We start from the raw sequence: 144,179 nt of genomic DNA, 5'->3' as shown, positions 1-144,179 counted from the left end.
CCCCTCCCACCCATCGGGGGCACATGTTTTCCCATCTGTAAAGTGGTAACACTAGGCGGAGGTGGGTACTGCAGATGCTGGTGATTAGAGTCAGGATCAGAGTGATGCTGGAAAAGCACAGCAGGTCAGGCAGCATCCGAGGAGCAGGAAAATCAACATTTCGGGCAAAATTCTTCATCAGGAATAGAAGCAGGGAGCATCCAGGGTGGAAAGATAAATGGGGGAGGGGGGGTGCTGGTAGCAAAGAGTACAATAGATGAATGGGGGTGGGGATGGAGGTGATAGATCAGAGAGGAGGGTGGAGTGGATAGGTGGGAAGGAAGATAGGCAGGTAGGACAGGTCATGCGGACGGTGCTGAGTTGGAAGGTTGGAGCTGGGGTGAGGTGGGGGGAAGGGGAAATTAGCAAACTGGTGAAATCCACATTGATGCCCTGGGGTTGAAGTGTTCCGAGGCGGAAGATGAGGCGTTCTTCCTCCAGGCGTTGGGTGGTGAGGGAGCGGCGGTGGAGGAGGCCCAGCCCCTGCATGTCCTCAGCAGAGAGTGCCTAGTTTCAGAGACCTCTCTGTCCCAAAGACAGAATGAGGGGTGAAACAAGAATGAAGTTTGTTCACCCACAATCCCCCGTGGACAGACTGCTCTGCAAATTTTCACAGTTCAAGCCAGTGTCACTGAGTAGGACGGGGAGACAGGGAGAGTCAGACTCTGCCCTATGCAGTATCATTGGGGGGGGGGGGGGGAAGTCAGACTCTGCCCATGCAGTATCAGTGAGGGGGGGGGGGAGACGAGGGGGAGTCAGACTCTGCCCCATGCAGTATCAGTGGGGGGGGGGGGGGGGGAGTCAGACTCTGCCCCATGCAGTATCAGTGAGGGGGGGGGTGGGGGGGAAGTCAGACTCTGCCCCATGCAGTATCAGTGAGGGGGGGGAGGGAGAGTCAGACTCTGCCCCATGCAGTATCAGTGAGGGGGGGGAGAGTCAGACTCTACCCCATGCAGTATCAGTGAGGGGGGGGGGGGGGAGAGTCAGACTCTGCCCCATGCTGTATCAGTGAGGGGGGGGGAGAGTCAGACTCTACCCCATGCAGTATCAGTGAGGGGGGGGGGGGAGAGTCAGACTCTGCCCCATGCTGTATCAGTGAGGGGGGGGGAAGAGTCAGACTCTGCCCCATGCTGTATCAGTGAAGGGGGGGGAGAGTCAGACTCTGCCCCATGCTGTATCAGTGAGGGGGGGGGGTGAGTCAGACTCTGCCCCATGCTGTATCAGTGAAGGGGGGGGAGAGTCAGACTCTGCCCCATGCTGTATCAGTGAGGGGGGGGGGGAGAGTCAGACTCTGCCCCATGCTGTATCAGTGAGGGGGGGGGGGGGGGGGGGGAGAGTCAGACTCTGCCCCATGCTGTATCAGTGAAGGGGGGGGAGAGTCAGACTCTTCCCCATGCTGTATCAGTGAAGGGGGGGGAGAGTCAGACTCTGCCCCATGCTGTATCAGTGAAGGGGGGGGAGAGTCAGACTCTGCCCCATGCTGTATCAGTGAGGGGGGGGGGGGGGGAGAGTCAGACTCTGCCCCATGCTGTATCAGTGAAGGGGGGGGAGAGTCAGACTCTGCCCCATGCTGTATCAGTGAAGGGGGGGGGAGAGTCAGACTCTGCCCCATGCTGTATCAGTGAAGGGGGGGGAGAGTCAGACTCTGCCCCATGCTGTATCAGTGAAGGGGGGGGAGAGTCAGACTCTGCCCCATGCTGTATCAGTGAGGGGGGGGGGAGAGTCAGACTCTACCCCATGCAGTATCAGTGAGGGGGGGGGGGAGAGTCAGACTCTGCCCCATGCTGTATCAGTGAGGGGGGGGGAGAGTCAGACTCTGCCCCATGCTGTATCAGTGAAGGGGGGGGGAGAGTCAGACTCTGCCCCATGCTGTATCAGTGAAGGGGGGGGAGAGTCAGACTCTGCCCCATGCTGTATCAGTGAAGGGGGGGGAGAGTCAGACTCTGCCCCATGCTGTATCAGTGAGGGGGGGGGGGGGGGGGAGAGTCAGACTCTGCCCCATGCAGTATCAGTGAAGGGGGGGGAGAGTCAGACTCTGCCCCATGCTGTATCAGTGAGGGGGGGGAGAGTCAGACTCTGCCCCATGCAGTATCAGTGAGGGGGGGGGGAGAGTCAGACTCTGCCCCATGCTGTATCAGTGAGGGGGGGGGGGGGGAGAGTCAGACTCTGCCCCATGCTGTATCAGTGAAGGGGGGGGAGAGTCAGACTCTGCCCCATGCAGTATCAGTGAAGGGGGGGGAGAGTCAGACTCTGCCCCATGCTGTATCAGTGAGGGGGGGGAGAGTCAGACTCTGCCCCATGCAGTATCAGTGAGGAGGGGTGGCAGAGTTTGCCCCCTGCAGCCCCTTCATTTGCTAGAGAATGCAGCTGTGGGTGATGAATGAATTCAGTCCCATTGACACACACTTGACCGACAGGGTGTGGGTAACTGCAGTGTTGTTACTCACTCTGCACCAGATTCACAAACTACTCTTGATCTCTTCAATGCTACCTTCAGGAGTCCCAGCCTGCCCCTGAATATTCCTGATAAAAGGACCCATTTCAACCCACACCTGGTCACTCACATATTCCACCTCCATTATCAACTGAAGAAGAGCTTCTGGAAGATGTCCCATTCCTCGGCAGCTTCCTATTTCCAAAGGCCACCATTGACCAGTAGATCCCTCACGGGATCAACTGTGTCAGCTCCAACATCTGCAAACCAGGACAGTGTGCGACAACAAAGACCATCACAGTCCACCCTCACCATCATGACTGTTTATCAGGGACAAACTAGACAAGGAGAGAGATATTCTCCTTCAACCCCCATCAATGACCCCATGACCAGCTCCACATTCAATGGGAGGCCCATCGAACAAACACGAGTCTCCTTCTCAAAGTCAGCATGTCAAGTATCCAGGGCAAATGTCCTTCACCATCAACAACAATGGACTACCCACTGTGTCCAGAAGCTGGGAAATGTCTCCTTTGCCAAGTCCCATTCTCTCAAACAGCTAGCATTCCAGGGAAGGACAATACTTCAAAGAAACTCCAATCTCTCCCTGAAGCCCAGCAGCATTGACATTAATGATGGTTAGCCTTACAGCACCAGGGACCCAGGTTCGAATTCACCCTCAGGTGACTGTCTGTGTGGAGTCTGCACATTCTCTCTGTGTCTGTGTGGGTTTCCTTCCACAGTTCAAAGATGTGCAGGTTAGGGTGGATTGGCCATGGGAAATTGTCCCATAGCATTCAGGGATGTGCAGGTTAGGGTGGGTTGGCCATGGGAAATTGTCCCATAGTGCCCAAGGATGTATAGGGTAGGGTGGGTTGGCCATGGGAAATTGTCCCATCGAGTCCAGGGATGTGCAGGTTAGGGTGGATTGGCAATGGGAAATTGTCCCATAGCATCCAGGGATGTATAGGTTAGGGTGGGTTGGCCATGGGAAATTGTCCCATAGTGCCCAGGGATGTATAGGTTAGGGTGGGTTGGCCATGGGAAATTGTCCCATCGCGTCCAGGGATGTGCAGGTTACGGTGAATTGGCCATGGGAAATTGTCCCATCGCGTCCAGGGATGTGCAAGCTAGGTGGGTTAGCCATGGGAAATGTAGGGTTGCAGACAATAAGGTTGGGGTGGGGAGGGGATCGGGTCTGGGTAAGATGCTCTCCGGAGGTTCGGTGCTGACTCAATGGGCCAAATGCTTCCACATTGTAGGGATTTTATGATTCTATGACTGGGAGGAACTCAGGGTCTAGATTAGAGTGGTGCTGGAAAAGCACAGCAGGTCAGGCAGCATCTGAGGAGCAGGAAAATCGACGTTTCGGGCAAAAGCCCTTCATCAGGAACTCAGGGTCAACTGCTCAAAATGGTGTTAAATTGACCATGCGATGGCATGATGCTGGGAGTGCAAACTCCTCATGGTGGGGAACAGCAGGGAAGGGAAGGAATTAAAACCCAAGCTGCAGATCCTCCAGTTTCACGTGCAACCTTCTGCGCTAATGCAAGAGTCTGAAGGCAAGAGTCAGCCTGGCCTGTCACATGCAAGCTATAGCTGGAACCTGTGACCCTGAGTACACTCCATCCTCATAATGATGGCAGTGTAACTCTTTGTCAAAAACCTTGCTGCCATTGACTGTCCAGGCTCACTCCCACAGGCCATTCAGTCCCTCAGTGGCGTGACTGGAGGAGGGAGTGACCTAATTAAAAAACTGACAGAAAGAATTGCTCACAGTTTATTTGCAGAAATAATTCGTTTGCAGCATAGGACTGGAAGTGATGGGGTTAAATTATCTTCAGTTTTCTCTCTCTCACAAACATATTGACTGCGTGTTCAAGAGTGTTAACAGCTGCTTGTCACCATCCCCCTACACAGCTCCTGTTTGAGCCGTCATTGTCAAACCCAACTCCCACAGCCTCCAGCTTCTTCACCATATCCAGGAGCTCAAGAGATAGAGAGAGAGAGAGAGACAGAGAGAGAGAGACAGACAGAGAGAGAGAGAGAGAAATCTCACTCACTTTCAGTCTCACTGCTGCCCATCATCATAACCTGGAGTGATTGCAAGAATGAGACAGCAAGAAGGCAACTCATGCTTTGTATCAGAACAGACAAGGGGAGGTGAATCACAGTGGCACAGTTACGGAGATTAATAATCCAGACAATGCACTGGGGACTTGGCTCTAAATCTAACCATGGCACACAGTCGAATGTGAATTAATAAAGCTTACCTAAAGGTGACAACATATCTATTGTTGACATCGTAAAAACCTATTTGGATAACTCATACCCTTTTGGGAAGGAATCTGCCATCCTTACTTGGTCTGGGCTACGTGTGACTCCAGACATACAGTGAGGTGACTGAATCATAACTGCCCTCTGAAATGGTCAAGCTAGTCCCTCTGTTCAAGGGGCAGTTAAGAATGAGCAATAAGTATTGGACTAGCCAACGAAGTCCAAATCCAGTGTTCACCCAATGATCATAGAAAATGTCATCCTTCTTTTAAAATCCTACCATGGCCCGTACCCCTCCCTACCTCTGTTAGCCCCTCCACCTCTCCTTGTCTCTGAAACCTCATCCATCCTAATCTCTCCCTATCTCTGTAATGATTTGGAGATGCCGGTGTTGGACTGGCGTGTACAAAGTTAAAAATCACGCAACCTGGTGTTGTGTGATTTTTTATCTCTGTAACCTCATCCATCCTACATCTGTCCCTATCTCTGTAACCTCATCCATCCTAATCTCTCCCTATCTCTGTAAACTCAACCATCCTACATCTCTCCCTATCTCTGTAAAACTCTCTTTCCTAACCCCTCCATATTTCTGTTGACTCCTCCAATTCTGGCTTCTCAAGCATAATGTCACTCCACCATTGGAGGTCATGCCTTCAGCTGTCTGAGGCCCTGAGCTCTGAAATTCCCTCCCTCAACCTCCTTTTCTCTGTCTGACTCAGCCTCTATCTCTTTCCTTCATTAAGACTTTACTTAAAACCTCATTCACTAGCTGAACGTTTGGTCAATAACTTCCATATTGACTGAGTTTCATATTTTGTCTCTGAATCTATTTGGGAGCTTTTACTCTGTAGAAGATGCTATGTAAATATAAGGTGTTGAAAAAGTTGGAACTGGAGTTTGGTGACAGACTGACGCTAGGGAGGCACCATTTCAGGGTTTATAACTGAGGGACACTGAATCCAGGGAGACACCGCCTGAATGTTCAGGCCTAGAATTGTCTGAATCTGTAACTGAGGATCTTACATGACCTCTTTTCAGATACCAAGGATGGCCGATGTCTCACTTACCCATCCCCATGTTAAAAGTGGCCAATATTTGTGAAGACGTTTAATAAAAGCTAAATGGGTGGGTGCATGCAAGGTGGGTGAAGGTTATTTTTCTGAAACTATATAAATGGATAGATTATCTTTAAACAAAGCCCAATGACTTGGTGGATTTGATAAGGTTGTAATAACGAGAAAAAGAATACTGAAGTGAAAATATTGAGATGAGGTAGATGTACCTGTCTTTAGAAAGTATTTAACTTTTTTTCTAAGAAATCTTTTTGCTTCCCATTGAGGTTGATGTTCCAGTCAGTGCTGTCTCATTAGCTAATAGTCTTTCTGATGTCAAGGGGATGCATTTAACCTGTTCTGACAAGTACCCTTTGCTCTGTTGTTTTCTCATTATGTCCCTTGTGGGGGTGTTTTGATCTGAAATTACTTTTCAAGGGTGTTACTGAACTTGACAGCAGAGACTTGTTGAAAAACCTGCCCTTTCCAATAAGCACAGTTACAGAGAGAAATTTTCAAAACAGGCAAAAGAATTCACTTCAGCTGCTCGGGTTGGTTATTGTGCAATAAACAAGGAATAGAACTAACAATAACAAATTCTTGCTACTGAACTGAGTCATAAGAAGATAAGAACTGGGAGCAGGAGTAGACCATCGGGCCCTTTGAGCTTGCCCTGCCACTCAATAAGATCCTGGCTGATCTTTTCATGGATTCAGGTCTACGTACCCACCCGCTCACTGTAATCCTTAATCTCTTTATTGTTCAAAAATATCTTAGCTTTAAAAACATTTACTGAAGTAGTGTCAACTACTTCCCTGGGCAAGGAATCCCCCAGATTTACAACCCTCTGGATGAAAAAGTTCCTTCTCAGTTCAGTCCTAAATCTGCTCCCCCTAATGTTGAGGCTATACCCTCTTGTCCTAGTTTCACCTGCCAGTGGAAACATGCTCTCTACTTCTATCTTATCGATTCCCTTCATAATTTTATGTTTCCATAAGATTCCCCCTCATTCTTCTGAATTCCAATGAATATAATCCCAGTCTACTCAGTCTCTCCTCATAAGCCAACCCCCTCAACTCCAGAGCCAACCGAGTGAACCTCCTCTGCACCCCCTCCAGTGCCAGTACATCCTTTCTCAAGTAAGGAGATCAAATCTGCACACAGTACTCCAGCTGTGGCCTCACCAGCACCCTCACATCTGCAACATAACCTCCCTGCTCCTTTTAAACTAAACCCCTTCAGCAATGAAGGACAAAATTCCATTTCCCTTCCTAATTACCTGTTGTACCTGCAGACCAACCTTCTGTGATTCATGTACAAGGACACCCAGGTCCCTCTGCATTGCAGCAAGATGCAACTTTTTACCATTCAAGTAATAATCCTTTTTACTATTATTCCAACCAAAATGCATGACTTCACATTTATTAACATTATTTCATCTGCCAGACCTTTGCCCATTCACTTAAAGTATCGATGTTTCTTTGCAAAGTTTCACAGTCGCCTGCACACTTTACTCTGCCACTCATCTTAGTGTCATCTGCAAACTTTGACACACTACACATGGTCCCCAACCCCAATTCATCTATATAAATTATGAATAATTGTGGTCCCAACACTGATCCCTGAGGCACACCACTAATTACTGATTGCCAAGCAGAATAGCACTCATTTATCCCCACTCTTTGTTTCCTGTTAGTCAACCAATCCTCTATCGATGCTAATACTCTACTCCTAACACCATGCATACTTATCTTATGCAGCAGCCTCTTGTGCGGCACCTTGTTGAAGGCCTTTTGAAAATCTAGGTACATCACATCCACTGGGTTCCCGTTGTCCACCATACTGATAATAGTCTTCATAGAATTCCAAAAGATTATTTAAGCATGACCTGCCCTTCATGAACCCATGCTACATCTGTCCACTGGAACAATTTCTATTTAGATGTCTTTCTATTTTTTCCTTGATAATTGACTCAAGCATCTTCCCCGCTACAGAAGTTGAGATAACCGGTCTATAATTCCCCACCTTTTGTCTACCTCTCTTTTTAAACAGTGGCATCACATTTGCTGTTTTCCAATCTGCTGGGACTGCTCCAGAGTCCTGTGCACTTGCTATTTCTCCCACCATCTCTTTTAGTACTCTTCAAATCTCATCCAGGTACACTCAGGATGTAGTGGTGTCCTGGTAATCCCACTGAGCTGGGAATGTTACTGACTGGGAATCTCACTGAGCTGGGAATGTTACTGGTTGGGAATCTCACTGACCTGGCAATCTCAATGGGCTGGGAATGTCACTGGGCTGGGAATGACACTGGGCTGGGAATGACACTGGGCTGGGAAAGTCACTGAGCTAGGAATGTCACTGGGCTTGGAATCTCAAGGGGTGGGAATGTCATGAGCTGGGAATGTTACTGGGCTTGGAATCTCACTGGACAGGGAATCCAGAATCCCAGGCTAATGTCCTGAGGGCATGGGTTTGAATCCCACCATAGCAGATGAATTCAATTAAAAATAATCCAGAATTCATGGCTAGCCTAACAGCATTCACGTAAAAATCAATTTATCTGGATCACTAATTGATGTATTCTGTCAGTTATTAGTTCCTTAGGAGCTCGGTTCAGAGGATTTCCTGACTTGTCAGGTATAAAAGTCCCACATTAAGGCCACTTTTCACCCCAGGGTCTTGCTGTGGGATTGGATTGGCTTGTTGCGCTTGGAATCTAATCAGGGCTCAGAGAAAGCCAAAGAGGGTAAAGGGATCCAACTTGTTCAGCCTGTCTTGTGAGTTACAAACTCTTATCAAACTGCTTCTAATATCCTCTCCTTAATCTAAACTCCAACAAATACAGGCCCAACCTATTCAATCTCTCCTCATAAGAAAAACCCTCCCTACCTGGGATCAGCTGAGTGAACCTACTCTGGACTGCCTCCAATACAATTGTATCTTCCTTAGATAAAGGTCCAAAAACTATTCACAGTATTCCAGCTGTGGGCTGACTAGTGCCTTGTAAATTTTTAGCAAAACTTCTCTATTTTTATGCTCCATTTCCTTTGAAATAAAGGCCAACATTCCATTTGCCTTTCTTATAACCTGCCAAACTTGGGTTGTTTACATTTTGTGATTCCTGCAAGAAGGACCGCCCCCTTCTCTTTCTGCAGTTTTTCTCCATTTAAGTAATACTCAGCTCCTTCATTCTTTCTGCCAAAGTGGATAACCAGTCAATTTTCCACATGAGATTCCATCTGGAAGGTTTTTGTTAACTTGATTAATCTGTATACATCCCTCTGTAAACCCTGTGTCTCATCCACAACACTTGCTTTCCCACCTACTATTGTGTTATCCATAAACTCGGCGACGTTACATCTAAGTGATTAATATATATTACAAATAATTGTAGCCTCAGCACTGATCCCTGTGGCAGTCCACTAGTTACAGGTTGCCATCCTGAAAAAGAGCCCCTTACTCCAACTCTCTGCCTTCCATTTGCTAGATAGTCCTGTATCCATGGGAATATCAACCTTCCAACACAATGGGCTCTTGTCTTATAGAGTAGCCTAATGTATGGTACCTTAACAAATGCTTATTGGGAGGAACATTTAATAAACCTATAAGTGTGGAGATGCCTGTTATCCCATTCTGTGAATGGGATAGAGAAGTCTGTAATATTGTCAGTCACTTGTAGTTCTGTGACTGATTTCCCGTTGTGATATAGGTGGTTTCCATGGAGACAGGGTCTCTCCTTCTCAGGTGCAACAATGGTTTCTTTGGCCCAGCTGTCTATCAGCTGCAGCAAAGCTGTTGAACAAACCTCTCGGAATGGGGAGAGGAGCCCTTTGAGGTTTCTGAGGTTGGTGGGTAGATAATTGTCATTATGACAGGCAGCTGCAGACGTCCTCCGTCCTGTCCCCATCCCCACCACAAGCTCCCCCCAGCCCCGGCACAGTGCAGCTGGTGACTGTCAACTATCTTCCAACTGGAAGGAACAACAGAAAGGTCCTAGCCACAGCCCTGCTCAGTCTGCAACACGCTGTCACTGAACTTCAGATTTCTGTCCTCTGAAACACCTTGGCACTCAATAAATTCCCAATTGGAAAGTACTTCTGATAGGGCCAACAGTGACCTGACAGGGAAAGGGGACTAAGAAGGTGAGTGAGTCCAGCACCTCCAAACCAGCCAGGTAGCCTCATGTTTTGATTTGTGTGTCAACTTCAACAATTAGTCTTCACACCTTACCAATCAATACCCTTCCACTGAACAACAATAAATCCAATCCAGCGCCACCCTGCTCCCTATGCACCAGTCTCAACAATTTCCTGGCAAAGTTAGACGCGAGTAATGTGATATCATCGCCGAACTTCAGAAGTACAGGATATCTTGAGGAAGCAGGAGTGAGTTACAGACTGGAATCTAATCGAGGGGTTAAGGGTGGTTTATATATAGAATAACAGATACCTGGGAGTTACAGATTGAAATCTAATCGAGGGGTTCGGTGTGGGCAGGAGGTTTATATATAGAATAACAGAAACCTGGGAATGAGTTACAGACTGGAATCAAATTGGGGGGTTCGGAGTGGTTTATATAATAAAATAATAGATAACCGTGAGTGAGTTACAGACTGGAATCAAGTCGAGGGATTTGGGATTTTGTATGAAGAATAATAGATACCCAGAAGTGAATTACAGATTGGAATCTAATTGAGGGGTTCAAGGTGGTTTATATAGAATAACAGATATCCGGGTGTGAGTTACAGACTAGAATCTAATCGAGGTGTTTGGGGTGGTGTATATACAGAATAACAGATACCCAGGAGTGAGTTACAGACTGGAATCTAATTGATGGGTTTGGGGTGTTTTATATACAGAATAACAGTTACCCCGGAGTGAGTTACAGACTGGAATCTAATTGATGGGTTCGGGGTGGTTTATACACTGAAAAACAGTTACCCGGGAGTGAGTTACAGACTGGAATCTAATCAAGGGGCTTGGGCATTTATATACAAAATAACAGATACCCGGGAGTGAGTTACAGACTGGAACCTGATCAAGGGGTTTGGGGTGGTCTCTACACAGAATAACAGATACCTGGTAGTGAGTTACAGACTGGAATCTAATCGAGGGGTTCGGGGTGGGGTTTATATATAGAATAATAGATACCTGGGAGGGAGTTACAGACTGGAATCTAATCGATGGGTTCGGAGTGGTTTATACACTGAAAAACAGTTTCCCAGGAGTGAGTTACAGACTGGAATCTAATCAAGGGGATCGGGAGTTTATATAAAGAAGAACAGATACCCGGGAGGGTGTTACAGATTGGAATCTAATTGAGGGGTTCGGGATGATTCATATACAAAATAACAGATACCCGGGAGGGAGTTACAGACTGGAATCTAATCGAGGGATTTGGGAGTTTATATACAGAATAACAGACACTCGGGAGAGAGTTACAGACTGGAATCTAAATGAAGGGTTTGATAGTAAAGGACACAGTTCTTTGGTGAGATCCTACCAGGATTTTATGTCTGTGATGACGAAGGACTAATCAATATTGTGTCTAAGTTGGGGTAATATGTGAGCTGGGTTTAATGGTGTAATGCATGAATTGCATGCATTGTCTGTTGTCGGAAGTGGCTGGGAATTTGAGGCCTGTGTACAGCAGGTCTTAGAGAGCGCTTTGAGGACACCCGTCTGGAGATTTCTGATTGTTATAGTTGGAGGGCGGGAGCTGACCTTGTCCAGAACCAGCAAGAGATCTTACAGAAGCTGCTCAATGATGTGCTTTGTCTGAACATGAGCTGATCGAAGGCTCTGCTCACAGACGGAAGGCCCAAAATAGCAATGTAGGGGAAGTAACACCAAACCTTAAATAGCTCTCACATGGCAGCAGGGTTTGTTAAAATCATTTATTAGTGTTCAAGATCAGGGGAAAGGAGAGTTTCTGATATTGCCCCAGTTGCCCTTTATCTTGTTGTTCAATTGGATCCAGCTGATTGAAAGGTTTGAATATTGTAGGAGAGCTGGAGTAAGCTGTGAGGGCCACACACCTAGGCTTGCTAAGTGTATACATCTCTGTTGTAACGGGGAGATGCCTTTAATGTCTTACCGACACTCCTGACACCTCTCACCAAATCCATTATTGGCTGACAGCTCATTTCTCTCAACTCCATCCTCTCACAAGATGGTGGTGAGGTAGGGCCCCTCACTGGAGCTCGACCACTCCGAACACTTTTCTTTCTTCTTTTCTCACTTGTTTTCTCTTTTAGTTCTTCAGTTTTCTTCCTTTCTCTTCTTGCCTTCTGGATGGAGCAGCGGTGATGGCAGCAGCTGGGGGACTTTGAGGGTCAACCACTAGCGGATGGTCACAGTCAGTGGCATGGCAGCTTCACTGGTGTCTGCAGAAGCGCCAGAACAGCACTCTGCAATGATGAGGCGGCTAACACGGCAATGGAACATGGCAGCGGCAGGGGTCGGACTGGTGGTCAGTGATGAGACAGTGGTCAGTGATGAGGCATAGAACATAGAAGAATACAGCGCAGTACAGGCCCTTTGGCCCTCGATGTTGCGCCGATCCAAGCCCACCTAACCTACACTAGCCCACTATCCTCCATATGCCTATCCAATGCCTGTTTGAATGCCCATAATGAGGGAGAGTCCACCACTGCTACTGGCAGGGCATTCCATGAACTCACGACTCGCTGAGTAAAGAACCTACCCCTAACATCTGTCCTATACCTAACACCCCTTAATTTAAAGCTATGCCCCCTCGTAATAGCTGACTCCATACGTGGAAAAAGGTTCTCACGGTCAACCTTATCTAAACCCCTAATCATCTTGTACACCTCTATCAAGTCACCCCTAAACCTTCTTTTCTCCAATGAAAACAGCCCCAAGTGCCTCAGCCTTTCCTCATACGATCTTCCTACCATACCAGGCAACATCCTGGTTAACCTCCTCTGCACCCGTTCCAGTGCCTCCACATCCTTCCTATAGTATGGCGACCAAAACTTCACACAATACTCCAGATGCAGCCGCACCAGAGTCTTATACAACTGCAACATGACCTCAGGACTCCAGAACTCAATTCCTCTACCAATAAAAGCCAGTACACCATATGCCTTCTTCACCGCACTATTTACCTGGGTGGCAACTTTCAAAGATCTGTGTACATGGACACCAAGATCCCTCTGCTCATCCACACTACCAAGTATCCGACCATTAGCCCAGTACCCCATCTTTTTGTTACTCTTACCAAAGTGAATCACCTCACACTTACCTACATTGAACTCCATTTGCCACCTTTCTGCCCAGTTCTGCAGCTTATCTATATCCCGCTGTAACCTGCCACATCCTTCCTCACTGTCAACAACTCCTCCGACTTTCGTATCATCCGCAAACTTGCTCACCCAACCTTCTAGCCCCTCCTCCAGGTCATTTATAAAAATGATAAACAGCAATGGTCCCAAAACAGATCCTTGCGGAACACCGCTAGTAACTGTACTCCAAGATGAACCTTTACCATCAACTACTACCCTCTGTCTTCTTCCAGCCAGCCAATTCCTAATCCAAACCTCCAACTCAGCCTCAATGCCATACCTCCGTATTTTTTGCAGTAGCCTACCATGGGGAACCTTATCAAACGCCTTACTAAAATCCATATACACCACATCTATCGCTTTACCCTCGTCTACCTCCTTAGTCACCTTCTCAAAGAATTCAATAAGGTTTGTGAGGCACGACCTGCCCTTCACAAAACCATGCTGACTATCCTTGATCACATTATTCCTATCCAGATGTTCATAAATCCTATCCCTTACAATTCTCTCTAAGATTTTGCCCACAACAGAAGTGAGACTCACCGGCCTATAGTTACTAGGGTTATCCCTACCCCCCTTCTTGAACAAGGGAACCACATTTGCTAGCCTCCAATCTTCTGGCACTACTCCTGTAGACAACGAGGACATAAAAATCAAAGCCAATGGCTCTGCAATCTCCTCCCTTGCTTCCCAGAGAATCCTAGGATAAATGCCATCAGGCCCAGGGGACTTATCTATTTTCACCCTTTCCAGAATTTCCAACACCTCTTCCCTACATACCTCAAAGCCATTCATTCTACTTAATTGTGACTCAGTATTCACATCGGCAACAATGTCCTGTTCCTGAGTGAATACTGGCAAAAAGTATTCATTCAGTGTCTCCCCAATCTCTTCAGCCTCCACACGCAACTTCCCACTACTATACTTGACTGGACCTATTCCTACCCTAGTCATTCTTTTATTCCTGACATACCTATAGAAAGCCTTAGGGTTTTCCCTAATCCTACCAACTAAGGATCTTTCATGTCCCCTCCTTGCTGCTCTTAGCTCTGTGATGAGGCAGTGGTCAGTGATGAGGTAGTGGTTGGTCAGTAATGAGGGGGGATGGTCAGTGATGAGGTGGGGGTGGTCAGTGATGAGGCTTGGTCAGCAATGGGGAGGGGATGGTCAGTGATGAGGTGGGGGTGGTCAGTGATGAGGTGGGGATGGTCAGTGATGAGGTTGTAGTGGTCAGTGATGAGGTGAGGGTGGTCAGTGATGAGGCAGTGGTCAGTGATGAGATGGGGGTGATCAGTGATGAGGCAGTGGTCAGTGATGAGGCAGTGGTTGGTGATGAGATAGTGGTCAGTGATGAGGCAGTGGTCGGAGATGTGGTGGGGATGGTCAGTGATTAGGCAGTGGTCGATGAGGTGGGGGTGGTCAGTGATGAGGTGGGGATGGTCAGTGAGGAGGCAGTAGTCAGTGATGAGGTGGGGTGGTCAGTGATGAGGCCGTAGTCAGTGATGAGGTGGGGTGGTCAGTGATGAGGCAGTGGTTAGTGATGAGGTTGGGTTAGTCAGTGATGAGGCAGTGGTCGGTGATGAGGTGGGGGTGGTCAGTGATGAGGCAGTGGCCAGTGATGAGGTGAGGGATGGTCAGTGATGAGACAGTGGTCAGTGATGAGGCAGTGGTCAGTGATGAAGTGAGGGATGGTCAGTGATGAGGCAGTGGTCAGTGATGAGGTGGGGGTGGTCAGTGATGAGATGGGGATGGTCAGTGATGAGGTGGGGATGGTCAGTGATGAGGCAGTGGTCAGTGATGAGGTGGGGGTGGTCAGTGATGAGATGGGGGTGGTCAGTGATGAGGTGGGGGTGGTCAGTGATGAGGCAGTGGTCAGTGATGAGGTGGGGGTGGTCAGTGATGAGATGTGGGTGGTCAGTGATGAGGTGGGGATGGTCAGTGATGAGGTGGGAGTGGTCAGTGATGAGGTGGGGTGGTCAGTGATGAGGTGGGGATGGTCAGTGATGAGGCAGTGGTCAGTGATGAGGTGGGGGTGGTCAGTGATGAGGTGGGGATGGTCAGTGATGAGGTGGGAGTGGTCAGTGATGAGGTGGGGTGGTCAGTGATGAGGTGGGGATGGTCAGTGATGAGGCAGTGGTCAGTGATGAGGTGGGGGTGGTCAGTGATGAGGTGGGAATGGTCAGTGATGAGGTGGGAGTGGTCAGTGATGAGGTGGGGTGGTCAGTGATGAGGCAGTGGTCAGTGATGAGGTGGGGGTGGTCAGTGATGAGACAGTGGTCAGTGATGAGGTGGGGGTGGTCAGTGATGAGATGGGGGTGGTCAGTGATGAGGTGGGGGTGGTCAGTGATGAGACAGTGGTCAGTGATGAGGTGGGGGTAGTCTGCACACCTTGAGAAAGTACTGAAGTGTTTGATGTTTTAACTTCATTTCTTTATTTTTCTGCTTCTGTAACTATGATTTTGTGCATAAGATGGTGCCTTGTACACTGTACTTGAGTATACATGACAGTAATACCTCAATCTAAATCTTGTGAGTTAGCACGTGCCTTTCAATGACATTGCTATTGCTTTGTGAATCTTTGTCACTGTCCCTTCCTGAGGACATGTCGCCCTGCACATTATTCCCTTTGAGGCTGTGCAATGTACAGGGAACCCTGGAGCTGGTCAGGATTCCTTTCCATGTTCTATGATTCATCTCATTGAACGGTGAAACATAAGCGTCCCATTCTCAATCTTTGCACACCGATCTTTTAGAACATGCTTGAGCTGCCTCTTCCCCTGTTCCTGGGATTAAATGTCAAGACGTACCTGGCCGCTGGGAAGTACTTTGGGTTTGACCCCCTGTAGTTAATGCCAGCACAGCAGAAATGCAAGATCATCCTTTTATACTCTCCGTCTCTCTTCTATTCTTGGTCTTTCTTGCCCCCTCAATCATTTTACTCAGTAATCTGGAACTTGCAGCCTGAATGGACAGTGGAAGGAGATTCAACAGGAACTTTCAAAAGGCGGGATTTGGGGAAACACTGGGAAAGGAGGAATCTGCAGAGAGCTGCTGGGAAAAGAGCAGGGAGGGGGAGGGTGCAGGGACTGGGTCAGTGCGTAGCGCTGTAACCTCTCACCAAGAGCTGATACAGGAGCAATCTTCCAGCTGACCACCGGAGAAAGGGCAAATATACTCCTGTTAGCAATGCAAGATAATTAAGGCACATTCTGAGGCAGAGCTGAGGAACGTGTCTCCATGGCAATCATTCTGGCCTCTGAATTATCAGGCCAAGGTTCACTTAATAAATTCAGGCCGACACACACACGCACTGTACAAGAGGGAGTGCCACACTGTCGAAGGGTCAGTGCTGAGGGAGCGCTGCACTGTCAGAGGGTCAGCGCTGAGGGAGTGCCACACTGTTGAAGGGTCAGTGCTGAGGGAGTGCTGCACTGTCAGAGGGTCAGTGCTGAGGGAGTGCCGCACTGTCAGAGGGTCAGTGCTGAGGGAGTGCCACACTGTCAGAGGGTCAGTGCTGAGGGAGCGCTGCACTGTCAGAGGGTCAGTGCTGAGGGAGTGCCGCACTGTCAGAGGGTCAGTGCTGAGGAAGTGCCGCACTGTCAGAGAGTCAGTGCTGAGAGAGCGCTGCACTGTCAGAGGGTCAGTGCTGAGGGAGTGCCGCACTGTCAGAGGGTCAGTGCTGAGTGAGCGCTGCACTGTCGGAGGGTCAGTGCTGAGGGAGTGCCACACTGTCAGAGTGTCAGTGCTGAGGGAGTGCCGCACTATCAGAGGGTCAGTGCTGAGGGAGTGCCGCCACTGTCAGAGGGTCAGCGCTGAGGGAGCGCCGCACTGTCAGAAGGTCAGCGCTGAGGGAGCGCCGCACTGTCAGAGGGTCAGTGCTGAGGGAGAGCTGCACTGTCAGAGGGTCAGTGCTGAGGGAGCGCCGCACTATCAGAGAGTCAGTGCTGAGGGAGTGCCGCACTGTCAGAAGGTCAGCGCTGAGGGAGTGCCGCACTGTCAGAGGGTCAGTGCTGAGGGAGCGCCGCACTATCAGAGAGTCAGTGCTGAGAGAGCGCCACACTGTCAGAAGGTCAGCGCTGAGGGAGCGCCGCACTGTCAGAGGGTCAGTGCTGAGGGAGCGCTGCACTGTCAGAGGGTCAGTGCTGAGAGAGTGTCGCACTGTCAGAGGGTCAACGCTGAGAGAGCTCCGCACTATCAGAGGGTCAGCGTTGAGGGAGAACTGCACTATCAGAGGGTCAGCGCTGAGGGTGCGCCACACTGTCAGAGAGTCAGTGCTGAGGGAGCACCGCACTATCAGAGGGTCAGCGCTGAGGGAGAACTGCACTGTCAGAGGGTCAGCGCTGAGGGAGCACCGCACTGGCAGAGGGTCAGCGCTGAGGAAGAACAGCACTATCGAGGGTCAGCGCTGAGGGAGCACCGCACTGTCAGAGGGTTAGTGCTGAGGGAGAACTGCACTGTCAGAGGTGCCATCTTTCAGATGAAATATTAAACCAAAACTGTGCATGTGTGCATGTGAGAGAGAGGAAGATCCCATGTCTGCTATAGGAAGAAGAACAGGGGGGTGTTCCCAGGTTCCCTCAACCACCATCACGAAAAAGATATTTTTATTGACCTGGTAATTATAAACCAGTGAGCCTTAATTTGGTTGTGGGTAAAGTGTTGTAAAAGGTTATAAGAGATAGGATTTCTAATAATCCAGAGAGGGATGTTATGGTTGTTAAGAAGGCATAGTGTGTTAGCTTTTGTTGGGACAGAGTTTGAGTTTCAGAGCCACGAAGTCATGCTGCAGCTGTACAAAACTCTGGTGTGGCAGCACTTGGAGTATTGCCCAAGTTCTGGGCATGTAAATGGTCATTGGATAAACATATGGATGAAAATGGAAAAATGTAGGATAGATGGGCTTCAGATTGGTTCCACAGCTCGGCACAACATCGAGGGCCGAAGGGCCTGTACTGTCAGAGAGTCAGTGCTGAGGGAGCGCCGCACTGTCAGAGGGTCAGTGCTGAGGTACTGCCGCACTGTCAGAGGGTCAGTGCTGAGGGAGTGCCGCACTGTCAGAGGGTCAGTGCTGAGGGAGAGCCGCACTGTCAGAGGGTCAGTGCTGAGGGAGTGCCGCACTGTCAGAGGGTCAGTGCTGAGGGAGTGCCACACTGTCAGAGGGTCAGTGCTGAGGGAGCGCTGCACTGTCAGAGGGTCAGTGCTGAGGGAGCGCTGCACTGTCAGAGGGTCAGTGCTGAGGGAGTGCCGCACTGTCAGAGGGTCAGTGCTGAGGGAGCACTGCACTGTCAGAGGGTCAGTGCTGAGGGAGCGCTGCACTGTCAGAGGGTCAGTGCTGAGGGAGTGCCGCACTGTCAGAGGGTCAGTGCTGAGGGAGCACTGCACTGTCAGAGGGTCAGTGCTGAGGGAGCGCTGCACTGTCAGAGGGTCAGTGCTGAGGGAGTGCCGCACTGTCAGAGGGTCAGTTCTGAGGGAGTGCCGCACTATCAGAGGGTCAGTGCTGAGGGAGCGCCGCACTGTCAGAGAGTCAGTGCTGAGGGAGCGCCGCACTGTCAGAGGGTCAGTGCTGAGGTACTGCCGCACTGTCAGAGGGTCAGTGCTGAGGGAGTGCCGCACTGTCAGAGGGTCAGTGCTGAGGGAGAGCCGCACTGTCAGAGGGTCAGTGCTGAGGGAGTGCCGCACTGTCAGAGGATCAGTGCTGAGGGAGTGCCGCACTATCAGAGAGTCAGTGCTGAGGGAGCGCTGCACTGTCAGAGGGTCAGTGCTGAGGGAGTGCCACACTGTCAGAGGGTCAGTGCTGAGGGAGCGCTGCACTGTCAGAGGGTCAGTGCTGAGGGAGCGCTGCACTGTCAGAGGGTCAGTGCTGAGGGAGTGCCGCACTGTCAGAGGGTCAGTGCTGAGGGAGCACTGCACTGTCAGAGGGTCAGTGCTGAGGGAGCGCTGCACTGTCAGAGGGTCAGTGCTGAGGGAGTGCCGCACTGTCAGAGGGTCAGTGCTGAGGGAGCACTGCACTGTCAGAGGGTCAGTGCTGAGGGAGCGCTGCACTGTCAGAGGGTCAGTGCTGAGGGAGTGCCGCACTGTCAGAGGGTCAGTTCTGAGGGAGTGCCGCACTATCAGAGGGTCAGTGCTGAGGGAGCGCCGCACTGTCAGAGAGTCAGTGCTGAGGGAGCACTGCACTATCAGAGGGTCAGTGCTGAGGGAGCGCTGCACTGTCAGAGGGTCAGTGCTGAGGGAGTGCCACACTGTCAGAGGGTCAGTGCTGAGGGAGCGCTGCACTGTCAGAGGGTCAGTGCTGAGGGAGCGCTGCACTGTCAGAGGGTCAGTGCTGAGGGAGTGCCGCACTGTCAGAGGGTCAGTGCTGAGGGAGCACTGCACTGTCAGAGGGTCAGTGCTGAGGGAGCGCTGCACTGTCAGAGGGTCAGTGCTGAGGGAGTGCCGCACTGTCAGAGGGTCAGTGCTGAGGGAGCACTGCACTGTCAGAGGGTCAGTGCTGAGGGAGCGCTGCACTGTCAGAGGGTCAGTGCTGAGGGAGTGCCGCACTGTCAGAGGGTCAGTTCTGAGGGAGTGCCGCACTATCAGAGGGTCAGTGCTGAGGGAGTGCCGCACTGTCAGAGGGTCAGTGCTGAGGGAGCACTGCACTATCAGAGGGTCAGTGCTGAGGGAGCGCTGCACTGTCAGAGGATCAGTGCTGAGGGAGTGCCGCACTATCAGAGGGTCAGTGCTGAGGGAGCGCCGCACTGTCAGAGAGTCAGTGCTGAGGGAGTGCCGCACTGTCAGAGGGTCAGTGCTGAGAGAGTGTCGCACTGTCAGAGGGTCAGTGCTGAGGGAGCGCCGCACTGTCAGAAGGTCAGCGCTGAGGGAGCGCCGCACTGTCAGAGGGTCAGTGCTGAGGGAGCGCTGCACTGTCAGAGGGTCAGTGCTGAGGGAGTGCCGCACTATCAGAGAGTCAGTGCTGAGGGAGTGCTGCACTGTCAGAGGGTCAGTGCTGAGGGAGCACTGCACTGTCAGAGGGTTAGTGCTGAGGGAGCGCTGCACTGTCAGAGGGTCAGTGCTGAGGGAGTGCCGCACTATCAGAGGGTCAGTGCTGAGGGAGTGCCGCACTGTCAGAGGGTCAGTGCTGAGGGAGTGCCGCACTATCAGAGGGTCAGTGCTGAGGGAGCACCGCACTGTCAGAGAGTCAGTGCTGAGGGAGCGCTGCACTGTCAGAGGGTCAGTGCTGAGGGAGTGTCGCAATGTCAGAGGGTCAACGCTGAGGGAGCACCGCACTGTCAGAGTGTCAGCGCTGAGGAAGAACTGCACTATCACAGGGTCAGCGCTGAGGGAGCACCGCACTGTGAGAAGGGTTAGCGCTGAGGGAGCACCGCACTGTCAGAGGGTCAGCGCTGAGGAAGAACTGCACTATCAGAGGGTCAGTGCTGAGGGAGCACTGCACTGTCAGAGGGTCAGCGCTGAGAGTGCGCCACACTGTTGGAGCATCAGTGCTGAGGGAGAACTGCACTGTCAGAGGTGCCATCTTTCAGATGAAATATTAAACCAAAACTGTGCATGTGTGCATGTGAGAGAGAGGAAGATCCCATGTCTGCTATAGGAAGAAGAACAGGGGGGTGTTCCCAGGTTCCCTCAACCACCATCACGAAAAAGATATTTTTATTGACCTGGTAATTATAAACCAGTGAGCCTTAATTTGGTTGTGGGTAAAGTGTTGTAAAAGGTTATAAGAGATAGGATTTCTAATAATCCAGAGAGGGATGTTATGGTTGTTAAGAAGGCATAGTGTGTTAGCTTTTGTTGGGACAGAGTTTGAGTTTCAGAGCCACGAAGTCATGCTGCAGCTGTACAAAACTCTGGTGTGGCAGCACTTGGAGTATTGCCCAAGTTCTGGGCATGTAAATGGTCATTGGATAAACATATGGATGAAAATGGAAAAATGTAGGATAGATGGGCTTCAGATTGGTTCCACAGCTCGGCACAACATCGAGGGCCGAAGGGCCTGTACTGCACTGTAATGTTCTATGTTCTAGATAATCTGCGTCATCCTCATGTTGCTGTGTATAGGAGCTTGCTGTGTGAGAATTGATTGCTCAGATTCTGTTTTACAGCCTCTGATTTTTGTTTTGCAATGCATTTAGCAGAAAGGTGGTATAGTGACAATGCCAGGAGAAAGTGAGGACTGCAGATGTTGGAGATCAGCGTCAACGAGCATAAGCTTTTTGATGAAGACTTTTTGCTCAAAACATCGACTCTCCTGCTCCTTGTGTACTGCCTGACTGGATGCGCTTTTCCAGCACCACACTTTTTGACTCTAGTGGAAATGCCACTTGGTTTGTAATCCAGACTTGCAGGCTGGAACATCAGCTCAGAATCCCAGTGTGGCAGATGGTGAAATTGGAAAGCAATTAAAATTTGGAATTAGAATCTGGAGAGCACTGTCATAGAATAAAAGTACCTGGGTTACTAATGCCCTTTAGGGAAAGCAATCTGCCATCCTTACCCTGTCTGGCCTACATGCAATTCCAGACCCACAACAATGTGATTGATTCCTAACTGCCCTCCTAGTAATTAGGAATGGGCAATAAATGCTGGGCCTAACAAGTGCTGTCCACATCCCGTGTGCGGACCAGCTGTGAGCAGGCAGTCACCATGGGAGACAAAGCTGTAAGGGGTCTCTGTAGGAATTTCCATTTGCGTAAGCAGCGTGGAGGGAATGGTGGTTATGACACTGACTTTGCTTCACAATTTATCGTGTTGACTGTAAATTACTTTGAGATGCCCTGAGATGGTAACTAGGAACGGGAGCGCTTTCTTCAAAGGCCTTAGGTCTTTGTTTGTCACACTGATATTAACTCTTTCGGTCCCAGCCTCCCTTCGCCCTCTCTCTCGTACTGTGGGTGGAACGAAAGCACACACATACCAAGATAGCACACACATCCACGGCTAGCACAATGAGTCATCACCCAGGCCAGGCTCACAGGCTGTGGTGTTTCACAATGCATCGCTCAAAGATGGAGGGTGTAGATTGTTCCAGAAGGAGGGAGGGAGGGGATCATAGTGTTGTGAAGTGAGGAAAATGCTGCTGTCGGAAAAATAACTCATGCAATCCTTGAACAATAATGTTTAGGATTGCAAGTTTTGTTTTCAAACTTGACGGTAGAAGCTTTCCTGCCTGATGGGTTTTAAATGGTGTCAGTCACAAACAAGAAGGACATTTTAATTCACAGATGTTCACCTTCTAGCTACAGCTGCTGAGGCTGTGAGGTGAAGTTGAAGCCGATCAAATGCACGACTACATGGCTGAGTGGTTTTTCTGGCTTGAATTTGTGACGGGGGTACAGTTTTCTGCAGGAAAGCTGAAGTGCCCACTTTCACATGCAGTTCCTCAGGTTTGAAGGTGACTTACCCTCTGCTCTGATTAGGTCCAGTGCACAACCCCTGGTACCTTCAGGGGAGGGAGATATCTGGAGCATTGCACCATACTCCCCAGTCTATCAATGTGTTCACTGCCTTCCTGGTTTCTCCTTTTCAGTTGGTCACAAGCTGGGGTGTCCCATGAGACTTAGAGGGGGGCACTGCTTGATCTCTTCAGGGGTGTGACACTGGCCCTACGATCTATCACTCCCTCCTGGGGTTTCCAGTCGAACAATTGCTTCACGATTCTCAGGGGATAGGTCCCACCCCAGCAGAGCTCAGGGTCTCAATGCTGAACATGGTGCTTGGAAAACAAGCTGGCTGCTGGGCATATATCCTGCGAAGGTCCCACAGGAGTCATTCCTCCATCGCTCAGAGGTTCCTGTTGTAATTGTTCAAGTCTCTGAAGCCTACAGGAGCATGAGGGTCACCACTGCCCACTAAATCATGACCTTAGTCTTTGGTTCCACACCTTGGACCTCAAACACTCTGTCCTCAGCCAGGAGAAGGCTGAGCTGCCACACTGGAGGCAACAATGATGGTGAGTGGTGAATCTGTGATGGGATTGGACTGATCTGTGGTAGCAGGGCATGAGTTGAGTCTGACAGTCTTGGTCATTGCTGTCTCAGTTCAGTGTGCCCTGCTGCTGCTGATACTGTGCTATACAGAGATTGGTGGCTGCAGTCTTTGGAGCTTCAGCCTCTTCCTTTGGAAGACAGGGTCATGGAGTGAAAGGAGGCTGGAAGCAGCCTCACAGGCAGCTGTACATGTCGTGTGGCCATACCACTGGGCTTCAGCATCAAAACCAAGGCTGATTCAGCAAAAATGATATACAACCTGTGACTTCCTGGGACAAAGTGAGCCTGGCAAACCGTCCCGAGGTCTCAAAGAGAGATCTGGAAGACAAAGTTGAGATTTCCAAAAATCTGCTGATCACTGCCACATGCAACACTTTTCTGAAACGACCAGGAGTGCACAGTAGACTGAGGTCAAAGAGCAAAGACATCCCCTGGTCCACAGGATGGTCTTTCCCTTCTTAAAGTTGTCAATGCCATTTGTCAATGCTGGAAGTGCTACCCCATTGTAGATCCACAGTGACAGCTGATCCTCTCCACCCTGAAGCATACTGAACCAGTCTGTGATCAAATGCAAGAAAAGAGCTGAACAAGACCCAGGCTTCGGCTGACAAGTGGCAAGTAACATTTGCACCACACAAATACCAGACTATGACCATCTCCAATAAGAGACAATTTAACCACCATCCCTTGACATTCAATGGTGTTACCATCACTGAATCTCTCACTATCAACATCCTGGGTGTTATCATTTACCTGAAGCTCAACTGACTCACCGCATAAATACAATGGTTACAAAAGCAGGTCAGAGACTGGGAATATAGCAGAGAGTAACTCACTTCCTGACTCATTATCTACAAGGCACAAGTCAGGAATGTGTTAGAATACTCCCCACTTGCTCTGGATGGGGGCAGTCCCAAGAACACACAAGAAGTTTGACACCATCCAGGACAAAGCAGTCCCTGCTTAACTGGCACCACATCCACAAATATCCATTCCCCCACTGCCGACACTCAGTAGCAGCAGTGTGTACCATCTACATGATGCACTGCAGAAACTCAACAAAGATCCTCAGGCAGCACCTTCCAAACCCATGGCCACTTCCATCTAAAAGGACAAGGGGCAGCAGGTACATGGGAACACCACCCCCTGCAAGTTCCCCTCCGAGCCCCTCACCATCCTGACTTGGAAATATATTGCCGTTCTTATTCTGTCACTGAATCAGAATCCTGGAATTCCCTCTGTAAGGGACATTGTGGGTCTACCTACAGCATGAACAGCAACAGTTCAAGAAGGCAGCTCACCACCACATTTTCAACAGGCAACGAGGGACAGGCAATAAATGCTGGCTCAGCCAGTGACACCAACATCCCACAAATGGATAAAAAAATGAAATCCCCACCTCCCCGGTGTCCTATGAGTGGATTCATTGTGAACATCCATCGACAGGAGAGTTGCAAGTGAACAGATAAAGAATAATAAAACCTGGCCCTGATGGTATTCTAATGAAAGGCCCCACAACCAGTGGGCATTAGCTCACACTGTGGCTGACTGAGGAAAAGGAACTCCCTTCAATTCCAGGAATATACCAATTGTAACCATCTTTATGAAGGGAGATAAATCATGCTGTGGAAATGATCACAGTATTTCCTTTCTGACCAGTGTGGAGTAAATCCTGTCCCACGTTCTCCTGAATTAACTGCTTCCTGTGACTGAGGGAATACTGACAGAGACAACAAGTGGCGTTAGATTTTCCTGATGAACCTTTGACATGGCCCTTGTTGCCATGGAGTCATACAGCATGGAAACAGACCCTTTGGTCCAACTCGTCCGTGATGACCAGGTTTCCCAAACTAAACTAGTCCCACCTGCCTGCGTTTGGCCCATATCCCTCTAGACCTTTTCTATTCATGTACCTGCCCAAATGTCTTCTAAATGTTGTCACTGTACCTGCAACTACCACTTTCTCTGGCAGTTCATTCCACACACACTCAGACAGGTGCAAGAGGAATGTTGAGGAAGACACTGCCTTCATCTGAGCAATGCATTTGACTCAGTAAAACGTGACTAGGGAAAACTGAGGACTGCAGATGCTGGAAACCAGAGTTTAGGTCAGAGTGGTGCTGGAAAAGCACAGCAGGTCAGGCAGCATCCGAGGAGCAGGAAAATCGACGTTTCGGATAAAAGCCCTAACCTGGTCCCATTGACACACACATGGCTGATAAGATGTGGGTAACTGCAGTGTTGTTACTCATTCTACACCAGTTTCACAAACCACTCTTGATATCTTCAGTGCTGCCTTCAGGAGGCTCAGCCTGTCCCTGAATATTCATGATAGCAGGACTCAAATCAACCCACACCTGGTAACTCACACATTCCAACTCCATTACCTGCTGAAGAAGAGCCTCTGGAATATGTCCCAGTGTTTCCCATTCCTTGGCAGCCTCCTCTCTCCAAAGACCATCATTGACCAGGAGATCCCCCACAGGATCAATTGTGTCAGTCCATCTCAGGGTCCAACAGCAGAGACCATCACAGGCCAACAAAACTTCACAAGCCACATGGTCACCACCCTCCTGTACTGCAGAGAGACATGTTAGACAGGGTGGGAGAAACGTCCCCCACCCCACCCCACCCCACCCACTCCAGGCAATGATCCAGATTCAGTGACTGCATCATCAAACAAATACTAATGTCCTTTTTAAAGACAGCCCACAAACATGCAGGATGAAGTTCAGTGGGCTGGACAAGGGTTTGGATTGCAGAAACACGACTCCCTCACCATCCTGTTCTCTTAGCTTTCGTACAGTCAACCTTCCTGAGAATGAGAAAAAAAAACAAGCTCTATAGAGACACACAACATTGACCTTCATAACTGGCAAGAGGTGGCTACGATGGAGACAACCCAACCATAGAGGCTGGCAGTCACTACTGATTTTCCCAAAGATACCATTTTACTGAAACATATAAGATCCTGATGGGACTTGACAAACTGATTGCTGAAAGCATATCTCCCTCTGTGTCTCTCATTGAAGACAGGTCTTCTGTCAGAGATTGGTGAGCCTGTGGAAATCTCTGCCCTAGAGAGATGACTGGAGAGGGTGGGTGGAGGAGAAAGTGGCTGGGTCACTGGATGTAGTCAAGGCCGAGTCAAAAGTGGAGTTGGGACAAAATCAGATCATGCACGATCTTTTTGAATAGTGGACAGGGTCAAGGAGCTGAATATCTGACTCTTGCTCCTAACTCACATGTTCTGAGACTTTGTGTCCCGTCCACCTCAATAACGAAGCAGAGGAAGAGCAGAGAAACATGGATAGAGCAAGGTCAGGAATGGATGTTGCAGGTTCCAGGGTTTAGATCTTTCATTAAGATCAGGGAAGGTGGTAAAAGAGGGGGAGGTGTGGCTTTGTTAGTCAAGGACGGTATAACGATGGCTGAAAGAACCTTTGATGAGGACTCGTCTAATGAGGTGGTATGGGATGAGGTTAGAAACAGGAGAGGAGAGATCAAATTGCTGGGAGATTTTTATAGGCTTCCGCAAAGTTCCAGGGATGTGGAGGAGAGGATTGACAAATCGATTCTGAGCAGAAGTGAAAGGAACAGAGTGGTCATTAAAGGAGACTTTAACTTCCCCAACATTGACTGGAAATGCTATAACTCTCGTACATCAGTTGGATCAGTTTTTGTCCAATGTGTGCAGGCGGGTTTCCTGACATAGTATGTTGAAAAGCCGACAAGAGGGAGGCCACACTGGATCTGGTACTTGGTAATAAACCAGGCCAAGTGTTTGATTTAGTTGTATGTGAGCACTTTGGAGAGAGTGACCATAATTCACTTACATTTGGTATAGCGATGGAAAGGATTGGTAGATGCCAGGGGCAAGAGTTGTACATGGGGGAAGGGCAATTATAATGCGATTAGGCAAGACTAAGGAGGAATAGAATGGGACAGCAAAATGCAGGGGATGGGGACATTTGAAATGTGGAGCTGGTTTAAGGAACAGATATTGCATGTCTTTGATAGATATGTCCCTGTCAGACAGGGAGGATGTGATAAGGTAAGGGAACCGTGGTTTATTAAAGAAATTATATCTCTTGTTAAGCAGAAGAGAGAGGGTTATGTGACATTGAGGCGAGGTAGTTCAGATGAGATGATGGAGAGTTACAGAGTAGCTAGGAAGGATTTAAAGAGAGAGTTAAGAAGTGCTAGGAAGGGACATGAGCAGTCTTTAGCAGGTAGAATAAAGGAGAACCCTAAAGCTTTCTATAGGCATGTGAGGAATAAAAGGATGACTAGGGTCAGAATGGGACCTGTCAAAGCAGAAGTGGGAAGTTGTGTGTAGACCCTGTGGAGATTGGAGAGTTGCTAAACGAACATTTCTCATCGGTTTTCACTCAGGAAAAGGAGAATATTGTAGAGGAGAAGACTGAGATACAGGCTATTAGACTTAAAGGATTGAGGTTAGTAAGGAGGAGGTGTTATCAATTCTAGAAGGTGTGAAAGTAGACAAGTCCCTTGGCTGGATGGGATTTTTCCGAGAATTCTCTGGGAAGCTAGGGAGGAGGTGGCAGAGCCTTTAGCTTTGATATTTGAGTTGTCATTGTCTACAGGTTTAGTACCAGAGGACTGGAGGATTGCAAATGTTATGCCCTTGTTCAAGAAGGGCAGTAGAGATGACTCAGGTAATTATAGACCAGTGAGCCTTACGACTGTTGTAGGAAAAGTTTTGGAAAGGATTATAAGAGATAGGATTGCTAATCATCTAGCAAGCAACAATTTGATTTCAGATAGTCAACATGGTTTCTTCAAGGGCCAGACATGGCTCACAAACCTCACTGAGTTTTTGAGAAGGTGACCAAGCATGTGGATGAGGGTAGAGCAGTTGATGTGATGTACATGGACTTCAGTAAAACCTTTGATAAGATTCCACATGGTAGGCTGATTGAGAAAATGCGGAGGCTTGGGATTGAAGGTGATTTAGCAGTTTGGATTAGAAACTGACTTTCTGTAAGAAGACAACAAGTGGTGGTTGATGGAAAATATTCAGCCTGGAGTCCAGTTACTAGTGGTGTGCCACATGGATCTGTTTTGGGACCACTGCTATGTGTCATTTTTATAACTTAGATGCAGGCATAGCTGGATGGGTTAGTAAGTTTGCAGATGATACTAAAGTCAGTGGAGAGGTGGATGGTGTGGAAGAATGTTTGCAGGTTTCAGGGGGACTGGATAAACTGTAGAATTGGGCTGAAAGGTGGCAAAAGAGTTCAATGCAGCTAAATGTAAGGTGATTCACTTTGGGAAGAATAGCAGGAAGGCAGAGTACTGAGTCAATGGAAAGATTCTTGGTAGTGTGGATGTGCAGAGGGATCTTGGAGTCCATGTACATAGATTCCTGAAAGTTGCCACCCAGGTTGATAGTGCTGTTTAGAAGGCATATGGTGTATTAGGTTTTATTGGTAGAGGGATTGAGTTCCGGAGACATGATGTCATGCTGCAACCGTACAAAACGCTGGTGTGGCCACACTTGGAATATTGTGTAGCGTTCTGTTCGCCCCATTACAGAAGGATGTGGAAGCATTGGAAAAGGTGCAGAGGAGATTTACCAGGATGTTGCCTGGTCTGGAGGGAAGGTCTTATGAGGAAAGGCTGAGGGACTTGGGTCTGTTCTCATTGGAGAGAAGAAGGCTAACAGAGGATTTAACAGAGTCATACAAAATGATCAGAGGGTTAGATAGGGTGGACAGTGAGAGTCTTTTTCCTAGAATGTTGACGTCTGCTTGTACGAGGGGGCATAGCTGCAAATTGAGGGGTGATAGATTTAAGACAGATGTCAGAGGCAGGTTCTTTACTCAGAGTGGTAAGGGCATGGAATGGCTTGCTTGCCAATATAATTAACTCAGCCATATTAGGGGCATTTGAACAGTACTTAGACAAGCATATGGATGATGATGGGAGAGTGTAGGGTGATGGGCTTAGATTAGTTCACAGGTTGGCGTAACATCGTGGGCCGAAGGGCCTGTTCTGTGCTGTATTATTCTATGTTCTAAAAGGACCCACAGGATAATGCTGCTATCCTATGCTCCCCACTGTTCAAAAATCCGCAGGTAAGCAATCAGCCTTTTCTACCGTTGAAGACCAACAGCAGAAACTCTGAAGAGACATCATCCTCAAATCAAGGGATAGCTGACCAGAGTCAGTGTCACAGTTACCCACTGAGCTACTGGGAGGCTATGAGCAATCAGCTAGTTTAAAACAAGCTGTCCGACTGAGCTGGGAGCTAGTGACTGTGATGTGTTGGGAAGTCTTTGGGCAACAGGCTTTGCCAAGACCATTCCTGAAGCCCTGTGTATAGTTTTGATCCCCTTGCCAATGGGACAACGTACTGGGGCGAGGGTCACAATCACTCACTTTGATCACTACATTGAAAGGATTGGCCAAGAGGAAGGTTTGAGTGGATTAGACTCATTCTCTGGAGTTTGGACAAATAAGAGACAATCAAATTGAAACCTATAACATTTATAAGAGGATTGTCAGGAGATAGACACTGGAAGAATGATTTCCCTGGCCTCAGAATCTAGAAATAGGGGATCCTAGCATTGAAATAAGATCTATCCATTTGGGAGTGATCTGAAGAGGAATGTCTTCTCTAGAATTCTCTAACTCCAGGGTCGTGAAGCAGAAAACTGAAGAATATGGGGATGAGTGGGAAGGTAGGGTTTAGATAGGAGTCAACCATGATCTCAATGAACAGTGGAGGAGGCTAGAGGGCTGTTTTTGTGGTTCTTAGGTAGGGGGACTTGGTCTTTCATTATCTTACTCAGTCAGGCATTCCTTCACCAACACACTAGTCACATGTATTGCCATTGCTCACAACCTCTTGTCACTTTCTCTCTCTCTCGCTCTGTCTTCGCTGTTCCATCTCTCTCCTTGCGAGAACTGCTTGCATCGTTTGGTCACCGGTTTCACAATGAATGTCACACATCTGATCATACACTCCTCTTGTTAACTGTCTGGAGGCCAGGAAACTGAGTATCTGAAAAATAAATCAAGTATACATCTGAAATAAATACAGAGAGCGTCACACCTCCAGGATTTCTTTCTAACTGATTCTTTTCTTTGACGATGGGGGATGGGGAGAACTTCAACTGCAATCCACTTCTCTGTCTGAGCAGAACTGAATGTCACTTTGAGCCAAAGTGACAGAGAACAGAGCAGCAGGATCCCATAAACCGCGGGAGGAAGATCCCCCCCCCTCCGAATGTACCCTTGGCTCGGGCAATGAAGTGGTTCCGAGAGTGGATCCTGTGCCTTGTACTCATCACACAAACATTCCTTGGATTTGCAGGTACTTGATCTCTGAATGAATGGTGCGGTGCCTACACACTGAGTCATTGTGGCTTTGAGTTTTTTAAAATTAAAAATACCCACGGTTAACTCCCTGTGAGCGAAGGTCTGTTTATCAGCTGTATTTGAAGGTTTTCCTGCTTGGTCCCACCACCCCTCCCCCTCAGGCCCTACATTCAGCCAACTCCATGAACCCACCATCCATCTGCTTCCACTAGAAGCTGCCTCGTAAACCAACAACGCCTTAGGTATAAAATTCTATTCGTATTCCGATCACGCCATCGACTAATCACTCCCTATCCCTCCTCCATCCTATACCCTCCCTATATCTGTCACCTCCTCCATCCTATACCCCTCCCTATCTCTGTCACCTCCTCCAGCTCCTACCCCCCTCCCTATCTCTGTAATCTCCTCCAGGCCTTACACCCCCTCCCTATCTTTGTAACCCCCTCCAGGCCCTACACCTCCTCCCTATCTCTGTCACCTCCTCCAGCCTCTACACCCCTTTCCTATTTCTGTAACCCCACCAGGCCCTACACCCCCTCCTTATCTCTGTAATCTTCTCCAGCCTGAACACCCTTCCCTATCTCTGTCACCTCCTTGCAGCCTCTACACCCCTCCCTATCTCTGTAATCCCCTCTAGCCTCTACACTCCCTCCCCACCTCTGTAACCCCCCTCCAGTTCCAGCCTCCTGAGCATCCCTCAATTCTCCGCCATTGGAGGTCATGCCTTCAACTGCCTGGAGCACCAAGCTCTGAAATCCATTCCCTAAAGCTCTCTGAATGTCTATCTCTCCTCCAATTGAGATGTTCCTTAAAACTGCCCTCACCAGACAGAATGTACCTGTACGTGACTCAGGGCAGAAGATTTGAAACCTTGCTCTAGAATGCAAATTGTTTGCAATAGATGCAGCCTCTTTGATGTGGAGTTCAGGAACTAGAATCCGGTGGAATTTTAGTAAAATGTTGATGTTAGATTAATTGACTGATACAACACTGATGCTGGGTGTCTGGCCCATTCTGCCTCTCCATATCTCTTTATCATCTCCTGCTTCAGATATTTTCCACTTACCAAATAAAGTATATTGATCTCTGCTGCAACCATTCCATGTGGAAATTTCAACAAACTTATAATTAATTTTATCCTCTGAAGCTTTTCTCTTTCTCCATCTATCTGAACAAAGGAACATGAGGAGACCACTTGGCCCCTCGAGCCTGTTCCACCATTCATGGAGAGGGTGGATGATCTGTGACCTAACTCCACATATCCATCTTTGCTCCATTTCCCCTTTAACCCCATTGGTTCATAGAAAACTCTTCTCGATTTCAGATTTATAAGTAACAATTACACTTTGTGAAAGAGACCTTGAAATCTCAGAGCATCCCTGTGCATGTAAGTATTGTCCACTTTTACTCCTGAAATAACTGGCCTGAATTTAAACACATTCCTCCCACCCACCACCCCACCGTCCTGCACTCCCTAATCAGCACCAACAGTTCCTCCGACTCTGTATCCTCTCAGTTTCCCTATTAAAACCTGGATCGAATCACCTCTTAGCCTTCTCAAATTGAAGGGAATGCAACTCTAAATTTGTTGAATATTTCCTTGTAGCGTAACCCTTGGTCTGTGGATCATTCTGGTAAACCTCTGCTGCAGTCCCTCCAAGGTCAATCCCTCCTTCCTGAGGTGTAGTGCCCAGAACTGCTCCCAGCCGTGGTTTAACCAGGGATTTGTACAGCTGAACTGTGACATCTAACCCCTCTGTATTCTAGTCCTAAACATAAAACCGCCAGCATTAACGAGTCATGGATTCTTTTCTGGACCTCTTCAGACATGTTATTAATTTATGTGCATGACCTTTGAACTCCAACTAAAGTTGCTAGCTTTTCACCGCTTACAAATTACTTTAGCCTGCTCTAATTTAAAGAAAGTCTGACATTTAACCATCAGTTATTTTAATTGCTACCACCTTCATGGCAATGCCTTTAGCAATCACTGTCAATTGCCAACCAATCAGCATGCTCCTGTCATACAGCAAAAATGTTGGTTTTCCCTTTGTGTCAGTATTCTTGCAAATTGTCCTGATCAGTGCACAATGTAAACTGTGATTAAATGTGCTGCTTTTTTCAACAATAGTTGATCTATTGTGTTCACCTCACACTTGCCTACATTGAGATCTATCTGCCACAGTTTTGCTCATTCACACAATCTAAGAATACCCCTTTGTAATTTTATGTTCAATCACTGTGTTAGCTGGAAAGCCAGTTATTTAGCTTCCTATCACATTCTCTAAGTCGCGAAAAATACCATGAATAATTGGGGCCTCTATGGAGATTTCTGCAAGGACGTGTACATAGGTGACATTGTTCCAATGAGGGAACCTACTTATTACCCTTGCCCTCCACTCCTCATCAGTAATCTCCAAATCAGGCTCTGCTTTCAATTGTGTGAGTTAACAGTTTCTTATGACTGACTTTATAAATACTTTCTGGAAGTTGATATAATTAAGATCTGTGAACATTCCCCTGTTCTGTATGTTATGACTGTGCTGCAAGGACTGTGCTGGTAATCAAGCTGCACAAAATACCAGCCTCACCATTTCCATGTAAATGTATTGATTCAATCACCAACATGGCTAATTGCTGCCACTTGGTTCTGTTACCATAAATAATAGACTTCCATCAGATTTATTTAATAAACTCAAAATACTCTGCTCATTATGAAACAAACCTCATTTCTAAAAGCAAATGGCAAAACCGGTTAGCAACTAAGCTATAATTTGGATTTAGAATTGTATTTCCCTGTTATTCCAAAACAGACACAGTCACACAACGCAAAAGGCAACAAAGATTCTGCAGAGATGAAATTTTAAAAAAGACAAGCAAAAATCCTAAATAAAAACTGAAAGAAACTGGGCCGTGCTTTCATTCTCACTGTGCTTCTGCATTTCGAACTCAGTCCCTCTTTAATTTTCACCTTCTTTCTCACTTGAGTTCACTCTTTTATGCTCTCTGTCTCTCATTTTCACTTTCCTCTGGTACTGATCTCTCATCTGCCTCACTCTATTCTTCCCATTTCCCATGGTGTCATTCCTGATGAAGGGCTTATGCCTGAAACGTCGACTCTCCTGCTCCTTGGATGCTGCCTGACCTGCTGTGCTTTTCCAGCATCACACTTCTCGACTCTCTCACAGAGTCCCTCCTTCCCTCACTTTTTCACTTTATCAAAGTCCTCACTTTAAAAAGAACAGTGGGTGGTTCAGGATCAGAGAGGCCCTATCAGCCAATCTACCTCGTAGTACAGCTGCAGATAGCTCTTCAGTAAGTCAGTGCAGAGTTTAATTCTCCTGTCTGCTCTGGGAATCTATTCCAACATTGAACATCTCCTGAAAGTGGTTGTAATGACATCCATAACTAGTATGAACACACACCCCTTTGTTCTACCTTCACATTTAAGTGAAAAAAAATCTTCCCAATTAACTTTCTCCATCCCTGTTACCATCTCAGACACTTCAATAGGCCAGCTTTCAAATGCTCATCTCTAGGCTGAATAGTTCGAGTTTCCCCTGTTGCTGCTTTTCTGTCATTACAACTGTCACTACACTTCAAAAATACAGCATGGGCTGTAAAGCACTTAGTGGTGGCCTGGGGACATTAAAGGTGCTATTGAAATGGAAGTCTTGTTTTCCTTTGCTCAGTCTATCCCCAGAACTTAGACTCTGTGTTAGAATAGTGGGGAAAAGGTTTGAACTAGACTGGCAGGGTTCGGGAACCTGAGCAAACAGACACACACGAAGTAAATGAAGATAGAAATGAAGGATGAAAAAGTTGAAAGGCTAAAGTGGGAGGCAGAGGAAACAAGGGCAGCCAACAAGTATGGCTGGAGTTCAAACAAACATGGAAAATCTAAAAATATCAAAAAGACAAATGTAAATATATCAAACATTTGCAATAAGGGAGATTGCAAGGTGACCAAAATTGGGAACTGAACATTCAAATCTTTTGGAAAGGCAGACAAAACTGAAAAGGAGGTGGGTACCATTGTTAGTGAAAGATAAAATCAACGAAACAGTGAAAAAGAATGTTAGCACAGGAAATCTAGATTTGGAATTAGTCTGGATAGAGCTATGAAGCAATAAGCAAGAGGCAGAAAATATCAGTGGGAGTTATCTATAGACATCCAAACAATAATGATTGGCATTAAACAGGATATTAGAGAAATCGGTACAGCAGTCATGGGTGACTTTAATCTACATATAGATTGAGCAACAATATTGCGGTGGATGAATTCCTGGAGTGTGTGTAAGATGGACTTTTAGAGCAATATGTTAAGAACGGGCTCAAGGGCAAATCAACCTAGAATTAGTTTATGCAATGAGAAGAGGTTAATGAATAGTTAATTAATAATCTTGTTGCGAGCGGTCTTTAGGAAAAAGTGACCATAACATGATAGAATTCTTAATTGGAATAGAAAACTCAGGTTCTAAATCTAAACAAAGCAAACTACACAGTTACGAGGGTGGTAAAGCTGTGACAGCATGATAATTTCATCAAAAGGCAGAAAAGTGAACAAGGAATGGTTAAAATTTAAGGAATTGCAGAGATTACACATTCCTTTCAAGTTTAAAGAACGCAACAGGAAAAGTGATCTAACCATGATTAACAAAACAAATTAAGGCAAGTATTAGATACAAAGAGAAATAATTTAAAATTGATCAAAAAAGTAGTAAATCTGAGGACTGGAAGCAATTTAAAATTCAACAAAGGATGATCCAAGAGGTTTATTTAGAGGGGGAAAATAGAGGAGAATAAGTTTGCAGGGAACATAGAGGTGGAGTGTAACAGCTTCTATCAGTGTGGAAAAAGAACAGAATGAGGAAATGATAGAGCAATTAAACAAATACCACTGTCCTGCCTTTACAGAGGGAGACACAAAAACATTCCTGAAATGCTAGGAAGCAAGGATATTTTGGGAAGGATGAATTGAAGGAAATTAGGAAATCAAAAAAAAATGCTTGAGAAATTAATGGGACTGAAAGTTGATACAACCCCAGGGCCTTGTAATCTACATTCCAGTGAACTAAAGGAGGTGGCCATGGAAACAAGGGATGCATTGGCTGTCATCTTCCAAAATTCTGCAGATTCTGGAACAGTCTCAGCAGATCTGAAGGTACCCGACATAATCCCAAATGTGTAAAACAGGTGAGAGGGAGAAAACCAGGAATTCTAGTCTAGTTAGCTTGACATTAATAGTTATGAAAACTCTGATGAAGGATGTAATAACTGGGCACGTCAAAAATACGAACAAAATTACACAAAGTCAGCATGGATTTGTGAAAGGGAAAATTGTGTTTGACAAACCTACTGGAGCTTATTTGAGGATGTAACTATCACAATAGATAAGGGAGAACCAGTGGATGTGGTGCATTTGGAGTTTCAGAATATGGATAAAGTACTGTGTAAGAGGTTAGCGTGTAAAATCCAAACAGATGGGATTGATGGTAATATACTGGGATGGACTGAGAATTGGTTAGCAGACAGGAAACAGAGTAGGAATTATATGGGTCATCAGAGGGAAATGCCATGATAAGTATGATACCACAGGGATCACGGCTTTGGCCCAAATATTTTCAATATATACCAACAATTTGGATGAGGGAATCAAATGTAATATTTTGAAGTTTGATGACAACTCAAAACTAGGTGAAATTGGGAACGGTGAGGAGGATGTGCAGAATCTCTGAGCAATTGAGACAAGTTGTCTAAGTGAGCAAATACATGGCAGTTGCAATATAATGTGGGTAAGTGTGAGATTATCCATGTGGTAAGAAAAACAAAAGGCAGAGTATTATTTAAATGGTGACAGATTGGGAAATGTTGCTGTACATAAGAACCTAGGTACCTTGTGCACCAGTCAGTGAAAGAAAGCAACGCAGGTAATGGCAGATGGTATAAAGGTATTTCCCTTTGAGACCACATCTGGAGTATTGTGTGTAGTGTTGTTCTCCCAACCTAAGATAGGAGGTTATACATGCCATTGAGGAAGTGCAGTGAAGGTTCATTCGGAGGCAAAGTCACTCAATATATTGAAGAAAGAAACAGATAGATTTCTAGAGGTGTCAAGGAGTGTAGGGAGAGCGCGGGAGTATATATGATAAGATCAAAGCTCAGCAATGAGTCATACCAATAGAATCATAGAGTTATATAGCATGGAAACAGACCCTTCAATTCAACTTGTCCATGCCGATTAAATATCCTAAATTAATCTAGTCCCATTTGGTCTACATCCCTCTAAATCCTTCCTGTTCATGTACCCATCCAGATCCCTTTTAAATGTTGCCATTGTACCAGCCTACACCAGTTCTTCTGGAAGCTCATTCTGTACATGCACCACCCTCTGCATGAAAAAGTTGCCCCTTTAAATCTTTCCCCCTCACCTTAAACCTATGCCCTCTAGTTTTGGACTCCCCCACTCTGGGGAATAAACCTTGACTATTCACCCCATCCATACCCCTCATGATTTTATAAACCTTTATAAGGTTACCTCTCAGCCTCCAACACTCCAGAGGAAATAGCCCCAGCCTATTCAGTCTCTCTCTGTATCTCAAACTATCCAACCCTGGCAACATCCTTGTGAATCTTTTCCGAACCCTTTCAAGCTTTACAACATCTTTCCGATAGGAAGGAGACCAGAATTGCACGCAATATTCCAAAAGTGGCCTAACTAATGGCCTGTACAGCCGCAACATGACCTCCCAACTCCTGTACTCAATACTCTGACCTAAAGGAAAGCATACCAAACGCCTTCTTCAATATCCTATCTACCTGCGACTCCACTTTCAAGGAGCTATGAACCTGCACTCCAAGGTCTCTTTGTTCAGCCACACTCCCGAGGACCTTCACATTAAGTGTATAAATCCTGCCCTGATTTGCCTTTCCAAAATGCAGCACATTTATTTAAATTAAACTCCATCTGCCACTCCTTGGCCCATTGGTCCATCTGGTCCAGATCCCATTGTAATCTGAGGTAACCTTCTTCACTATCCACTACACCTCCAATTTTAGTGTCATCTGCAAACTTACTAACTATACCTCCTATGCTCACATCCAAATCATTTATATAAATGACAAAAAGTAGTGGACCCAGCACCAATCCTTGAGGCACTCAAGGTCACAGGCCTCCAGTCTGAAAAACAATCCTCCACCACTACCCTCTGCCCTCTACCTTCGAGCCAGTTCTATATCCAATGTCTAGTTCTCCCTGTATTCTATGAGGTCTAACTGTGCTAACAGTCACCCGAGGAACCTTGTTGACCGCCTTACTGAAGTCCATATAGATCACATCCACCACTCTGCCCTTATCAATTCTCTTTGTTACTTCAAAAATCTCAATCAAGTTCGTGAGACATGATTTCCCATGTTTAAAACCATGTTGACTATCCCTAATCAGTCCTTGCCTTTCCAAATACATGTAAATCCTGTCCGTCAGGATTCCATTCAATGACTTGCCCACCACGAATGTCATGCTCACCGGTCTATAGTTTCCTGGCTTTTCTTAAATAATGGCACCAGGTTAGCCAACCTTCAGTCTTCCTGTTGAAGGACATTATGGGCTGAATGGCCCACCTCAGCTCCTAGTTTCTATTCTTTTCTCCAGACACGTTTGTGGCCCTTTGAAGGAGAAGGCTATCCATCCCATTGTGCATGTGGTGACCCTCTGAAATATCCTTCCACTCAGCTCTACTCCCCCTGCTCCTTTTCCCCAGCCCAGCAATTAATTTTAACTTCACAACTATTCGTTTTTGAAATTGACATGTGATCTTACTTCATCCCCGCTTTTTCCTGCGGCTTTCCCGGCCTGAGTTTCCCTTCCTAGTTGCAGCATTTACAACTGAAAGGTCGTTGTAAACGCTACTGGCTGATATTCAGCCCAGCTGCCAGCCTTGGTTCGGCTCTTTCTTTAGCTCCTGAGATGCCTCCCCTAATCCACACTAGCGCTCATTGAGAAAAGGAGACCTCCCCACCTCACCCAATCCAACACAACTCTCTCCTCTCGCTTTCTCTCTCTCTGTCTCCTGGTAAACTGTGCCATCTTATGGGTTGCCAACTCCAGGCAAGTGTAGTCTTGGAGTACTCATCACATGACTTCTATGCGTTGGACTATTCCTTCCACCATTGGTCCAGTCCCCAGGTGACTGCCTTCCCACGGCCAAGTGAAAAGGGCACAGATCCTTTACTGACCAATTACATTCATTTTGAGTGTTAACTGTTGCCCTTTCCTGGAGGCTCTGAGCCAATCCTGAAGGGGTGGCAACCCCATCCACCATGTCTGATGTTGTCCCCCACTAAGGTAAATATATTTTAATCTCTCTCTGACAATTCTATTTTACAGAATTACAGTCTGTTTAAAGGTGACATTGACCTACATGTGGAACAGAGACTGATTAGATTAGATTAGATTATGTACAGTGTGGAAACAGGCCCTTCGGCCCAACAAGTCCACACCGCCCCGCCGAAGCGCAACCCACCCATACCCCTACATTTACCCCTTACCTAACACTACGGGCAATTTAGCATGGCCAATTCACCTGACCTGCACATCTTTGGACTGTGGGAGGAAACTGGAGCACCCGGAGGAAACCCACGCAGACACGGGGAGAACGTGCAAACTCCACACAGTCAGTCGCCTGAGGCGGGTTCAATGGGAACACAAGCAGTATCTAATCTCGAAATTACTGGAGAAACTTTTCTGTTTTTCTTTCAGATTTCCAGCATCTTTGTTTTACTTTAATGTCTAATCCAATCTTGATACAGACTCTTAGATCAGACGCTTTCAGTTACACCTCACATTGGTTTCTCAGGCTACACCCTTGTTTGTCTCTTGCATTTTACACTCAGTCATTATCAGTTTTCATTCAGCTACACCGCTCTACATACAAACTCCCTCCACATCTCCCAAATGGCCTCCCTTTGTCATTCCTTTCTAACCATAACTGATTCAGTCTCAAAACACTATTAAACATGGAAGGAACAGAACCTTGGCCACATGTGAAGTGGCAGAGATTACAGAAAAAGGAGGTTATGCTACATCTTCATAAAGAATTAGCCTAGGTCCTAAATGAACGATCAGGTCTAATTATGAGGATTCTTAAGGTATTGGGCAGGCTGCAGAGGATGCTCAATGTTACCATCACTGAATCCCCCACTGTCAACAACCTGGGGGTTAGCATTGAGCAGAAGTTATGGTTGACTAATTTAATCGAGCTTGTTAAGGAAATAATAAACAATAAATATAAATGGGAATGTGTAGATGTGGTGTACCTGGAGTTCCAAAGGTCACTGGATAAGGAACCACATCAAAGTTAACACAGTGAACAAGGACACAAGGTGCAGAGGATAACATATTGACAATTTAGGGGATTGGCTGACGAACTGCAAAGGGGAGACATACATGGAATCTTTTCTGGTTGATGAGATGTAGTGATAAGTGTGCCACAGGGATCAGGGTTGGGCCTCACCTTTTCACATTTTATATCCGTGACTTAGGTGAAGAAACTGTGGGTTTGGTTGCTAAGTTTGCTGATAACAGAGTCTATTGTGAAGTGAGCATAAAGAGTCTGCAAAATGATATCGGCACATTGGGCAAAGGCAGAAAAACATCAGCAGGAAGAATGGAAAATAGTGGATTATTTAAATGGAGAGAAATTACACAACAGTGAGAGACAGAGGGATCTGGGTGAATCACAGAAAGTTAATACACAGGTGCAGCAAGTGATTCTGAATGTAAGTGGAAAGGTGGTGTTTATTGCAAAGCAAATGGAATATGAAAATAGGGTGTACACAGCATTGGTGAGACCACATCTGGAGCACCGTATACAGATTTGGTCTCCTTGTCTAAGGATGCAATTGCACTGGAAAATAGTTCAGAGATGGTCCACTTGACTGATTCCTGGGAGGAAGGGGTTGTCTGATCAGAAAAGGTTGGGCCAGATAGGCCTGCACCTACTAGAGTTTAAAACAATAAGAAATGATTTTATTTAGAACATAGAAGAATACAGCGCAGTACAGGCCCTTTGGCCCTCGATGTTGCGCCGATCCAAGCCCACCTAACCTATACTAACCCACTATCCTCCATATACCTATCCAATGCCCGCTTAAATGCCCATAAAGAGGGAGAGTCCACCACTGCTACTGGCAGGGCATTCCATGAACTTACGACTCGCTGAGTGAAGAACCTACCCCTAACTTCAGTCCTATATCTACCCCCCCTTAATTTAAAGCTATGCCCCCTTGTAATACCCGACTCCATACGCGGGAAAAGGTTCACACTGTCAACCCTATCTAACCCCCTAATCATCTTGTACACCTCAATCAAGTCACCCCTAAACCTTCTTTTCTCTAATGAAAACAGCCCCAAGTGTCTCAGTTTTTCCTCATACGATCTTCCTTCCATACCAGGCGACATTCTGGTAAACCTCCTCTGCACCCGTTCCAGTGCCTCCACATCCTTCCTATAGTATGGCGACCAAAACTGCACACAATATTCCAGATGCGGCCGCACCAGAGTCTTATACAACTGCATCATGACCTCAGGACTCCGGAACTCAATTCCTCTACCAATAAAAGCCAGTACGCCATATGCCTTCTTCACCGCACTATTTACCTGGGTGGCAACTTTCAGAGATCTGTGTACATGGACACCAAGATCCCTCTGCTCATCCACACTACCAAGTATCCGACCATTAGCCCAGTACCCCATCTTTTTGTTATTCTTCCCAAAGTGAATCACCTCACACTTAGCTACATTGAATTCCATTTGCCACCTTTCTGCCCAGCTCTGCAGCTTCTCTATATCCTGCTGTAACCTGCCACATCCTTCCTCACTGTCAACAACTCCTCCAACTTTCGTATCATCCGCAAACTTGCTCACCCAACCTTCTAACCCCTCTTCCAGGTCATTTATAAAAATGACAAACAGCAATGGTCCCAAAACAGATCCTTGCGGAACACTGCTAGTGACGGCACTCCATGAAGAAACTTTGCCATCAACTACTACCCTCTGACTTCTTCCATCCAGCCAATTCCTAATCCAAACCTCCAACTCACCCTCAATGCCATATCTCCGTATTTTCTGCAGTAGCCTACCATGGGGAACCTTATCAAACGCCTTACTAAAATCCATATATACCACATCTACCGCTTTCCCCTCATCAACCTCCTTCGTCACCTTTTCAAAGAATTCAATAAGGTTTGTGAGGCACGACCTGCCCTTCACAAAACCATGCTGACTATCCTTGATCACATTATTCCTATCCAGATGTGCATAAATCCTATCCCTTACAATTCTCTCTAAGACTTTGCCCACAACAGAAGTGAGACTCACCGGCCTATAGTTACTAGGGTTATCCCTACTCCCCTTTTTGAACAAGGGAACCACATTTGCTATCCTCCAGTCTTCTGGCACTACTCCTGTAGACAAAGAGGACATAAAAATCAAGGCCAATGGCTCTGCAATCTCCTCCCTTGCTTCCCAGAGAATCCTAGGATAAATGCCATCAGGCCCAGGGGACTTATCTATTTTCACCTTTTCCAGGATTTCCAACACCTCTTCTCTACATACCTCAAAGCCATCCATTCTACTTATTTGTGACTCAGTATTCACATCAACGACAATGCCCTGTTCCTGAGTAAATACTGAAGAAAAGTATTCATTCAGTGTCTCCCCAATCTCTTCTGCCTCCACACGCAACTTCCCACTACTATCCTTGACTGGACCTATTCCTACCCTAGTCATTCTTTTATTCCTAACATACCTATAGAAAGCCTTAGGGTTTTCCCTAATCCTACCGACTAAGGACCTTTCATGTCCCCTCCTTGCTGCTCTTAGCTCTCTCTTCAGGTCCTTCCTGGCTACCCTATAACTCTCAATCGCCCCAATTGAACCTTCACGTCTCATCTTGAGATAGGCCGCCCTCTTCCATTTAACAAGGGATTCCAATTCCTTATTAAACCACGGCTCCCTCGCACGACCCTTTCCTCCCTGCCTGACAGGTACATATAAGATCCAGAGTGATTTTCCAGGAGCCATGGCAAGGATGCTTCCCAATGTGGGAGAGATGAAGCTTGGGGAGATGGTTAAAAAATAAGCACTATCCCGTTTAAGACAGAAACAAAAACTCTGTGAAATTCTCTTCCCCATAGAGTGGTGGTGATAGTGGAATGGTTCAGTACTTTTATTATTATAGGTGGTCTCCAATTTACCAATGTCCAGCATACAAGCGCTTGTCCTTACGAATGCGATCCTACACAGGGGTCTGATTCAAGGACTTGACATTCAAATGTTCCTGAGAAATAGCTGCTCAATATTGTCCTGCATTGTGTGTTGACTTGCATACAAATCAACTTACAAACGGACTCCAGAACAGGACACCTTCGCAAACCAGGAACTGCCTGATGTCATGGAGAAGCAAGTCCTGGACTGGAGGATGCCATGGGGAGTCAAGGCCCAGACTGGGGGATGTCATGGTGAGGGGAGTCCTGGACTGGAGGATGTCATGAGGAGGCTAGGCCCAGACTGGAGGATGTCTTGGGCAGGCTAGGCCCAGACTAGAGGATGTCATGGGGAGGCAAGGCCTGGACTGGAGGACGTCATGGGGAGGCTAGGCCCAGACTAGAGGATGTCATGGGGAGGCAAGGCCTGGACTGGAGGACGTCATGGGGAGGCTAGGCCCAAACTGGGGGATGTCATGGGGAGGCTAGGCCCAGACTGGAGGATGTCATGGGCAGGCTAGGCCCAGACTGGGGGATGTCATGGTGAGGGGAGTCCTGGACTGGAGGATGTCATGGGGAGGCTAAGCCTGGACTGGAGGATGTCATGGGCAGGCTAGGCCTGGACTGGAGGATGTCATGGGCAGGCTAGGCCCAGACTGGAGGATGTCATGGGGAGGCTAGGCCCGGACTGGAGGATGTCATGGGGAGGCTAGGCCCAGACTGGAGGATGTCATGGGGAGGCTAGGCCTGGTCTGGAGGATGTCATGGGGAGGCTAGGCCCAGACTGGGGGATGTCATGGGCAGGCTAGGCCTGGACTGGAGGATGTCATGGGCAGGCTAGGCCCAGACTGGAGGATGTCATGGGGAGGCTAGGCCCAGACTGGGGGATGTCATGGGGAGGCTAGGCCCAAACTGGGGGATGTCATGGGGAGGCTAGGCCCAGACTGGAGGATGTCATGGGGAGGCTAGGCCTGGACTGGAGGACGTCATGGGGAGGCTAGGCTCAAACTGGGGGACGTCATGGGGAGGTTAGGCCCAGACTGGAGGATGTCATGGGGAGGCTAGGCCCAGAGGGGGGGATGTCATGGGCAGGCTAGGCCCAGACTGGAGCATGTCATGGGGAGGCTAGGCCCATACTGGGGGATGTCATGGGGAGGTGAGTCTCTTGCGGACTGGAGGTATGGCCTCGGGTTTTGAAGGCCATTGTGGTCTGAAGACTTGGCCCAGGGCGATCTGGAGGCTAGGTGCTGGCATGGGCTGGGGTGAAAAGGGCTGTAATCCGAGTACTTTTTAGAACTTTTGATTTTTGTGTCAGACATTTATTTATTATTGTTTCAATTCTGTACCAAATTCTTAAGTATCTGTACCTAGGTATCTTATACCTTTGATAGTGCTGTAAGTGGCAACATTGCAAACGTTTCACTGCACTCATTTGAGTGCACATGACCTCAAAGCTAATTCAGTTCAGACAGCTTCTTGACTGACAACAGAGCCACAGGGTAGACAGGGCAGGAGAGTGAGGCCATAATGAGATCAGCCATGATCTTATCGAATGGTGAGCAAGCTTGAAAAGCCAAGGGACCTACTCCTGCTCCTTAGCGGTATATTCACATGTCTGAATGTTGATACGTAGTTTCCAATGGAAACCTGCCTCCCTTTCTCAGTCTGGGCGTGAAGGTGACTCCATTCCCAAGTTGATGCAGCTGACTCAGCCCTGTCCATTCTGAATCCATTATACTTTGTGCACTGGCTGGATGACTGGGACTGGCCAATAAACAGCAGCCTCTATCAGTGACCCCCACGTCCTGAGAATGAACAGGAGGAAAGCAGTCAGTGAAATTAATGGAAAGGGGATCTTTCTCGTCTGAATCCTCAGGTATCATGAGCTGATAGTTAACCTCACCTCAGTTTATGATCTTAAACATCAATGGAGAGATGAGACATGCCAGTGAGAGCACATTAACCCAGACTGCTGAGTGAAAATGGGACTGAATCTCACTAAATCAGGAGGACAGGACACAGTGAGCCCATATCATACAAAGACATCAGGAGAGATTATCTAGACTTGGAGCTTTACCTGGGTGTGGCGTGGGGAACAGAACTATGTAACTCTACTCACCCACATTCTGAACAGGTGAGAATGAGAGAGAAATGTCGAGTGGGCACTGACCTTTAACAGATTGTGACAGCCCCTGGGGTTTCAGAATGACGACAGCACCTCCCCCAAGTACAACATATACCCCTGGAGGAGGTATAGACAGTCATTGTGAAACAACAGGTACAGGATTCAAAATCTTTCCCCGAGGGTGGGGACTGTGTGAAGTCTCTGACTTTTGAGTCAAATAATCCAGCGACACTGCCCCAGGAAATTCCCAGGAAAGTAGGACATCTGTCGCACAGTCCTCTATCTTCTTTCCTGCAGTTGGCACTTCTAGTTTACAAATCTAAAGACAAGGGAATTGGGTTTAACTCACCTTTCTCCATTTCAAGGTGTTGCGGTTCTGTGCAAAGTTTTTAAAAAACTTAAAACTAAGTGACTTTATTTGACCTTTAACCACAATATTAACCCTTTTAAATGCACTGTGTTTTACAAATATTAACAGAAATGGACCCAAGTGAACAGGGACACAGGCAAAATCCAATGATTAAAATTAATTAGTTAAAAATCACACAGCACCAGGTTAACGTCCATCAGGTTTACTTGGAAGCACTAGCTTTCAGAGTGCTGCTCCTTCAAGGTCAGGCTGCTACCTGATGAAGGAGCAGTGCTCCAACAGCTTGTACTTCCAAATAAACCTGTTGGACTATAACTTGATGTTGTGTGATTTTTAACTTTGTCCACCCCAGTCCAACACCAGAACCTCCACATTAAAGTTACTTATGAATTTTTCGACGTTTCAGCAGGGCAAATGACTGAGTGAATCCCTTCCCACTATCTGAGCAGGTTCACCCCACTAGTGTCTCAACAGGCTATGTACCTGAGTGAATGTCTTGCCACACTCACAGCAAGTATAATAAGGCCAGTGAGAACTGGCCAGTGAATCACCAGAGGAGGTGACCAACAGAAACTGTTACTGCACTCAGTGCACATGAATAGTTTCTTGCTGAGCACTCTGCTGTTGCAACAGGCAATCAGTGAATGCCTTCCCACACTCAATGCTGATGAATGGTCTCTACCCAGTGTGAATGTGCTGGTGTATCACCAGCATGGATGACAAAGTGAAATCCTTCCTACACTCTGGTCTCTCCCCAGAGTGAACTCACTGGTGTTCAGTCAGATGAGAGGAGTGGCAGATGGAGTTTCATTTAGATAAATGCGAGGTACTGCCATTTGGTAATGCAAATCAGGGAATGACTTATACAGTTAATGGTAGGGCTTTTGGGGAGTGTTGCCGAACAAAGAGACCTAGAGGTACAGATTGATAGTTCCTTGAAAGTGGAGTCCCAGATAGACAGGATAGTGAAGAAGGCATTTGATATACTTGCTTGCATTGGTCAATCCATTGAGAACAGGAGTTGGGAGGCTGTACAGGACATTGGTTAGGCCATTTTTAGAATGCTGCGTTCAATTCTGGTCTCCCTGCCATAGGAAGGATGTTGTTAAACTTGAATGGGCTCAGAAAAGATTGACAAGGATTTTACTGTGGTTGGAGGATTTGAGCTATAGGAAAAGGCTGAATAGTTTGGAACTATTTTCCTGGAATATCGGAGACTGAAGGGTTTATAAAATAATGAGGGGCATGGAAAGGGTGAAGAGACATGGACTTTTTCCCAGGGTGGGCGAGTCCAAAACTAGAGGGCACTTGGTGCAGATGAGTTGGACTGAAGGGTTTATTACCGTGTTGTATGACTCTAAAATTCCTTGAACCCAGTCTCACAGTGAAACCACCTGAATGGCCTCTGAATGGTGTGAACACACTGGTGGGATATCACTATGACAGCACTTCCCACAGACTGGTCAGGGAAACGGTATCTCATCAGTATTAAGCTGTTGGTGCATCTGTTAAGATGTGGAGCTGCCAGTGTTGGACTGGTGTGGACAAAGTTAAAAATCACACAACACCAGGTTATAGTCCAACAGGTTTAATTGGAAGCACGCTGCAACCTGATGAAGGAGCAGTGCTCCAAACGCTAGTGCTTCCAAATAAACCTGTTGGACTATAACCTGGTGTTGTATGATTTTAAATTCTGTTAATGCAAGGCATTAAAGTGCAACCACTGATAGCCCCGGTCTGTTCCAGAAACAGTGTCTGGACACTCACTCCGCAGTCCAGACTCTGTCGCAGCTTACACTTTTCAACTGGAGCTATGGACAGTCAAGTCACAGACCCCTATGTTCTTTCTATCACACAGACCAGGAATCTCTCTCACTCTTACTACCAAACTATCAGAGATCAGCGCTGAAAGAGTGCTGCACTATCAGAGGGTCTGCACTGGCACAGTGTTGCACTGTCAGAAAATCAGTGCTGAGGAAGCTCAGTGTTGGAGGGTCAGTGCTGAAGGAGCAGGCACTGTCAGAGGGTCAGTGCTGAGGAAATGGGGACTGTCAGAGGGTCAGTGCCAAGGTAGTGCTGCACTGTCAGAGAAGTTGTCTCTTGAAGTAGATTTGTGCCCCCTAGTGGATGTGGGGGATGATTTTAAACAGAATCTATTCAGGCTGGAACAATGTGGGTCATGTCAAGACATGGAAGGTGTTTTCCCATAATCCCTCTAAGGACCAATATCCCTCAAACAACTGTCTGGAAATAGATTCACTTTCTGAATTGAAAATGCACAGGCTAGAAATGCTAGGTTGGTGAGGCAGTGTCTGTGGAATTCAGGAGAAACAGAGCAAATGTTGATGAGCTCAGGTTTGATCTGAACCCCACCAGTGTTGCTGCACCTTTGCAGTGTGTCCAGGGGAATTTAGACATTTACTTGCTGGCTGTGGAAGATTTGTGAGCTGATAAGGATATAACAAGAGATACATACACCCATTTCCTTCATTTAGCAAGATGGAATTGCAAAATGGCCTCATGAAGTGGAGGAATAAAGAGAATGTTGAGTGGGTATTGTCTGGGATAGGTAATGTATACACAGACAGAGACACACAGACACACACACAGACAGTTGGGTGGCCCACACTATCAGGAGACTCTCAAAATGAGCTCTCTGCTCTGAGCTCTGTCACAGCAAGCGGGAGCCACGAGGGCAGAGAAAACACTTCAGAGAAGTTGGCCAAACCACCCTGAGAAAATCTTGCCCAAACTGGAGAATTATTTATTTCAGCATCTCTGAATATAGCTTTTCCACTGTTCTTTCGAAGTTGGTGAAGGCAATCGTTTACAGCAAGGGAACGGGGATAAAAAATGCAATTGAAGCAGCTAAACTTCTAGAGGGCTCTTTGCTTCTCTCTGATCCATCCTGCTCGCACAGTCTGGGTTAATCTGAACTTGACCAATCAGAGCATTATTGCTGTGCTGAGCTCAACTGAAACCACAATTGGTGCCAATCAAAAAGACTGTCTCTGGGGAGGATTATGTTGAACACACCCAGGTGGCATAGTGTTACTGAAAATATTACAAATTCATCTGTTCGTATTACTTGCTTTAACAAAGCCGCAAATAATGCCTTCCATGTTCGCTTTTGTAGAAGTGTCTATTTCCTCATTTTGAATTATTATCCAAAAAATTAAGAAGATGTGATTTCTTACATTGCACACCAACAGCCTCTGAACCTTTGCTTTCTGTTTTGCCACAGACTTCAGAATTGGTCAATTGTTGGACAAGCTCACAAGGAAGCAATGCTATCTCTCAACAAGTAGAAGATAATGCATAGAGAAACTTCGCTGAAGAAATATCTCAGTGCAGTACTTGAGAAATTAATATCTTGGATTGTATACTTTCAAAGTCGAACCATTAACTTGATCCATGGACCTAGGTCTAACTGACCTGCTACTTGAACTGAGGGAATTTCATTGTTCTACAATCCAAGCAACATCATCTCACGGACAAAAAAAAATGAAAAAACTCTGAGTAAGTCACCTCAATCCACCTTTTTTGTTTGGATTCTTGAGCTACCATTGTGTTTGCGTTTCCTCAATCCTATAATACTCTGCTGAGAAGGTAGCACCTCATCTTATCAGTGTGTGCGTGCATTTTTGGGATCAGCTTGGCTGATAACTAGTTTGGCCACGTACTTAAATCTGAAGCTTGATTCTAATATATGTGATATTTTGGAGTTTATGAAAGAGACTTGGTGAAAATCAATCTTTTGTGCTCCATAAAGAGAAACAAATTGACTATTTTGCTGATAAATGAGAACATTCGGGTATGACTTGCGGGGCTTCGTTTCCAATGCTCTCCTCCTATCAAAGTTAGAACGGCGTAGCAGGGATTCTTATCCTATGATGATTTCACAATACCACTGTGATCTGCTGTTTGAGGACCATTGGTATGTTGGATCTTCATCAATATTACATTCTTCTCTTCAATCTCTTCTTAACTCTTGTCTTCATTGTGTTGTGGTGATAAGATGTTTCACATTAAGACAGTGGGTACCAACACAGCCAATAGTTGGTAAGGAAACAGCTCAGAGCAGTGAACTCTTTGATGGTCCAAACATGTGCCTTAAGACATGTTTGAGGCATGAGTGATGGTGGGTCTGAGTGATGGTGGGTCTGAGTGATGGTGGGTCCAAATAATGGGGCAAGGTCTGAATGATGGTGGTTCTGAGTAAAGGTGGGTCCAAGCGATGGAGCAAAGTCCGAGTGATTGTGGGACCACATAATGGTTGATCCAAGTAACTGGGAGACAAGTAAAATGGTCAGCAGCAACATGGATACAAAATGGGTAATTGGAAAGAGAGGGTAATGGTCAATGGATATTTTTCTGGCCAGAGGTAGGGTTGCAGTGGAATTCCCTAGGGATCGGTATATGAATCCTTGCTTTTCCTGATATATATTAATGATTTTTGTGTGCAGGGGACAATTTCCCAAAGTTTGCAGATGATGTGAAACTTGGAATTGCTGTAAACAGTGAGGAGGTCAGTGTGGAGCTCCCAATAGGACATTGACAGGTTGGTGGAGTGGGCTGATTGGTGACAGATGAGGTTCAGTACAGGGACGTGTGAGGTGATGCACTTTGGTTGGACGAACATTGAAAGACAATAGAAAATAGAGGGCACAATTCTAAAGGGATTGCAAGAGCAGAGAGACCTGGCTGTATATTCACTGAAGGTGGGACAATGGGCCAAATGGCCTCCTTTGACATTGTAACTCTTCCGTGATTTGATGGGTCATCATCTCAGAGACTCTGTGATTTGGTGATCATCTCAGGGACACTGTGAATGGGTGATTATTAGAGGGTTTATCAAAGGGACACTATGGTTGGATTATTGTGTGATAAACACGTTGATTATGCGATTGCCTCAGGAACACTGTGATTGGGCAAGTGTCTCAGGGACTGTGTGATTGGCTGAATACCTCAGGGGGAGAGTGAATCCTGAGAAGAGTATAAGGGCAGTAGGAGTATACAGTACTAAAAAGGGAAATCAGGAGGGCAAAAAGAGGGCATGGAATAGCTTTAGCAAATAGAGTTAAGGACAAAAATAAATACATTAAGGACAAAAGAGTAACTAGGGAAACAACAGGGCCCCTTAGAGATTAGCAAGATTGTCCATGTATGGAACCACATGAGATGGGGGAGATACTAAATGAGTATTTCATGTCAGCATTTATTGTAGAGCAGGACATGGAAGCTAGAGAACTTGGGAAAATAAATAATATTTTGAAAAGTTTCCACATTACAGAAGGGGAGGTGCTAGAGGTCTTAAAATGCATAATGACGCAGGGTGTGGAGTGTTTTATTTCTCCCTCCGATTCTATTTTGATTTAATCCCTATCCTTCCCTTCACTTTTTCGATCATGTAGGCATTTCTCCTAAAGACAAACACACTTCTTGTCACTGGTTACTTGGGTGCTTTTTCTTCCTGGTGCTGGAAAGTGAATAAAGTTTTCTGCACTCGTTTCGTCACTGTGTCCTACACAAAAAAAATGCATAAAGGTAGATAACTCCCCCGGACCTGTATAATCTATAGCCACAGGCGAGGTGCCGGAAGACTTGAGGTTGGCTAACGTGGTGCATTACTTAAGATAGGTGGGAAGGAAAAGCCAGGTAACTACAGACCGGTGAGCCTCACATCAGTGGTGGCAAAGTTGATGACGGGATTCTGACATACAGGATTTATATATATTTGGAAAGGCAAGGACTAATTAGGGAAAGTCAACATGGCTTGGTGTGTCGGAAGTCATGTCTCACTAAATTGATTGAGATTTTTGAAGAAGTGGCAAAGAAGATTGATGAAAGCAGAGAGGTAGACATTGTCTATATGGATTTCAGTAAAGTGACAAGATTTCACAAGGTAGGTTGGTTAGCAATTTTAGATCACATGGAAATTGGGGGAGCTAATCAATTGGATACAACATTAACTTGAAGGCAGGAGACAGGGAGTGATGGTGGAGTGTTGTGTTTTGGTCTGGAGGCCTCTACCACTGGTATGCCATAAGGATCAATGCTGGGTCCACTGCTTTCGTCATTTAGATAAATAATTTTAATGTGAATATCGGAGGTACGGTTAGTAAGTTTGCAGATGACACATGGTGTAGTGGACAGTGAAGATTATCTCAGAGTACAACGGGACCTTGATCAGATGGGCCAATGGGCTGAATGGCAGATGGAGTTTAATTTAGTTAAGTGTGAGGTGTTGCATTTTGGAAAGGCAAATCAGGGCAGGACTTATATAGTTAATGGTAGGGTCCTGGGGAGTGTTGTCGAACAAACAGACCCAAAGTTTCAGGTGCACAGTTCCTTGAAAATGGAATCACAGGCAGACAGGGTGGTGAAGAAAGTATTTGGCACGTTTGCCTTCATTTGTTATAACATTGAGTACAACATGTTGTGACTGTACGTGATGCCACCTTTGGAATACTGTATTCAATTCTGCTCAGACTTCTATGGGAAGGACGCTGTTAGAGTTGAGAGGGTTCAGAAAAGATTTACAAGGATGTTGAAGGGACTGGAAGGTTTGGACTATAGGGTGAGGCTGAATATACTGGGAAATTTTCCCTGGAGTGTCAGAGAGTGAGGGGTGACCATATTGAGGTTTAAAAAATCATGAAGGGCATGGATAGGGTGAACAGACAAGGTTTTTTTTCTTCCAGGGTAGGGAATTTCAAAACTAGAGGGCAGAGGTTTAAGGTGAGAGGGGAGAGATTTAAAAAGGATCTGAGGGGTAAAACCTTCATGCAGACAGTGGTTCGTGTTTGTAAATGAGCTGCCAGAGGAAGTGGTGGAGGCTGGTATAATTATAACATTTAAAATGTATCTAGACGGGATGTATCTACATGAAAAGGAAGAGTTTAGAGGGATATGGGCCAAGTGATGGCAAATGGGACTTGGTCAGATTGGGATGTCTGGTTTGGTGCAGATGAGTTTCCATGCTGTGAAACTGTGATTGGGTGATTACCTCAGGAACATTGTGATTGGATGATTACCTCAAGGACACCATGATTGGCTGATTGTGTGATGGACATTGTGATTGGGTTATTGTCTGAGAGACACTTGATTGGGTTTATCTCAGGGACACTGTGATTGTTTGATGAACACTGATTGGGTTATTGTCTGAGGGACACTGTGATTGGGTTTTTATCTCACGGACACCGTGATTGGATTATTGAGTGAGGGATACTGTGATTGGGTTATTGCTTAATGAGAAGTCTGCTCACCCAGTGTGTACACCTGTATACCCACACACAGACATACATACATGTATACATATATGTTTGCTTGTACACATCAGCATGTCAGTGTACTGTGACAGTGAATGTTTGCTGTTAAACTGAAGTTCATTGAGGGCTTGGTGTATAAATTTTGTTTTCTGCTGTTTGGGACAGGTGATTGGCTGTCCCTGCCTCAGTTTCTCGAGAACATGCAGATAGTTACTGTACACTCATTCCTGTCCTCACAGTACTGCTCGAAGGCACATATTACACCAACGCTCTCTGGCAATGACAGTTCAAAGAGGTACAACAGTGAGTTTGTAATAACGTTTTGAGAGGGGGTGGGGTAGGAATCGAGTAACAGTTTCAGTGAGAGTACCGCGAGTTATCCACCATCCTCGTGAGTTTACCAGAGATGTTTGAGAAAACAGCAAAGGAGAGTGATGCTGTGGAATTTAGAGGGGAGAGTTTCGGGGCCGGAGCAGCAGAGGCCAAGCAGAAGGCTCAGAAAGTGCAGGCAAAGGTACGTCAGTGCAATTGGCACAGAGCCTGATTAGTGGGTATATCACAGCTCTCAGAGTGCCCTACAGTGAAGGATTAACATACACCTTAGTTAAAGTTAATTGTGAATGGCCTCGTGCAGTCAATAAGTGGAAATACTGAAGATGTTCCTCTACAAGGCAAGTGCGGCAAATCTCTAACACTCCAGGCCTGTAGGGTTTAATTCTTGTCTTGAAGTGTTTGAGAAAGGATAGTGGTACGGCTAGGCAGGCACTAATCAGAGGTTGGAAGGCCTTGGGACTGCACACTGATCGGTAGTTTTAGGTGAACAAAGAAGTAATAGCTTATTCAGAAGATAGGAAAGTGTCTCCATGTGATAGTTTTCATGATCTTCAGCATCCCAGAGCAGCTTCTAACTAATTCAGTAATATTGAACAAATACCATAGTAGGGGCACAACTCCTTTTTCAGAGACAGGAGTGCGTAATCTAGGCCACTATCGAGTGCCAGCATTGAGGGAGCTCCGCATTATCACAGGGCCTGTACTGAGCGAGTGCAACACTGGTAGTGTGAGGGAGTGCTGCTCTGTTGGAGGGTCAGTGCTGAGGGAGAGCTGCACTGTCGGAGGATCAGTGCTCAGGGAGTGTCGCACTGTCGGAGGGTCAGTGCTGAGGGAGCACCACACTATTGGAGGGTCAGTGCTGAGGGAGCACTTCACTGCCAGAGGGTCATTACTGAGGGAGCAATGAACTGTTGGAGAGTCAGTGCTGAGGGAATGCCAAACTGTTGGAGGGTCAGCGCTGAGGGAATGCCAAACTGTTGGAGGGTCAGTGCTGAGATAGAGCTGTGCTGTCGGAGGGTCAGTGCTGAGGAAGTGCCAAACTGTTGGAGGGTCAGCGCTGAGGTAGTGCTGCGCTGTCAGAGGGTTAGTGCTGAGAAAGTGCCAAACTGTCAGAGGGTCAGTGCTGAGGGATTGCTGCACTGTTTGAGGGTCACTACTGAGGGAGTGTGGTATTGTCAGAGAGTCAGTACAGAGGGAGCACTGTGTTGTCAGAGGGTCAGTGCTGAGGGAGCCCCACATTGTCAAAATATCAGTACTAAGGGAGTGGGCACTATCGGAGGGTCAGTGCTGAGGAAGCATCGCACTGTCGGAGGGTCAGTGCTGAGGGAGCACCGCACTGTCGGAGGGTCAGTGCTGAGGAAGCATTGCACTGTCAGAGGGTCAGTATTGAGGGAGTGCCATGCTGTCGGAGGGTCAGTGCTGAGGGAATGCTGCGCTGTCGGAGGTGCCATTTTCAGATGCAACATTAAACTGAGATCCCTTGTGTGAGGGGAGGATGCAGGAAGGTGGCATAAAAGATCCCACTGTGGATACAGGCCCTGGTGTCTAGCGGCCACTATTTTTCGCCAAACCAATATCACTAAAAATATATGAAGTGGTCATTCTCACATTGCTCTGCATAAATTTCTGGACTTTCTGCAATGGTGAAAGCTGCTCTAGAAATTACTTCTCTCTCTTTAGTCTGATTAAAATCCTCACAGTGAAATAGTCAGAAAATCATCTCCTAATAGCAGTGAGAGCAGTGGAAGGTATGAGGTGTTGCTTTATTTTGATGGGTAAAGAATGCAAAGGAATGAAATCTCTTGCATACAGAGAGGTCTGTGAATAGAACTGTCAGTCAAAAGGCATCGAGACTCTCAAATTAAAGGTGTTGATTGGTAGTAATGGGGTGGGGAGGGGATCAGCAGAAATATGGCATTGGTATAGTAAAGGAAGGATTCAGCAGGCTTGATGGGCCGACTGGCCTACATTTTACCACTACTGAAGCAGATTCTATGAACTGAGAACAATTGTGTTATAAGCACTCGTAAGGTAAAATGCACAAAGGATATCTTAAAAGGGACTTTGAATTTTTAAATTGGTGATGAGTGACATCAAGCCTGCCTTCTGTTTAAGGTACAGATTGTTAATAAATAATGTTTTGCTTAAAACTGGGAAATGGAGTGAAGCTGCTGTGTTCCAGTCATTCAGACTGCAGCTTTACTGAATTTGCTTTTAAATTGAGCTGGCTAAATGTTTCCTGTTCTCTGTAAGTTGTTGTTGGGTATGGGTTGGAAGGACTAAGGAAGCAAGGAAGGTAGAATGATGTTCAGGCACAGAGTGGCCATGATCTGATTGATAGTGTGGAGCAGAGACTCAGTGGCCTCCTGCATCTCCTGTGTCCCAGTATATTCCACAGACCGTAGCGCAGTCACCAGGGCATTCGATTAGGATTAAAGAGCTGTAGGAGAAAGGATTTCATTATCTGAATCCACAATCTGGGCCAGATTACTTTGCTACTGTCCCCAGACTAGGTGAGAAGGAGCTGGATTGGCTGTACAAAGCATCCACTTCGAGCCTCACACACACACCTACAATCAGCTAAACAAAGGAGAATCCAAAGCAGCTTTCAGCTTAATGACTGACAGCGATTCTCCTCTCCAGACTCAAAGTGCTCACTACCCACCATACCCTTTCTTTCCACTCGCCCTCATACATTCATACAGTGCAGAAAAGGCCTTTCAGCCCATCGTCTCTGCACTGATATAATTACCACTGAAGATGCTCTAATCCCAATTTCCTGCACTTGTCCAAATCCTTGAATGTTATGATACTTGAAGTGCTCATGCAAGTATTTTTTTAAAGGTTGTAAGGCTCCCAGCTTGCATTACCTTCCCAGGCAATACATTTCAGATTCCACAACCTTCTGTGTGGAAATACTATTTCTCAAATCCCCTCTGAATCTCCAGTCCCTTACTCTAAAACTATGCCGTCTCATGACTGACCTGTACTTTAAACAATCCAAGCCTACCTAGTCTCTCCTTATAACTCTCTCCATCCCAGGCAACATCCTGGTGAACCTCCTCTATACCCCCTCTCATGCTATCACATCATTCCTGTGGCGAGGTAACCAGAACTGCGCATAGTAGTCCAGCTGGGGCCTAACCAATGCTCTGTACAACTCCAACATTACCTCCTTGCTCTTCTACTCTACGCCACGATGGATGAAAGTGACCCATGCGTTGCCTTAACTATCCTACTCCCATGCTCTGTTGACCTCAGGGATTTGTGAATAATTACCCCAAGATCTTTGTTCCTCTGAACTACCCCGTGTCCTGGCATTCATTAAATACTCCCTCATCTTGATTCTTCTTCCAAAGTACAACATCTCACACTTATCAGGATTAAATACCATTTGCTATTGCTCTGTCCAATGACCAACTCATCTATATCTTACTGTAACCTACAACCATCTTCTTCACTTAACTGCCCTACCAATCTTGGTGTCATCTGTACATTTGCTTAACATTCCCTCCACATTTTCATCAATATCATTTATGTATAGAACAAAAAATAAGGATCTTAGTACTAATCTCTGTGGTACGCTGCTGGATACCAGCCTCCAATACTCAAACAGCCTTCTACCACTACCTTTTATGTCATTTTACTAAGTCAGTTTCTGATCTATCTTACCAAGTTATATCACCATCTCACCATGGGGAGGCAATGGCCAAGTGATATTATCACTGGATTGTTAATCCTGAGACCCAGGTAATGTTCTGGGACCTGGGTTCAAATCCTGCCATTGCAGATAGTGGAATTTGAATCCAATAAAAATCTGGAATTAGAGTCTAACAATGATGAGAAAACCATTGCCGATTGTCAGAAAAACCGTCTGGTTCACTCATGTCCTTTAGGGAAGGAAACTGCCACCCTTACCTGGTAGGGCCTACACATGACTCCAGACCCACAGCAATGTGGTTGACTCTCAACTGCCCTATGGGCAATAACTGCTGGCTTGGCTATTCATCCCGTGAATGAATAAAGAAGTTTCCCTCAATTCAATATGCTTTAACCTCCTCAATCAGTCTTACACATTGAACCTTTTCAAAGGCTTTGCTAAAATCCAAATAAACTACATTAACTTAACTTCCCTCATCCACACACTTGATCACATTTTCTAAACGTTCGAACAAATTTGTTAGGCATGACTTCCCTCTGACAAAGCCATGCTGACTATCCCTAATTGACCCATGTCTTTCCAAGTGGATATTAATTCACTCCTTCAGAATTTTCTCCGATAGTTTTCCTAACGCAGAAATAAGACTCACCAATCTGTAATTTCCTGGTTCATCTCGACCACCCCTCTTAAAAAATAGAACCGCATTAGCTGTCCTCCATCCCCTGGTACTTCTCCCGTGGCCAGAGGAGAATTAAAAATTTATGTCAGAACCCCTGCAATTTTCTGCCTCACCTTCCACAGTAACCTGGGATGCAATTCATCCAGGCCAGGAGATTTTTCTGTTTTTAACCCCGACAAAGCCTCCAATACCTCTCCACTTCCTTTGTCAAATTGTGCAAGTTCCTCACAGTCACTTTTCCTGAATTCCATACCCTCAGCTATGTTTCTTTATTCAAATTCACACATTGCATGTGAGCATCATTGGCTGCACTGTCAGGAATTATTGCCCATCCTTAATTATCCAGAACACAATGAAGAGACATTGCCGTGGGTCTAAAGTAACATGTCGACCAGACCAGTTAAGAACAGCATATTTCACTCCCTCATGGGATATTAATGAGCCACGCAGGTTTTTAACAACATATCGGCAGTGGTTAATGGTCGCCAGTAAGCTACGTTTTTACTCCTGAATTTTATTGATTTGAACCCAAGTCCCCAGGACTCTAGATTATTAGCCCAATAACATGATCACCAAGCCACAGCCTCCCCCAAACTACCTTCCCCAGAAAGGCAGCTACCAGGGATCACAGCGTTCAGTGAATGTGGAGAGAGTGGAGAAACTGGGGCTGTTTTCCTGAGTGCAGCAAGGTTAATGGGAGATATATTGAGGTGTATCTGGGGGTTGGGGGAACAAAGATTACTGTTTGGGTAAAAAAGTTGATCTTGAATTACTGCATGGATTAACTAGTGATTGTCTTATATTGCTGCTGCTGGTTTTGAGTTCCGCACTATAGGAAACATGGACTTCACATCTAACCTATTGCACCCTTTCACAATTTTAAAGATCTCAATTGGGTCATCTCTCAGTTTCTACTTTTTTTAAGGAACTGAGCTTCAATTTGTTCAGCTTTTGCTGATAGTTCTTTGTTCTGTTAATGTCGTTATGAATCCTTTCTTACGCCTTTTCCAGTGTGCCTATATTTTAAAAGTTAATTTGGTGGCCAGACCTGTACTCATTAACTCTGAGGGGTTTGCAGTGTGGGATACGGGGAACTGCTAGTTTTGACCAGTCAGTTGCTGGCATTGTTGTAAACGAGACTTCTTGGGGAAACGTATCTATCAAAAGCTCAAGGAGACTGCATCCTCAGTTTCTGACTCCCGGAGATGTTTGAAGGTGTCAGAGCAAGATAAGAAAGCATACGGGATTCTGAAAGTTAGAAACAAAGGCATGGAGTACAAGAGAAAGGATGTTAGCACTGAACCTTTATACACACTGGTTAGGCCCCAGCCAGAGGTTTATATCCAGCTCTTGGCCCCACACTGTAGGGAGAATGTTAAGACCCTTCCATAAGACCATACAATATAGGAGGAGAATTAGGCCATTTTGGCCCATCAAGTCTGTGTTGCCATTTGATTGTAGCTACTGTGTTTCCCAATTCCATTTTCCTGACTTCTCCCCATAACCCTTGATCCCCTTATTAATCAAGAACATGTATCTCTCTTAAAAACACCTTTGTAAAAATGTTTATTCGCAAATACACAGAAAGTACTCACAACAGAAGTACTCACTCATATTCAGCACACACACAAGGAAAGTCAAGTTCTAGCGACAAATGATGCACATAGGTAATATTTTTCTCTACACAGAAGTGCTATCACACACAACTGAGCGACTTTCCCACCACTATTTTTTTCTTTGAAATACCACCAGTAAATCACCCATGTAGCCAATCAAATATTTACTAGCAAAGCCTATTATGGGTAATACAAACCATCAAAAGTGAGGGAAAGGGGAGGGAGAGAGGGAAGGGGCTAAATCAAAATGGAATTGGAGGGGGAAGTAAAGCACTGTATCCCCATGGTGCCCACATCTCTCTAAAGGTATCAACACCGCGTGCTCCCTCTCCAAGGATATCTGGGCGCAAATATAACTGTGCAAGAGGGGCAGTCAGTCAGCAGGTACGTCCCTCTTGACAGCCCACTACCTGGATCTGTTCATAGCCAGCATGGCTGCATGAACATTATTACCAGAGTAACTATCAACAAATCACATGTTTTAAATTAGCCCTTTGAGATGGAAAGTGCTACAGACCTGATCCTCAGTGACAGTGTGGATATTTTGAAAGCTCAATACAAGATCAAATACAATATTAAAGTCACAACAGCAGTGTGGCTCAGCCTCAAGACGTTTACTAAGAAATTGAATGAAATCAATGACAGGAACCCTTCAAGTGATTTACTGGAATGGGACCAGGGTCTTCAGTGAATGTGGAGAGAGACTGGTGACACTGGAATGGTCCTCAGAACACAGAAGGGTGAGGGTGGTTGCAGTGAGATGGGACAAGTACAGAGAATGTTGGAGAAACTCAGCAAGTCTGGCAGCATCTGTGGACAGTAAATATTTTGAGATCAGAATGACTTATTAAGAGGAGCCATTCTAGACTTGAAATATTCACCCTGTTTCTCTCTCCAAAAATGTTGCCAGACCTGCTGAGCTTCTCCTGCATTATCTCTGTTTGTTTCAGATTTCCAGATTCCACAGTATTTTATTTGAAGGTTCGGGGAGAGATTGAATCGAAGTGTTTGGAATCGGGGGGGGGGGGGGGGGTTGTGGGGGGCTGCTGGATTGAGTCAATGAGGGACAAACTGTCCCAGAGGCAGGAAGGTAGGTCACCAGAGGGACATAGATTGAGGAGAATCAGGAATGGACCCGAGGGGGAGATAAGGAGAATGTTTTATTTGAAGCAGAGAGTTATTGTGATCTGGGTGCATTGCCTGAAAGAGCAGTGGGAGCAGTTTCAACAGGAATGTTCAAAAGGGAGGAATCAGAGAAATACCAGGAAAGGAAGAAATTGTCGAGAGCTGTAGGGGAAGAGAGTGAGGGGCAAGACTGGACTAATTAGATCTTTCAAAGAGACTAGATCAGCGGTCAACGCCATTTTAACATGTGCTTGAATGAGATAACAGACTTATTTATGGAAATAAGGAATTTTCTATGACTGCCAAATGCTCTCTCAAGACTGTATGAAATAAACTCTAATTTTAGTACATGAGTAAAGAGTGTTTGGGACAGCATTCTCCTGAAACTTTCACAAGGAGGTGATGATCGATGTAGGTTTTAAGGAGTGGTTCTGAGGGGGTATAGAGAGATTAAGAACAATGGGAATTTAAGTATATCAGGCCATGAGGAAATGGAATATAAAAGAATGAGAAGTGACAGTACTGAAACATAGAAGATTCTTAGAGGACTTGACAGGGTAGATACAAAGAACTTGCTTCTCCTTGTAGGACAGTCTAGACCAGAAAATAGTCTCAGAACAAAGGGTAATAGAGTCAAAGATTCATGCAGCACGGAACTGTCCAAATGCCCTTGAAATGTTGTAATTGTACATTTAACTCAGACCTAAGGAGAAACTCCTTCTCCTAGAAGGTAGTGAATCTGTGGAATTATACACTGCAGATGGTGGTCAAGGCTGGGCCATTAACGATATTCAAGGCTGAGATCAACAGATTTTTAATCAGTAAGGAAATCAAGTGTATGGGGAAAAGGCAGGAAATGGAGGTGAGGATTATCAGATCAGCTATGATCTCACGAAATGGCAAAGCAGACCTGATGGGTCAGATGGCCTGCTTCTGCTCCTACATCTTATGGTCTTATAAGAGGACCTTGCATCTATACAGCACCTGAAACGACCTAAGGGCGATAGTTAAGGATATGAAGGATTAAGCATGTTGCAACATTTCACTGGGTTAAAGGCCCTCAGAAACGAAAGCTGTCACTACAAAATAGTTTCAACTGTTGAGGAATAAATGTTGGCCTGGGACATTGCATCTCATCTTTGTTACATTAATGTCCAAAAACAATTTTGCACAATGTTGCCTCAAACTAGGAACAACCGTGGGTGCAGGGGTTTAAAATCTTGCCGTCTTCCTTTTGGGGATTTGGGCTGAGATTTGGTCATGGACAAGAAGTCTCCATCCGATCCTGAGGCACAAACAACATTTGCCCCTCACTCTGCCCCAGTTGGCAGGAAGTTAGGAATCTCCAGGCAGTGGGTTGGCTGTGAGATGAGAAGGTGAAAAAGGCCGGAAAAGAAACAATAGTGTGAATGTGAGAGTAAAGGCAGAGGAGGATTGTTTTCGTAGTACTCGCCTTATCTCAGTCATTCTTTCTCTCGATTTGCTCTCGGGATGTGGGTGAAACTCGCTAGGTCGTGTTTGTTGCTGCGGAGGTAGCGGTGGGGCTCTGTACAATAATTTGCACAAGTCAATGCATGGAGTTAACCGCATTGTGTGGACAAGAGTTACATCTACAGACCGCAGCATTTGGGGGCGACAGGCTCCCTTCCCCCAAATGGCACCAGCGTGGTAACTGGCTCAGCATTTAGATAGCCATTTCTTTTCGTGGTACTGGTTCACAGATTGGAATAGACTGCCTGAAAGGGCAGGACAGGTGGACACAACCGTAGAGCTGGAGCGGGAGAAATGCTTGCAAAGGAAACATTTGTGGAGCTACAGGGGTTGTGCAGGAGGAGGGTTATCATAATTAACCCGCAATTCTGAGCTGTCTTGACAGAGAACCTGGCCCACTTGTACCTTGTAATCTAATCCTGCGTGCAGACAATACTCACTGTTAGGTTCTCTTGGTGAAACTCAAGCTATATTCAAGAAACACCAATAGACATAGTTCAGCAAGGCCTGAGACAAGAGCAAGGAGGAAAGCGGAGGAAACTAGGACTGAAGTGCTAGTATGTTGGACCAAATGGCATCTTTCTATGCTGTAAGTTTCTATGGTGTCAACCAGAGCAATGTGTAAGACTGTACACAAGCGGTTTTAGCCACAGCATCTTGTTTATTCTTTATTGCCCCAGATGTACAGGCCAGCTGTAAATAGGCCTCTGGTGCTATCTTCTCAGAAATGGAAACAGATTCAGGATTGACATTCGCACCCCAAGAACAAACTTAAATAAAGCGTGCACCTTAGCTCACTTCTGAGATTGTGGCTAACCCCTGGCCCCTCCATTCTTTTGCCTTCAGCTTGTTCAGAGACTGTACAGAGACTCTTGTATGTTGGTTAGTTCGGCTGGAATACCCAGAGCAGCCACCTTCACAGTTTGACTGTACTTCCAGCTTCTCGCCCTCCCTCCAAAGCACTGAACATCTTACCAGCCATGCCAATCACTTCTGTCAAAGTACTTGCTTACATACCTCAGAGGACGTTAAACCACATTGGTTGTGAGGCTGGCTTTCCATATCAACACAGAGCAGACAGAAAAGGTAGCCTCTCCTTCCTCTCTGCAGTCGCAACAGTGTATTCCTCACTCTGTTCTATCACTCTATGGTCTTTGCATGGTATAATCTGCCTGTACTGCTCACAAAACAAAACTTTTCACTGTACCAGGTACATTTGACAAAAATAAATCTGTTTGAATCAAATCAAATTAAATGTGCTGGTCTGTTGACCATTTTACTTATTTGAATCCCGTGATCTTCTTAAAACTGCAATCAAATGACAAACTGCGGTAGTATAGACTTCAGCTTCTCTGATTACTGGTTCAGATCCCTGGATCACCGACCCAGATTCATGGATAACTCATCCAGATTCCTGGGTTGCTAATCCAGATCTCTGAATTACCGATCCAGATACCTGGTTTACCGATACAAATTCATGGATTACCAATCCAGATCCTTGTATTACTGACCCAGATCCCTGGATAATTGTCCCAGATTTCTCAATTACTGGCACAGACTCCTATATTGCTGCTTCAGATTTCTGGCCTAGATCCCTAGTCCAGATGCCCGTAAACTGACCCAGACCCAGAGCAGGAAGAGAGCAATGCAGTGGGTGGAACAGGAAGAGGTCAGTGTAGTAAGATGAGGCAGAGGGATGGTTGTAGTAAGGAGCAATGGGGAAAGGGCTATGTGTAAGCGATAATGGGGCAGAGAGGGGCAGTGGCATAGAGACATGATCCGGTAAGGGACTAGTGAGCTGGAGGGAGGTGATAGAGCAGTAGGAGGATAAATGTGTTTTTAGAAGGCAGTTGGACTGAGAGTGCAATGGTAAGGAGTAGTGAACCAGAGGGAAGGGTGTAGAATGAGGGCAGTGTTCTGAAAGAGGAATTTTGTAAAGAATAACGAGGCAGACAAATTGTAATGTAAGGTTTGTGATTTATTTACCTGGATATATAATATCATTTAATTTAGAGTTTGGATTTTGAACAAGTGAATGCGGGTTTTGGTCTATGTGCATGAAGACATTTAATAATTAACTCTTTCATCTTTCATGAATCATGATTTTAAATAAATGCAAACAGATTCAAGAACAGCTTCTTCCCTGTTGTTATTAGACTCTTAAATTTGTACCTAACATTGATCTCACTCTCTGTGCACCTTCCTTGCGGCCGTAACATTGTATTCCTCGCTCTGTTCTATTCCCTTAATGCACTTTGTATAGTATGATCTGCACACAAAATAGAACTTTTCACTGTACCTAGGTACATGTGACAATAATAAATCAAATTAAATCAATATGTGTCAGAGAGCAGGTAACTGAGGCCCTCCTGGAGTGGTAATGTGAATTTGTTTATATATGTCAGAGTTTTACAATCAGAGGTGGCGAACATTGAAAGGCACTAGCTCATTTTTTGGTTTAGAAAAATCAAGAAATTATTCTTGCTTAGGAAAGACCTAAGAAAGCTTTTGGGCAGTTTGCAGAATACCTGGCTGGGGTCAGTTTCAGTTTGACCTGGAGAAACAAGTTAGTTTAGTACAGTTTTAAGAAATAAGTTACTTCGATGTAAGAATCTTAATTTGAAAATTCTACGCCAGAAGCGTTTATTGGTTAGAACTCTGATGGAATTATTGAACCTGGGAAAATTTAAGGTCATTTGAGTGAATAACTAAGAAAAAGGCCATCAAGTTCTCAAGACTGGGAATTGAAAGAAATGTATACATGTGAAAGAAAGGGGAACTTTCCCTGATATTTAAGTACAATAATGTGACGGTGGTGGAAATAGATATAAATTTTATTTTGTTTTGGGTTTGAAATCTTTCAAATTGTGTTATGTATAAATAGCTTGATTTGTTCCATTCTATCTTCATTTCCTTAGTACAATAAACTTCTGTTTTATTGTCAAAAACAAATCTGCAGCATTGTGCACTTATGTTTCAGTAAAAGACAACCACGTTAAAAATAATTTGATCTATTGAGGCAGTTTTCAGTCTGGGATCTGACCTATCCAGTAGTTACATCAGCTGGGATCCTAACAGTAAGAGGACAGTAGGACAGAGAGAGAGAGGATTGTGGAACATTGAAGGGAGTATAGTAAGCAGGCACTGGGAAAGAGAGACATCAGTGTGGTAAGGGGGCAGTGTGGGGGGGGGGGGGGGGGGGGCAGTTCAAGTCAGCCACTCTGAAAGCAAGCTGTGAGGGGTGTAGTCATGTGTAGGTGTCTGCAATCACTCTGACCAATACATAAGCAGTTCACCAAAGGAATAAAACACTAGGGCAAAGGTTTTCATAAATCATAGATATTTGCATATCTTTGTCCCACAGGCATTGAATCATTCATTTAGTGATACAAACTGAACTCACAGAAATATCAGCAAAAGCTGAGATTTATACCAAATGCATTTGATTTGAAAGTTGCCACAGTCCCGACTGTATGTCTTGATGAAGGCATCTTGATGCTATTCACATTTGAAATTCTATGGTTTATCAGGAAGGGGTTTGAATGAAGTGGCATTTGCAGAGACAGGAGGGTCAGTAACCAATGAGGGGAATTGAGTCAGGAACCCAAGGGGGAGATGAGGAGAATGGTTTTCTTGATGAAGTGAATTGCTGTGATCAGGGAGATGCTGCCTGAAAGGGCAGTTGGTGATTCAATAGGAACATTCTAAAGGGGAGGCTGAATAAATACTTGAAAAGGAGAAATTTGCGGAGTTTGGAGATGATGGTGGAAGAGATAATTGTTGTATTGTCACCAGCTACTAGGCTCAAACTAACGTTCTGGGGATATGGGTTCCAATCCAATCACAGCTACTGCTGGAATTGACATTCAACTAGCTCTGGAATTGGAAGCTGGTCTCAGTGATGGTGGCCATGATAACAATGATCAATTGTTGTAAAAACCCATCCACGTCACTCATGTCCTTCAGAGAGAAATCTGCCATCCTTACTCCGTCTGGCCTACATCTATCACCTGACCCACAGCAATATGGTATTCTCTTAATTGCCCCCTAAAAAGCCGAAGTAGCTCAGTAAGTTCAAGGTTCATTAGGAATGTGTGATAAATTATACCCACATTGCATATGAGATTTTCTCTTCACTAAGTTTCTGTTGCTGGCTGAGTAACGTCAATCTAATGATTTTACAAAGTGATTATTAAAACCAAATAATGGAAAATCACAAGGATGTAATAACAGATTAATACCGAGATTATGGTCTCTGAATTGCTGCATAACAGAAGCTGCGGCATCACAGGAAATGAAGCCAGAGATCAGAATATTGTCAGGTCAAAGAATAACTATTGTAGGTTTCACATATCTTCTCCAAACATTAACACCTTGTATAATGAGTGGCAATTAACAATGTCATATTGCACATCTAAACTTCCTGGTATGAAAAATATTTTCAAGGTTGTTTTTGTTACGCAGAGAACACAACCAAATGTACCCTTATAATTCTGTAATGTGAATTTATTTTCATATAGATGGTTTGCCTTCGATCAAAACTAGCAACTGAAATCAAAGTATTACCGTGTGAAAGTTATATTAATCCCTGATGTTTGAAATATTAATGATTTGTGACTGGTTTGAACAAGCATTTCCACCTTACATTTTGGTGTCCCAATTTAATATAGAAAAACAGAAACACCTGCATCTAATCTTGTTTAGACCTGACTCGAAGTTCATGTGAACAGCTCCGGTCTCCAGATGGTAAAAAAAATAGACGTTTTGGACAAAAAGTCTAAGAGGTTGACAAGGATAGGTTCTTTATTTGAGAAGCTGCATCATTTCGGAAAGACTGAACAGAAAAGGCTATAGGGTAACCTAAAAGAGTTTTCAAAAGAATGAAGGAGTTTGCAAAGTGTGGATGTTGAGAAGATGTTTCCAATTGTCAAGGACCAGCGCGCCATCAATATTAATCAGTGACTAACCAATCCAATCGGGAATTCATGAGAAACCTCTTCACCCAGACTGTGGGGAGAATGTGGAACCCACTCACACAGGGAGTGGTTGAGGTGAATCTTTTTGATACAATTAAAGGGAGAAGTTAGATACAGGGGAATGGGGATAGGGCTATGGAGTGAGATGAAGAAGGGTTGGGAGGAAGCTCATACAGAGCAGAAAAAAAACAGAAGATGGGCCAAGTGGCCTGTTTCTGTACAGTATATTCTGATAGGACACTGCATGTATGGCCAGAAAATCTAATAACAGAAACTAAAAACAAAGCAGCTTCCACTGTGGCCTGTGAGTGACGGGCATCCTGAGACTTTTCTATGAGTTTGGTAGGCCCCATGAGACCCACGCCACATTTACAGAGGCGGCAAAAGTTTTTAATCTCATTTGCAACAAAAAGAAAAAATTCACTGTGGTTTCCAACAAAATTACCTGCAGGAAAATGTAGGCTGCTTCTTGGTATTTTTTTCTCATATATTTCTTAGCAGACGTCTTGCTGACTTCTATGAGAGTGAAGAGCATTTAATACATGTTTCAGTCTCATCAAAAGGAGTTGAGGAACAGGTTAGGGCCTGGAGGTTGCAGTGAAAAAATGAAATAACAACTCCCAGAGTTGTCTCATTTTATTTTACTGCATTTATTATTCCTCAGCATTGTACCAACTTTGTTCGAGAAATGGTTTGAACACGAGATAAGATTCAAGATCCAAATGCATGGAGGGAGAGGAGAAAGTGGAAGATGAGGGAGAAAACAAGAGAAAGGGCAAGAGATCAGACAAAGGGAGATCAGAGGAAGGGTGGAGGAAAATGGGGAGATGAGAAAGAGGGAGAGAAGGAAGGAAAGAGAGGGAAGGGGAGATGATGAGAAGAGAGGCAAGGAGGGGAGAACCGCAGAGGTGAGGTGAAGAAAAAGTGAGTGAAAATGGGGAAATAAGTGGAGAGAAGCAGAAGCAAGGAAGGGGAGGGCAACAGATGAAGGGGTGTCAAGGAGGGGGCAACCTGAGGAGTAGAGAGGTGGGGAGGGGAAGTTGCATCCGCTGTCTCACCGAGTAGAGGGTGTCGAATTGTTGCTGTGAGCTCAGGCCCGGTGATTCTGAAACCAGCCCTCGTGACTGATGCCGGAGGAGGAGCGGACCAACACTTACTGAGAAAAACAAACTAGTGGAATGGATTGGGTTCCTTTCTCCTCCATTTCCTTCTCCTATCTCTCAAATGTGCCACGTGAGTACAGCATCAATTTGTCATTAGGGAGAGCATGATCGTTTTTTAAAATATAATTAGCATTTAGTTTGGTGGAGAGAGTGGAGTTGACAGGATTGTTCCCCTTAGAGCAAAGGCGATTCAATGGTTTATCGGGTAGGTCCTGGATTGAGTCAATGGGGGAGAAACTGTTCCCAGAGGCAGGAGGGTCAGTCATCAGAGGGAAGCGATCTGGGAAAAGAACCTGAGGGGGAGATGAGGAGAATATTTTATTTGAGGCAATGAGTTGTTGTAACCTGAAACATGCTTCTGAAAAGGCAGGGGAAGCAGATTCAACAGGAACATTCAAAAGGTGTCTGGGTGGGGGGAATACTGGGAAAGCAGAAACTTGCAGGTCTGTGTGGGAGAGACTAGGTGTGAGGAGAGCAGGTAATAATTAAATAGATCTTTCAAGAGTAAATACAGGCCTGAGGGAATGAACGGCCTCCTCTTATGTCGTGTCATTCTATGAATGCCAAGGCTAAAAAGCTATTTCAGGCTCTATGTACTTCACATTTCAACTGAGCTGGGAATGGAATGGGGAGCAAAAAGCTTAAGGATTTATATGAAAATTATGAAAACATAAAATTGGAAAAAGGTTCATTAAAAATGTAAAACATTATTTAACAAATACATCGTAATATTTATGAATAATACTTTGCTTTCTGGGCTGGAACATGGTTGGAATTAATTGCCATTTGAGATTGTTAGTGACTAACTGTGTTTCTGGTGCTCAGTATTAAGGATGACGAGGCGTTCACAGTCTGGCTGACTGTTGTTCCAATGAGACAACAGGAAGGTAGGAAACCAAGCTGTGCTGAGATATGACACACCCCAGATAAATACAAATATTGCTTTTAAAAGGAGAACAGTTTGAAACATTCAAACAAATCTGTCAGATAAATAGACAGAAACTATTTCCCTTGGTGGGTGGAGGGTAGATGTGGTGTGGAGGGAGGAGGAATCTAGAGCAAACGGGAAGAAATTTTTAAATTCTAGTCAGGCTGTTCAGGGAGCAATTTCTCACTCAAAGGGAAGGGAGAATATGGATCACCCCCCCCCCCCCCCCCCCACCCCACAATAAATGACCTGTGGAGGCTGAGAGTCAACTGGAGAGAGTTTTCAAGGCTGAGACTTTCTGAAGTTTTTGTTGGATATGGGTATTCGACTATATTGAGCAAAGCTGGGTAAACAGTTGGTATACAGATTGCTGTGAATGGCAGAACGAGATTGCAAGGCTGTATGCCCTTTTCCTGAATAACATTTGTGTTAATTACAGTCAGATCCATCAGTTTCTCACTTGACAAATATAAACCTGCAAGCCTTCAGTTTTTTTAGGACATAAATGGCTTTGCAGTGAAAATTGCTGACATATTGAACAGCATCAATCAGATTCAAGTTCTTAATAACAAAGGGAATTGTTAAAAACAAAACTCAAACTCACTACAGATCTGATCCCGAGCTTGTGTGCTGGTAGTTTATTATAATGTGGTGGGAAAGGAGGCAGTGGTGAGAATCAGAGAAATTATATACCACTAAAGGAGCCCATCGAGTCTGTACCTGCTCTCTGAAAGAGTTGTCAAGTTAGTTCCACCCCCCCCCCAACCCTTCCCTCTAGCTTTGCAAACCTTTTAAGTGTTTACCCAATTCTTTTCTCAAAGTTTCTGTTGAATTTGAGCAGCACCCTCCCAGATCACAACATTCTCCTCCTCTTCCCCTCCCTCGTTCAAGGTCTATTCCCAATTCTCTTCATCCCGCGTCACTCTGGTGACCGACTTTCCTATCGCTGGGAGCAGTTTCTCCCTCATTGACTCGATCCTACAGCCCCCTTTTTGATTCTGAACGCCTCGATTCAATCTCCCTCCAAACCTTCTCTGCCCAAAGGGAAGCAATGGCAGCTTCGCAACTAACTTATTTATCAGTGCTTTAGTTTATCCATTTTTATGCAGATTTACTGTATTTATGAATTAGTGTTGCTTTAATTGCAAAGCTGGCTAATTATTTTTGTGATGAGAACAGTCCTTTGGGATTGTTTGACATTTACAGCAGATGTATCCATTAACTCCTCTCATGTAGACAATATTTAAATCAAACTCAGGAGAGAGAGAGAGAGAGAGAGAAGAGGTGAATGGTCTCTGGTTTTGTCTAGGGACTGCTGTATTTAGAAAGATGAGTATTTCAGTATTCCTGTTACTACTGGAAATCAGGAACATGCTCTCCTAGCTGACCGTTTCACAAAAATGATATGGTACAGAACGATGCATTTTGCACTTGCTCTCTAAGCATTTTCACTTGGTGCTAAGCACTTGCCTTTCTCACATAACCCTGCTCATTCATTTCTATTTAATCATCCAATGTTGCCTTGACTGTTTCAGCTGAACCTGCCTCAGTCACCCTTCGAGGCAGTCTGTTCCAAACCCTAGCTACTTGCTATCTGAGATAGTCTCACCTCATACTCGCTTCTTTTACAAAACATGTCAAAACTCATTGAGGAGAAAGTGAGGTCTGCAGATGCTGGAGATCAGAGCTGGAAATGTGTTGCTGGAAAAGCGCAGCAGGTCAGGCAGCATCCAGGGAACAGGAGAATCGACGTTTCGGGCATAAGCCCTTCTTCAGGAAATCCTGAAGAAGGGCTTATGCCCGAAACGTCGATTCTCCTGTTCCCTGGATGCTGCCTGACCTGCTGCGCTTTTCCAGCAACACATTTCCAGCTCATGTCAAAACTCATTCTCAATCATTGCACATCCAGGAACAACTTCTGCACCGACCCCTGAGGTTTTGAAAACTCCCATCAAATGCCACCTTAGCCATCCCCCCTGCAAAGAAAGCAGTACGAATGTCTCAAATGTTTCCTTATGATTGAGGCTGAAAACACTCTTGTAAACCTTTCCTGCTCTCTCTCCAATGTGTTCTTTCTTATAATGCAGCACACAGAACCACACATAATACTCCAGCTGAGGTCTAACCAGTGTCTCATATAGGTTCACTGACATCATTCTGCTCCATACCCCTATTGATAAAGATTAGAATACTGTATAGTCCATTAACAGCTCTCTCTATCTTTCACCTTTGTACAAATACACCCAGGTCTTGCTGTTCTTGCACACCCTTCAGAATAATACCCTTTATTTTATACTGTCGCCCAATGTTCCTGCGAACAAACGGCATCACCTCACACTTCTCCACATTTGAAATAACTGCATAGAGGCCAGTATTCCATCACCAAGTCACCTTTTATTTACTTGTGCACAGTACACGAACTGTGACCGGCCAGCTTGGAGTCAGTCCTCAACTGAGGAGATTCTAAATCCCCTGTTTATATTTCTTTCCTTTTTCAAATTCCTATGCTTCCCCTACACTATTGCCATACAGCTCCCCCGGTTATATGTTATTTTGTTTTTCTTTCCCTCTGTCACCAAGTCACCCTTTATTTTCTTGTGGCCAGTCAGCTCAGAGTCAGTTGCCTGAACTGAGGAGAACCTAAACTCCTGATTAAACTTTCTTTTTTCCCCCGGTTATTTATTTTTTGTTTTTTTTTAAACTGAGATTCTAAATCTCCTGGTTTTATTTATATATGTATATATCCCCACACTACCACCAAACAGTGGCAGTGTTTATTTTTCCCAGCACCTATGTCGTGTAAGTGTAGGACACAGTGAAAAAACGAGTAAGGAAATCTGTATTCATATTCCACCACCAGGAAGAATGGAAACACCAGAGTGGCCAGTGACAGGCAGAGCCCTTCTCAACAAAGGGCAATGTTGCATGATTAAAGGTGAAGGGGAGGGCAGGGACTAAATCAAAATACAGCTGGAGGGAGAAATAAAACACTCCACTCCCCGCGGTGCCCACTTCTCCCTGAAAACATCGAGGGTGTCCCAGAACTGAGGACATTCTAAATCCCCTGTATGTATGTATATATCTATATATATATATATATGTTTTTTTTCTCTTTTCTTTCTTCTCCTGTTTATATGTTATTTTCTTTGTAAATCCCCGGTTATATTTTTACATTTTTTTTTATTTTCCTAGTTACATTTTTTTCTTTGTAAATCCCATGGTTATAGGTTTTTTTTCCTGTCGCCAAATCACCCTTTATTTTCACATTCAGAGTAGTTGACAGTGATCCAGGTTCCTCAAAGCCAGCTCTCTGAATGAACAGCATGTCTGACACTCCTGTTTATTTTATTTTTTCTTTTTTTCTCTTTACTTCTGCCTAACAGCAGTAGTGGTTATTTTCCCCCAGTACCCACGCCGTATGTGTACCGGTGTAGGACACAGTGAGGAACAAGTGCGCAAATCTTTATTTATATTCCACCACCAGAAGGAAAGGAAACACCCGAGTGGCCAGTGACAAGCAGTGCCCGTCTCGACAAAGGGCAATGCTACGTGATCAAAAAAAGTGAAGGGAAGGACAGGGATTAAATCAAAATAGAGTTGGAGGGGGAGATAAAACACTCCACACCCTGCGATGCCCATTCTTCCTAAAAGCTTCGAGGGTGTTGGTCGACACTGCACGCTCCTTCTCCAGGGACATTCCTCGGGTTATATATTTTTTTCTTTTCCTGATTATATATTTTTTTTCTTTGTAAATTCCCTGTTATAACAGTCAGCGAAGGCTTTCCTGATTGGCCCAGTTTAACAACCCCAATCAAGGATCTCATAGTCAACAAGATTCGGGTGGTCACTATAACACTGAACTTCATCTGCTATCTCTCTGCCTACTCAACAACTTTTCTATGTCCCTTTGTATGTTTACATTGCTCTTCTTATGTCTGTCAATGCTTCATCCACAAACGCTGAAATTGTCCCCTGCACAGCAAGATCTAGATGATTTCTATTTATCAGGAAAACCAAAGGTCACAATACTGACCCCTAGGTAACACCACTACAAACCTTCCTTCAGCCTGAAAAATAGCCATTGACCATTACTCTCTGTTAGTGATCCTTTAGCCAATGTTGCATCCATCTTCCTACTGACCCTTTTATTCCATGACACAGGTCTGGTGTGTGTGTATGTGTGTCATAATTCTCTATGTTACCTCTTCAAACATCCGCAGGAAATTAGTTAGACACCATCTTAGATACAAATCCATGCTGACTCATCTGAATCAACTCACATTTTTACAGGTGACTATCGAAAATTAATTTCTAGAGGTTTGTCCATGACCAAAGTTTAAGTGAATGGTAAGTAAATGCTGATCATTGCCAGTGCTCCTGCAATTTCCATTCTCACTTCTTTCAATGTCCTTTGCCGCATCTCATGTGGTCCTAGTTCCTCATAACTTTAAGCAGCACCAGCTTATCCAATACCTCCTCCTTATCAGTTTTAAACCTTTCTAATGATTGAGGTTCCTCCGCTGTTACCATAGTCTGGACAGTATCTGCCTTGTACCCAACAGCAGAGTCATAGAGCTTTGGGTCATCCAATCCATGCTGACCTATCTACACTAACCCTACTTTCCAATCCTACTTCCAGTTGCCTTGAATGTCATTGAATGATGTAATGGAAACAATTTGGAAATTTACTCAGGTATGTCCTTGACACAAGAACCTGGACAAATTTAACTGGCCAATTACTACCTCACTAGTCTTCTTAGGAGGTCTGGAAGAGCCATGGGGTTCAGATTAGGGACAGGTTTGGGACTAACAGAGGATAAGAGGCCGTGGGTATGGACTGGGGATGTGGAAGCACACGATGAATATCAGATGGTGATACAAGTAAGAGGAACTCATTATTCGGGATTCAGAAGGCAAGGCTTTTCACTATTATCAGAAGTTGGTGTAATTTAGGATTTGTCTGTTTCTGAAACAGCTGGAGCTGATGGGACAGAATATTTTTGACTTCGTTCATCCCTATGACCAGAGGGAACTTCAGGAAGCGCTGGGGTTTAAACAAGGTGAGAATGTCCTGTCAAACCCATTTAAAGTGAGGAGCGCCACACTGTCAGAGAATCAGTGCTTAGGGAGCACTGCACTATCAGAGGGTCAATGATTAGGAGTGCAGCACTGTCAGAGGCTCAGGGCTGAGGGAGTGCCGCACTGTCAGAGAGTCAGTGCTTAGAGAGCACCGCACCGTCAGAGGGTCAATGCTTATAGAGTGCAGTACTGTCAGAGGGTCAGTGCTGAGGGAGTGCAGCACTGTCAAAAGGTCAGTGCTTAGAGAGTGCCACACTGTCAGAGGTCAATGCTTAGGGAGGACTGCACTATCAGAGGGTCAATGCTTAGGAAGTGCAGCACTGTCAGAGGGTCAGTGCTTAGGGAGTACTGCATTGTCAGAGAGTCAGCGCTTAGGGAACACCACACTGTCAGAGATCAGGCTGTGTCACTTTTCCTACTGACTTGGAGACATAGTGCTGTACGTAATTCTCCTGAATATAACCTCAGAAGATCTGTTCCTCACTGTCCCCTGCACTAACACTATCCCGGTCCATATATAGGTACTTAATGTTTCCCATTATAATTACTCCATGGTTGTTACATCTCTGTCTGTAATAATCCTTTCAGATTTGTTCCTGTACATCCTTCCCACTAGTTGTCCGTCTCTAGATTACACTGAGCAAATTAACTACATTCTTCTTATTCCCTAGCTCTAAGCAAATTGATTCTGTACTTGAATCCTCGAAAACATCCTCTTCCTCGAGTACTCAACACTTTCCTTATCCAAAAACACCATTCCTCCTCCTTTCTCTTTACTAGCCCATCTTTCTGAGCACCTGGCGACCAGGAATATGAACTCCCAGACTAGTCTCTGCTATTGTCATTCTCCCACAGGACAATCTGTGCCTGTAACTCCCCTGTCTTATTAATTACACTCTTTGCATTCACAGCCATGCAATGTAACTGTGATCGAATTTCAAAAAAAATGGGAGGGTAGGCAATGAGCTTGTGGTATTATCACAGGACTGTTGATCCGAGACCCAGGTAATGTTCTGAGGACCTGGGTTCGAATCCTGCTGTGGCAGATGGTGGAATTTGAACTCAATCTTTAAAAAAAATCTGGAATTAAGAGTCTAGTGATGACCATGAATTCATTACTGGTTGTCAGAAAAACTGATCTGGTTCAAAAATGTCCTTTAGGGAAGGAAACTGCCACCCTTATCTGGTCTGGCCTCCATGTGACTCCAGACCACAGCAATGTGGTTGACTCTTAACTGCCCACTGTCCTGGGCTCAATATTGAATCTGGGAGCAGCACGGTAATGATCACCAGGCTGTCTCTGGAACTTTGCTACGTCACCGATTACATCACTGATTTCACTTTGTAAGATTGAATTGGCTGGGACAGTGTCATAATTCACATGATTGCTTTCTTCATGGGGTGTTTTGCTTTTTCACCTTGCTGTATAGATTTCTCAAAAGACGAGTCCATCTTTGGATAAAGCAGCACTCTCTAATGTCTGCTCCAAATGTATTTTTCACTTGTTTGAATCTACCACAGGAGGCCTGAATCTGAACCCTAACCCTCTCCGATGGGTTTTAACAAACATTTCCCCTTCACTGAGAGCACTCTTTGTGCCCTCCTCTGCACCACATCTCTGAAATCTGATTGTGGAATGGTGCAGAATGGCATGTTCTCCAAGGTAGCTCTGACCGTGGTCAGTGCATCGCTCAGTCTATGTTCATTCTCATTTGCCTTGTTGTCCAGGCAGACTGCTGGGAAGCAGTCTATCCTCAGCGCTGTTGCTTCATGTGGGTTCTGCTCCATGAGTCGCTCACACTAAGCCTTCCTTGCTCAGCAGAGCAGCAAGGATCTCTCAGGGCAGCACCCAGTCCATTCCATACTGCACAGCCTCTGGTTTAGGGAGAATCAGAAACGTAAGTTGATGATCCATCATTAACAATCAAGCTCTTCCGGTCTCATGCTCAAAGCCCTGTTATTTTGTAGACAAAAGCTTTTCATTGTCTATTGAAAAGCCTCAGCCATTTAAAGCAAACATTGTCATTGGATTTTCAAAACTGTGTAGCCACATATTTTATTGAGGAGATTATTGTTGTTTTAAATCCACATTCACAAGGATATTTTATCGTGGATGTACATTTTAAATGTTATTTCATCAATATGACTATAGATTATGAATTAATTTAAAAGTTTGCAAGTTACACAAAACTTGCAGTGAACAGTGAGGAGGATAGTAAGTCAGCAGGACAGCAGAGCAGTCAGGGGAAATGGGCTGATTGCAGAATAGGTTTACCAAAAGAAATGCAATACGGTGCAAACTGGGAGGATGACTGAGGACAGGAAAACAAGCAAAAAGGTCCGACATTAAAGGCATGAGAATTGGAATGGCCTGGAGATGTTTCTATATAAATCAGGGAACAGTGCATACAAGATGTGGTGCACTTTGGTCTGAAGAACATTAATAGACAAATTAGAAGATATAATTCTAAAGTGGGTGCAGGAGTAGAGGGACCTAGCTGTATTTGTGCACAGATCATTGAAGGTGACAGGACAGGTGGGGAAAGAATACATTGTTCTTGGCTTTATTAATAGACTACAAGAGCAGGGAGGTGATGCTGAACCTGTATAAGACACTTGTTAGACCTTAGTTGGAGTACTGTGTACAGTCACAGGAGCCATAAAACAGGAAAGATGTGAATGCACTAGTGAGAGAAAGAGCAAGAAAGATTTACAAGAATGGTTTCAGGAATGAAAAACTTCACTTATGAGCACAAATTTTAAAAGTTGAGTCTGTTCTCCTTGGAGAGAAGAAAGCTGCAAGAAGATCTAATTGAAGTTTCCAAACTCACGTGTGGGTTGGAAACAGCAGATAGGGAGGAACTGTTCCCACTTGTAAAAGGAATAAGGACAAGAATAAAGTGATTTGCAAAAGGAGCAAATGCTATGTGAAAGAAACCTATTTCCGCCCAGTGAGTAGTTAGGGTCTGGAATGCATAACCTGAAAATGTAACAGAGATAGATTCAAGGGAGATATGCTAGAAGGCAGTAGGTAATTATTTGGATGGAAATAATGTACAAGGCTATGGGGAGAAAGCAGGAGACTGGCACTAAGGCATAATCCTCATTTGAAGAGCTAGAGCAGACACAATGGGCTGAATAGCCTCCCACTTCTGTGATTCTTTAAAGGGGCAAGACATATCAACACTGTTAAAAAAAAAAAGGATATAGAAGTAAGGGCATGATGACGAACCTTTCTCAATTAATGATTTGATCTTATTTCTGGGCTCCCACTTTAGGAAATAAGTCAAGGCCAGAGATTCAGTCACCAAGAGGACACAAATTTCAGAAAATTGTCCAAACCTCTCATGGGTAGATGGGGGGGGGAGAGAGACGTTTTTGACACAATGAATTGTTCTGGGTGCCTCTTGAAAGGTACCAGAATCAGACTGAACCAACCTTCAAAAAGGGATCAGATAAAAATACAGCACTTGAAAAATAAATACATGTGGGATTGTAGTGCAAAGGCAAGGTGACAGTACTTTCAAAGAGCCATTGCAGGAACAAAAAACCAAATGAGCTCCTTGTGCACTGTAAGATTCTACCCTGCAACCCCCTGGCTATTCCCTGCTGTTCATAAACTAAATGTAAGTCTTTGCACAGATCCCCTCTTACTCACTGACCAACGCAGGCACTGCAATCCCAACAGCTCCAAATAAAAATTCTCATCTCTGTGTTCATATCTAATCTGTAACTTCCCTCATCTCGAGCTCTGACTTCTTCCATCCCGCCAACCCTCTGAAATCTCTGCACTCCTGAACTCTCACTCAGCTGCCCAATTACATCACCTTACCAATGGCAGCCCTGCCTGCAGCCTGCAGTTGGAACTCCCTCCCTAAACCCATTTGCCTGTCTGTCCTCCTTAAAACTGTTCAACTGGACCAAATGTATCTTCACGTGTCCTGAACGTGATTGAGTGTCAAGCAGTACTGCTCGTACTCCTGAGAAACACTTTGGGAAATTGACCCATCATTTGAAATGGGAGCTGCTGTACAGAGATCAGAATACCTCAGTTTCCTGTTTATAAGACTCTCACTTTGTGTGGTTGTTCTGTCAGGAGCAGGATCAGTCTCAGATCTGGCTGAACACAATTTTCTCTCTCAGTAGAAGATGGTGAAAACACTCAGCACAATCAGACAGCTTTGTGTACAGAGACACAGAGACCATATTTCAGGTTGATGATTCTTTTCATCAGAAATCTTCACTGCTCACTTGTCTCCCTCACTTTGCACTACCTGACTAAATTAAACTTCTCAAACATGTTCTCTTTTCGTTTCTGACATCCAGAAATTCCGGTGCTCTCCTTTATGTTCTTCTATTTGATTCATTTCATTTACAATTTTTTTGTTTCTAGAATTCAGTGATTAAATTGTGACCAATTCATTAGACTATTTGGTACAAGGTCGCATTAACAAGGGTGACAATGCTGAGGGAGTGCTGCACTGTCGGAGGGTCAGTGTTGAGGGAGAACCGCACTGTTAGAGGGTCAGAAGGTCAGCATTGAAGGAGCGCTGCACTGTTGGAGGGTCAGTGCTGAGAGAGTGCCACACTGTCAGAGGATCAGTACTGAAGGAGTGGGCACCATAGGATGGTCAGTGGTGATGGAGTGCCATACTGTTGGAGGGTCAGTGCTGAGGGAATATTGCACTGTCGGAGGTCAGTGTTGCAGGAGTGCTGCAATGTTGGAGGGTCAGTGCTGAGGGAGTGCCACACTGTCAGAGGGTCAGCACTGAGGGAGCGACGCACTGTCAGAGGATCAGTGCTGAGGGAGCGTCATACTGTCAGAGGGTCAGCGCTGAGGGAGTGTGCACTGTTGGAGAGTCAGCGCTGAGGGACCGCCATACTGTTGGAGGGTCAGTGATGAGGGAGTGCCGCACTGTCAGAGGGTCAGCATTAAATGAGTGCTGCACTGTCAGAGAGTCAGTGCTGAGGGAGTGTCGCATTGTCGGAGGGTCAGTGCTGAGGGAGTGTCGCATTGTCGGAGGGTCAGTGCTGACTGAGTGCTGCACTGTTGAAGGGTCAGTGCTGAGGGAACAGGCACTGTCTGAGTTGCCATCTTTCAGATGAGGCATTATATTGTGACCCAGTCTGGTCTCTCAGGGTTGGCAGAGGGGGAAAGTTAGGCGGGATAAAGACGGGCTAGGGTTGATAGATCACACAGCTATTATGGGAAGAAAAGCAGGAATGTCATACAATCACACATGCGTACAGAACAGAAGAGGCCCTTCAGCCCATTGAGTCTGCACCAATCCCAGTTTTCAACCTTGGCTCATGGTCTTGAATGTGATGACATTTCAAGCACCCAGCTCTTTGAGTTTAAAGGCTGTGAGATTTTGTCCCTCTCAAGCAGTGTGTTCCAGTTTCCCACGATCCTCTAAGTGAAAAAAACCCTTTCCTTAAAATTCCACCGAACCTCCTATTCTCCACCTTATCATGATAGCTCATTACTGACAGCCCAACTCAGGGCAATAGCTGCTTCCTGTTCATCCTGTCTATATCCCACATAATTATACACACCTCAATCAGGGCATGCCTCAGCCTCTGCTGTTCTGAAGAAAACAACTTGATCTGGTCCAGCCTCTCTTGATTAAGAATACGCTCCAGACCGGAATCAAGAATGTGGTGCTGGAAAAGCTCAGCCGGTCAGGCAGCATTCAAGGAGCAGGAGAATCAACGTTTCGAGCATAAGTTCTTCATCAGGAAGCTTAATTGAGCTTATGCTCAAAACATCGACTCTCCTGTGCCTGAGATGCTGCCTGACCTGCTGTGCTTTTCCAGCACCACGCTTTCAACTCTGATCTCCAGCATCTGCAGTCCTCACTTTCTTCCAAACCAGGAATCACTTCTGCTGTCCTCCTGTGCTATCGCATCCCATAGTGTGCCTAGGGCCAATTATTTTCCCTCATCCATCATCACTAAAAACAGCTGATCGGGGTCGTTCTGACATTGCTGTGTTTGTGAGACAATGGGCTGATGTTTTTCTCTGATATAGCAATGACTACACTTCATAAGTAATTGGCTGCCAGTAGAGAGCCTTGGGACATGCTGAGGTGTTGTGTTAACAATTCAAATCCCTTTGCCTTTTGCCTGACTTTCTGCAGGCAGTGCCCTTTCTGGGTTGATTGATGAGTTAATCTCTAACACTATCATTTTTGACTGTTTCTGAGTTGCAATTTGAGCTTTCAGTTTGTTGGTGCAGGAACTAACAAAAAGGTCTCACCACCTTGAATCAGGTTAACAGGTGGTTTTGCTGAAAGACTCTCACTACTCCCTCAGAGAGACATAGTAGCCAGGCTGAACTAAAGGTCAGCTTGAGGCATGGTTAGTCAAACTGAAATGTTACTGCCAAAACTCTGAGTAGAACTGACGTCAGAGCTTGTGTCAGAGATACAGCAGCGGGGAGAGATAGTTGGGCACTGACTCAGCAGAAATGCATCCAACAAATACCTGAAACAGGGAACTCCAGGAGGCTCACAATCAGAATCATTCTAGCAGCTACATACTGTGACAAAACACGTTTCCAACGGGCTCACAAGGAGGAACACATTCCTTCTTTAAAAGTCACTCATCCAGTAACTCAGGATCAGAACCATCACCATCTTCACATCAGAGGTTTATTGTCAGCAGCACATTTTCTAGGGAGATGACAGAAAGATTTTGTGCTTAGAAACATAGAAAAAATACAGCGCAGTACAGGCCCTTTGGCCCTCGATGTTGCGCCGATCCAAGCCCACCTAACCTACACTAACCCACTATCCTCCATATGCCTATCCAATGCCTGTTTAAATGCCCATAAAGTGGGAGAGTCCACCACTGCTACTGGCAGGGCATTCCATGAACTCACAACTCGCTGAGTAAAGAATCTACCCCTAACATCTGTCCTATACCTACCACCCCTTAATTTAAAGCTATGCCCCCTCGTAATAGCTGACTCCATACGTGGAAAAAGGTTCTCACGGTCAACCCTATCTAAACCCCTATTCATCTTGTACACCTCTATCAAGTCACCCCTAAACCTTCTTTTCTCCAATGAAAACAGCCCCAAGTGCCTCAGCCTTTCCTCATACGATCTTCCTACCATACCAGGCAACATCCTGGTAAACCTCCTCTGCACCCGTTCCAGTGCCTCCACATCCTTCCTATAGTATGGCGACCAAAACTGCACACAATACTCCAGATGCGGCCGCATCAGAGTCTTATACAACTGCAACATGACCTCAGGACTCCAGAACTCAATTCCTCTACCAATAAAAGCCAGTACGCCATATGCCTTCTTCACCGCACTATTTACCTGGGTGGTAACTTTCAGAGATCTGTGTACATGGACACCAAGATCCGTCTACTCATCCACACTACCAAGTATCCGACCATTAGCCCAGTACCCCATCTTTTTGTTACTCTTACCAAAGTGAATCACCTCACACTTACCTATCCAGATGTCTCAGATTATTTCACAGCCACTGAAGTTCTTCTTGAATGTAGTCTCGACTTTAAAGCAGGAAATGTGACAATTTGAGTATAGCAAGCTCACAGAAACAGATCCACACAGTTTATTTTCTCACTGACATTAATGCAGGAAAACACATTGGCCCCAGGATGCCATGGAAAATGCCCCTGCTCTTCTTCCAACAGACAGAACTTTTAGGGCAGATAGAGGTCTTAGATTAATGCTTCATGTAAAAGTGCCCACTCCCTCAGCACTGACCCTCCGACAGTGCCCACTCCCTCAGTAATGATCCTCTGACAGTATGACTCTTTCAGCACTGACCTCTGATAGTGCAGCATTCCCTCAGCACTGATCCTCCGACAGTGCAGCATTCCCTCAGCACTGACCCTCTGACAGTGCAGCACTCCCTCAGCATTGATCCTCCGACAGTGCAGTATTCCCTCAGCACTGATCCTCTGACAGTGCAGCATTCCCTCAGCACTGATCCTCCGACAGTGCAGCATTCCCTCAGCACTGACCCTCTGACAGTGCAGCACTCCCTCAGCACGGACCCTCCAACAGTGCAGCGCTCCCTCAGCACTGACCCTCCGACAGTGCAGCACTCCCTCAGTAATGATCCTCTGACAGTGCGACTCTCTCAGCACTGAACCTCCGACAGTGCCCACTCCCTCAGCACTGTTCTCTGACAGTGCAGCATTCCCTCAGCACTACCCTCTGACAGTGTGGCACTTCCTCAGTACTGACCCTCCAACAGTGCGGCGCTCCCTCAGCACTGACTCTACAACACTGTAGTGCTCCCTCAGCACTGACCCTCTGACTCTGCGACTCTCCCTCAGCACTGACCCTCTGACAATGCAGAGCTCCCTCAGCACTGACCCTCCAACAATATGGAGCACCCTCAGCACTGACTCTACAACACTGTGGTGCTCTCTCAGCACTGACCCTCCAACAATGTGGAGCACCCTCAGCACTGACCCTTCGACAGTGTGGCGCTCCCTCAGCAATGAACCTCTGACTGTGCGGCACTGTCTCAGTACTGACCCTCTGACAGTGCGACGCTCCCTCAGCACTGACTGTCTGACAGTGCGGAGGTCCCTCAGCACTGACCCTCCAACAATGGTGGATCACCCTCAGCACTGACCCTCCAACAGTGTGGCGCTCCCTCAGTACTGACCCTTCGACAGTGCCCGCTCCCTCACCACTGATCCTCTGACAGTGTGCACTCCCTCAGCACTGACCCTCCGACAGTGTGGTGACCCCTCAGTACTGACCCTTTGACACTGCGGCGCTCCCTCAGCACTGACCATCTGACAGTGCGGAGCTCTCTCAGCACTGATCCTCCAACAGTGTGGTGCTCCCTCAGTACTGACCCTCCGACAGTGTGGCGCTCCCTCAGTACTGACCCTTCGACAGTGCCTGCTCCCTCACCACTGATGCTCTGACAGTGTGCACTCCCTCAGCACTGACCCTCCGACAGTGTGGTGACCCCTCAGTACGGACTCTTTGACCGTGCGGTGCTCCCTCAGCACTGACCCTCTGACAGTATTGTCCTCCCTCAGCACTGATCCTCTGACAGTGTGGAATGAGTGGCAGCAAGTCAGGGCAATAAAGTATTGCTAGCAAGGCCAGCATTTATTACCTACCCCTAATTACCCTCAAGAAGGTGGTGGTGAACTACCTTCTGTAGCTTCTGCAGTCCATGGGGAGTAGGGAACCCCACAATGTGTAAGGAAGGAATTTCCAGGATTTTGACCCAATGATACTGAAGGAACTATGATACATTCCCAAGAGACGATGGTGAGTGGGCCTTACAGTGGGTGGTTTTCACATGTAACCACTGCCCTTGTCATTCTTGATGGTAGTGATTGTGGATTTGGAAGGTGCAGTCTGAGGAGAGTTGGTGAGTCACTGTGGTGCATTGTAGGTGGTACACACTGCTGCAGGAGAAAGTGAGGACTGCAGATGCTGGAGATCAGAGTCAAAAAATGTGGTGCTGGAAAAGCACATCAGGTCAGGCAGCATCTGAGGAGCAGGAGAATCGACATTTCGGGCATAAGTCCTTCGTCAGGAATGTTGCAACTTAGCGTTACTGGTGGAGGGACTGGATGATTGTGGATGTGGGGGCTGCTTTGTCCTGGATGGTGTTGAGGTTCTTGCATGTTGTTGGAGCTGTACCCATCCAGGTAAGTGGGGAGTATTCCATCACATTCCTGACTTGGGCTTTGTAAATGGTGGATATGCTTTGGGGAGTCAGAAGATGAGTTACTTGCATGGAGGGTTTGAGCTATAGGGAGAGGCTGAACAGGCTGGGACTGTTTTCCCTGGAGAGTCAGAGGCTGAGGGGTGACCTTGTAGAGGTTTATAAAATCATGAGGGGCATGGATAGGGTAAATGGACAAAGTCTTTTCCTGGGGGTGGTGGGGTGGGAGTCCAGAACTAGAGGGCATATGTTTAGGGTGTGAAGGGAAACATTTAAAAGGGACCTAAGGGGTAACTTTTTCATGTAAAGGCTGGTGTGTATAGGAAATGAGCTGCCAGAGAGATGGTGGAGGCTGGTACAATTATAACATTTAAAAGGCATCTGGATGGGGAGATGAATGGGAAGGGTTTAGAGGGATATGGGCCAAGTGCTGGCAAATTGGACCAGGTTAATTTATGATATCTAGTTGGCATGGACGGGTGGAATGAAGGGTCTATTTCCATGCTGTACATCTCTATGGCTCTAAATGTTACATCCACTCATTACACCAAGAACAAGGACTGTTTAAGTATCTGAGGAGTTGCGAATGGTACTGAACATTGAGCAATCATCAGCAACCTCCACATTTCTGACCCTACAAAGTAAGGAAATCCATTGATGAAGCAGTTGAAGATGTTTGGGCCTAGGACACTACCCTTAGGAACTTGTAGAACCAACGGGAATCCAATCATTGTCCTGGAGCTGAGGTGACTGAACTCCAACACCAAAACATCTTTGACTGTGCCAGGTATAACTCCAACCAGTGGAGAGTTTGCCTCCTGATTCCAGTCTTGCTTGTGCTCTTTGATGCCATACTTGGCTGAATGCGGCCTTGATGTCAAGGGCTATCATTATCACCTCACCTCTGGGATTCAGCTCTTTTGTCCATGTTTGAGCCAAGGCTGTAATGAGATCAGGAGCTGAGTGGCCCTGGTGGAACCCAATCTAAGTGTCACTGAGCAGGTTATTACTGAGCAGGTGCTGCTTGATAGCACGGTTGGTGACACCTTCCATCATTTATTTGGAGGGGAACCTGCCGGTGGTGGTCAGGTATCTGCTGCTTTTGTCCTTATAGGTGGTAGAGTTTATGGATTTGGAAGATGCTGGCAAAGGAGCCTTTCTGAGTTACCTCAAGATCAAGATGTCTTCAGTTTTTTTTCATTCATTCATGAGACGTGGATGTTGCTGGCTGGGTCAGGATTTATAGCCCATCCCTAACTGCCCCTTGACCTGAGTGACATGCTCAGCCATTTCAGAGGGCAGTTAAGAGTTGCTGTAGGTCCAAAGTCACATACAGGTCAGACTTGGTAAGGATGGCAGATTTCCTTCCCTAAAAGGACATTAGTAAACCAGATGGGTTTTATTTTTTTAACAACAGACAGTGGTCATATGGTGAACATCAGATTTAATTCTTCGTTGAATTCAAATTTCACCATCTGCCCGGTGGGATTCACAGCAGCCTGTGAATTATTAGCCCAGGAAAATTACTACTATACCGTACCTCCCCTAAATTCAGCCCAGTTTTGAATTCACCTGGTCAGGCATTAATGAACATCTCCAAGGTAGTGGGGTCTGGAAACTGGACTTTCTTGTCCAGAGGTAGAGACACTACCACTTCACCACAGGAGGTCTCAGCCATGATAATTTATTATATAGTCCATCTTAAGACTAAACACTATAATGCACAGTATCCAGAGATAGCAGGTTCTCACCTTACTGTCAAATTATTGAAAGATTATTCAATGCCTAATGTTGGTTGGTCTACTCCACATGATTCTCCAAGCTGTTAACAGGACAAGACAGGGTGGATAAAGATAAACTATTTCCACAGTTTGGGGATTCTAGAACCAGGGGGCAGAGTCTGAGAATTAGGGACAGACCGATTAGGAGTGTTGTTAGGAAACATAAGGGGTGAGACAGATTTGGAATTCTCTACCACAAACAGCAGTTGTTGCCAGATCAGTTGGCAATTTTAAATCTGCGACCGATAAATTTGTGTTCAAAAAAGCTATGATGGGACATGGGCCAAAGGCAGGTATTTGGAGTTAGGCCACAGATTAGCCACAATTGCACTGAATAGCAGAAGAGGTTTGAGGGGCAAGTCCTGATTTGTACATTTGACCAACCGTAGGCTGAGCAGTGACCTGGTTCGTAGTTGCTGGTGTTACTATCTTGCTAACACTAGGCAGCAGCGAAACTGATATGAACCCCTCTGATTTTCTGCCCCACATTGTCTTTCTAGAAAGAGTAGTCTTTCATGTTCACACCTTTGGGAATTAACCTTCCTGTACAGCTGCCTTTTCTTCCTCCCTGGAGTAGAACGTTCTGCCTCAATTCATTGGCACATGCCTGACGGGCCTACAGGGAATCCCCGAACAATCGAGACAGCTGCTTGCACTGGCTTGACTGATTCACTGCACAATTAAAAGGTACAAAACAGAAGCAGCAGGAGGCCATTCAGCCCCTTAAGCCTGTTCCACTATTCACTATTTCCATGATTTGTCTGCTCTGTGGCCTGAACTCTTTCCTGCCTGTCCCTCACCACTCTGTGAGAACTCTCTGCAAGAAGAAATTCCTCCTCAACTCCGTCTTAAAAGGGAGGCCACTATCTTGAAGATGTATCTCCTGGTTTAGGAAACATGCTCTCCACAACCAGCTCATAAAGTCCATTCAGAAACTTATGCTTCAATAAGATCATCTTTCATTCTTCTAAACTCCAATGAAAAGAGCCCAACCCTTCTTCAGAAAAGAAACTGCTCAGCCCAGGGACCAGTGAGCGAACTTTCTCTGAACTTTTGCCAATGCAAGTACATTAGGTACCGGGGAGGAGAAGGACTGGGTACACAGCATACACTGAAGAATAATGTTACACTTTGAGATTATGATATTGAGAGGACCTGATAAAGAGCTTTTGCCCGAAATGTCGATTTTCCAGCTCCTCGCACCTGCTGTGCTTTACCAGCACCACACTCTCAACTCTATTGTGAGGACCAGTTCTGGACTAAGATGTGCAGGAACAAGATATCTCTCATATTGCAATGTGGATGTCACGCCCTCCCACAAACACAGATATCCAGTGGGGTTTTAGAGTTGGCATTCCCCTTCTGGTTGCCTTCAGAACATAACAGCATCCTTCAGTCTATGAAGGAGAGAGATCGCATTTCTAAGGCACCTGTCATCACCACAGGATCTCCCAAAGCAGTTCATGACCAATTAAGGACTTGTTTTGAAATGTACTCACTTATGTGATGCAAAACCATGGCAACTAACTTGTGCACAGCAAGCTTCCACAAACAACAACGAGTAACAACTTGGTAAACTATTTTAGTGGTGATGACAGCAGGATTAATATTGGCCCCAGGACACAGGGGGGAATGCTCCCAACTCTCCTTTGTAGTGCTGTAGGATGTTTTACACCCCTGGACAGGGTGGACAGTGTTCCAGTTTAAAGCTGACTCCTCCAACACAGCAGCCTGCTGGCATCTCGAGTGGAAGCCAAGATTATGCATTTAAACTTTGTAATGGGGCTGTAGACTCAGACCAAGAGAATAGATAAGATAGAAGCAGGGAGGTTGTTCCCACATAGAGGGCATAACCTTAAAATAAGGCGGAGCAGATTTAGGACTGAGTTGGGGAGAAACTTCTTAACCCAATGTGTTGTGAATCTGTCAAACTGCCTGCCTGTGAAGCAGTTGAGACTACCTCATTGAATGTTTTTAAGGTAAAGATAGAGAGATTGTTGAACAGTAAAGGAATTAAGCATTATGATGAGTGGGCGGGTAAGTGGAGCTAAATCCATGAAGAGATCAGGCCATGATCTTTATTTGATGGTGGAGCAGTCTCAATGGGCCAGATGGTCTACTCCTGCTCCTAGTTCTTATGTTCTCACAACCTGTGACTGGGCTCAAGCGAGAAGGAAGAATTGCAGGCTGACTGTAGGCTGAGAAGAAAGGACTGAAAATGAGAACTATAGACAGAACAACACATACAAAAATAATGACAGAGAAAATTTACACACGGACAGAAAGAGTTATTCAACAACAGAAAAATTAACTTTGAGCAATTAGTACAAGAATAACAATAAAAGAATGAGTGCGAAATGGAGAGGTATAGAATAAGAAAGCACAGATAAACTATAGAATGTAGAGACAAACAAACCAATGAGAGAGATTTGATTGTTTAAAAGTTTCTTGAAATACAATGTGGGTCATTCTTCGGTTCAAGCATTGAGAGTTTTGTTACTGTAGGGGTGGAATTTACTGACATTATCTTCGCCTCAGGGTTAGTCAGAGCTGAACAACAGCCTACCAGTCAGAATGGAACCCATGTCATACTGAAACACAACACTTTGTTTTCACATTTCAATAATCTGCACTTGTCCCACACAGACAAACAGCCCTGAGATTGGGGAGTTCGAGAACTTCTCTACTCTGACAATGATCCCAGTGCCGGTCCCAGCTCTCATCTTCCTCATGTCACTTGCAGCCTGTTGCCTCAGGCTGGGCTTCTGGAAAGGGGTGGGGGTCAATGTGACAGCAGCCAGGGCATCATCCAAACTCCCAAAGGGCCTCACCCTCCATTACCTCATTCTCTAATATCTCACCGTCATCCAAACTCCCAAAGGACCTCACTCTCCATGACCTTACCCACCAATATCTCACCATCATCCAAACCCCTATGGGGCCTCACTCTCCATTATATCCCATCCTCCAATATCTCACCTGGATTAGTGGTGCTGGAAGAGCACAGCAGTTCTGGCAGCATCCAAGGAGCAGCTCCTGAACTGCTGTGCTCTTCCAGCACCACTAATCCAGAATCTGGTTTCCAGCATCTGCAGTCATTGTTTTTACCGCCAATATCTCACCGTCAACCAAAGCTCTATGGGGCCTCATCCTCCATTATCTGACTCTCCAATATATCTCACCCTCCATGTCTTCACTTCCAATAACATATCCTCATCCAAACTCTTACAGGAACTCACGTCCACTCCCTCACCCTCTTAACTGCACTATCCACTACCTCACTCTCTGATATCTCACGTCCACTCTCTCACTCTCCGATATCTCTCATATCCACACTTTCACTCTGATATCTCTCACTTTCTACTATCTTACTCTCCGATATCTCTTACATCCACTTTCTCACTCTCCAATATCTCTCACATCCATTCTCTCACATTCGAACATCTCGCACATCCACTCTCCTACTCTCCAACACCTCTCACGCTCCAATATCTCACTCTCCGATATCTCACTCTCTACTACCTCATTCTCCATTACTCACTCAGACAAACCCCTAAGATACCTCAGTATAACTCTAACCCTCCGGCACCTCACAAGAACCTTCAATTTAATCCACACTCAGTACCTGACCCTAGCTCTACTAACCAGTTCTTTATATCTAACCAAATGTTGTCCATGTCTTTGGCAGTGTTTGATGGGGACAGTATCACAGGAGCTTTACTTTCATTTAAAAGTGTACAGAAGACTTTACTTTCTGTTCAAAAGAATATAAGAAGCTTTCTTCTGTATCTAAATCCATGCTATCCCTATCCTGGGAGTGTTTGATGGAGACAGTGTAGGGAGAACCTTACATTCTGTTCAAAAGTATAGAGTGTTCTTTACCCTCCAACTACGATGTGCTGTACCTCTCTCAATGTTTGAAGGGGACAGTGGGAGGAAATTTACTTTTAGTTTAAAAGAATAGAGAGGCTTTACTCTGCATCTAGTGTCTTGCTGTATCTGTGTTTGGTCTATTCAATGGGGACAGTTTTACTCTGTATCTAACCCTGTACTGTTCCTGTTCTGGGAGTGTTTGATGGGTACAGTTTGGCGGGAGCTTTACTCTGTATCTAACCCCATGCTGTGCCTGTCCTGGGAGTGTTTGATGGGTGGACAGTGTAGATGGAGCTTTACTCTGTATCTAACCACGTGCTGTCCCTGTCCTGGGCATGTTTGATGGGTGGACAGTGTAGATGGAGCTTTACTCTGTATCTAACCCCGTGCTGTCCCTGTCCTGGGCATGTTTGATGGGTGGACAGTGTAGATGGAGCTTTACTCTGTATCTAACCCCGTGCTGTCCCTGTCCTGGGCATGTTTGATGGGTGGACAGTGTAGATGGAGCTTTACTCTGTATCTAACCCCGTGCTGTCCCTGTCCTGGGCATGTTTGATGGGTGGACAGTGTAGATGGAGCTTTACTCTGTATCTAACCCCGTGCTGTCCCTGTCCTGGGCATGTTTGATGGGTGGACAGTGTAGATGGAGCTTTACTCTGTATCTAACCCCGTGCTGTCCCTGTCCTGGGCATGTTTGATGGGTGGACAGTGTAGATGGAGCTTTACTCTGTATCTAACCCCGTGCTGTGCCTGTCCTGGGCATGTTTGATGGGTGGACAGTGTAGATGGAGCTTTACTCTGTATCTAACCCCGTGCTGTCCCCCTGTCCTGGGCATGTTTGATGGGTGGACAGTGTAGATGGAGCTTTACTCTGTATCTAACCCCGTGCTGTCCCTGTCCTGGGCATGTTTGATGGGTGGACAGTGTAGATGGAGCTTTACTCTGTACCTAACCCTGTACTGTTCCTGTTCTGGGAGTGTTTGATGGGGACACTGTAGACGAAGATTTACTCTATATCTAATCCCGTGCTGTTCTGGGAGTGTTTCATGGGGATTGTATTGGAGTGCTTTACTCTGTATCTACCCCGTGCTGTCCCTCTCCTGGGAGTGTTTAATGGAGACACTGTAGAGGAAGATTTACTCTATATGTAATCCCGTGCTGACCCTGTTTTAAAGTATTTGCCACAGCTACAAATTAACTTTTTGCCATTCATGTATTAAGATACCTCGGACCCTCAGCATCTCAGAGCTCTGCAATTTCTCACCATTCTTTTTTATTCTTCCTATCAAAATGTCACATTTTGGTATATTTCACTTCATTTGCCAGATCATTTTTCTCTTTTAGTCATTCACAGAATGTAGGTGTCACTGACAAGGCTAGCATTTATTGTCCATCCCTAATAGTCTTTGGAAATACGGATGGATAATGGTTTAATCCCTCACCCTTATGAGGGAAAATGCTTTATAAATTGGTGCATCTATTCTTCAGCAGCCCATAAATGGGTTAACAGAAACCAAAACGCATATGTCAGAATTACAGTGAGATCTTATCAGTAATTGCCTTGAGTGGGCTTCACTGAGCACTGCTTCCTGTCCCCTCCCCCCGTTGCTTTCTAGTGGTTTCTGATACATGTAACAAGGGTTTTCATCAGGAACTGTGACCACTGCAGTTTTATTCTGCGTGTTACACAACCCCCATGCTCTGTGTCTCTATTTTTATCAATGTCGTCTCACCCCTTACACAGTGCACTGCCATTTGGGAGTGACAGGCCATGAGCAAATATCCAGAGGCCAACAAGGCAAATGGCAGGGAAGTCAGGAAACCTCTCTTCAGACAGTGCTTGTCCCACTCAGATCTTATATTTAGTTCAATGAATACTTACGACTGATGGCGAGAGTGTAGCATTACATTGTAGCTAACCCTATAACCAGCCAATAACCCATTCTCACACTCTGAGATATGATTCCCTCTCCACTCTCCCATTCTGACACTCCGGAATTCGATTCCCTCTCTACTCTCCCATTCTGACACTCCGGAATACGATTCCCTCTCCACTCTCCCATTCTGACACTCTGGGATAAGATTCCCTGTCTACTTTCCCTTTCTGAGACAATGGGATAAGATTCCTTCTCCACTCTCCCATTCTGACACTCTGGGATGAGATTCCCTCTCCTCCGGCCCATTCTGACACTCTGGGATGAGATTCCCTCTCCTCCAGCCCATTCTGACACTCTGGGATAAGATTCCCTCTCTCCAGCCCATTGTGACACTCTGGGATAAGATTCCCTCTCCACTCTCCCATTCTGACACTCTGGGATGAGATTCCCTCTCCTCCGGCCCATTCTGACACTCTGGGATAAGAGTCTTTCCCTAACAAGAATTCTGCTAGCCATACACAGCCTGGCCAACAAAGGACTTCAAGCTCACAACAATGCTGTTAATCCTTAACTGCCCTTTCACGTGACCATGCAAGCCACTCAGTTCAAGGGTGGTTATGAATGGGCAATAAACACTGGTCTTGCCAGCAACATTCCATGAAAGAATATGGAAAGAATGCTTGAATTGATAATTATTTGATAAGAATTCAAAGACAACTGTCCTTAGCCGGCACAGATAATGGCCAATGAAGCAAGAAATCTTCAGGATACTTGTATTCGCTCAGTTCTCCACACTGTTGAACCATTCAGTTTATCATGGCTGACCCACATCTATCTACCCCACTTAACTTCTCAAAGAAGACTGTCCCAAATTTCCTATCTCTTTTCTAGGAGAATCCCCTCAGGATCTTATACTGGTCAATTAAGTCACATATTCATTTTCTAAACTTTATCAGACACAAGCCTAGCCTGCCCAGCCTTCCACTGTATTTACCTCCTTCTTTGAATAAGGAGGCCAGTACTGTACAATGGCCCTCATGATAAATGGTACCATTACTTCAGTTTTCCTAATTATTTGCTGGAGCTGCAAACTAATCTTTTTGCCACTCATGCATTAAGGCACCACGGTCCCTCAGCATCTCAGAACTTTGCAATCTCTCACCATTCTTTTTTATTCTTCCTATCAAAACGTCACATTTTGCCACCTTTCACTTCATTTGCCAGATCATTTTTCTCTTTTATTTGTTCACGGAATGTAGGTGTCATTGACAAGACTAGCATTTATCGTCCATCCCTAATTGCCCTGGAGAAGGTGGTGATGAGCTGTCGTTCTGAAATGCTGTAGGTTGAACTATACTGGTCTTAGGGAGGGTTTGACCGGTGTCTGTGAAGGAACAGCAATATCATGTAAAGTCAGATGGTGCATGACTTGGAGTATAACTTGCCACTGGTGCTGTTCACATAGATTGTCTGCCCTTGACCTTCAGCTTGCAGAGATCACAGGACCCGTTGTGTGTCAAGCAGTGTGACAGATCTAAGTCATCCTACAACAAACAGATCAGATTTAAGTGCTGCAGTCCTGCTACATCCAATCGTGAATAGTGACAGACAATTAAATATCTCAGAGAAGGAGATTTTCAATACCCCCTTCCATAATGATGGGGAGGCCAGCACATTAGGGCAGTGCAAAAGACTGGACTAAAGCATTCACAACTATACTCAGCCAGAAATCATCCCCTCCAAATGTCCACAGCATCACAAATGCTAGTTTTCAGTCAATATGATTTGCTCCAAATGATATCAAGAAAGAGCTGAAGGCACTGCATATTGCAAATGCTATGAGCCCTGACAATATTCCGGCAATACTTCCAGTGGTACGCTGGCCAAGCTGTTCTACCACATTTACAACATTGGCATCAAGCTGACAAAGCCAGGAAGTCCTGAACACAGGTAGCAGGATAAATCCAACCGGCCAATTTCCACGCTATTACTCTGCTCTCAATCGTGTGCAAAGGTCATGGACGGGGCTATCAGCTGCATGTGTAAGCCATGTGTAAGATGTACTCCAACTGATCACCAAAGCTCCTCAGTCAGAACCATCAAAATACTTTATATAAATTGCAAAATGTTGGGGATCCATCAATGATCCTGTGATATGCCACTTGTTACATCTTGTAAAGTGAACCATTTGTTCCTATCCCCTTTTCTTTGTTAGCTAGTGAGTCTTCTACCATATTATACATTACCCCAAAAGCATGAGCTTCTAGTTTCCCTAGTCATCTTTGATGTGGCATCTTGATAAAGGCCTTCTGGAAATGAGAGTGCAGTATATCCACAGCACATGTTACTCCTTTAAAGAATTCCAAAAAATTGTTTCAAGGTGATTTCCCTTTCACTAAACCACGTGGACTCTGCCCTATTGCCTTTAAGTTTTTTAAGTGTGCTGCTGTAATGGTATTAATAATAACTTCTAACATTTGATTTGATTTATTACTGTCACATGTAGTGAGATATAGTAAAAAGTATTGTTTTGCATGCTAACCAGACAAATCATATCTTACATAAGTACATCAGGGTAGTAGAACAGAATGCAAAATATAGTATTACAGCTACAGAGAAGGTGCAGAGATACATCCACTCTAATATATGAGAGGTTCATTCAGAAGTCTGATAACAGTGGGTAAGAAGCTGTTCTTGAATCTGTTAATATGTGTTTTCAAACTTTTGTATCTTCTGCATGATGAAGAGGGTGGAAGAAAGTATAACGGGGATGGGAGGAGTCTTTGGTTATGTTGGCTGCTTTCCCAAGGCAGTAGGAAGTGGAGATGGAGTCAATGGATAGAAGACTGGTTTGAGTGATGGACTGGGCTGCGTTCACAACTCTCTGCAACATTTCCCCATTAGAAGATTTAATTAGCCTGTAGTTTCCAGTTTCCCTCACTTTTTGAATAAATACACTTAAGAGGACTGATTTACAGATCTATGGAAAGGGATCAAAAATTTGCACTGTTGTATGAAATAACAACAGAACTTTGACTAGTCTTTGTAATGATGAAAACATTTGATGGAATAAATGTAGAGATGCATGGTGGCTGGACCATAACTGAGGAACATTAATGTAAGTTAGTCACAACTAAATCCAACAGGGAATTCAAGAGTGAATGCTGTGTTAAAGTCAAATGCTGTGAATGCTGGAAATCTGAAATGAAAACAAACACAATCCTGGAAAAACTCAGCTGGCAGGTAGCCTATGTGAAAGAAACGGAGTTTACACTTCAGCTTATACTAAATCTATTATCGGACTGATGCTGATGGAAACATTATTTCAAAATGAAACATTAATTCTGCTTCTCTCCAAAGAGACTGCCTGAACTGCTGAGTATTTCCAGGACATTTTATTTTAGAAGAATACGTTGAGCAGCTCATTGAAGAGGACATGGTGGGGGGGTTCATGTGGGGCATCAACACCTACATGAACTGTAGTCACTCATACCCAGAGTACACACAGGAATCTCTCACCTTACTGAACACTGACCATCAGTGATATTCACAGACAGCACATAATCAAATACACACTTGGATCTTTCACACTCCTGCACACAGTCCACACTTTTACATGCTCAGTACACATTCCATACATGCCCAGTACACATTCCACACATGCCCAGTACACATTCTGTATACAGTCAGTACACATTGTATGCGCACCCAATGCACATTATACACACAACCAGTACATACACTGCACACTCGCTCTCCTTATGCACCCAGTAAATACAGGTACTGCACTTCTCTACACACCCGATGTTCTGTCAGTGGGCAGTGTGGTGTTGTTAAGTACCTGCACACTGCTGCATTAGTGATTAGACAGTCCATACTATGAATGAGAAATACATCCGTGTTGGTCTAGAATGGCCTCGAGACATCAAAGACACTTCAAAAGCAGCCACAGGGGCCTGGAAGTGTAGTTGGCCTTGAAGCTCTTTGACCTGCCAAGACGTACCTGACAAGAGTTAACATATACAGCTGCCCAGAAGCAGTTAGAATTACAGAAGTGTCAACGCACCCATAGGAGTCAACAGAAAAACAAGACGAGGACGCGAGCAGATCTGACTTTTCAAGATAGCATAAGTACTGCGGTCACAGGAGGAAGGAAGTTGCAGTCTCATTCAGCCTCACAATGTAGCTTCAAGAGAGGTTAGTCACCCAATAAGATTAGCAAACTTAAGCAGCAGAAAGAGAGGAACAAAAGACATAAATTAAGAAAGTCCTGAGAGGAAAAATAAAACAAAGACCGAAACCATGAGATGGGGGAGTCTCAGACCTATCTACAAAAATCCAGTGCAAACTATTTCCAACTTCATACAGCCTAGACATGGAGGGAGACCTTAACAGCAGTAGTATAGAACAACTTCGATCTCTGGTAAGTTAGTCCTTAAATCATAAAAAAACTGTGATCAATTTTCAGCCATTCTCTAAGATATGTGATGTGAAATATGGTGGCAATTTTAAAACTGAACATGCATTAAGGTGGTCTTAGCAACACACCCCATTTAAATCCCAAAGACTCTTTATTGGAAACTACCCCACATATAGTTAGCTGCTGCAGTGGTCAGTCTATCTAGCACATGCCAGAACGTTTCTTAGGTAGCCGTGAAGGCAGCTTCAATCATTAACAGCTAAAGGTCAACGCCTGCAATATGTCAGGCTAGTCAAGTCACATTTTGTTCTTAAAGTCTGCTTAAACTTTTGCCCTTTCTTTACCTCCACTGGCCACCAGGTCTTCATCCCCATTGATTTCTTCGCTAGGTATTAGTGGCCTAGGCTGCCAGGCAGTGATGGAATTGAACCTTCATGTTCCTATCTCTTCCATTGGACTTGAAACATTTCCGGTATTTTTCTTCCGACAGACCTGATGAGTTTCTCCAGCACTTTCTGCTGTTATTTTCCTATCATTTGAAACCGCATCCACAGCTTCAGCACTGGGAAGGAGGCTTTCAGGTTATGCAACATAGAACATAGAACAATACAGCACAGAACAGGCCCTTCGGCCCACGATGTTGTGCCGAACATTTGTCCTAGCTTAAGCACCTATCCATGTACCTATCCAATTGCCACTTAAAGGTCACCAATGATTCTGACTCTGCCACTCCCACAGGCAGCGCATTCCATGCCCCCACCACTCTCTGGGTAAAGAACCTATCCCTGACATCCCCCCTATACCTTCCACCCTTCACCTTAAATTTATGTCCCCTTGTTATGTTGGATTTCAGCCTCAAAGCCCCATAAACAGTAGGAGCCATCATGTTAGAATTCCTGCACTCTGAGAGTGAGAATCAGAGTACACTCTACAGATGTATAAAGCAGTAAGTTACATTAAACCTATATGGAACTAGACAATCCAGTATATGCAGCTTCTTTGAGACCTGACTTGGAGCATTGTGAGTACTTCTAGTCTCCTCATTATATAAAAGGCTTTGGAGGATCTTTTAAAGAGATTGACAAGGATGAAACTGCAAGGTTCCACCTATCAGAAATGACTGAACAGGCAGCGGTACTTTCGAATAGAAAACAGAAAGCTGAAGGGTGACCCAACGTGGCTCTTTAACTATATGGAAGAATCGCGGTAAAGTGAATATTCCCCTCACAGTAGGGAGACCAGAACTAGGATGCTATCAATATTAAACAGTCACCAACTAATCCATTGTGAAATTCAGGAGAAACATCTTCAGAGAGTGAGCAAAATGCGGAACTCACTCCCACAGGGAAGGATCAAGGGGAATCACGTTAATGTGTTTCAGGGCAAAGCTGTGTAAACACATGACAGAGAAAGGAAAAGAAGGATAGGGTGATGAAGAGCAATGAAGAGAGCAGTGGGAAGAGGAGTGGCAGGAACCTGTTGAACCAAACTGCCTGTGGCTATGCTAACAATGCTATGTATTATGACGTTAAAAATCACACAACACCAGGTTATAGTCCAACAGGTTTATTTGGAAGTACAAGCTCTCAGAGCGCTGCTCCTTCGTCAGGTAGCTAGAGCAGTGCTCCGAAAGCTTGTACTTCCAAATAAACCTGTTGGACTATAACCTGGTGTTGTGTGATTTTTAGCTTTGTCCACCTGGGTCCAGCAGCAGCACCTCCACATCATGTACTATGACGATAGACTGAACTACAGAGAGGTAGAAACATTGGCATATAAAAGTGTGCTGAAGGTCGAAAATGAACATTCCAACAATATTATTGTGCACACTTCAAACTCCTGAAGACAATGACAGCAATTAGTACTGGTTTATTCAAATGCAAAGTGAAAGAACTTCTTTTTCAGAAAACAATAGCTTTGGACCAATATGGCAGCAACTGCAGACACCTGGTGTATTTTGTGTGGTGTGTCTGGGGACAGTAGGAAGGACATAGGTGGGCTGGTCCTGGGAATGAGAATCAATCTGAATGGTGAGGATGCTACCCACTGTACTGCATGTCGTGGTGATGCACAAGTGGAACAGGTCCTCCAATATTCCTCCAAAACCAGCAGTTTTCTGGGATTGTTGTGGTATTTTTAAAACAACCTGTTAATTTCACCTGCTCCAGAATCATCTCTGGAGCAGGTGTAATTTGAATGCAGGCTTTCTGGTCCAGAGAGAGCAATACTACCACTGCGCCATGAATCCCTATGGTCCTGTTGGAGACTGATTGTTAATCACTGTGATTTAGCTCCACCAGATTGATTCTAGCGATGAGGCATTTTTCTTGTGAAGGGAGATTGAGCTGTTTAGGCCGACACTCTCTATTCGGAGAAGAGATCTAATTGAGTTGTATAACGTGCTGAAGGAGACTGATAAAGTAGTCGGAGAGAGGATGTTTCTTCCTGTGGAGCAATCTAAAACAAGAGATCATGGTTTTAGGATAAGGATAGCAGACTTAGAACTGAGATGAGGAGAAATTATTTCTCTCAAAGGTCACGAATCTATGGAATTCACAACCATAGAGTATGGTGGATGCTGGGGATTTGAGTAAATTTAAGGAGGATGTAGACATTTTTATTTAGTAATGGGTTGAAGGTTATGGAGAGCGGACAAGACTCTGGAGTCAAGGCCAAGATGAGATCAGTCTGGATCAAATTAAGGGGTGACCCGGCTTGAGGGGCTGAATTGCCAACTCCATCTCTCATGTTCTTATTGATTACCAGCTTATCACAAGATAGTCTGCAAAGAACTGGCCATTTTCTAACCGTGGAACACTGTGCTTACTTTCGTTTACAGAAGGAAATAGAGAATGTCTGAAAGATGGAGGTAGAAATTCACAGGAAGATGAGGGATTCACTTCCTGAGCCATTCAACCTCAGTCTGAAAGTGTCCAAAGTAAGGGTGTTGATGGTTTCGGTATTTTACTGATACTGCCAGACCAGAATCAGCTGTGGTTCACTGGCCACTGTCTTGCCCTCTGAGTTAGAAAATCATGGATTCAAGCTCCCTTTTGGAGAATTCAAATGCATAATTTAGATTGATAATGTCAGTGCAAGTGCTGAGGTACTGCCGCACTGTCTGAGGATCAGTGCTGAGGGAGTGCACCACTGTCAGAGAGTCAGTGCAGAGGGAGTACCACACTGTCGGAGGGTCAGTGCAGAGGGAGCGCTGTACAGTCGGAGAGTCAGCGTTGAGGGAGCACCACACTGTCGTAGGGTCAGTGCTGAGGGAGCGCTGCACTGATGGAGGGCCAGTGCTGAGGGTGCGCCAGACTGTCTGATGGTCAGTACTGAGGGAGCGCCACGCTGTAGGAGGGTCAGTGCTGAGGCAACAGCACACTGTCGGAGGGTCAGTGCTGAGGGAATGCCGTCCTGTCAGAGGGTCAGTGCTGAGGGAACTCCACACTGTCTGAGGATCAGTGCTCAGGGAGTGCCACACTGTCAAAGAGTCAATGCTGAGGGAGCGCTAGACTGTCGGAGGGTCAGCACTGAGGGAGCACCACACTGTCAGAGGATCAATGTTGAAGGAGCGCCAGACTGTTAAAGGGTCAGTGCTGAGGGAGCATTGTACTGTTGGGGAGTCAGTGCTGAGGTACTGCTGCACTGTCAGAGGGTCAGTGTTGAGGGAGCGCCACACTGTTGGAGGGTCAGCGCTGAGGGAACACTGTACCATCAGAGGATCAGCACTGAGAGAATGCTACACTTTCGGAGAGTCAGCATTGTGGGAGCACCGCACTGTTGGAGGGTCAGTGCTGAGTTACTGCCACACTGTCGGGGGGGGGTTAGTGCTAAGAGTGTGCTGCTTTGTTGGAGGGTTAGTGTGGAGGGAGTACTGTACTGCTGGATGTGTTTTTTTTTGTATGAGTGATCAAATTGAAACACAACTGCTCTCTAGTTTGGACATAATCCGTTCTATGGCCACACACACATATCCCATTGAAAGAAGTGCAGAAGGGATGCTCCTTGTGGTCAGGTAGATCAATTGGCTGGATAGCTGGTGTTCAATGTACAATGACGCCAACAGCATTGGTTAAATTCCTGCCTGACTGAAGTTACCAAGCAGAACTCTCCTTCTCAACCGCTCCCTTCATCCGAGGCATGGTGACCCTGAGGTTAAATCACATTCAGTCATCTCTTTCCCTCTCTAATCAGAGCTGCCTATGGTCTGGTAAGACTATGGCAACTTTTCCTTTTCCTGGCACCAAATTAATCCTTCAACCAAAAGCAGTAGAGCAGGTTACACTATCTATAGATCTTGCTTTGGCAAACAGGCTGACATGTTTTTACATTACAGCAGTTGTTACACTCCAAAGACCCTTGATTACCTGAAAAGTTTGCTGAGGTAGTGATTGATGCTGTACAAAGAACAAAGAACAAAGAAGAACAAAGAAATTTACAGCCCAGGAACAGGCCCTTCGGCCCTCCAAGCCTGAGCCGATCGAAATCTACTGTCTAAACGGTCAATTCCTAAGCATCTGTATCCCTCTGCTCCCCACCCACTCATGCATCTGTCCAGACGCATTTTAAATAAATCTACTGTGCCTGCCTCTACCACCTCTGCTGGCAACGCGTTCCAGACGCCCACCACCCTCTGTGTGAAGTACTTGCTGCGTGTATCCCCCTTAAACTTTCCACCTTTCACCTTGAAATGGAGTCTTTCTTTCAGATTATTAATCAGACTGCGTCTCCTCAAGGGCCTACTCTTATAAGGACCAGAAGGAAAACCAAGAGTAAGACAGAAACAGCCATGAAAGCTGCACAACTATTAAATCAAAGAGTAATCTTCCTGGAAATGTTCCCTTTCTCTTTCAGAATCACTGAACTGGTTTAGTGCAGGAGGAAACAATTCAGCCCATTGTGTCTGTGCTCCCAGTAGGCATTTCAGTGAATGCCACTCCCCTGTTCTCTCCCCACAAATCTGTGCACTGTTCTTTTGCAGAGAACAGTCCAATTCCCTTTTGAATGCATTACACTCTGAGAGAGCACATCCTGTACCCTGACCACTCACTGAGTGACAAAGATTTTGCTCCTTTTGCTAACCAAATTAAATTTGCACAATTTTGTTCGTGATTTTTTCACAAGTAGGAACATTTTCTCGCTTAGGCCTATCGTGACTTTGAGTCCTAACAGATCGCCTCATAGCCTTCTCTGAGCTGAGCAGAGAGGGAAGGAGATTTGGGGAGGGACCCCCAAACTTTAGGGCCCAGGAAGCTGAAAAGACAGCATCACTGGAGGAGTGATTATAGTCAGACATTTGCAAGAGTACATTAGTAGAAGTGTGCAGAGATCTTGAAGGACTTCGAAGAGGTTTCAAGAGTTAATGAGGGATAAGGCTATAGGGGAGATTTGCAAGCAAGGAAGAGAATTATGGCCACATAAATACAAACTGCTGAGGTGCTTTCAGCCCAACGTTTGTTTTATTCTGTTCAGTGTTATGGTGACCAGTGACATCACAGGATTACATTAAAGACTAAAGACCATAGCATACTTCAGTGTCCAATCTCTGCCAATGCCAACCACCCAATCCCACAGGTTAGCTCTGAAACACCCTGGCTGGGAAACCTTGTCACATACCAGAAATTCGCAATGTTCCACCAGGGTGAGGGTGACATACAGTTGCTTCCAGTATATTATTTGAGGTTGCTAGTAAGCACAAGTGACCAAGTAGAGGACTCCCAGTAAGAGCTGTTGTGGAAAGCAGGACTGCTTGGGAGTCTATAAATTAATATCTGGAAAATAAATACTATACCAGGATTACAAATCAAAATCCACACACTGCCAATGTACCATTTCTGCAGCTGGCAACTCCAGTCAACATATCATTGATCTTGCAAATCTGGGGAGGGTGACCTAGTGTTAAATGATTGTTTGCACATCATTTGATTAATTGGAGAGAGCTTTGAAACAAAAACAGAAATTTCTGGAAAACCGCAGCAGGTCTGGCAGATTCTGTGGAGAGAAAGCAAACTCAACATTTTGAGTCATAGAGTCATAGAGATATACAGCATGTAAACAGACCCTTCGGTCCGACTCGTCCATGCCAACCAGATATCCTAACCTAATCGAGTCCCACCTGCCAGCACCCGGCCCATATCCCTCCAAACCCTTCCTATTCATATACCCATCCAAATGCCTTTTAAATGTTGTCATTGTACCAGCCTCCACCACTTCCTCTGGCAGCTCATTCCATACACACACTACCTCTGCGTTAAAAAGTTGCCCCGTAGGTCCCTTTTAAATCTTTCCCCTCTCACCCTAAACCTATGCCCTCTAGTTCTGGACTCCTCCACCCCGGGGAAAAGACTTTGTCTATTTATCCTATACATGTCCCTCATGATTTTATAAACTTCTAAAAGGTAATCCCTCAGCCTCCGACGCTCCAGGGAAAACAGCCCCAGCCTGTTCAGCCTCTCCCTGTAGCTCAAATCCTCTAATCCTGGCAACATCCTTGTAAATCTTTCCTGAACCCTTTCAAGTTACACAATATCCTTCCGATAGGAAGGAGACCAGAACTGCACACAATATTCCAACAGTGGCCTATCCAATGTCCTGTACAGCTGCAACATGACCTCCCAACTCCTGCACTCAATACTCTGACCAATAAAGGAAAGCATACCAAACGCCTACTTCACTATCCTATCTACCTGCGACTCCACTTTCAAGGAGCTATGAACCTGTACTCCAAGGTTTCTTTGTTCAGCAACACTCCCTAGGACCTTACCATTAAGTATATAAGTCCTGCTAAGGTTTGCTTTCCCAAACTGCAGCACCTCGCATTTATCTGAATTAAACTCCATCTGCCACTACTCAGCCCATTGGCCCATCCGATCAAGATCCTGTTGTAATGTGAGGTAACCTTATTTTCTGTCCACTACAACTCAAATTTTGGTGTCATCTGCAAACTTACTAACTGTGCCTCTTATGCTCGCATTCAAATCATTTATATAAATGACAAACAATAGAGGACCCAGCACCGATCCTTGTAGCACTCCACTGGTCACAGGCCTCCAGTCTGAAAAACAACCCTCCACCACCACCCTGTCTTCTACCTTTGAGCCAATTGTGTATCGAGATCTAACCTTGCTCGCAGTCTCACAAGGTTGCCTTGTCAAACTCCTTACTGAAGTCCATATAGATCATGTATACCGCTCTGCCATCATCAATCCTCTTTGTTACTTATTCAAAAAACTCAATCAAGCTCATGAGACATGATTTCCCACACACAAAACCCAGTGACCCTTTTTCAGAGCTGTTTTTGTTTCAGATTTCCAACATCTGCAGATCTTTATTATTTGTACAGGTAGCTTTAATCTGTCTCTAAACCTATTCTGTCCCTGCCCTGGCAATGTTTGATAGGGACAGTGTTAGGAGAGCTTTACTCTGTATCTAACCCCATGCTGTCCCTGTCCCGGGAGTGTTTGAAGGGGATAGTGTAGAGGGAGCTTCACTCTGTATCTAACCCTGTGCTGTCCCTATCTAGGAGGCAATCTGATGGTAAATCTTGTCACTCAAGACATTATGAAATGAAGAGAAAAATACTTCATTTCCTATTATCATTGTCCATCATCTAGTGAGCAGAATACTTTGTCAAATGATTAATTATTACTGTCATGGGTATAACTAAGATCCAAATATTTGTAAATGAGAATTACTGAGAAATAGAGTGGCTGATGCTTATCTGTTCTTTGGTTAAAATTCATTTTGAAAAGGCACACCATCTGGTTTCCCCATGTCCAGTAATATTTTCTCAATGTCGGGGAACTTCTTGCACCATCCATGACAATGATAATTTGATATAAAACATTTAACCAAACTGCTAATTTGAAAACTCTTTTGATGATTCCAGTGAATAAAATCTCTCAGTCAAGGCCTCAAATATGGATCTCAGTCTGTGTTTACAGGAGTAACAGTGAGAATGTGAGTGTGTGTGATAGACATTGTGCGGGAAAGAGAGAGTGTGAGAGAGATGGTGTGTCAGAGATAGACAGTGTGTGAGAGTGAGTGAGAGAGAGGTGGGGAGAGTGTGTGAGAGAGAGAATGTGAGAAAGGGTGTGGGAGAGAGAGAGGGTGTCTGAGAGACAGTGTGTGTTTGTGAGAGGGAATGTGAGGGAGCATGTGGGACAGAGTATGTAAGAGAATGTGTAAAAGAGGGTGTGAGAGAGGGTGTGAAAAAGAGCATGTGGGAGATAGTACACGAGAGAGAATGTGTGAGACAGTGAGTTTGTGAGAGAGAGGGTGTACGACAGGGTGAGAGAGGGAGACATGGTGTAACAGAGAGTGTGTGGTAGGGACAGTGTACGAGACAGAGAGTTTGTTTCTGTGCGGGACATGCACACGCGAGAGTCACAGCATGTGAGAGACCAAGTGTGGAAAAGAGAGAGAATGTGATAGTGTGAGAGAAACAGTGTGTGAGGGAGTGAGAAAGAGGGCCTGTGAGAGTGTATGTGTGAGGTACAGGGCATTTGGGTGTGGGTATTTGAGAGTGTAAGAGAGGCTCTGTGAGCATGTCAGTGTGTGTGTGAATGTGAGACAGCATGTAAGTGTGAAAGTGTGGAAGTGTGAGAGTGTATGTGAGGGAGGGAGTGTGTGAGTGTGTGTATGAGAGAGGATCTGTGAATGTAAGTGAGAGTGTGTGTGTGAGAGGTTGTTTGAGATGATGAGTTTATGTGAGACAGCATGTGAGCGTGTGTGCCCTCCTACACACACACACATACACGTACACACACGTTCAAATTCTGACATTCAGCCCCTCCTGTTCAGCCGCCCACCCAGTGAATGTTAAGCCTAATTGATTCATGGCTAATGCCTCTGCTTTGTTTCAGCTCCCAGCTCTGGTGACTGATGACCTGCAGACTTCCTTGGCATACACAAATTAGCCAGAGTGGGTTCAAGCCATGGGCGAGCAACAGCTGAACCAGCCAGAGACCAGCGAGGGAGCGGGACTGCTTTATTTTCAACGTCACCAAGGGCAGTGTGGCCCTTTGCCTGGGATGGACAGCAGCCTCTCACACACACTTGGACTGGAGAGTGTCCCAGAGTCAAACTCTCCTGTCTCATCCTGCTTCGATCCTGACCCCATGGAGGCTGGCAGGCTGGAGTTGGGTGGACACAAAGGGTTGGAGCTGACTGGGAATGCTGGCTGGGACCACTCAGACATCAGCAACCAAGTAACTGTGAAGCAAGAGCCCAGTGATCCTAGACTGGTGAGAGCAGCAAGTGGGCATACTTATGGCCTCCTCGAACAGTGCGATTTGCAGCTGCCTAAACGAGCAGATGGGAAGTTGGACTCATTCAACAAAGCCTTCGCGAACCGACACTCTCTGGGTCACAGCTCCAGCGTGACAGGCAGCTACACACAGAACATCACACTGCGGCAAATGCTCTTGCAGAAAGCACCAGCAGAACGCTACCCTCAGCCCAGAGTGTCTCAGCACGTGCCATGCATGCCCACAAACCAGCAGCCCAAAGTTTTACTTCCGCAGTCGCTGCATTATAGCTACCCTCAGCTGCGGCGCATGGCAGGGCTGCAGCAGCAGCAGCCTCCCACTGTCAGCCAGCAGATGGCGCAAGATATCGTGCAGCAGCCCGCCATCCAAATGCAGCAACATCAGCTCCACAAACCCTCAGGTGACACCAAACAGCAGAGTGACAGCCAGCACCAAATGGGCCCCTACCACCAGGTACAGCAGCCAAGTCATCATCAGTTGTTGCAGCACATGCAGATTAGCAGGGAGCCTGTCCAGGGGCCCGTCCACCCACACCAGTGTCAGCCAGGAAAGTTCGAGCAATTCCACCACTCATTCAATGCACCTCCTCAATTCCTGTACGGTGAAAGACAACACTACAGGGTACAAGCGCAGCAGAGAGAGACCCTGACACACCAGCTCTACCAGCAGCCAAGCCACAGCTCACCAGGTACTTCTGTTTCTCCTGGAATGTATTTGGCTTCATAATGTACTGCTGCCTTAGAGCACAAGGAACCCAAGTTCAATTCCACTCTGGGGCGACTGTTTGTGTGGAGTTTGCACATTATCCCCATGTCTGCAGTTTTCTTCCACAGTCCACAGGTGTGCAGGTTAGGGTGGATTGTCCGTGCTAAAATCTCCCATGGTGTCCAGGGATGTGCAGACTAGGTGATTTAGTCATGGGAAATGCCGGGTTACAGGGATAGGATGGGGTGTGGGTCTGGGTGGGATGCTTTTCGGAGAGTCGGTGTACTCAATGGGCCGATAGGCCTGCTTCCACACTATAGGGATTATATGATTCTATGTGTGCTGATTGTTACCGTGAGTGATCTACAAGTATGTTGCTAGGAATAGAGGGTTTGAGTTATACAAAGAAGTTGGAGAAGCTGGGACTTTTTGCACTGGAGTGTAGGAGATTAAGGAGTGATCTTTTAGTGGTTTATAAAATTATGAGGGGTATAGATAAGGGGAATTGCAAAGGTCTTTTCCCTACAGTTAGGGAGTCCAAAATTAGAGGGCATAGGTTTAAGGTGAGAGGAGAAAGATTTCAAAGGGACCCAGGGGCATCCTTTTCACACATTGTGTATGGAATGAACCAAAGGAAGTGGGTATAATTACAGCAATTAAAAGACAATTGGACAGGTACATGAATAGGAAAGGTTTGGATATAGGCCAAGCACAAGAAAATAGGACTAGTTTACTTTGGAAAACCTGGTCAGCATGGACAAGTTGGACCAAAGGGTCTGTTTCCATGGTACACATCTCAATGACTCTATAAGAGTGTTACAGTGAAGATATCTATCAGAGAGTTACAATGAGTGAAGAAGGTTATATTGGTGTGTTACAGTGAAAGAAGTGGGATGCATCACACGGTTAACAATAAAGAATGTAGAATGTAATAGTGAAGGATGTGGGATTTCGCAAAATGTTAGTGAAGGATGTAGGATATATCAGAGGGTTAATAGTGAAAGGTTTGGGATATATCAGTGTTACAGTGAATGCTATGGGATATATCAGACTTACTGGGGTGTACAAAGTTAAAAATCACACAACACCAGGTTATAGTTCAATAGGTTTATTGGAAAGCACCAGCTTTTGGAGCGTTGCTCCTTCATCAGATGGTTGTGATTTTTTGCATATTAACCTGGTGTTGTGTGATTCTTAACAGTGAACAGTGTGGGATACATCAGTATGACAGTGAATGGTATGAAATATATCAGTATTACAGTGAATGGTGTGGGATAGATCAGTATTGCAGTGACGGGTGTGGGATAGATCAGCATTTCAATGAATGATGTCGGATATATCAGTGTTACAGTGAATGATATGGGACATATCATTGTTACAGTGAACCGTGTGGGAGATATCAGAGAGTTACAGTGAATATGTAGGATATATCAGTATTACAGTGAAGGATTCGGGATACATCAGTATTACAGTGAACACTGTGGGATATATCAGTATTACAGTGAATGATGTGGGATATATCAGTGTTACAGTCAAGGATGTGGGATATATCTGTGTTACAGTGAAGGATGTGGGATATATCTGTGTTACAGTGAAGGATGCGGGATATAGCAGAGAATTACAGTGGAGGATGCTGGATATTTCAGTGTTACAGTGAAGGATGTTGGATATTTCAGTATTACAGTGAACAGTGTGAGATATAACAGAGTATTATGGTGAAGCATGTGGAATATGTTATCAGTGTTATTGTGAAGGATGTGGGATACATCAGAGTTTTACAATGAAGAATGTGGAATGTTATTGTGAAGGATGAGTGATAAGATGTAAGAGCAAAAGTAGGCATTTGGTCGATCAAGTTCATTCTCTCATTCAATGTTATCACAACCGATAATCCTCAACTCTGATTTCCTGCCTTTTTTTCTGCAATAGTGTTAGGTGCCCCTCCTGGTTAAACATCTGTTTATGTTAGCCCTGAGTGTATCAGGAATGTTAGAGTGAAGAATGTGGCATTTGTCAGGGTCCTCCAGTAAAGTATTCAGGATGTCTCCAAGGATTTTGAAAAAAGTGAAGGAGCAAATTACTGCAGATGCTGAAATCTATAATGAAAACAAAAAATGCTGGAGATCACAACAGGGTCAGGCAGCATCCAAAAAAATGATTGCCATAATCTTTCAATCTCTCTGGAACTCAGGGAGGTGCCAGAAGACTGGAGAATTGGAAACATTACAGCCTTGTTTCAGAAATATTGTAAGGATAATCCCAGTAATTACAGATCAGTCTGTTTAACTTTAGTGGTGGGGTGACTTCTAGGAATAAATATTGAGGATAGGATTAGCAAGTAAATTGAAAAATGTGGCTCGAATAGTAACAGTCAGCAAGAATTTCTAAAGGGGAAATTCGAATTAACTAACCTGTTGGAGTATCTGTAAAAGGTACCAGAAAGGCTCGATGTATGTAACACTGCTGATGTGGTGTACATGGATTTTGAAACGGTGCTTGATATACTGCCACACAACAGACTTGTCAGGAAAGTTAGGGATAGAAGCCATATGGTTTCTTAATTGCTAGAAAGGCCCAGCAAGTCTGGCAGCATCTGTGAAGAGGAATCAGGGTTAACGTTTCAGATTAACATTTCAGAACTGATTGAAACTGAAAAGTCAGACCTGCTGAGCCTTGCCAGCAACTTCAGTTTTAGTCTTTGATTTCCAACATCCACAGTTCTTTCGGCTTTTACTGATACATAATTGGCTGAATGATAGGAAACAGAGAGTAATGATCAATGTATAATTTTTGGTGGAAGATTTCGAGTGAAATTTCTCAGGATTTGACATTGTTTGCAGATGAATGACACTTTGAAGAATTGTAAACTGTGAGGAGATGGTATGGAACTCCAGAAGCACATTGACAAGTTGCCGGAGTGGGCAGATAGGTGACCAATAAGATTCATGCACTTTGCGAGGAAGATGGCAGAACAGGTGGAGAGCAGTTAATAAAGCATACAGTATTCTCAGCTTTATTAGTATGGGCACAGAGTACAAGAGCCACAAGGAGGTGATTTTGAATTTGTATAAGACGCCTGTTAGACCTCATCTGGAGTATTGTGTACAGTTATGAGCATCACATTATAGGAAAGGTATAAATGCATTGGAGAGAGTGCTGAAACAATTTACAAGAAGGGTTATAGGAATGAAAGACTTTAATTTTGAGGATAGATTGAAGCAGCTGGGACTGTTCTTCTTGGAGAGAAAAAGCCCAAGAGGAGATTTGATCGAGGTTTTCATGCTGGGTACGGTAGCTGGAGAGAAACATTTAAAGTGATGTGCAAACCTTCACGCAGCACAAAGTTGTGGTCTGGAATGCACTGCCTAGAAATGTGGCAATGGTTCAATTGCAGCATTTAAGAAGGGCACTGGATAATTCTTTGGCTGGAAATTGGGTGCAAGTGTATGGGGAAGAGGGAGGAGATTGGCAGTGGGTAATGATGTTCATTTGTAAAGCTGGTGCAGTCACAATGGACTGAATTACTCCCTTCTGTGTTATTATGGTTCTGTGATTTGAGCTTAAAAATGTGTTGCTGGAAAAGCGCAGCAGGTCAGGCAGCATCAAAGGAGCAGGAGAATCGACGTTTCAGGCATAAGCCCTTCTTCAGGATTCCTGACCTGCTGCGCTTTTCCAGCAACACATTTTTAAGCTCTGATCTCCAGCATCTGCAGTCCTCACTTTCTCCTGGTTCTGTGATTTGACAGGTTATCAACTAGTGAGGAGGTGGTATGTGTGACAGAGCATTAAAATACAACCCTTCAAAATCTTTCAAATCATAGCAAGAGGTGGCTTCTCAGTCCACCCAGCCTATTCTGTGTTCAATCAGATCCTGCCTAATCCTGTTACTCAACTCCATTTACTCTTTTTTTTGATAAATATCTGATTCCTTCAGCCTAACAAAAATCAATGTCAGTCTTCGAATTTTTAGTAAAGGCAAGGGAGATGGAAACCTTCGTGGAATACCAATGATGGGGTATTTTAGAGTCCTGTTAAATTTTGTAGATATACAATGGCTACTGCAGTAACAGGCCATTCAGATCAACTGCTCTGTGCTGTTTATCTGCTCTACACAAATTTACTCCCACCCCCCTTCATCTTCCCTTCTCCCCCATAACATACCCTTTTGTTCCTTTCTCCCTTGCATTTATTTAGATCTCCTTTAAACCCATATGTGTCTTGACTAATCACAGGCTATAACTTAGGTCAGTTGATTTCACCAGTACCTTCAGGTAAAGTGCCTCAAAGTACTAGTGCCTCATTGGCAGAAGAGTTTTCCTCCTCTTTATCTGCTTATTGAAGACTTTTAAATGTCAGGTTTTGTCAAACAGGGGAATTCTCTCTGGTCAACACTCTTCTCACAAGCAATGTTACCTCAGTTCCTCATTGCACACTGTGTTTTGGGAGATCTTCTGGATATCCAACATAATGAAGAACATTCAATCAGCTGTGTGAAGTAGTAAGGTCCAATGGAAACGCAAAGTTTAATAAAGTTTAATAAAGGTAAACCAATCTGATCAACTGAACTGACAATATTATTAATGTCCTAACCTAGAGGAGGTTTTAAGATATGAAACATTAGGCATAGAGATGTTTCCATTTGCAGAAATAACTGAACCGTGGGCATAAATATATATAAAATGGTCACTTCCATATCCAACAGATAAATTTAAGAGGACAAAGGAATCGAAGAGTATGCTAATGGGGTGAAATGAAATAGAATGGTGTAGTGTTTGTGTGCAGTGTAATCACCAACACAATGCTGTTCGGCTGAAAGGCCTATTTTTTCACAGACCTGAATGTGTTCAATCCACCAACTGATTACTGACTCTCCTCCTTGTGTTTCAGTGCAGAGTCCTCAGCAGCTCAACAACTCTCCCTCCATGCAGTACACAATGGGCTGTTCAAGGCAGGAGCTGGAGAACGGCGAGCACTCCGCATGTGCAGAGTTTCAGGGTCCACTGAACATGCCAGTTGCTAAAGAAGTGGGATCACAGGCCTGCCCACCAGGCATCTTCTGGCAGCAGGTAGGGGCACGTGGAGATACAGCATTCCTGTTTGAAGCACTCAATCTGATCCATATGCTGATATCTCGTCTCGCTGGAGGAAGTCAGTCACAGATATTAGGTTCAATAGTTTCATTGTTTTGTCTTCTCTTTTTCCCCTGGAAATCATGACGAAGGTGATCACATGCGAGTGAGAAGGGAGTGAGTGGGGATTGGGCACCATCCCAACTTTGACCTATCTGAACTTGCAAACCAGGTGACACCTCTTTATTAATTTCCTTACTTGGCTCAATATCACCAGGTTAAATGTAAAACCCTTAAAATAAAACTTGCAGTTCTATGTGCCTTTAATGTAAGAGAACTTCCCATAGGAATGTCATCAGTCAAAATTAAATATCGCACTATGACAGACATTACCACAAGATTGGTCAAAAAGGTAAGTGGAAGCAGTAACTTCAAGAAAGAGAGAGATGCAGAGACATTTAGAGAAGAAATTCAGAGATTAGGCTCCAAACAGCTGAAACCAATCGTGCAGTGAAACAAGAAGACGTGCAAGACGGCAATGAAATGAAACGTAACTATTTTATTCAAAAAGGGATGAAGACAGAAAACAGGAAACTAAAGGCTAGTTAACATATAAAATAGAGATGTTATAAGCTACTATTTAAGATGTTACAGCAAAGCACTAGAATAACACATGGTAATGAGCAGAGTTAACATGGTTTAGTGAAAGAGTATTTAACTAATTTGTTGGGGCTCTTTGAGGAACTGGCATGCAGTGTGGGTAAAGGAGAGCCAGTCAATATACAGTACTTAAATTCCCAGAAGACATTTGATAGTCTTCATAACAAAAAGTTATTACAGTAAATAAAATCTCATGGTGTAGGAACTAACCTTTTGTATGGATAGATTAGCTAGCTAATAGGAAACAGTGTTGGCAACTCTATAACTGGGTCATTTTCTGGTTGCAATATGTATAAAGTGATTTGCCACAGGGATCAGTGATTGAACCTCAATATTTTATCATTTATTTCAATGATTTGGATGGAAGGTTCAGTGGTAAATGGTAAATATGCTGATCACAGAAAGATCAGTAGGGAAGTGAGTTGTAAGGAGATTACACCAAAGGAGTACAGATAAAGTGAGTGACAAAGCTGTAGTGGGCGAAGTAACATCATGTCACACAAATGTCAGGCAATGAGCGTCTAAGAGACAATCTAAACATTGCCCCTTAAGACAGGGTGGCATGGTGGCTCACTGCTGCCTCACCAGGGAACTGGGTTCAAGTCCACCCTCAGGAGACTGTCTGTGTGGAGTTTGCACATTCTCCCTGTGTTTGCGTGGGTTTCCTCCAGGTGCTCCAGTTTCCTCCCACAGTCCAAAGATATGCAAGTTAAGCAGATTGGCAATGCTAAATTACCCAGAATGTCCAGGGATATGCAGGATAGATGGGTCAGCCATGGTAAAAGTGAGGTTACGGGGTAGGGAGCAGGTATGGATGGGATGTTCTTCAGAGGCTCATTATGGAATTGATGGGCCAAATGGTCTGCTTCTCCTCTGTTGGGTTTCTACGATATTCAATGGGTTTGCCTTCACTGAAACAATCCTCAACATCTCAGTGGTTACCACTGCCCAGAATCATGCTCCAAGTTTGTGAAATATGGAGATGGTGATGGTTTTTGATTAGATTAGATTAGAATACTTACAGTACGGCAACAGGCCCTTCGGCCCAACAAGTCCACACCGACCCTTCGAAGAGCAACCCACCCAGAACCACTCCCCTACATTTCCCCCTTCACCTAACACTATGGGCAATTTAGCATGGCCAATCCACCCTAACCCGCACACCTTTGGACTGTGGGAGGAAACCGGAGCACCTGGAGGAAACCCACACAGACATGGGGAGAATGTGCAAACTCCACACAGACAGTTGCCTGAAGCGGGAATTAAACCCAGGTCTCTGGTGCTGTGAGGCAGCAGTGCTAACCACTGTGCCACCCAGCAGCTAAGCGTGGATGTAACAAAACATAAAGGGCCAGAGTCTCAGCACCAAATGGGCAGATATCACCTCAGGCAGCACACACCAGTGACAGAATGCAGAACTTACATGATCTGTTGGGCTCAGTCAGATCACTGGCCCACACTGTGGTTTGGAAACTGAATGAGTGTAGGAGTGAATACATAATGAGTTCCTTCAAATGCACTTTTACGAGCACTATGGAGAGATAATGATGATGAATTGTTTTTGTTCTTGCAGGCTCACCAAATTCCTCAGGCCTGTGCGAGAATGTCAGACCAAAGGTAATGTATGGCACTGGAGGGAACTTCCTCCTCCAACCCACAATACAGTGACAGTCAGTACCAGTGACAGGCTTTGCCTGATCTTAATGGGTTCATACCCAAGGTAGATGTTGGTGCGAGTTGTCACGAGTGTCATGGCAACTAATTTTAGACTAAACTTAAGCTGAAAGCAGAACAGAACATTATTACTTTTCCACTCTGTACTGAGAGGAGTGCCGCCTATAGAGATTGCTGTATTGCTTGTGGAGTCAGCTGTAATGTTTCACTGAGATAGTTTTATGCTTAAATGGCCTGTTCCCCTTAAGTACATTGTTAACAGAGTACTCTCTGTTGCAAAATAGCCTCTGAGTAGTCACATCCTCAGATCAATTAAGATGAATTACTGAGATCTCTGTTCCCAAGTTGTAGAGTCATACAATCATAGAGGTATATGGAACGGAAACGGACCCTTCAGTCCAACTTGTGCATGCTGACTAGATATCCAAACCTAATTTAGTCCCATTTGACAGCACGTGGCCCATATCTCTCTAAACCCTTCCTATTCATATATCCATCCAGATACAACTTCCTCTGGCAGCTCATTCCATACACGTACCGCCCTCTGTGTGAAAAAGTTGCCCCTTAGGTCTCTTTTATAGCTTTCCCCTCTCACCCTAAACCTATGCCCTCTACTTCTGGACTCCCCGACCCCAGGGAAAAGACTTTGCCTATTTACCCTATCCATGCCCCTCATAATTTTGTAAACCTCTATAAGGTCACCCCTCAGCCTCTGATGCTCCAGGGAAAACAGTCCCAGCCTGTTCAGCCTCTCCCTGTAGCTCAAATCCTCCAACCCTGGCAACATCCTTGTAAATCTTTTCTGAACCCTTTCATGTTTCACAACATCTTTCTGATAGGAAGGAGACCAGAATTGCACACAATATTCCAACAGTGGCCTAACTAATGTCCTGTACAGCCACAACATGACCTCCCAATTCCTGTACTCAATACTCTGACCAATAAAGGAAATCATACCAAACGCCTTCTTCACTATCCTATCTACCTGCAACTCCACTTTCAAGGAGCTATGAACCTGCACTCCAATGTCTCTTTGTTCAGCAACACTCCCTAGGACCTTACCATTAAGTGTACAAGTCCTGACAAGATTTGCTTTCCCAAAATGCAGCACCTCGCATTTATATTTAACCTTGCTAACCAGTATCCCATGGGAAATCTTGTCGAACACCTTACTGAAGTCCATATAGATCATCTCTACTGCTCTGCCCTCATCAATCCTCTTTGTTACTTCTTCAAAAAACTCAGTCAAGTTCATGAGACATGATTTCCCACTCACAAAAGCCATGTTGACTATCCCTAATCAGTCCTTGCCTTTCCAAATACGTGTAAACCCTATCCCTCAGGATTCCCTCCAACAACTTGCCCACTACCAATGTCAGCACAGCACCTTCAAAGGGTTAGTGCAGAGGGAGTGCCACATTTTCAGAGTGTCAGTACTTTGGTAGTGACACATTGTTGGAGAGTCAGTGCTGAGGAAGCGCCACATTTTGATGGGTCAGTGCTGAGGGAACATTGCACCTTTGCAAAGTCAGTACTGAGGAAGTGACGCACTGTTGGAGGATCAGCACTGAGGGTCAGTACTGGGGGAGTGATACACTGTCAGACGGTCAGTATTGAAAGAGTGCTGCACTGTTGAAGGTGCTATCTTTCACACAAGACATGGTCACAAGGAACTAACTGCTCTCTTGGGTGAATGTGAAAGACCTAAGAACTACTGTTGGAAGGAAAGCAGGGGAATTTTGCCTGGTGTCCTGGAACTTCCTTAAAGTGGCAACACAAGTAGATAAGGTGGTCAAAAAGGCATATGGCATGCTTGCCTTTGTCAGTCAGGGCATAGAGTATAAAAATTGGCAAGTCATGTTGCAGCTGTATAGAACTTTAGTGAGGCCTTATTTGGAATACTGTGTTCAGTTCTGGTGGCCACATTACCAGAAGGAAATGCATCCTTTGGAGAGGGTACAGAAATGGTTTACCAGAATGTTGCCTGGTTCGGAGGATGTTAGCTATGAGGAGAGATTGGACAACTTTGTTTGTTTTCACTTGAATGCCAAAGGATGAGGGGTAACCTGATAGAAGTTTACAAGATTATGACAAGCATGGATAGAATGGATATTCTTTTACCCAGGGTAGAAATGTAAATTACTGGAGGACATAGGTTTAAGGTAGAAGGTGATAGGTTGAAAGGAGATGCGAGAGGCATGTTTTTCAGACATATAGAGTGGTAGCTACCTAAAACGCGCTGCCAGAGGAAGTGGCGGAGGCATGTACAACAGCAACATTTAAGAAGCACCTTGACAGATAGACAGAGAATAGAGGGATATGGACTCATACTGAAAAAGGTTTTTAGTTTAGAAAGGCATCACGTGTCCGTGCAGTCTTGGTGGGCTGAAGGGCCTGTTCCTGTGCTGTACTGTTCTTTGTTCTTCTTTTAAATCCCCTCAGCCGAGAGGGTTAAACAGATTAGACATTCAATATGACAGTGCTACATGTGGGAGTCTGCTGTGTGAAATCAGCTGCTAATTACAAATTTCCAACAGTCGGTACTCTTTAGAAGTGTTTGTTTGGCTGTAGTAGATTTTGAGACGTGCCATGCTGGTGAAAGATGTGATATGAAATGCATTATTTTTATTCTTTCTTTGTCGCACAGGAAAGGGATGGAAGAGAAGGCAGATTCCCCATATTCTTTCACCTGTGGTTACTGCAAGGAACAATTCCACAGCCTTTCAGCCCTACACATTCACACAGGCAGTAATGAATGTATGAGGACATCTCACAGTGTCAGCCAGGTCAGTAAACACCACAACAGGCAGCATAACAGCTCGCTATCTCTCACTCTGTTGCTTACTGTTTCATTAAAATCAGCAGCTCACATGAGTACAGTTACAGAGAGGGCAGGGTGAAGAGGAGAAGTGTTTGTGCTAGAAATGGGAATAACCTTTCACTGGAATGGTAAGAAGCAGTTTACCAAGAGGGTTCTTATGAAAGTTTGTGAGAAAACAACAACTTGTTGTCAGGCATGAATAAGTCCGAGCTGAGGAAGAAAAGGAGACCGGACAAGGAAACTGGGCTATGATAGGCATTTTCAATTAAAATGTTAGCACGTGCATGATAGACTGAACAACATTACAATGCTGGTCAAATTAAATCACAAGGACAAAATATCTGATACCTCTAATCCACATCCAGCAGGAGCTGAGGAATTGCAAAATGGGAAAAGGATGTGAGATAATCTTAATAATTCACACTTAAAAATTACTTTCATTGTGGAAATGTGTGTTCACAGCAAAGCTGGTATTTATTATTTACCACCAGATACCCTGGCCTGAACAAACCTAGCTCTGATCTGCATCTTGTACCCACCTGGGAGAAACTGAGGACTGCAGATGCTGGAGATCAGAACCGAGAGTGCAGTGCTGGAAAGACACAGCAGGAGAATCAATGTTTCGGGGATAAGCCCTCCATCAGGAAAGGGCTTCCTGATGAAGGGTTTATTCCCGAAACGTCGATTCTCCTGCTCCTTGGATGCTGCTGACCGAGGCACCACACTCTCAACCTTGTATCCACCTCGAGTTAGAAAAACAAGCTTAGAGCAAGCACTAGCAGAGACCAAACATTAATTTGATTTTACACCCCTGCCCATGTCTCCCTGCATGACACCTTTCTCCTATTCAATGTACAGAGCGTCACAGACTCTTGCAGCACAGAATGAGGTCATCCAGCCCATTGCGTCTATAAAGGCTCTTTGAAAAAGCTACCCAGTGAGTCCTGCCTCTGCTGTTAGTGTGAGCTAGCTGAATGTACTGCATTCCCATCAGTTTGGAGCTTAGTGTTGCAGTTCAGTGAATTGCAGGCAGCTCACCACCACCTTCTCAAGGGCAACAAAGTGGGTAACAAACGCTGGCCCAGCCAGTGACATCCACACTCCATGAATGAATAAAGGGACTATTATTCACAAGGTCCAAACCAGCGGTTTTCTTTCTAACCCCAAGTTATGAAATCCCTCTCAGCTTTGCTGAGCTTTTATGCTGCTTCTTATTGTTATTGTACCATGGGGTGCGTCACCTCCCAATAAATAGTTTTGAGATCTACCCAATGACCACAGAAACAGAGTATCATATAGGCAGCTGACTCACCAGTGTATTGCTTGTGTTGAATCTCCCTGACATTGTAGTGTAAACTTTCACGAACGATTATATCATCCCTGCAGGTCTTCCACGGTGATTCCCCCAGAACCTGCTGCAAATTTTATTCTAATTAATGTCTAATAGCAATATCTTAAACAAAAACTCTCTCAAACTGGCAACAAAACCCTGGCATTTAATATTGGTGTACTCTTCATGGAGCCAGTAACTTGCCATAGAATACTGGATTGATCCTGGAGAGGACAGGGCAATGGGATCAAAGGGCAGGAATGGGATCTAATTGGATGACTCTTTCAAAAGGCCTGCACAGATTCAATGGACTAAATATCCTCCTTCCGTACTGTCTCATTCTGTGAAGGCAGCTCAATACTCAAACTCTTACAGCCCTCTAAATGATCTCCATTCCAAGTCCCAACTTTCCAACTTCACTGAAGCCCCTCATCCTTGCTAACTTCCTGGTAAACCTCCTCTGTGCCCATCAAATACCTTTACCATCCCTGATGACATCCTTTCAATCTCCTCTGAACTGTTTCAAGTATCATTTCATTTTACCTGAAGTGTTATGCCCAGGATAGTTCACAATCCTCCAGTTAAGGCCTAAACAGTGATCTACAAACTTTTGGGACACCGTCGTGTTTGGAACCCACTGGTTCTTATTGACGATGAGATCCTTGATTGGGGCTGTTAACCTGGGACAATCAGGAAAGCCCTGGCTGACCAATATAACCAGGAGATTTAGAATCCCCTCAGTCTAGGGGACTGCCTCTGTGCTGGCTGGGCCACAGTCAGTGTGTTCCTGCTGCTGTTGGTTTCTGCTTTTTTTAAGGAGGACCTGATTCCTAAACCGGCTGGTTTACAAAGCCAGTTTTGTTAACTGGTATTCCTGGAAATAAAAGAAAAATATAACCAGGAGATTAGAATCTCCTCAGTCAAGAAAAAAATATATAACCAGGAGATTTCTTCTTAGTTCAGGGGACTGACTCTGAGCTGGCTGGCCACAGCCAATGTGCTGTGCACAAGTAAATTAAGGGTGACCTGGTGACAGATACCGGCTTTTGTGCAGTTATTTCAGACATTCTCTATTTTTATTCTCCATAAATTTATTTATAAGACAGATGATGCAGTTGCGATATCACTGGATTAGTAATCCAAAGAGTCAGGCTAATGCTCTGGGAACTGTGTTTAAATCCCACCACGGCAGCTTGAGTTTGAATTCTCTTAATAAATCTGCTATTAGTCGCTGTTAACAAAAATCCATTTGGTTCACTGATGTCTTTTAGGGAAGGTAATCGCCATCCTTATCTGGTTTGGCTTATGTATGACTTCAGACCCACAACAATGTGGCTGAAACTCAAAACTGCTCTCGGAAATATGAACACACAACATAAGAGTAGCAGTAGGCCATTCAGCCCCTCGAGTGCACTCATTCATACAATAACATTGTATCTGGGTACCCTTTCACTCTGTTGCTGATGAAGAACCAAACTACAACCGGTGTTGGGCAATGGATGCTGATCTAGCCAGTGACACCCTCATCCCATGAATGAATAGATAATGTGCAAAGGTGAATCATACTTCAAGCCTGACTGGAAGTCTTAAATTTGTTTTCAGCATAATTACTAGCACAGCCAGGGTTATTTAGCAAATGTCATTCAATAGCAGAATCACACCTATTTTTGTACATATTTTCTGAGTTTTGCCAACATAGCTTGGTTAAACACAATTAGCACATTCTTCACTGCAGACGTTCAATGGAACTTGTTGTTTGATAAAGTCCAATAGTTGTTGGGACAGACGACATATGTTGTTACACTCTCACTAAAGCTCATATACCACATGACTCACTGAAGTAGAAGGCAGAACATCTTTTTGGCTTGATAGCAATGTGCTATTAGCGGAAACTACCACTCATGGGTTTACTACAAAGTTGCAGCCTGAGATGGTTCACAGTAAATATTGTCATCTTCCCTTTCAGAGTAATCAGAAGTAGACCAGATACCTTCCAAGGTCAAAAGTGACAGGTTTAGACTATTTTATGAATTTGTGTGAAATACAGGGAGTCATGATTTGATCAGGGTAACCACTATTGCACAGAATAGCTTTGCTACGTCCTACCTCAGCATCAAGCTTGCAAAGCGACCAGATGGCTAGGGCCCTATTCAAGGAGTTGCCAATAAATTTGACCTTGAAACAAATTTACCTTGGAACTATAGGAATCCCAATATTTATTTGCTTGTGAACATAGACTTATGGTAGACAATAACAGAAAACACTGTGTCAGAATTTCCATCTGCCATGTTGATGGAGAATAGTTGGTTTGCTCCATTTCAAAAGTGAATTTAAACACAGAATACAATCTATTAAAGGTATGGTTCTTCTTTAGAATACATTGAAATGATACGTTTGCTCCGTTTCTCTCCCTAAGTTCTGCTTACACATACTGTGTTTTTCCAGCCCTTTCTGTTTTTATACCAATAGGTAAACCTGTTACAATATTTCGAATAATGCATCTCCTTCGTGACTCCTTAGTTTAGGACCTAGGAGTTCAGGTATACAAATTCTTTGAAGTTTGAGTCACATGTAAATGGTGTGGTTAAGAAGCTATTTAGCACACTTGCCTTCATTGCTCAGACCTTTGAGTAAAGGCGTTGGGACGTCATATTGAACACTGAGGTTTCTTCTGGAATACTGTATCCAGTTCTGGTCTTCTTGTTACAGGAAAGATGTTATTAAGCTGGAGAGGATCCAGAAAAGATTTACCAGGATGTTACTGGGAATGGAAGGGTTGAGTTATAGGGAGAGGCTGGGTAGACTGGGACTTTTTTCACTGGCGCATAGGAGGTTGAAGGGTGACCTTATAGAGGTTTACAAAATCATGAGTGGTAAAGACAAGTTTTTTTTTAAACGATGAGAGGAGAAAGATTTAAAAAGGACACGAGGGGTGACATTTTTACACAGAGAGTGATTCGTGTGTGGAATGAACTTCCAGTGGTGGATGAGGCTACAGTTAACAGATATTAAACTAATTGGCCTGTAGATTGCTTTTTCTCTCCTTCCTTTTTGAGTAAAGGAATTAAATTCACTATTTTCCAATTCAATAAATCAAGGGAATTTTGGAAAATTAAAACCAACTTAACAACTATCAAAATGTTGGTACATTTAAGGGACAAGCTGGATAAAGAGGTGACTGAGAGGAATAAAAGGATGGTGTGGAGATGAACAGACGGTGAGGGAGCTATGAAGGATAAGCACCAGCATCATCTGGCTGGGTCGAACAGCCTGTTTCCATGCTGCATATATGATGTAACTCGATAAAGACTTCTGCTTCTTTTGTAGAATGATGGAGAGAAACTCTTAAGGGATGGCAGCCACCTCTCCCCTCCCTTCACAGCTACTTCCATGTCAGTGAAGACCGACAGATGCAGGCAAGATACCTTTCTGGCAGAGAATCCAGGCTGCTTCCTGCCTGAACAGGATATGCCAACACTTACCCGAATAGCTGATGTCTCAGCACAGGAGGTGGATCTGCTTTTATTGTTATAACCCTGACTTTCTTTGCTTGTTATTTCCGGTTTCCTCTCCTATGGACTGGCCTCTGCTACCCTGTGCCAAAATGGTGGGAGAGCCCACTGGAGAAGCTACTGAGAAGTCTCTCTACTTCCAATTCCATAATATCACCCAACTCCACCCCTGCCTCAGCCAAACCTCGAGTCTTGATTATCCCAATGCTGTCCAGACAGCCATCCCAACGTCTACTCTCAGCAGCTTTTAGTAGGGACAGAGTTCCAGATTTCCACTCCCTTTGCCTGAAGTTGTTCTTCCTGACATCACCTCTGAATAGCTTGGTACAAATCTGGCCATGATCTGGGCTTCCTCCTCCAGACGAAATTAGTCTCTATCATCTCTTTAATCACCTTAAATGCTTCAATCAGATTACCCCTTAATATTCTATATTTGAGAGGAGAAAGCAATAGGGATGGAGGCAATTGTACTGCCCTGGCTAACTCTGCAGTTGAGGAGCAGAATCTGGCACCTACTGATTTGTGAGTTAATGTTTCACATGTGGTCTCAGTTATGATTCAGTAAGTAGCACTCTTGCCCCTGAATCAAATTGAAAGTTCAAGCCAGACTCCAGAAACTGGAGCACTAACCGAGAATCCTGCACTGCTGTTGGTGCCACTTCGACATGAGTCAAAGGATACGTGCAGCTGTTTCCCTAGGGTTCTAAACTTACCATTTACCCCTCAGCCAACATCACAAAAATCTGACACTGCCTCATGATCAAATTGCTGTCCCTGGGAATGTGCTCTGTGTGAACTGCTGTCCCTGGGAATGTGCTCTGTGTGAACTGCTGTCCCTGGGAATGTGCTCTGTGTGAACTGGCTGCCAGGTTCCTTACGTTTTGACACCCCAAAAAGTACTTTTTCATCTGCAACTCCTTTTGGGATGTTACAAAGTGGTGAATGGGTGAATGGAGGTTACAAAGACCCATGCCTTAATTTTAGGCAAGACATCCCGACTCAGGCGACTGACTGTGTGGAGTTTGCACATTCTCCCCGTGTCTGCGTGGGTTTCCTCCGGGTGCTCCGGTTTCCTCCCACAGTCCAAAGATGTGCGGGTCAGGTGAATTGGCCATGGGAAATTGCCCGTAGTGTTAGGTTAAAGGGGTAAATGTAGGGGTACGGGTGGGTTGCGCTTCGGCGGGTAGGTGTGGACTTGTTGGGCCGAAGGGCCTGTTTCCACACTGTAAGTAATCTAAGTAAACATCAATTAAGATTTAAAGGCAACAACATTAGTAACATTAGTAACTCTGGATATTTTTGTGTTATTCTACAGAATTCTGAACCTCACATTCCCAAGTACCATCCTGCCACCTTGTATCGAAGCTATCTCCGTTCAACAAGCACCATCACTGAAGAGCAACAAATGTCTTCCCCAGAGCCACCCCATTACACACCACTGCCAATGCTTAACCCTAACCGCAAGAGCTCAGGCCTGTTCTCCAATCTCAGCACCACTGACACCAGCACCAATTCCACACCAGCGCTGTTCACCTGCAGCCAGTTCAGTAAGTATCCGCCCTGCTCCTCAAAGCAATGGCTCTTCCAGTTGCATAAGTATTGTTCACACCCAGGAACCCATCAAGGTCCCGAAACTGCGAGTATACCTAATGGGTTATTTTGGAATCACAGATGAGCCTAAACATGTCTCCATCGATCTCACAAAGTCACACTTTTTTTAAATGGGTCTCAGAATGGCCACTACTTATATAATGTTTTGCCCAATGGTCTTGAGATATGGAAACTATTGACATTGTCTCACTAAGGCTCAGCTAAAACAGAGCCAACAGGGTAAAAGTAACTGTTTATTCAGAAAGCATGGGATCCTTCACTGAGTAACTGTGATTTGACTCAAGTGTACAGGATCCTGACTGGTTTTGTCTCGATTCATGTGGAAATAATGTTTCCTCTGATGAGTGGAACTCTGCAGCGCTGTTTAAAAATTGCTTAAGTCAGACATAGAGATAAATATTCCCTCAAAGAATTGTGCAACTTTGGAATGCTGCCTCAGAAGGAGGTGAAGGATGGGGTCATTGAATATTTTTAAATCAAGGCAGATAGATTCTTGCTAGACTGGGGAATCAAAATATCAGGGTGGCATGGGAATGTGAAATTCAAAAAACAAACACAGCAGCTGTGATCTTATTCACTCGCACAGCAGGCTTGAAGGCACAAATGGCTTATCACTGCTCCTAAATTGTATGTTCATTAGGATCAATAACTGTACAGAGTCAGGGTTTATTCAGCAGGGTAAGGGTCACTCGCTGTGTAACTGTACAGAGTCAGTATTTATTCAGCAGGGTAAGGGTCACTCGCTGTGTAACTGTACAGAGTCAGTGTTTATTCAGCAGGGTAAGGGTCACTCACTGTGTAACCGTACAGAGTCAGTGTTTATTCAGCAGGGTAAGGGTCACTCACTGTGTAACCGTACAGAGTTAGTGTTTGTTCAGCAGGGTAAGGGTCACTCGCTGTGTAACTGTACAGAGTCAGTGTTTATTCAGCAGGGTCAGGGTCACTCACCGTGTAACTATACAGAGTCAGTGTTTATTCAACAGGGTAAGGGTCACTCAATGTGTAACTGTACAGAGTCAGTGTTTATTCAGCAGGGTAAGGATCACTCACTGTGTAACTGTACAGAGTCAGTGTTTATTCAGCAGGGTAAGGATCACTCACTGTGTAACTGTACAGAGTCAGTGTTTATTCAGCAGGATAAGGTTCACTCACTGTGTAGTTGTGCAGAGTCAGGGTTTAATTCAGCCAGGTAAGGGTCACTCTGTGTAACTGTACAGAGTCAGTGTTTATTCAGCCGGGTAAGGGTCACTCACTGTGAAACTGTACAGAGTCAGTGTTTATTCAGCAGGGCAAGGGTCACTCACTGTGAAACTGTACAGAGTCAGTGTTTATTCAGCAGGGTAAGGGTCACTCACTGTGAAACTGTACAGTGTCAGTGTTTATTCAGCAAAATAAGGGCCACTCACTGTGTAACTGTACAGTCGGTGTTTATTCAGCAGGGTAAGGGTCATTCACTGTATAACTGTACCAAGTCAGTATTTATCATAAACATAATTCATTACGCAACTATACAGAGGCACTGGCTATTTAGGAAAAGTATTTTGCATTGTGTAACTGTACAGATTCTATTTATTCACTGTAACGATTACTCTGTTTAAATGTATGGTCATTATTCATTCACATTAAGGATTACTCATTGTCTAACAGTTCATAGTTGAATTCACTTACTCATTGAAAAATATATTTCTTTGAACAGATGGATTTGAGTTTGTGCATCAGAACTGCACAGCAACCGTGAACAATCCTTTTCCGTGAGTATTACCACTACAAATCTGAAACTACTGCCATGTTGTTGGATAGATCAACATTTTTTTAAAAATTGGGTCATCAGTTATTCGATGCTGTGTGATATGAATTCTAAATATCACTGATACGGATAGTACTGGGCATTTGGTATCCAAAAATGTGTTAATCTGTGTTAGATGTAACAGGATACATAATCCAGTGCTGGGTGTACGGGATACAGGATACAGTGTGTGTTTATCTGTACTGGATGTACAGGGATACAGCATCCAGGATATGTTAATCTGTGCGGGATCTACAGGTTTCAGTAGTGTTTTAATCTGTGTTGGGTGCACAGGATACAGGATTCAATGTGTGTTAATCTGTGCTGGGTTGTTCTGTCAGTGAGAAGCTAAAAGGCATTACTACCGTGTGACCAGGAGATTTTCAAAGTCAGTTTCCAGGTGACGCATTGACAAACAGCACCTACACTGGCTAAGAGGGCTCTCTCACTTCAGGCAGAATCTAAGCAAGAACCAGTTTGTATTCGTTTTGCACCTGTCCCATCTGCAAAACATCTTGTTAAAAAAAAACCCACAATGATCAGATATTTGACATTCTAATTATTAGAAAATATTGTTTTTAGTTTGAGTTTTGATTTGATTCTTATTTTAATGTTTGTTACCTCTGAATAATTTAAACAGAACAGAAAGGCCGGCTGTACCCAAGCATCGAGTGATTCAGTAGATCACTCCATGTACCTCATATGACATGGAATTCCTAGCACAGAAACAAAGCCTTTCGGCCCATCTGCTGGTGTTCCACCCCCTCCTTCCAGTCCATCACTACATCCTCGCTACCTCTCCCCTTTGCTTTTTTCAGCTTCTTGTTAAATGTATCAACACTGTTCACCTCAATATTCTATGTCAGTGCAAGTTCCACATTCTCAGAGTGAAGATGTTTCTCCTGAATGGATTTTTTAAATGTCATATATTAATGCCCTTTGGTTCTAGTTATCAATGCTCTCCTCAACAAGTTGTACACCGCTATTGCTCCTTCAGCCTTTCCTGACAATTACAAGCTCTCGTTCCAGTAAAACGTCTTTTGTACATTCTCCAGTACCTCAATGTTCCTTTTATCATCTAGAACTGATCATAGTGCCCCTAGTGGGCAATAACCAAGGCACAACTGCAAGGTTTCAGGCAGTTTCCCTGCCTTTCAGTTCCATCCCTTTCGAAATGAACCCCAATTCTATGTCTACATTTTTGACAGATATATTAACCTGCGCCAGTGCTTTTTGTGTCCGTTCGAGCATCATCACTGGCCCCAGCCAAACCCCAATCCCTCACTGTACCTCCATCTCATTTACATTCTTTTTTTTTTAAAAGGTTATGAGCTTTTTATTCTTCCAGTCAAAATGTGAAATATTAATGATCTTGGAAGTACCTTTAGACATTCTGTCATTAGTTGCCAGGATTCCCAGAGGACTTCCTCTGCTTCTTCCTGCTCAGTAAGACAGCGGAGAGCTGCCTCCTGACGATTTGCTGATTAAAGAGCAGTCTTTCTCTCTCTCCAGCTGTGTAAACATTGGGCCTACTTTCCAGGCTGTGATCCCTGACTTCGTGGAATCTTCCCCAGGTGAACAGCACATACACAAGGCAGATTTGGTGTGGAAACCATGGAAGGAATTGATGGAAAATGAAAAAGTACAAGAGAAGGGTAAGTTAATACTTTTACTCACTATCTACCACTTTACTAACATTTAAAATGGATGGCAGCCTATATTGACCATTTACTATCAGTGTCCATTTTAAAGTTGCTGTTTATAAGCCAAGTGCTATGTTCAGGTGCATACCAGCTGCATTTATGCACTTGTTCACACCTTGATAAAGGGCAGTCAGTCCCAGGACGTACAGAAGAAATAGGAGTTGGCAGCTACCATATGACCCTTCGAGGCTGTGTCACCCCATTTAACTTAACCACGGCTGTTCCTCAACCTGATTCCCACTTTCCTGAAACATTGCCACATACCTTAACGTCCAAAATCCTAAAAACCCCAGTCGTGGACATACTGCATGACTTAACATCCACAACTTCTAGTTAAAGAATACCAAAGAATTCACAGCACTCTGAGCGAAGAGATCATTCTATACCTCAGTCCTGAGTACATCGATGTTAAGAGCTCCACATATCTCAGGCCATAAAGACTGGTTTATGTGTCAGTTGACATCTCCTTCAGGTGGACTGAACCTTTTTATTTCAAATATATACTTTATTCATAAATATTTTTTGTTAGGACATACGAACGGTCCTAAAACAATTCTATGCAGTCCTTGTGAAGAAAAAACAAACAGCACATTGGAATGTGACATTGCTCAGAGCTTCCCTGAAAGGCATTTTCTGCTCACGCAAGGAACAATTCACATTCACTTTGGGGCAATAAGAGGATCTGATAACTGATTGGATGCTCATTATACATTATGCAAAGTTCTCAGATGGTGGCCTTTTCCCCACTGCACCTTGGCGGCAGCTGCCCCAAGCTTTACAACGTCCCTCAGCATGTAGTCCTGGTCCATGGAATGTGCCAGTCTGCAACATACCTTCGAGGTCAGCTCTTTACATTTCCTGATGGACTTGCGGTCGAAGGTGTTTTGTCTTCAGGTGAACTGAATACAACAACAACCACAAGTAAAAGGAACACCTAACTGATGGTTGATTATCTTTTTGTGCACTGACACTCCTCCCCTTTAAGAGATTCATATTGAACACCGACTAAAGCTTATAACTGCAGGCAGAATAAAACAGGAAAACCATAGGAGTAAGGTCACTCTGCTTTCACTTTCAGCTGTGGATCAGTGGATCTGAAAGAAGGGGAGGTGAGGCATTGTTAGTCAAGGACAGTGTTATGGTGGCAGAAAGGACATTTAAGGACTCGTCTACTGAGGTAGTGTGGGATGAGGTTAGAAACAGGAAAGGAGAGGTCACCCTGATGAGATTTTTCTATAGGCCTCTGAATAGTTCCAGAGAGGTAGAGGAAAGGATAGCAAAGATGAATCTGGTTAGGAGCGAGAGTAATAGGGTAGTTGTTATGGGTGACTTTAACTTTCCAAACATTGACTGGAAATACCAAAGTTTGAGGACTTTAAGATGGGTCAGTTTTTGTCCTTGACTAACAATGCCACATCTCCCCCTCTTTTACCATATTCCCTATTCTTACTGAAACATCTAAACCCCAGAACCTGTAACAACCATTCCTGAGCCTGCTCTATCCATGTCTCATTAGTGCTTCACTGCTTGTATTTTTTTGGAACATCCAATATCATGAAAAATACTTAAGAATGTAAACGTAAACCACTACTGATGCAAGGAATCTGAAATAAAAACAGGAAATGCTCAGTAGGTCTGTAAAAGTGAAGTATTTGTGTAAAACAAGGAGGCTTGAAGAATCAAGATAAGACAAAGAACTGCAGATGTTGGAAATCTGTAAAAAAAAAGAAATTACTGGAGAAACTCAGCAGGTCTGGCAGTATCTGTGGACAGAAAGCAGAGTTTTGAATCCAGTGACCCTTCTTCTGAACCTCTTCAGACTGTTCTGAAGAAGGGTCACTGGACTCAAAACATTAACTCTACATTCTCTACACAGATGCTGCAGACCTGCTGAGTTTCTCCAGCAATCATGGTTCCTGATGAATCAAGAGTTGATTTGATTTCCTTGTGTGGAAACCATTTTGTGAATCCTTTCCAATGGTTTGCTCTGTGCTTTCAGTGGAGGACCTGCTGAACATGGCCTGTTCCAGTGTGCTGCCAGGTGGAGGACTGAATCGAGAGTTCACCCTACACTGTCTCTCTGAGTTAAATGGAGACATCATGGTAAATATACGCACCTTACTTTTTCTGGAAAATGTTTTGACATGCAGTAATTTGTGATATCCTGTACAGTAAATGTAATATGTGAACAGGTGATGTTCCCAGCGTTCTCTCGCACGGGGGTAAGAAGTCTTTGTTGAGTCCAGGTCCAGGTTGGGTGCTTATGGCCTGGATAAAGTTTTGATACCAATCATACTCTAAAGGCTCAAGGAGCTGACTGACTTTATATATTTTTCACCAGCCTGTTCAGACATGTATGGAATAATGGAGACTTGAACCCAAGCCTCCAAGCCCAGTGGCAGGGACACTACAATTGCACCACCTGGGGGTTAATCGAGAGATTCATGAGGGTTTAGCATAATTTTCATGCATTTGGGGACATTGGATTTAGAAGCCATTAGGTGAATCAGCTATTTGAGCCTAATCCATTATTCACTGGAATGGTCAGAAGCGAGGAATACTGCAGTGAGTAACTCACCTCCTGACTCCCCAAAGCCTGTCCATTATCTACAAGGCACAAGTCAAGAGTGTGATAGAATATTCCTCACTTGCCTTGGATGGGTGTAATTCCAAAAACACTCAAGAAGCTTGACACCATCCAGGACAAAGCAACCTGCTTGATTGGCACCACATCCAGAAACATCCACTCCCTCCACCGCTGATGCTCAGTAAACACTGCTGCTACTACCTACAAGATGCACTGAAGAAATTCACCGAAGATTCTCAGACAGCACTTTCCAAACCCACAACATTTCCAGCTAGTAGGACAAGAGTAGCAGATACATGAGAACAGCACCACCTTTAAGTTCCCTCTGAGCCACTCACCATCCTCACTTGGAAATATATCGCCGTACCTTCACTGTCACTGGGTCAGAATCCTGGAATTCCCTCCTTAATGGCATTGCAGGTCAACCCACAGCAGGTGGATTTCAGTGATTCAAGAAGGCAGTTCACTGCCACCTTCTAACAGGGCAGCTAGGGACCGGGCAATAAATGCTGGCCCAGCCAGAAATGACCACATCCCACAAACAAATAAAACACATTTTGATCAGCTCATAGATGGCCTGATTGTGGCCCAACTTCAATTTCCTGTTCACCAAATAACACAACTTCCTTGTTTACTAAAACTCAGATTTAATGACAGAACCTCCACCACCTTCTGACAAAGATAATCCCACCGTCTAACAACCCTCTGAGAAAAATAATTCTCGTCATCTACAGCCTAAAAGGGAGACTCCTTATTCTTAAGTTCTCAAAGTCTCTCCTGCATGAGGAAACATTTTCCCATATCAACCCCCATCAAGACCATATATGTTTCGATAAGATCATCCCCCATTTTCTCCTAAATTTCAACAGATAGAGGCTTAGCCCAATCTTTCCTCATTAGATAAGCCATTCATCCTAGGAGTTTAGTTGAATGATCAGTCTCTGAACTGCTTCAGTCCCAAATGTATCCTTTTGAAATAAGGAGACCGGAATTGTACTCCTTACTCAAGATATGGTCTCATCAGGGCACTGCAAAGTTCCCTACTTTTACATTTCACTCCTCTTGCAATAAATGCCAGTTTTCCAATTGCCTTTCTAATCACTTGCTAAACTTGCATATTAACCTTTTGTGATTATGAGGACAGGCAGATTCCTCAGTGCCACTGGGTTCTTCAATCTCTCTCTCTTTAAATCATAGACTGTTTTTCTATTCTTCCTGCCAAAACAAACAAGGCACATTCTCATTTACCTAAGTTGTACTACATCCACTAAGTTAGATCCCTTTGAAGACGCTTCATCTCCTCTTGAACCTACTTTCCAATCTAGTTTGATGTCATCAACAAAATTAGCTACTGTACATTCCATCCCTTCATCTAAATCATTTAAAGAGCTGGAGATCCAACAAAGACCCTTATGTGCTCAATGCTGCTAGTTTCCAAAGGCCATTTTAAAAAAAACCCATCATTCTCAACTTGTCCAATTGATAAAGTCTCTTTTTGTGATCAAAGGCTACATTGGAGATGCTGCTACTGAACAATGGGGCCCGTCCAACATCCCATCGACTGGCTGATTACCATTATACAGGTACAGTATCAGAGAAACACTGCTGAATATTTATCAACAAGTTGCATTCAAAATCAGTATTACACGCCTACTCCTACAAGAGAATCGAAAAACACTGCGCATTTATATAGGGTCTACAGAGTAGGAAAAGGAGCTTCACACTTACCACAGTGTGCAAAACAGGAGTCATGGGAATTAGGAACAAAACTCTATGCTAGTTGGAGTCATATCTGGTAAAACGGAAAATGGTTGTGATTGTTGGAGGTCAGTAATCTCAGCTCCAGGATAGGAGTTCCTCGAGATAGTGTCCTAGATCCAACCATCTTCAGCTGCTTCAGCTATGACCTCTCCTCCATCATAAGGTGAGAAGTGGGGACATTCACTGATAATGGCACAATGTTCAGCATCATTCATGACTCCTTGGATATGTAGCAGTCCATGTTTAAATGCAGCAAGACCTGGACAATATCCAGGTTTAGGCTAACAAGTGGCAAGTAACCTTTGCACGACACAAGTGCCCAAGCAATAACCATCTCCAACAGGTGAGAATTCAATGGCATTTCTATTGCTGAATCCCCTACCAACATCCTGGGGGTTACCATTGACCAGAAACTGAACTGGACCAGCCATATAAATACAGTGACTACAAAAGCAGTCAGAGACAGGATACCTTGCAGCAAGTAACTCACCTCCTGACTTCCCAAAGCCTGTCCCACCATCTACAATGCACAAGTCAGGAGTGTGATGGAATACTCCCCACTTGTGTGGATGAGTACAGCTCCAACAACACTGAAGAAGCTTGACACCATCCAGAGTAATGCAGCCCCCACTTGATTGGCTCAACTTGCACAACTCACTAACTCCATCACCAGTAGTGGCAGTGTGTTCCATCGCCAATGCCTCGCAAATAGCACCTTCCAAACCCACAGCCAATACTGTGTAGAGGGATAGGGGCAATTCCCCCAATCAAGTTCCTCTTCAAGCCACTCACCAAAAGACTTGGAAATATATCACTATTGCTTCATTGTCACTGGGACAAAATCCTGGAACCCCTTCCCTAATGGTATTGTGCGTGTCCCTACATCCCACAGACAGCAAGGGCAACTAGAGATATGTAATACATTCTGGGTCCAGGCAGCAACACTCATCCCATAAATGAATAAAAAAGACAATTTGACAAAAAGTTGTATAATATTAGGTCAAAGGAGCAGGTTTTATATCCTTCATCAAGGAGAGAGATGGGAAGATTGATGGGGAGGGTCCAGAGTTTAGATTTAGGCTGCTGGAAATAGGGCTGCCATTGGTGCTGTGAAGTAAATTAAGCAGGGCAAGAGAGGCCAGAGTTAGTGAAACACAGAAATCTGAGGGTTGTAGAGCTGTAAGAGTTTAGACACATAGGAAGCAAAGCAATGGAAGGAAATGAAAATAAAGACTGCCTAGTTAGAGGGCTATGGAGGGATTGAAACACTGTCAGAGGGTCAAAGCTAGAGGAGTATAGCATGGTTGGAGGGTCAGTACTGAGGGAGTGGCACACTGTCAGAGCATCAGTGCTGCACTCTCAGGGAGTCAGTATTGAGACAGTATGGCCAGCGCTGAGGAAATATTGCACAGTTGGAGGGTCAGTGCTGAGGGCTGCTACACTGTTGGAGGGTCAGTGTAAGGGGATGTTGCACTGTCGGAAGGTCAGTGCTGAGGGAGCTCCGCACTGTCGGAGGGTTAGTGCTGAGGGAGCGCTGTACTGATGGAGGGTCAGTACTGAGAATGCACTGCACTGTTGGAGGGTCAGTACGGAGAATGCACTGCACTGTTGGAGGATCAGTACTGAGGATGTGCTGTACTGATGGATGGTCAGTACTGAGGGTGCGCTGCACTGTTGGAGGGTCAGTACTGAGGGTGCGCTGCACTGTTGGAGGGTCAGTACTGAGGGTGCACTGTACTGTTGGAGGGTCAGTACTGAGGGTGCACTGTACTGTTGGAGGGTCAGTACTGAGGGTGCGCTGTACTGATGGATGGTCAGTACTGAGGGTGCGCTGCACTGTTGGAGGGTCAGTACTGAGGGTGCGCTGCACTGTTGGAGGGTCAGTACTGAGGGTGTGCTGTACTGATGGAGGGTCAGTATTGAGGGTGCGCTGCACTGTTGGAGGGTCAGTACTGAGGGTGCGCTGCACTGTTGGAGGGTCAGTACTGAGGGTGTGCTGTACTGATGGAGGGTCAGTATTGAGGGTGCGCTGCACTGTTGGAGGGTCAGTACTGAGGGTGCGCTGCACTGTTGGAGGGTCAGTACTGAGGGTGCGCTGCACTGTTGGAGGGTCAGTACTGAGGGTGCGCTGTACTGATGGAGGGTCAGTATTGAGGGTGCGCTGCACTGTTGGAGGGTCAGTACTGAGGGTGCGCTGCACTGTTGGAGGGTCAGTACTGAGGGTGCGCTGCACTGTTGGAGGATCAGTACTGCACTGTTGTCATTCAGGTGAGATATTAAATTGAGAATAGATGTAAATTATCCTGTAGCCACTGTGATAAGAACAACAAAGGTGTTTCCCTCTGTTCTGGGCCAATATTTATTCAAAACACCAAAGCAGATGATCAGGCCCTTTTCATGTTCTTGTTCATGGCACCTCACTGCATATACTTTTACATTTCATGGTCCCCACATTTCAAAAATGTAGTTAATTGGCTGTAAAGTGCTTTGGAGGGGATCCTGAGGTTGGAAAAATCACCAGAGAAATACAGGACAGATTGTTTTTCCCCGCTTGGATCTCTGTCATCGGTTTTGAATGTCATTCTAAATCAGAGACAGGAGGAGTAATTTCGACCACCAAGGGTGTTCAGCAAGTTCAGGAGTGCACCTGCTTCCTGCTGTTGTAGTGTTTTGGTGCAGTAACAGCCTGCCCCTAGAACAGCTTTGTTCCAGGTGAGCAACTTCTCAGTATATTCATAATTCAGAATCGTTTATTCTTTTTCTGACAGGAAGCAGTAACTGGACTCCTAGTGAACGCAGAGTTTTTAATAAAGCTTTCGGGGTGCACAGGAAAGACTTCCACATGGTTCAGAAGATGGTATGTGATGAAGAATTCAGGGGCATTTAAACTCAAGATTCTAATTTGCTGCTTCCAGAGATTTTAGCACAAAATCACAGACTGCTAACAGTCAGCACTGAGGGAGTACCGCACTGTCGGAGGATTAGTGCTGAGGGAACGCCTCACTGTCAGAGGGCCAGTGCTGAGGGAGCGCCACACTGTCGGAAGGCCAGTGCTGAGGAAGCGACGCACTGTTGGAGGGTCAGTGCTGAGGGAGCACTGTCGACCCAGCCCTATCAGAATCCTTTCTGTTTCAATGACATAACCTTTAATTCTTCTACATTTCAGTGAATACACACTCAGTTGGCATAATTTCTCTTCATACAAGGAATTATTTGGTAGTTCTAATAATAAGAACATGGAATTTCTTACCAGATAGGGTGGATAAGGTCAAGTACAGGTTACATTTAAAAGGGGGTGAAGGTGGGGCTCAAAGGAATAGGAGAATAGAACATAGTATATAGAACAATACAGCGCAGAACAGGCCCTTCGGCTCTCGATGTTGCGCCAACCTGTGAACTATTCTCAGCTCGTCCCTCTACACTATCCCATCATCATCCATGTGCTCATCCAAGGATTGTTTAAATCTCCCTAATGTGGCTGAGTTAACTACACTGGCAGGTAGGACATTCCACGCCCTTACTTCTCTCTGAGTAAAGAACCTACCCCTGACATCTGTCTTAAATCTATCACACCTCAATTTGTAGCTATGTCCCCTCGTACAAGCTGACGTCATCATCCTTTAGAAAAAGACTTTCACTGTCTACCCTATCTAATTCTCTGATCATCTTGTATGTCTCTATCAAATCCCCTCTTAGCCTCCTTCTTTCCAATAAGAACAGACCCAAGTCTCTCAACTGTTCCTCATAAGACCTTCCCTCCAGACCAGGCAACATCCTGGTAAATCTCCTCTGCACCTTTTCCAATGCTTCCACCTCCTTCCCGAAATATGGCAACCAGAACTGTACACAATATTCCAAGTGAGGCCGCACCAGTGTTTTGTATAGTTGCAGTATGATATTGCGGCTCTGGAACTCAATCCCTCTACTAATGAAACCTAACACACTGTCGGGTACATTTAAAAGGGGGTAAAGGTGGGGCTCAAGGAATAGATGGATATCTTTATTGGTGGCAGTTGACTTGAGTGTATGGAAATACATGAGTTCTTTCTGTGTTCTTTATTCAATGTATCTTACAGGGAACCTCACACCTATAATGCATCAATGACCACCTTCTGTTGCATTATTACAGGTGAAATCCAAACTGGTTACAGAGTGTGTTGAGTATTACTATAACTTTAAGAAGATCCTCAAGTTTAACAAGAAATATCGCCATCGACCGTCAGATACAGATGATGATTGGAACAATGTCTTCAAACAAGACACTGACTGTGAGGTGAGACTCCAATTATTACAATGGAACAGGTGGTTTGTATGTTGTTGCAAATGCTCCCAAGGAAGATACAGCATGGGTCTAGATAGACAGTAAAACTCTCTCTACTCCTTTAACTGAAAGTAAAGCTACCTCAACACTGTCCAGATCAAATACTTCCAGGACAGGGGCAGCAGGGGGTTAGATACAGAATAAAGCTAAAGCTTCCTACACTCCCAGGACAGGGACAGCATGAAATTAGACATAGAATAAAGCTCCCTCTACACTGTCCTCAACAAACACTCCCAGAACAAGGCCAGTCCGGGGTTAGATACAGACTAACGCTCCCTTTGCCATGCGTTATAATCCTAGCTGATGTTATTACTGGATAAGTCAGATCCCTCAAAAACCGAAGAGGAGCAGCAGTAGGCCATTCAGCCCTTTGAGCCTACTCTACAATTCAATATGATCATGGCTCATTATCCTCCTCAGCACCCTGTTCTTGCTTTCTCCCCATACCCATTGCTCCTGTTAGCCCTAAGATTAATACCTAACTCCTTCTTGAAAACATTCAAATCTTTAACCTGAACCGCTTTCTGTGGCAGAGAATTCCAAAGGCTCACCACTCTCTGGTGAAGGCATTTCTCCTCATCTCAGTCCTAAATGGCCTAGCCTGTATCCTGAGACTGTGGCCCCTGGTTCAGTCAACAGGAATATCCTTCCTGTATTTTCCCTGTCTAGTCCTGTTAGGATTTTATAAGTTTCTATTCTTCATCCTCTAAACTCCAGTGAACTTTAACTGATCCAGTCTCTGTTTGTCCTGCCATCTCAGACTGAAATCTGGCTTGAGAGATCATATTTGATTTGGTTTTAATGAACTGGACTCTTACTGAGACAAATGCACTCAATGTTACTGTCTTTGTTTTAACAATAAAACAGAAGTTTGTTAAGCAAAAAAAAAGATAAAACTGGATAAACACATTTTACTTATTATACAAATTCATAAAGTTTAAATACAAAGTACAACTGTAATGCTATTTACCCCTAATCTCTCCTTTCCAAATTTAAAACAAAATCTCTCATACAGTACCATACAGCAAAACTTGTACAGTATTCACATCAGAGTTCCTTTCTTCAACACCTTGATTGGTTTAAACTGATTGTGATCTTTAACTCCTAGACTTCAAGCCCTCTTCAAGGCTTCATTTCAACACTTGCATTCTGGGATGATCACTAACTCCTAACCCTGAGATAAATTATTTTACAATATTATCCACTTCTTAGGAACACTCTCAGTTTATATCAGAACTATCCAAATCAAACTGTCCCAAGGCCTATATAGGCTTGTGGTGAGTTAGCATATATTGCACAAGGTAATTGTAATTTTATTCAAAATGGGTGTCAGCTCTCAACTCTCCAAAGTCTGCTCACCTTCTAAAGGCACCAGGCAGGTGTGATGGAATACTCCCCGCTTGTTTGGATATGTGCAACTCCAGCAAAACTCAAGAGATTTGACAGGATAAAGCTGCCCGCCTGATTGACACACACTCCACCACTAATGGTCAGCAGCAGCAGTGTGTACCATTTACAAGACACACTACAGAAATTCATCAATGCTCCTTTAACAACAGCTTCCAAACCCACAACCAGTATCATCCAGGAGGAGAAGGACAGCACATACACGAGAACACCATTACCTGCAAGTTTCCCTCAAAGCCACACACCATCCTTGCATGGAAATATATCTCTGTCCCTCCAGTGTCAAGGGGTCAAAATTGTGGAACTCCCTCTCTAATAACACAGTGGATGTCCCTACACCACACAAACTGCACAGTTCAAGAAGATAGCTCAACACTGCTTTCTGAAGTACAATTAGAGATAAGCAATAAACAGTGACGCTGCATGGGATGCCCACATCCCGAAGAACTGCGTAAAGGTCTGAACAAAGAGTGTTGCTGTTCCTATTCATGTAGTCTTTGAGAGTACACTCTAGAATTGGGCAAGGAATTTCATCAAGTGTTGAAATGGATGTATCCATGATGCACATCCATGGGCAATTGTAGTTTGTATCATTATATTTTAGACCCAGAATATGTTTCTAAGTTTTTGCTGTTTCATTTGAATTCAAAGCAGCCATTTACCAGTTCTCAATCAATACAGCATGCTCACAGAGTGGAGAGAGAGGTTCCTTGCCCCACAGTCATCGGCAACTTTCCCTGCAAACAATGTGGCAAGTAAGTGTACCTGTCATTAGCCATACGACAGAAAGGGAAACATAGAGATACAGACAGGGGAAGAGAGAGAAAAAAAAACATGGACACACAGCAATAAAAACATGGGAAGATCAAGGATATAAACAGACAGACACAGACAGAAACAGAGATGTGGGCCAATCATCAACATGGGCAGAGACAAACATCAACATAAACTCAAGTCACTTGGGGACTGGTGGGAGTCTTAAAGAGACTTTCACCAGGGGACTGAGGAGAGCTCTCTCTCCAAATTCAGCCTCCTTTCTGATCTACCCTGACCCTCTCATGCACAGTCTCGCTGGCCCACACTCAATCCAAGGCTTTCAACCATAGTTCCCTTGTTGACCACCACGACAAGGAACAGAGGCATAAGCAAGAGCATGGACAGGAGCAGGTATCAGATTCAGACAAGGACAGAGACACACAGACAGGAACAGAAAGACAGGCACAAACAGGATGGGACAAATAGACACAATTGATGGACAGAAACTTTCGCTACATAAAGATCAAGACAGTTCTACTAGAACAGACATAAGTGTGCACAATCACAGATAGAATGTTTATCTTTACTGTACCATACAACACAAGATTCCTTATTAATTGTTTTTTTAAAATATTTCTGTCCTCCTCAAACATAAAACAATCCAGGATGTTTTACAAAATCAAGAGTCGAAACGCTCACATGAAGATCCACAGGCAACAGGATGACTGGCAGCACCGGTCTCAAGATACCCTTTATTCTCCAGTCATGTACACAGGGGCAACGCTGGGCAAATTGACTACCACTCCTCCTGCCTACCCCAGCTGGGACAATAGGGAGATCCAGGAGCAGCTGGAGGCCATGTCGGAGGCTATGACCTGTACGAGTCAACCCCCACTGTTTCACCAGGATGTGAAACTGAACCTCGCCAAAGAAAAGTGCCAAAATATTTTCATATAACAAACTCAAAGAAATGCAATTCTTTGTAATGCACTAACTGTGAAGACTTCAACCCATCTGGGTCTTAAACACTTGTGCGTACAGACTCAGACCAAGACTTTTGTTTAGCATCAACAGAAACTGAGCCCCTTTCAGCAAATCAACATTTACAGAATTGGGGCGAAGGATTTTATTCATTATTTTCTCACTGATGCGTGACATTGAGATTTTTTTAATAATGTAGCATACACAAATATCTATTTTAATTAATTTTGCCATCCCCTCTTCTCAATGGTTAGCACTGCTGCCTCTCAGCACCAGGACTTGGATTCAATTCGAGTCTTGGGCAACTGTCTGTGTGGAATTTGCACATTCTCCCCGTGTCTGTGTGGTTTCCTCCCACAATCCGTAGATGTGCAGGTTAGATGAATTGGCCATGCTAAATTACCCATAGTGTTCAGGGATGTGTAGGTTAGGTGCATTAGTTTTGAATCCTAATGCCTTGCTCAGCACCAATGTTAATGCACACCATTTGGATTTGGGGGAGGTGTCCTAAAAGAGACTTTTACCAGAGGACTGGGGAGAGCCCAGTCTCTCCAAATTCAGCCTTCTTTCTGATCTACCCTGACCCTCTCATGCAGTCTCTCTGCCCCAAACTGCAATCCAAAGCTCTTAACCACAGTTTCTTTGTTGACCACCACGATAGGGAGTTTCCTCCTGATGGTGCTCTGCCAGATGAGCTCTCAATTAGAACAGAGGGTTGGGCATTGAGCGAACACAGCAAGCTGACCTCCTCCTGCACACTGCTTTGGGGTCCAATGGTACAGTCAAGATGAATCTGATGATCCAACACTCTCAGGCTGGAAATGATGGCAAACTGATGGCTTAGAAAATTTCACTCCTCCACGGATTATATAACAAATCCCTCGTAAACTTTAAACAAGGTTATTTTTAGTTCTGGTCACCTCACTTTAGGAAAGATGTGGAAGCTTTGGAGAGGGTGCAGAGAAGATTTACCAGGATGTTGCCTGGAATGGAGAATAGGTCGTACGAGGATAGGTTGAGAGTACTAGGCCTTCTCTCATTGGAATGGCGAAGGATGAGGGGTGACTTGATAGAGGTTTAGAAGATGATCAGAGGAATAGATAGAGTAGACAATCAGAAACTTTTCCCCCCGGCACAACAGAGTGTTACAAGGGGACATAAATTTAAGGTGAAGGGTGGAAGGTATAGGGGGGATGTCAGGGGTAGGTTCTTTACCCAGAGAGTGGTGGGGGCATGGAATGCGCTGCCTGTGGGAGTGGCAGAGTCAGAATCATTGGCGACCTTTAAGCGGCAATTGGATAGGTACATGGATAGCTGCTTAAGCTAGGACAAATGTTCGGCACAACATCGTGGGCCGAAGGGCCTGTTCTGTACTGTATTGTTCTATGTTCTATTATAAAGATCAGGTCGTGTTCCTAACTGCATTGAACTTTATGTATCAGAATCATAGAACAGATAGAGGCCATTCGGCCCATCAAGTTTACACTGACACTCTGAAGAGCAATCCACCCAGACCCACCCTATCCCTACACCTACTATGGCTAATCTAGCTAGCCTGTACATTCCCTGGGCACTATGGGACAAAAAGCATGGCCAATCCACCTAACCTGCACAAGGGGGTGGTGCATCTATGGAATGAGCTGCCCAAAGAAGTGGTAGAGGCAAGTACAATTACAATATTTAAAAGACATTTGTACAGGTACATGGATAGGAAAGGTTTACTTGGAATACTGCGTCCAGTTCTGGTCGCCCTATTATAGAAAAGATGTGGATGCTTTGGAGAGGGTTCAGAGGAGGTTTACCAGGATGCTGCCTGGACTGGAGGGCTTATCTTAAGAGAGGTTGACTGAGCTCGGACTTTTTTCATTGGAGAAAAGGAGGAGGAGAGGGGACCTAATTGAGGTATACAAGATAATGAGAGGCATAGATAAGAGTCGATTGAGACAGTCAGCAGTAATCTAACTGAATGGTGGACAAAGTGAGGGCTGCAGATGCTGGAGATCAGAGTTGAGAGTGGGGTGCTAGAGAAGCACAGCAGGTCAGGCAGCATCTGAGGAGCAGGAGAATCGACGTTTTGGGCATCAATTCCTGATGATAGGCTAATGCCTGAAACGTCGATTCTCCTGCTCCTTGGATGCTGCCTGACCTGCTATATAAAGAACAAAGGAGTGTGATGGAATACTCCCCACTTGGCCTGGATGAGTGCAGATCCAACAATACTCAAAGCTTTTAGGGACAAAGCAGCCCCTCTTGGTTGACTTCCCATCCACCAACTTCAGCATTCATTCCCTTCACCACTGGCACCTAGTGGCATCATTGTCCCACCTACAAGACACACTGCTGCAATTCACCAAGATTTCTCCAGTAGCACATTCCAAACCCAGAAACACTACCACCTAGGAGGACAAGGACAGCAGACTTATGGGAGCATCACCACCTACAAGTTCCTCTTCAAGCCACACATCAATGGACTTGGAAGTATATCACGGTTCCATCAGTATTGTTGGGTTAACAGCCTGGGCTCTTCTTCTTAACAACTGTTTATGAATGCAGCTCACCACCACCTTCTCAAAGCCAGTGGGGATGGGCAACATATGCTGCCCCAGCCAGTGGCACCCAGTGAAAAAATAATTTTAATTAAATGAACTGATAGGATATGGAGTGCACTGCCTAATTCAATAACAGGTTTCAAAAGGGAAATGTGGAAGCACTTTATGGCAAAAAATATTAAGGAGAAAGAGGTGGGAAGTGAGTCTAACTGATTGTTCTTGAAAAGAGGTGGGGCGGCCTCAAATGGGTTCAAAGAGCTCTCCTATGTTATTTAATGAATGTGGATGAGGTTGCCTTCCACCAGTCTGGAATCACAGAACACTGTATGGACAAGTCTCAATGTTAAGGTAATTAACTAGGCCGGGGAGACCACTGGAATCATTAAGGCCATCTTGATGGGTTTTCATTAGGGAAAGGCACATGGAGATAGACAGGTAAATGAAGTAGAGGTACAAAGCAGCCATGAGTTAACAGGGTGTAAATAGCTTGGAGAGTTTATACCATTGAAACTTTAGGTTAAAGAAGGCCAGCTTGCTGGTGGTAATTTCTTCAATTGTGTACATGTCAAAACTTTGAGAGACATCCAATAAATGGCTTTCTCCACTGTCCACATTAATTCACTCCTCATAGATTCCCCCCAAAACTGGGTTCTCTCCACCCTCAAAGAAAAGCTGCACATGGCTGCAATCCACAGGAACATAGGGCTTGAGCAGTGGCTCACTTGGCTATTGTGCCTACCATTCAATAAGATCACAGCTGATCTGTTATGTTATCTAATGCTGTCTTGAATAAAGTTAAAGACTCAGTCTCTACTATCTTCTGGGGAAGAAAATTCCACACTCAAAAGACCCTCGGCAAATGACATTCTGCCTTATAGGGGAAACCTTATATTATTAAACGGTGTTCCCTGATTTTATTCCCTCCCCCAGGCAAACGCCTTCTGGACTTCAATCCCCTAAAGATCTTCTGTTTTAATGAAATCACCTCTCATTCTTCTAATTCCCAGTGGTTACAAAGCTAGCCTGTTCAACCTGTTCCTCATAAGATAACACCTTCATCAATTATTAAAGTGAAATAAAAGCAAAGTGCTGGATCAACTCAGCAAGTCTTGGAGCATCTGTGAAGAGACGGTTAATGTTTCGAGACCAATCTAGCTTTTTTCCCGAACATTGGGAACAATTATATTGGACTTGGAACTTAACTCTCTCCACAGATACTGTCAGATCTGCTGAGCTTCTTCATCAATTTCTGTTTTTATTTCAGTTTTCCAGCATATACAGTCATTTATTTTTAAATTAATTCGCTCAATTGCTTCTGAAGCAAGTTTTATTTTTATTTTCTGTACACCGCGTTCCAGATGTGATCTCAACAATGGTCTATAAAACTATACCAACATTTCTCAACTTTTATATTCTATTCCTTTTGCAATAAATGACAACATTCCATGAATAATTTTCATCAGTATTCACACTAGGAAAAGACAATGTTGTCGAGGAGATTACTGAGACACAGACTACTAGACTAGATGGGATTGAGGTTCACAAGGAGGTGGTGTTAGCAACTCTGGCAAGTCTGAAAATAGATAAGTCCCCTGGGCCGGATGGGATTTATCCTAGGAATCTCTGGGAAGCCAGGGAAGAGATTACCAAAGCTTTGGCTTTGATCTTTATGTCATCATTGTCTACATGAATAGTGTCAGAAGACTGGAAGATAGCAAATGTTGTTCCCTTGTTTAAGAAGGGGGGTAGAGACAACCCTGGTAATTATAGACCAGTGAGCCTTACTTCAGTTGTGGGTTAATTGTTGGAAAAGGTTAGAAGAGACAGGATTTATAATCATCTAGAAAGGAATAAGCTGATTAAGGAGTCAACATGGTTGTGTAAAGGGTAGGTCATGCCTCACAAACCATATTGAACTCTTTGATAAGGTCATCAAACATGTGCATCAGGGTAAAGCGGTTGATGTGCATATGGATTTCAGTCAGGCATTTGATAAGGTTCCCCACAGTAGGCTATTGCACAAAATACAGAAGCATGGGATTGAGGGTGGTTTAGTGGTTTGAATCAGAAATTGGCTAGCTGAAAGAAGACAGAGGGTGGTGGTTGATGGGAAACGTTCATCCTGGAGTTCACAAGGATCTGTTTTGGAACCACTGCTGTTTGTCATTTTTATAAATGACCTAGATGAGGGCATAGAAGGATGGGTTAGTAAATTTGCAGATGACACGAAGATCAGTAGAGTTGTGGATAGTGCAGAAGGATATTATAGGTTATAGAGGGACACAGATAAGCTGCAGAGCGGGGCTGAGAAATGGCAAATGGAGTTTAATGCAGAAAAGTGTGAGGCGATTCACTTTGGAAGAAGTAACATGAATAAAGAGGACTGGGCTAATGGTAGTGCAGATGAGCAGAGAGATCTCGTGTACGTAGAGATGTCTACGTACATAAATCCCTGAAAGTTGCCATCCAGGTTGATAGGGTTGTTAAGAAGGCATATGGTATGTTGGCTTTTATTGGTAGAGGGATTGAGTTTCAGAACCATGAGGTCTTGCTGCAGCTGTACAAAACTCTGGTGCGGCCGCATTTGGACTATTGCATATAGTTCTGGTCACTGCATTATAGGAAGGATATGGAAACTTTGGAAAGGATTCAGAGGAGATTTACTGGGATGTTGCCTGGTATGGAGGGAAGGTCTTATTAGGAAAGGCTGAGGGACTTAAGATTGTTTTTGTTAGAGAGAAGGTGAACAGGTGACTTAATTGAGACATTAAGATAATCAGAGGGTTAGATAGGATGGACGGTGAGAGCTTTTGTTCTTCAGATGGTGATGGCTAGCACAAAAGGGCATAGCTTTAAACTGAGGGGCGATAGAGGACAGATGTCAGAGGTAGTTTCTTTACTCAGAATAGTAGGGGTGTGGAACGAATTGCCTGCAACAGTAGTGGACTTGCCAATCTTAAGGGCATTTAAATGGTCACTGAATAGACATATGGACGGATGGAATAGTGTAGGTTAGATGGGCTTCAGAATGGTTTCACAGGTCAGCGCAACATCGAGGGCCGAAGGACCTGTACTGCACTGTAATGTTCTATGTTCAATTTGTCTTTCTAATCATTTGATGTACCTGCATACTAATACTTTGAGATTCTCTTATCAGGACGTCCAGATCTTTCTGTTTTGTGGAGTTGTGCAATCTCCCTCCATTAAAGGTGTACTGCTTTTCTTTCCTTCCTGTTAAAATGGGCAAATTCACATTTACTCAGAGTACATGCTCCTAGACCAGCTCCAACTAATGTCACATTAATAGCTTTCGAGACTGACCTAAGATGTCAACGATTAAATGACTAGGAGAAAAAGTTAGGACTGCAGATACTGGAGATCAGCGTCAAGAATGTGGTGCTGGAAAAGCACAGCAGGTCAAGCAGCATCTGGAGGAGCAGGAGAATCGATATTTCAGGCATAAGCCTTTCATCAGGAATTGCTGATGAAGGGCTAATGCCCAAAACGTCGATTCTCCTACTCCTCAGATGATGCCTGACCTGCTGTGCTTTTCCAGCACCAAACTTTTGACAATGATTAAATAACATCAAGAAAGTGTGGGTCAAACAGTCAGCTTTCAATATACGGGACAAGACATGCAGGATCTACCTAACATGGACACAAACCTCCAATATCACAATGGGTGGGGAAGTCCTGAGGTTAGTCTGGAAGAGGGAGAAAACAGTTAGACCCAATGCCATGTAGATGTAGCAATTAACATTTTATGTGAAGGGGATCATCACATAACGTGACGTTATTAAAGTAATCCTTAGTCTCAAGAGTCTACCTTAGATGGTGACACTGTGGCACCAAAATACTTGCTCCATAATAGGTGTGAGAAACTGAAGTGAAAAATCAGGAAACCCATTAATATGAGAGCTGTGAAATGTTCCATGCCTTCCAACTACAGCATCATAAAGCTTATATCAAATTGTGGACCCTCTTGGCTCAGGAAGTTGACTCAAGGCATTGAGAATTTTCCACCTGTCAAAAACCCACGAGGAGAACATTCATCTGAAATCCATTCTTTGAGAGATGCGTAAATGTCTTCCTGCAGAGCCCAGGCTTAACACTATTGCATGTGTCTTGTGTAAGTAAAGTCAGTTCTTTTATAACACAATGATTGCACTTAGTGTTGTCAATGTAATCACATTACATCCAAGGCAAGTTTTAAAAATTTGTGCTTCAGAAACAGCGTCCCCAAAATATCAACCGTGTTACAGCGAATTTGTGTTCACAAGAGATGTGTTATAGCTGGATGACCTATACCAAATTACTAAGAGTTGAATGTTTACAACTCATGCATACCCACAACCTCAACTGACACAGCCTGGCTTCAGAAAGGGCCTGATACCCTGAGGTCAACTAAAATTGGAGAGGAAAGCTGTGAATTAGGTTCACGTTGTTGCAGAGAGGACGCCCTGGTGGAAAGGAGCTAGAATGGGAACAGTAAGGCATGCTCAAAGGCAGAAAAGCATACAC

The 144,179-nt window shown here is 44.9% G+C and overlaps 1 protein-coding gene across 5 annotated transcripts; it reads left to right on the top strand.

Annotated features, from left to right (window-relative positions):
- The first annotated feature begins 48,447 nt into the window (after nucleotides 1–48,447).
- LOC122543785 (transcriptional-regulating factor 1-like) lies at nucleotides 48,448–139,167 on the top strand. 5 transcript variants are annotated; one of them, XM_043682554.2, is made up of 15 exons: nucleotides 48,448–48,716; nucleotides 104,021–105,113; nucleotides 110,018–110,196; nucleotides 112,433–112,476; nucleotides 115,181–115,319; nucleotides 120,012–120,194; nucleotides 121,512–121,743; nucleotides 123,504–123,558; nucleotides 125,106–125,248; nucleotides 127,296–127,399; nucleotides 129,391–129,466; nucleotides 132,413–132,501; nucleotides 133,774–133,917; nucleotides 136,024–136,127; nucleotides 136,794–139,167. In XM_043682554.2, the coding sequence occupies exons 2-15, from the start codon at nucleotides 104,093–104,095 to the stop codon at nucleotides 137,083–137,085; spliced, it is 2,805 nt and encodes a 934-aa protein (XP_043538489.1). In that variant the 5' UTR covers nucleotides 48,448–48,716; nucleotides 104,021–104,092; the 3' UTR covers nucleotides 137,086–139,167. The 5 variants fall into 5 exon arrangements, with proteins under 5 accessions (XP_043538489.1, XP_087839700.1, XP_087839701.1 ...); XM_087983574.1 differs by lacking the exon at nucleotides 48,448–48,716 and adding an exon at nucleotides 67,500–67,582; XM_087983575.1 differs by lacking the exon at nucleotides 48,448–48,716 and adding an exon at nucleotides 73,432–73,500.
- The last annotated feature ends 5,012 nt before the right edge of the window (nucleotides 139,168–144,179 follow it).

The sequence above is a fragment of the Chiloscyllium plagiosum genome, unplaced genomic scaffold, assembly GCF_037043375.1.
Source record: "Chiloscyllium plagiosum isolate Xiang-an unplaced genomic scaffold, Cpla_swu_hap1 HiC_scaffold_46, whole genome shotgun sequence".
In the NCBI taxonomy this organism is placed as follows: Eukaryota; Metazoa; Chordata; class Chondrichthyes; order Orectolobiformes; family Hemiscylliidae; genus Chiloscyllium; species Chiloscyllium plagiosum.
This window is presented reverse-complemented; position numbering and strand designations above follow the sequence as displayed.

Bases quoted from the DNA above. Each gene is read 5' to 3' on its own strand.
- LOC122543785 (XM_043682554.2), top strand. From the start codon at position 104,093: ATGGGCGAGCAACAGCTGAACCAGCCAGAGACCAGCGAGGGAGCGGGA. The intron at 125,249-127,295 runs GTAAGTTAATAC...CTGTGCTTTCAG, and splicing joins TGAAAAAGTACAAGAGAAGG to TGGAGGACCTGCTGAACATG. The intron at 133,918-136,023 runs GTGAGACTCCAA...TTGAATTCAAAG, and splicing joins AACAAGACACTGACTGTGAG to CAGCCATTTACCAGTTCTCA.